The sequence below is a fragment of the Ascidiella aspersa genome, chromosome 1 (genome assembly GCF_963924565.1).
Source record: "Ascidiella aspersa chromosome 1, kaAscAspe10.2, whole genome shotgun sequence".
Taxonomy (NCBI): domain Eukaryota; kingdom Metazoa; phylum Chordata; class Ascidiacea; order Phlebobranchia; family Ascidiidae; genus Ascidiella; species Ascidiella aspersa.
The window spans coordinates 8820298-8964476 of record NC_139447.1 but is presented as its reverse complement, the minus strand read 5'-3'; the positions used below and the strand labels follow the sequence as shown (position 1 = coordinate 8964476).

The 144179-nt window shown below is 36.3% G+C and overlaps 4 protein-coding genes and 5 long non-coding RNA genes across 9 annotated transcripts; 3 read left to right on the top strand and 6 right to left on the bottom strand.

Moving 5' to 3' along the window:
- Positions 1–3753: 3753 nt before the first annotated feature.
- LOC146167095 (uncharacterized) lies at positions 3754–4870 on the bottom strand. Its single transcript, XR_014498679.1, has 4 exons — positions 4857–4870; positions 4283–4469; positions 3960–3988; positions 3754–3840 (listed from the first exon to the last, which is right to left on the bottom strand). It is a non-coding gene; the product is annotated as an uncharacterized LOC146167095 (long non-coding RNA).
- Positions 4871–12141: 7271 nt separating this feature from the next.
- LOC146167094 (uncharacterized) lies at positions 12142–13275 on the bottom strand. Its single transcript, XR_014500984.1, has 4 exons — positions 13262–13275; positions 12688–12874; positions 12365–12393; positions 12142–12244 (listed from the first exon to the last, which is right to left on the bottom strand). It is a non-coding gene; the product is annotated as an uncharacterized LOC146167094 (long non-coding RNA).
- An 8152-nt stretch (positions 13276–21427) lies between these two features.
- On the bottom strand, positions 21428–22547 carry LOC146167093 (uncharacterized). Its single transcript, XR_014500784.1, has 4 exons — positions 22532–22547; positions 21958–22144; positions 21635–21663; positions 21428–21514 (listed from the first exon to the last, which is right to left on the bottom strand). It is a non-coding gene; the product is annotated as an uncharacterized LOC146167093 (long non-coding RNA).
- A 25256-nt stretch (positions 22548–47803) lies between these two features.
- LOC146167092 (uncharacterized) lies at positions 47804–48947 on the bottom strand. The gene is made up of 4 exons (XR_014501013.1): positions 48934–48947; positions 48360–48546; positions 48037–48065; positions 47804–47916 (listed from the first exon to the last, which is right to left on the bottom strand). It is a non-coding gene; the product is annotated as an uncharacterized LOC146167092 (long non-coding RNA).
- Positions 48948–56651: 7704 nt separating this feature from the next.
- Positions 56652–57786, bottom strand: LOC146167091 (uncharacterized). The gene is made up of 4 exons (XR_014501003.1): positions 57771–57786; positions 57197–57383; positions 56874–56902; positions 56652–56753 (listed from the first exon to the last, which is right to left on the bottom strand). It is a non-coding gene; the product is annotated as an uncharacterized LOC146167091 (long non-coding RNA).
- A 3028-nt stretch (positions 57787–60814) lies between these two features.
- On the top strand, positions 60815–64972 carry LOC146167090 (uncharacterized). Its single transcript, XM_083385435.1, has 4 exons — positions 60815–60879; positions 63958–64003; positions 64410–64596; positions 64953–64972. The coding sequence occupies exons 1-4, from the start codon at positions 60815–60817 to the stop codon at positions 64970–64972; spliced, it is 318 nt and encodes a 105-aa protein (XP_083241561.1).
- Positions 64973–81732: 16760 nt separating this feature from the next.
- Positions 81733–115761, top strand: LOC146167089 (sodium/potassium-transporting ATPase subunit alpha-3-like). The gene is made up of 22 exons (XM_083390878.1): positions 81733–81860; positions 99413–99601; positions 100206–100409; positions 100565–100678; positions 101062–101196; positions 101634–101751; positions 102651–102785; positions 104892–105025; positions 106103–106301; positions 106646–106768; positions 107645–107766; positions 108634–108826; positions 109185–109360; positions 109967–110103; positions 110739–110889; positions 111461–111629; positions 112093–112247; positions 112721–112844; positions 113178–113323; positions 113710–113840; positions 114257–114450; positions 114954–115761. The coding sequence occupies exons 1-22, from the start codon at positions 81834–81836 to the stop codon at positions 114980–114982; spliced, it is 3105 nt and encodes a 1034-aa protein (XP_083247004.1). The 5' UTR covers positions 81733–81833; the 3' UTR covers positions 114983–115761.
- A 2515-nt stretch (positions 115762–118276) lies between these two features.
- On the top strand, positions 118277–134481 carry LOC146167088 (sodium/potassium-transporting ATPase subunit alpha-3-like). The gene is made up of 20 exons (XM_083390877.1): positions 118277–118479; positions 119038–119097; positions 119851–120054; positions 121679–121792; positions 122865–122999; positions 123369–123486; positions 123912–124177; positions 124707–124905; positions 125294–125416; positions 126132–126253; positions 126897–127089; positions 127571–127746; positions 128150–128286; positions 128672–128822; positions 129880–130048; positions 130763–130917; positions 131546–131669; positions 132086–132228; positions 133079–133209; positions 134117–134481. Exons 1-20 carry the CDS (start codon positions 118318–118320, stop codon positions 134337–134339), a joined length of 3105 nt encoding a protein of 1034 aa, XP_083247003.1. The 5' UTR covers positions 118277–118317; the 3' UTR covers positions 134340–134481.
- Positions 134482–135275: 794 nt separating this feature from the next.
- On the bottom strand, positions 135276–143970 carry LOC146167087 (activating signal cointegrator 1 complex subunit 2-like). The gene is made up of 11 exons (XM_083385426.1): positions 143837–143970; positions 143168–143361; positions 142861–143000; positions 142275–142500; positions 141670–141888; positions 141027–141260; positions 140761–140850; positions 138747–139105; positions 137799–138160; positions 136376–136535; positions 135276–135567 (listed from the first exon to the last, which is right to left on the bottom strand). Exons 1-11 carry the CDS (start codon positions 143910–143912, stop codon positions 135276–135278), a joined length of 2352 nt encoding a protein of 783 aa, XP_083241552.1. The 5' UTR covers positions 143913–143970.
- Between the last annotated feature and the right edge of the window lie 209 nt (positions 143971–144179).

Sequence of the window (144179 nt, the reverse complement as noted above, 5' to 3'; positions counted from 1 at the left end):
ACAAATTTTAAATTTCCGTAATAATTAAGTCCCTTTTCGAAAGGCTTTTGAAAAGGCGAAAAGGACTTTCATTGCATTTTGTAATTATTATTTTTCCGGCCATTGTTCAATCCGAGAAATGCATTGTCACGAAGTCAAAAAGATTGTTTATAGAGTTGAATTTGAGGTTATTGAAGAAATCATTTTTCAGTTTGTTGATAATTTAGTAACATAGAAGCTGTTTTTTTTTAATCTGTTCCTGTCCAAAAAGACGTTTCCTAATTGTGCAACGATACATCCTTACACGAGCCTAAATCGGTTTACACAACGCTCAGACCTTACTCATAAACCGAACATTGCCGAGTAAAGCGTTTAGCAAAACAAAGGTCGGTGCTAATCTTGCTGCTGCAAATTGCAGCATTATTCTCAATGTATCCTTTTCTAGCACATACCGTATGGTTCAGACTGGAAGTTATCAACTTCCTCATTTTATCTCAAAAGACGAGTCTTCTCTGTCCCGTGTGCAAAATTAGCAGTATGTTAATTATGCAAAAAACCTTTTCATCGAATATTTAGTCGCCAACACTAACTTGTCACTTGGATTTCGCCCCCATTTAACATGTGGGAAATTCACATTCACACAGCTAATTTCCCATGTTTATTTTTCTATTGATTTGCCAATATAAAGTTAAAATGTATTTTTATCTGACATGTACCCTAACTAGGGGCGGATTAAGGCGGGGGCTGAGGGGGCTGCAGCCCCAGGCCCACCAACAAAAATAGGCCCACCGTTAACAACTTAATATGACTAACCGAAGTTATCAAATATGACTAACCGAAGTTATCAACAAACCACAATGAGCTACCTTAAGTTAGGTTTAGCTCAGCCAGACTGTGACAATACCTAAAAAATCGTGAATGTTTCAAATAATAATTTCGATGTTGTGCCAGCATGCATCGTAAGGTAACAAGCCTCATAGGCCGGGGTGTTACAAAAACATTTTAGAATGTGATGTAAGTATAAGGTTTGACGAAGTCATGTTTCATGTTAAATTACACATAGGACTAAAATATGAAAAAATACAAAAGTGGTTGGGAAAAAGCAAGAATCTCGAAAAGAGAAAAAGTGCGATTGGTGAGCGAGGATAAATCTGGAAACACATCACCTGACCAACCAAACAGATTTAAAGAAGACTCGTGTTTGCTTTTTCCGTTTCTGGCGGAAATATATACCAAATCTAACTGTAATATTAAAGAGTGTGCCAAAACTTTGCTTCAGTAATTTAACCAGAAGAATTTTTATATTCTGCTTTTTTTTGTGAGGCCAGCAGAAATCTTCTGAGTTTGGTTTTGGCCCGCGACTAGAAAAGGGTTGCCGACCCCTGTCTACTCTATGGGCCAAAACAGGTTGCATTTCTTAGCTCCACTATGTATTAAAAACGAGATTTTGGAAAAAATAGACAGCTATGAATTTATCCACAGCATTGCTTTATGTAAAGCTATGAAAACATGTTAATTGAATCTGTTTAGGTGAATAAAGCAGTGTTATTTTATATTAATTGTGGTTGGAACAGTAAACAGAATGAAAATAGACCCATAGGCCTCTGACTACCATACAGCCCCAGGTCCATGAAAACCTTAATCCGGTCCTGCGCTTTACAATATGTTAAACGGAATGAACGCGTTAGAGTCACGTGTATTGTTGTTTATATTTATTTTTTGCAAAGCCAGGATCGGCAGTTGAAATAACTAAGACTTCCCTTAACTACAATAAACGCGAGTGACACATTTTCATGGATTTTATTACTTTTTGCACGTAATTAAACAAATTTGATGAGAGTTATCATTTACAATGCCACTATTCAGCTTAGGGGGACAGACTGTTAGAAATAACATTTTGTGTAAACGTTGAAAAAGATGACATTAACAGAGTTATTTATAATTTTAAACGTGGTTCGAATGCAACCTTGACCGTACTTTAACCTAACAGTTGGCATATACTTATATATCTTAAATACATATAATCAGTGGTGGGATTCAAATATTTTGTCAGCCGGTTATTTCACAAAAGTGATATTTTTCAGCCGGTTCTGTTACAAAAAAGCATATTTTTTAGCCGGTTCTGTTACAAAAAGTCTATTTTTCAGTGGTCGTCTGAATACTTGTACTTATTACGCAACAATTCGATTCTTAGACAAACAATCACTAAAGAAAAATACTACAATTATAAAAATTGTATAACTGTTAAAATGTATAACTGTTACGTTGAAACTTGACTATTGCATATTTAAAAAAAAAACACTTAAAAATCGGTGTATCGGATAGATGCAAAAATCCATTGACAGTAACCAGTAATTCTAACAGACTTAGTCCATAAAACCGAAATAAGAGCATCATGAACGTCGCAATAAAACACAGTTCGGAATAAAACCAAAATAGGAGTATGATACCTAATAAAATCCGAATAAGTCCTAAATCGGTCGTAATAAGTTCTAAATGGTCAGCATTAGGCCTAAACAACACTTTACCTAACTCCTAACCCTATTCCTAAGTACATCACTAACTCACCTAACAATTTTCACTCTAACCTTTTTCTTACCCCACCGATTACCCACCAATAACCCTAAGGGCCTAAACAGAGCCAAAAATTCGGTGCCAAAACAGCGGCGCTCTAATGGCGCCGGTCAATCTCGGGCAGGGGTGGACAAATATTTTTACCGCGGGCCGCATGCGAAACAAAATGTTGTGCCGGACCAGGTCTAAAATAGGATCTCAAATTTACGTAATATGACGTCATACTTTTTTTGACGCTATAAACCAAGCTAAATACCATGTTATTACGTTGGGATTTGTGCGCAAATGTACAACTGTAGACGATTTGAAGGTGACAAGACATCGCGCCAAGCGCAAAGAAATCGCGGCTATTTGGTTCAAAGTGTTTTAATTTACATTTAGAGGGGGCGTCACACATTGATCACAGTTAATAAATGAACTTTGCTTGATATGGCGGTTATCAAGTTGTGGGGCGCGTTAACCCAAAGTTAAGATTAGACGTAAAATATTTTGCACAAAAAACTTACAATGTTTTTTTTGCTTTTTGAGGCTTTAAGTTACCGATGTGTTAGGTTGACAAAATGTGAATCGGTATATTTAAGAGTAGAAAACGTTCGGTATTTCGTTCATATTTCAAAGACGGAATACTTTCGACCAAAGCGGAAAAAATATATAAATATTAGGCCAAGTTTGTTAAACTTTCGTTGGAGAGAGTGCCACAGTGCAGAGAACGCTATTTGTCTTTAAAGATGCCAAAGAATCCCGTGGAACATACGGGAAAAACAAAAAGATTCGCGCGAAACGCGTGAACATTTTCCTTTTTAGTCTATAAAACAAGCTAAAAATAGAATTGCGGGGGTCATGACTATATCCGTCCCTGGACAGAATGTTTACGATACAAACAACATGTAGAAACTCGCCATTGTTTTCGTTTAGCCTATGTAATTTAAGAAAAAAAAGCCACGGGCCTTTTTTTTCTGCTTTAGGTACTGTTACTTTTTAGGTCTTATTGTATGTTTCCATGCTAACCGGTTCGCTGATCTCATACAAATTCGTGAGACGGTTCTATGGAACCGGTGCGAACCGGCTGAATCCCACCACTGCATATAATATACATTTTTTAGTTTTTTTCTCATACGAAAAAACTTGTCATTTTTGGTGAATATATATTTTGTATTTCTATATGCTGTGATTTGTGTTACATCTGAAAAAATACATCTCTTATTACGTTTTTAAATTTTATTTTGCGACGAATCAAGGCGAAATATTTGAAGATGGTGAATCCCCAATAGCTGATTTCTTTTTCGTCTAAAAAATAAAAGAAAACACAAATAGGTCGATGTTTTCAAAAGCAATTATTAGGCCATCCTTAGTATACTAAATTGAATAATTTCAAAAGTGAATAAGTCGAAAAATGGTATATTTACCTGCATATACTACTCTTCTATCAAATCATCTAAAAACGTAAACAAGTATAAATTAGCCAACACACATTTCATCGATCATATAAAACTAAATACTTTAGAATTATTGCTAGAGGTTTTACTATTTAGAAAAACAAATAAGATAATAAGATAAAAGTATCTACAATCATGTGGCACTCATGAACGAAAAACTGTATTACATTATTCAACAAGTTTAAAAAAATATCGTTTATACGAAAATCAAACTATCATAAGCATTGTTAGAACACTCAGATTTTGTTTATATTATGGATTAAACGGCGTTTATTGCAGTTTTGAAAACTTACCCTCTTGAACCTCTTCATGTAGGCCTACTTTATCATCATCTTCTACTGCATCACCATAAGACCTGCGCCTCCCGTATATCCAACCATGCCGACGACGACGACGATAGTAGTAACGCGAGGCGTCGCCGCTCTCAACTGTGATGAGTAGGATTCCCAAGAGAAGTGCCAAGAGAAGGAATTTGTTCATCTGAAAATATCACAATAATGATACAAAACAGTTATGATGATTTGTTTAGCTCGTCGACTAGAGCTTCCACTTCCACGTTATTACATCACATTCTTAACACTAGGTAGGCTACGCGTTAGTTTTGAGCAAAAGCAGGTAAAGGAGCGTGTCATCTTCCATGCGCTTGTAAGCTTAAGTGAAAAACTTAAGGGTTTATGAGAACTACAACTCATGCTACGCACGCTTTGACATTGAAAGCTAGCAAAACCTGCATGCACTTGGGAGTGCTTTTAGTGAAGAGCGATATAGGGCTCAAAAGCCTTCCCAGCCATCGTACAACTAGCTTTGCTGTTCGAAGTGACTTCATTTTCGCATCGCATTCCAACAACGGTTAAGATTTCATCTTACCTTGATGTCTTTGCTTTGCAACAAATCAAGTGAAGAGACGTTCCACCAAAGCCGCTATTTATGCGATATTTAGCATAAACTTCCCTTCAATGTCACTCACGTTCATTGGAGAGAGAGGAAGTCTTAGTCATCCCAATTGCCGATGATCCTGACTTTCCAAAAACATATGATCAGCGATTAGCGAAGAACGTGACTGAACCACGTACAGACTTGTCTGAAGCGAATACAGTGTTAGAGTAGATAAAACGGTGATATAAATGAACAACAACAAGACGATCAAAAACAGTACAATTTGCCAAAAACGCATAGTCTTTTTACTGTCGAAGTCATAACAAAAATATAGCACTTGAAAGTTTACCTTTTCAGGTTATGTTCTCTCAACACAGATATTATATTTCGGGTTATTACTCGCTTACCAACTAAAATAATATTAACTTTTTAACGGCAGTGTTACATATTTTTTAAAGCAAGGAAGCGGGCGATTTCAAGCTGTTACTTTTATGAAAAAGCAATTTGTCTATTTGTCGACTATTTAGAAATTTAGTGTTGATTTATTAAAACATAATTTGTTTGGGGGGGTTTGTAAAACTCATTAATTAACTGAAGGGCCAATTTCAAGTACTGGTTTTACTATTATCTTAAAAGAGAATATTATGTATATCATACATTTTTAAAATTTTGAAAGCTTTTTAAACCAACTATTGTCGAAACGCCCACTAATAAAATACATGAAAATCTGTGAGCTCTCCCTAAAACAACTAATGTGGAAACGCGAAATATTAAAAAATATGTATAAAAGTTGGCCAAATGTGGTTAACCAAACATAATGCTTTCGACGATAAAACTAACAGTTAGGTCATTTCATTAATGCCGTTCGGAAGATATAGTGAACCATTGCACACAGCGTTTGTCTCCTGCTCCCTGCAGAATATTTCTCCTAATAGAAAGAAAGAGTAAGCCTATGGCTTTCTTCATTATGATTAATATCTTACTGAAGGAATCTCATGGTATAACTTCCCGCAATAATCAAAACACTAGAGCGCCAAGTAAAATTACCATATGATTTTTAAGGATGTTATTGCCTTAATCAGTTTAGAGCGAAAGAGGTTTAATGCTCAAAATCTGCAAGGAGAAGAGGTTTCTTCTCTTCACTTTGTATAGTTTCCCGGTACTCTGCCCTTGCAGCATATTGTCTGACTTGTTTTGTTTTTTGTCGTTTAAATTTGATCTCACCCACTATGTGAAGCGCGTTGGACCAGCATTGAATTTCACTTTAGCATGGAGACCAACGTTTAAATTTATGGGTTTATTTCATCTTATTTTTTGTCTTACCGGTACTGTGGCATTAATATCGACCATATGTACGAAAAACAACCTTTCAATATCTTTAATTCATACACTTTTCTTTTTATCGTTTGTTTATTTTAGTTTTCCAAAAAACTTGACTGTCCCTCTTTACAAACATTGCATGTCAGATAAAATACATTTTAACCTGTTTTACATTGGCAAATCAACATTAAAAAGCATGGGATCTGTGTAAATGTGAATTTTTCATAATTATGTAAAATGGGGGCGAAATCCAAGTGAGGAGTTGGTGTTGACAACTAAGTTTCCGATGTTGCCAAGAACGGTTTACGCCTTCACGGCATAACAAACATACTGCTATTTTTGCACACAGGGCGGGAGGCTCGTCTTCTGAGATGCAATGAAAAAGTTTCCAGTTAAAACCATAATGACTTCCAGTTAAAACCATACGGTAAGTTCCAGAAAAGAATACATTGAGAAGAATGCTGCAATTTGCAGCTGCTAGATTAGCACCGACCTTTGCTTTGGTTTATGAGTAAGGTTTTGGTGTTGTATAAATAAATTTAAGCACGTTTGAGGATGTATCGTTACACGATTAGGAAACGTTTATCTTATCAGACAGGAACAGATTCACAAACAGCTATACTGAGTTTGGTTTAGTGGAAAATTACTGAACTTTTTTCACAAGTTCGTCAGATGACGATATCAGTACTGACTGGAAACGTTTTGTTTTTGTAATAAAGCATACCCAAAGTGTATTTCCAATTTTGTACGTAGTACAACACTCGTATTGTATGTTACACTACATGCGTAATATTTTAAATCACTTTGGCCACCTTGCAAAACAAAGAGCATACATTGGCATGTAATATTGCTAATTCCATTTGGCCACATACCTGTGAAAATAATTTTGACTAAATTAACAAAAACTCTAAAATGATTTGGTCAATAAATCTCAAATCCAACTGAATGAACAATTTTTTTTTAAATATAGGAAAATTAAAGGCTCCTGATCTTCCGCATTACAAGCTTAGGCAATATTACAGAGATGTTCTGGAGTTAATGGTCGAAATACGCCAAATCATTGGCCCGAGTCAGCAATAAGGTTAGAGCGCCCAATCTCAGCAATACCTGCATAGCCCACAATATGCTGCCAAATGACGCAATTTAACTTCCAGGATGTAAAGATTGTGGAGGGGAGTGTTAAATAAAGAAGAAATAGGAAAGATTCCTCCGAGCAAAATTGGTGAAAATGCTGCAACACACAACCGCGAGAAGAATGCAACATTAGGTTGTTGATTTTTAAGGAAATGTACAGGCAAAATAGATAATCATGGTCTAACATGACATTTAAAAAAAAAAACTTTTATAAACTTGCTAAGCACTTTGCCCAAATGGTTTTTCAATATTCTAAATCAGGATGTATCAAACATCAGGGGTGGCGGAGAGAAATGCGGGGGGCCACTTCTCAAAGCTACGCAGGGGATCACAAGTGTTGAGAGCCTATAACCGGACCACAGCATTCGAAACATTAAGAAGCAATGCTGCTTCAAATAAAGTTCCTTCATACTCAATTTAATAAAGTAAAATTTTTCATAGGACCAATCATTGTTTTTTGTTTTATGTTATATCTAATGGTGGGACATTTTGTATTTTACGAAATCGGCGGAATAAAGATGAAGCAGTTGTCGTATTGAAAAGGCGTCACTCTGCTTTTTTGCTTGAAATACCTTTTTCTCTCTTTCGTTATGTATCATAACACCCTTCTGAGGAAGTCCTTCAGAATTACTTCCTAGAATAACAACAACACAAAAGCGTAAGTATGACTAAATCATGAAAGAGAAGAGGAAGTTCATTCCTCAACTCTGCGCCAAGGAGGAATTTTCTTCTCTTCTTTGAGCATAATTTCCTGCAAAACAAATCCTTGCAGATTGTCTTTGCAGCATATTGCCGTAGTGCTTTAGATTTGTTCGTTATTTTAATTTGATCACATCAACATAGTATAGCATTTTTGACCATATTATTAGTTTTCAACTGCGCAAGGAAAAACGAACGTAGGCCCACTGTTACAAATTTTAAATTTCCGTAATAATTAAGTCCCTTTTCGAAAGGCTTTCGAAAAGGCGAAAAGGACTTTCATTGCATTTTGTAATTATTATTTTTCCGGCCATTGTTCAATTCGAGAAATGCATTGTCACGAAGTCAAAAAGATTGTTTATAGATTTGAATTTGATTTGAATTTTAAGAAATCATTTTTCAGTTTGTTGATAATTTAGTAACATAGAAGCTGTTTTTTTTTTAATCTGTTTCTGTCCAAAAAGACGTTTCCTAATTGTGCAACGATACATCCTTACACGAGCCTAAATCGGTTTACACAACGCTCAGACCTTACTCATAAACCGAACATTGCCGAGTAAAGCGTTTAGCAAAACAAAGGTCGGTGCTAATCTTACAGCTACAAATTGCAGCATTATTCTCAATGTATCCTTTTCTGGCACATACCGTATGGTTCAGACTGGAAGTTATTAACTTCCTCTTTTTATCTCAAAAGACGAGTCCTCTCTGTCCCGTGTGCAAAATTAGCAGTATGTCAATTATGCAAAAAATCTTTTCATCGAATATTTAGTCGCCAACACTAACTTGTCACTTGGATTTCGCACCCATTTAACATGTGGGAAATTCACATTCACACAGCTAATTTCCGGTGTTACAAAAACATTTTAGAATGTGATGCAAGTATAAGGTTTGACGAAGTCATGTTTCATGTTAAATTACACATAGGACTAAAATATGAAAAAATATAAAAGTGGTTGGGAAAAAGCAAGAATCTCGAAAAGAGAAAAAGTGCGATTGGTGAGCGAGGATAAATCTGGAAACACATCACCTGACCAACCAAACAGATTTAAAGAAGACTCGTGTTTGCTTTTTCCGTTTCTGGCGGAACTATATACCAAATCTAACTGTAATATTAAAGAGTGTGCCAAAATATTAAAGAGTGTGCCTAATTTAACCAGATGATCTGGAAAAATCACTGTCTGAAGAGATGATTCATTCTTCTTTACTGCTAAAAGAACACCATTTTAACGTAGAAAGTAGCAAAGGAGCTGAAATGTTTAGATTTGTTAGGAAAGATGAGTTCATGTATGCGTTTTCTAACGTGTCTATTGCATTAAGCTTTTATCTAATGCTTACCAATTGTTTAGGCGAACGCTTATTTTCGGTCCTTAAAAGAGTATCAAAATGCGTTCGTCTACTCCAGGGGTCGGCAACCTACGGCCCGCGAATGTAATTCATCCGGCCCGCCGCCTCTTTGACAAATTAGACAGAGTCCATTTCACATACTTTTTGACTGTTTTAACTACGTAATTGCAAAAAATTTCGCGCTTCGCGCGAATGACCATCCTTTAATGCTGTCTTTGGACTAGATCAGCGCTTCATCACCGTTGTGCCGTGGAAAAAGTGCGTCACGGAAGAACGGAAGACGTATACAACAATATTGGACATATATTTTGTTAAGAATTTTTATATTCTGCTTTTTTTTGTGAGGCCCGCAGAAATCTTTTGAGTTTGGTTTTGGCCCGCGACTAGAAAAGGGTTGCCGACCCCTGTCTACTCTATGGGCCAAAACAGGTTGCATTTCTTACCTCCACTATGTATTAAAAACGAGATTTTGGAATAAATAGACAGCTATGAAGTTATCCACAGCATTGCTTTATGTAAAGCTATGAAAACATGTTAATTGAATCTGTTTAGGTGAATAAAGCAGTGTTATTTTATATTAATTGTGGTTGGAATAGTAAACAGAATGAAAATAGACCCATAGGCCTCTGACTACCATACAGCCCCAGGTCCATGAAAACCTTAATCCGGTCCTGCGCTTTACAATAGGTTAAACGGAATGAACGCGTTAGAGTCACGTGTATTGTTGTTTATATTTATTTTTTGCAAAGCCAGGATCGGCAGTTGAAATAACTAAGACTTCCCTTAACTACAATAAACGCGAGTGACACATTTTCATGGATTTTATTACTTTTTGCACGTAATTAAACAAATTTGATGAGAGTTATCATTTACAATGCCACTATTCAGCTTAGGGGGACAGACTGTTAGAAATAACATTTTGTGTAAACGTTGAAAAAGATGACATTAACAGAGTTATTTATAATTTTAAACGTGGTTCGAATGCAACCTTGACCGTACTTTAACCTAACAGTTGGCATATACTTATATATCTTAAATACATATAATCAGTGGTGGGATTCAAATATTTTGTCAGCCGGTTATTTCACAAAAGTGATATTTTTCAGCCGGTTCTGTTACAAAAAAAGCATATTTTTTAGCCGGTTCTGTTACAAAAAGTCTATTTTTCAGTGATCGTCTGAATACTTGTACTTATTACGCAACAATTCGATTCTTAGACAAACAATCACTAAAAAAAATACTACAATTATAAAAATTGTATAACTGTTACAATGTATAACTGTTACGTTGAAACTTGACTATTGCATATTTAAAAAAAAAACCTTAAAAATCGGTGTATCGGATAGATGCAAAAATCCATTGACAGTAACCAGTAATTCTAACAGACTTAGTCCATAAAACCGAAATAAGAGCATCATGAACGTCGCAATAAAACACAGTTCGGAATAAAACCAAAATAGGAGTATGATACCTAATAAAATCCGAATAAGTCCTAAATCGGTCGTAATAAGTTCTAAATGGTCAGCATTAGGCCTAAACAACACTTTACCTAACTCCTAACCCTATTCCTAAGTACATTACTAACTCACCTAACAATTTTCACTCTAACCTTTTTCTTACCCCACCGATTACCCACCAATAACCCTAAGGGCCTAAACAGAGCCAAAAATTCGGTGCCAAAACAGCGGCGCTCTAATGGCGCCGGTCAATCTCGGGCAGGGGTGGACAAATATTTTTACCGCGGGCCGCATGCGAAACAAAATGTTGTGCCGGACCAGGTCTAAAATAGGATCTCAAATTTACGTAATATGACGTCATACTTTTTTTGACGCTATAAACCAAGCTAAATACCATGTTATTACGTTGGGATTTGTGCGCAAATGTACAACTGTAGACGATTTGAAGGTGACAAGACATCGCGCCAAGCGCAAAGAAATCGCGGCTATTTGGTTCAAAATGTTTTAATTTAGATTTAGAGGGGGCGTCACACATTGATCACAGTTAATAAATGAACTTTGCTTGATATGGCGGTTATCAAGTTGTGGGGCGCGTTAACCCAAAGTTAAGATTAGACGTAAAATATTTTGCACAAAAAACTTACAATGTTTTTTTTGCTTTTTGAGGCTTTAAGTTACCGATGTGTTAGGTTGACAAAATGTGAATCGGTATATTTAAGTGTAGAAAACGTTCGGTATTTCGTTCATATTTCAAAGACGGAATACTTTCGACCAAAGCGGAAAAAATATATAAATATTAGGCCAAGTTTGTTAAACTTTCGTTGGAGAGAGTGCCACAGTGCAGAGAACGCTATTTGTCTTTAAAGATGCCAAAGAATCCCGTGGAACATACGGGAAAAGCAAAAAGATTCGCGCGAAACGCGTGAACATTTTCCTTTTTAGTCTATAAAACAAGCTAAAAATAGAATTGCGGGGGTCATGACTATATCCGTCCCTGGACAGAATGTTTACGATACAAACAACATGTAGAAACTCGCCATTGTTTTCGTTTAGCCTATGTAATTTAAGAAAAAAAAGCCACGGGCCTTTTTTTTCTGCTTTAGGTACTGTTACTTTTTAGGTCTTATTGTATGTTTCCATGCTAACCGGTTCGCTGATCTCATACAAATTCGTGAGACGGTTCTATGGAACCGGTGCGAACCGGCTGAATCCCACCACTGCATATAATATACATTTTTTAGTTTTTTTCTCATACGAAAAAACTTGTCATTTTTGGTGAATATATATTTTGTATTTCTATATGCTGTGATTTGTGTTACATCTGAAAAAATACATCTCTTATTACGTTTTTAAATTTTATTTTGCGACGAATCAAGGCGAAATATTTGAAGATGGTGAATCCCCAATCGCTGATTTCTTTTTCGTCTAAAAAATAAAAGAAAACACAAATAGGTCGATGTTTTCAAAAGCAATTATTAGGCCTATCCTTAGTATACTAAATTGAATAATTTCAAAAGTGAATAAGTCGAAAAATGGTATATTTACCTGCATATACTACTCTTCTATCAAATCATCTAAAAACGTAAACAAGTATAAATTAGCCAACACACATTTCATCGATCATATAAAACTAAATACTTTAGAATTATTGCTAGAGGTTTTACTATTTAGAAAAACAAATAAGATAATAAGATAAAAGTATCTACAATCATGTGGCACTCATGAACGAAAAACTGTATTACATTATTCAACAAGTTTAAAAAAATATCGTTTATACGAAAATCAAACTATCATAAGCATTGTTAGAACACTCAGATTTTGTTAATATTATGGATTAAACGGCGTTTATTGCAGTTTTGAAAACTTACCCTCTTGAACCTCTTCATGTAGGCCTACTTTATCATCATCTTCTACTGCATCACCATAAGACCTGCGCCTCCCGTATATCCAACCATGCCGACGACGACGACGATAGTAGTAACGCGAGGCGTCGCCGCTCTCAACTGTGATGAGTAGGATTCCCAAGAGAAGTGCCAAGAGAAGGAATTTGTTCATCTGAAAATATCACAATAATGATACAAAACAGTTATGATGATTTGTTTAGCTCGTCGACTAGAGCTTCCACTTCCACGTTATTACATCACATTCTTAACACTAGGTAGGCTACGCGTTAGTTTTGAGCAAAAGCAGGTAAAGGAGCGTGTCATCTTCCATGCGCTTGTAAGCTTAAGCGAAAAACTAAAGCGTTTGTGAGAACTACAACTCATGCTACGCACGCTTTGACATTGAAAGCTAGCAAAACCTGCATGCACTTGGGAGTGCTTTTAGTGAAGAGCGATATAGGGCTCAAAAGCCTTCCCAGCCATTGTACAACTAGCTTTGCAGTTCGAAGTGACTTCATTTTCGCATCGCATTCCAACAACGGTTAAGATTTCATCTTACCTTGATGTCTTTGCTTTACAACAAATCAAGTGAAGAGATGTTCCACCAAAGCCGCTATTTATGCGATATTTAGCATAAACTTCCCTTCAATGTCACTCACGTTCATTGGAGAGAGAGGAAGTCTTAGTCATCCCAATTGCCGATGATTCTGACTTTTCAAAAACATATGATCAGCGAAGAACGTGACTGTAACACGTACAGACTTGTTTGAAGCGACAGTTTGCCAAAAAATCAAATTCTTTTTACTGTCGAAGCATAATAAAAAAAATTTGGCGCTTGAAAATCTACCTTTTTAGGTTATGTCCTCCCAACGCAGATATGCAGATATTCTATTTCGCGTTATTACTCGCTTACCAACAAAAATAATATTACCTTTTTAACGGAAGTGGTAAATAATTTTCAGAGCAAGGAAGCGGGCGATTTCAAGCTGTAACTTTTATATAAAAAAAAGCAATTTGTTTATTTGTCGACTATTTAGAAATTTAGTGTTGATTTATTTAAACATAATTTGTTTAGGGCAGTTTTGTAAAAAAATATTTGTAAAAAAATATTCAAGGAGGAGAGAATTTTTACTCTTCATTTTGTATAGTTTCCTGCAAATAAAGTCCTACCACTGTACCCTTGCAGCATATTGCCTAGTTCATTTTGCTTTTTTAAGCGCATTCATTCCGAGCAGAAATGCTCAACCACCATTGGATTTACATTGAGACAAACTACCATAATATTTTTGTAATTTTCAGGTTTTAAATATATATTTCCACACCTTTATCACTTGCCACATGTACGATAACAGTCAATACTTTTTATATACACATTTTTTCGGATATAGGTATCAAGCGAGTAAAGTTGAGTAAATATAATTATAATATAAAAGCACAACAAGGCGATAACGTAAACTTGTCTTAATAGTAACATGTTCCCAAGGGAGTTGTGTGTATTCTCGGCCACGATAAATCAACTTGAAAGACAGAACTATAGCTCTTCAGATTTTTACAATCACAGCAGAAATATACAATTGGTGAACATAGAGCGAAGATTTGGGCTTTTACACAGCATTGTTAATTAGAAATGTTCGCCTACCAAGTACAAAATGTAATTTGAATACATATCACAGTCTGTTTAGAGCAGGGTTTAATGCTTGTAGCAAAAAATGGTAGAGATTTAAAACACTGAAATTGTTTAAAAAGTAGGCCTACTGTGTACATCTGCCATGTGTGTCAACTAAAAGTTGGCCAAATGTGGTTAAACAAACAGAATGCTTTCGACGATAAAACTAACAGTTAGGTCATTTCATTAATGCTGTTTGGAAGATATGGCGAGCCTTTGCACACAACGTTTTTCTCCTGCTCCCTGCAGAATATTTCTCCTAATAGAAAGAAAGAGTAAGCCTATGGCTTTCTTCATTATGATTAATATCCTACTAAAGGAATCCAATGGTATAACTTCCCGCAATAATCAAAACACTAGAGCGCCAAGTAAAATTACCATATGATTTTTAAGGATGTTATTGCCTTAATCAGTTTAGAGCGAAAGAGGTTTATTGCTCAAAATCTGCAAGGAGGAGAGGTTTCTTCTCTTTACTTTGTATAGTTTCCCGGTACTCTGCCCTTGCAGCATATTGCCTGGCTTGTTTTGTTTTTTGTCGTTTAAATTTAATCTCACCCACTATGTGAAGCGCGTTGGGCCAGCATTGAATTTCACTTTAGCATAGAGACCAACTTTTAATTTATGAGTTTATTTCATCTTATTTTTTGTCTTACCGGTACTGTGGCATTAATATCGACCATATGTATCAAAAAAACAACCTTTCAATATCTTTAATTCATACACTTTTTAACGTTTGTTTATTTTCGTTTTCCAAAAAACTTGACTGTCCCTCTTTACAAACATTGCATGTCAGATAAAATACATTTTAACCTGTTTTATATTGGCAAATCAACATTAAAAAGCATGGGATCTGTGTAAATGTGAATTTTCCATAGTAATGTAAAATGGGGGCGAAATCCAAGTGAGACGTTCGTGTTGTCAACTAAGTTTCCCATGTTGCCAAGAACGGTTTAAGCCTTCACGGCATAACAAACATACTGCTATTTTTGCACACGGGGCGGAAAGGCTCGTCTTCTGAGATGCAATGAGAAAGTTAATGACTTCCAGTTAAAACCATACGGTAAGTGCCAGAAAAAAATACATTGAAAAGAATGCTGCAATTTGCATCTGCTAGATTAGCACCGACCTTTGCTTGGGTTTATGAGTAAGGTTTTGGTGTTGTGTAAATAAATTTAGGCTCGTTTGAGGATGTATCGTTACACGATTAGGAAACGTTTATCTTATCAGACAGGAACAGATTCACAAACAGCTATTGACTTTGGTTTAGTGGAAAATTACTGAACCTAAAACTTTTTTCACAAGTTCATCAGATAACGATATCAGCACTGACTGGAAACGTTTTAAATAGTTTTTTTGTAATAAAGCATACCCAAAGTGTATTTCCAAGTTTTTAAGTAGTACAACACTCGTATTGTATGTTACACTACACGCGTAATATTTTAAATCACCTTGGTCACCTTGTAAAACAATGAACATACATTGGCAAGTAATATTGTTAATTCCATCTGGCCACATACTTGTTAAAAATGATTTTGACTAAATTATCAAAAACTCTAAAATGATTTGGTCAATAAATCTCAAATCCAACTGTTAAAAGAATCTTTTTTTTAAATATAGCAAAATCGAAGGGTCCTGATCTTCCGCATTACAAGTTTAGTCAATATTACAGAGATGTTCTGCTGTTATTGCTTGGAATGCCCCAAAATATTGGCCCAAGTCAGCAATAAAGTTAGAGCGCCCAATCTCAGCAATATCTGCATAGCGGGCAATATGCTGCCAAATGACTCAATTTAACTTCCAGGATGTAAAGATTGAGGAGGGGAGTGTTAAATAAAGAAGAAATAGGAAAGATTCCTCCGAGCAAAATTGGTGAAAATGCTGCAACACACAACCGCGAGAAGAATGCAACATTAGGTTTTTGATTTTTAAGGTAGTGCTTTTCCAAAAACTCGCTGCCTCAAATAAAGTTCCTTCATACTCAATTTAATAAACTAAGATTTTTCATAAGACCAATCATTGTTTTTTGCTTTATGTTATATCTAATGGTTGGAAATTTTGTATTTTACGAAATCGGCGGAATAAAGATGGAGCAGTTGTCGTATTGAAAAGGCGTCGCTCTGCTTTTTTGCTTGAAATACCTTTTTCTCTCTTTCGTTATGTATCATAACACCCTTCTGAGGAAGTCCTTCAGTATTACTTCCTAGAATAACAACAACACAAAAGCGTAAGTATGGCTAAATCATGAAAGAGAAGAGGAAGTTCATTCCTCAACTCTGCGCCAAGGAGAATTTTCTTCTCTTCTTTGAGCATAATTTCCTGCAAAACAAATCCTTGCAGATTGTCTTTACAGCATATTGCCGTAGTGCTTTAGATTTGTTCGTTATTTTAATTTGATCACATCAACATAGTAAAGTATTTTTGACCATTTTATTAGTTTTCAACTGCCCAAGGAAAAACGAACGTAGGCCTACTGTTACAAATTTTAAATTTCCGTAATAATTCCGTCCCTTTTCGAAAGGCTTTCGAAAAGGCGAAAAGGACTTTCATTGCATTTTGTAATTATTATCTTTCCGGCCATTGTTCAATACGAGAAATGCATTGTCACGAAGTCAAAAAGATTGTTTATAGAGTTGAATTTGAGGTTATTGAAGAAATCATTTTTCAGTTTGTTGATAATTTAGTAACATAGAAGCTGTTTTTTTTTAATCTGTTCCTGTCCAAAAAGACGTTTCCTAATTGTGCAACGATACATCCTTACACGAGCCTAAATCGGTTTACACAACGCTCAGACCTTACTCATAAACCGAACATTGCCGAGTAAAGCGTTTAGCAAAACAAAGGTCGGTGCTAATCTTGCAGCTGCAAATTGCAGAATTATTCTCAATGTATCCTTTTCTAGCACATACCGTATGGTTCAGACTGGAAGTTATTAACTTCCTCATTTTATCTAAAAAGACGAGTCCTCTCTGTCCCGTGTGCAAAATTAGCAGTATGTTAATTATGCAAAAAACCTTTTCATCGAAGATTTAGTCGCCAACACTAACTTGTCACTTTGATTTCGCCCCCATTTAACATGTGGGAAATTCACATTCACACAGCTAATTTCCCATGTTTATTTTTCTATTGATTTGCCAATATAAAGTTAAAATGTATTTTTATCTGACATGTAGCCTATCGTTTGTAAAGCGACACACTCAAGTTTTGTGAAAAACTAAAATAACAAAACTTCGAAAAAAATGTTGTTTTTACATGTCGTCAAATGTAGTGGGTAAGAATGCCAGTATGTCTGCACAACGACCACACCGGGACATAAAAATAAAGCATTATCTTTCATACTTGATTTTTGCGACAAAACCTAAAAAACAAGGAAATTTAAAAGTTAGTCTCAATTTTCATGTGACATTCAATGGTGTTCAAAATTCTTAAGATAGTGAATGAGATCAAATTTAAACGACAAAAAGCAAAAAAAGCTAGCCAATATTGTGCAAGGGTAGGGTGCTATGATTTTATTTGCAGGAAACTATACAAAATTAAGAGAAGAAACCTTCCTCCTTGCAGCTTTGAGCAATAAAGCTCTTTCGCTGTTAAATGACTAAGGCAATAACATCCTTAAAAAGTCATATGTTAGTTTTACTTGGCGCTCTAGCGCTTTGGTTATTTTGGGCAACTAAACCAGAAGGTTCCGTCGCTAAGATATTAATCATCATAAATAAAGCGATAGTCTTTCTTCCTTCAGGATGAATAATTAATCCTCAAGGAGCAAAACGCTGTGTTGAAAGGTTTTCCAAATCGTCCAAACTGCCTTCAAGCAATGACCTAACTGTTTATTTTATCATCGAAAGCAATATGTTTCGTTAGCCACATTTCGTTAAGTTTTATACATATTTTAATATTGCGCGTTTCTACTTTAGTTGCAGTGATAAGAATTCAATACTTAGTTTGAATTCTGCCTTGTTGTGCATTTACATCAACAGGATATTTACTGCCATACTTTACTCGCGTCGCTCTTCTATTTTGCTTGAAGTACTTTTTTTTCTCTTTCGTTATGTGTCATAACACCCTTCTGAGGAAGTCCTCTAGAATTACTTCCTAGAATAACAACTCAAGGGCGTAAGTTTATTGGCTGAATCATCAAAGAGAAGAGGAAGTTTATAACTCTGCACACAGGAGGAATTGTCTTCTCTTATTTGAGCATTATTTCCTGCAAAACACATCCTTGCAGATTGTCTTTACAGCATATTGCCTTAGTGCTTTTGCTCGTGGTTGCAAGTTGCAGCATTTTCACCAATTTTTCTCGGAGGAATTTTTCCCATTTCTTCTTTATCTAACACGCCCCTGCTCAATCTTTACATCCTGGAAGGTGAATTGCGTCATTTTGTAGCAATATTGCTGGCTATGCAGACATTGCCAAGATTAGGCGCTCTAACTAACTTGCAGAATCGGGCCAATTTTTGACATCCTCCGAACATTGACAGCAAAACAACTTATTTTACGAAAACTTGTAATGCGTTAGATGAGGGAGCTTTGATTTTCATATATAACTGTTTTCATAATAGCTCTTTCTTTATTTCAGTTTGATAAAACCACCTATACAAAACGTTAAATTTGTCATTCAGTTTAACAAAAATTTGCCGTTGCGGCTTTTACTTTAACAATTCTTAACTTAAGGCCTTGCGAAAATAACAATTCGATGTATTGTTTGTTGTGATATATTGTTGTTGTCCGCATTTCTGTCGTTTCACACAGCGAGGCTTTACATGCTATTATTTGTAAAGGGTTTGTTTATAACAAAGCACTACTGACGATGGTTGTTCTTGTCAGTCAACGATTTAGAATTTTCTTAATGTTAACATATTGTTTGTTCTTGTCAAAAATCGTTTTGTGGGAAAACAAACTCAACAGGATATTTACTCCCATACTTTACTCGCTTTACAATAGGTTAAACGGAATGAACGCGTTAGAGTCACGTGTATTGTTGTTTATATTTATTTTTTTGCAAAGCCAGTATCGGCAGTTGAAATAACTAAGACTTCCCTTAACTACAATGAACGTGAGTGACACATTTTCATGGATTTAATTACTTTTTGCACGTAATTAAACAAATTTGATGAGAGTTATCATTTACAATGCCACTATTCAGCTTAGGGGGACAGACTGTTAGAAATAACATTTTGTGTAAACGTTGAAAAAGATGACATTAACAGAGTTGTTTGTAATTTTAAACGGAGTTCGAATGCAACCTTGACCGTACTTCAACCTAACAGTTGGCATATACTTATATAATTATATCTTAAATACATATAATCAGTGGTGGGATTCAAATATTTTGTCAGCCGATTATTTCACAAAAGTGATATTTTTCAGCCGGTTCTGTTACAAAAAAGCATATTTTTTAGCCGGTTCTGTTACAAAAAGTCTATTTTTCAGTAGTCGTCTGAATACTTGTACTTATTACGCAACAATTCGATTCTTAGACAAACAATCACTAAAGAAAAATACTACAATTATAAAAATTGTATAACTGTTACAATGTATAACTGTTACGTTGAAACTTGACTATTGCATATTTAAAGAAAAAAAACCCTTAAAAATCGGTGTATCGGATAGATGCAAAAATCCATTGACAGTAACCAGTAATTCTAACAGACTTAGTCCATAAAACCGAAATAAGAGCATCATGAACGTCGCAATAAAACACAGTTCGGAATAAAACCAAAATAGGAGTATGATACCTAATAAAATCCGAATAAGTCCTAAATCGGTCGTAATAAGTTCTAAATGGTCAGCATTAGGCCTAAACAACACTTTACCTAACTCCTAACCCTATTCCTAAGTACATCACTAATTCACCTAACAATTTTCACTCTAACCTTTTTCTTACCCCACCGATTACCCACCAATAACCCTAAGGGCCTAAACAGAGCCAAAAATTCGGTGCCAAAACAGCGGCGCTCTAATGGCGCCGGTCAATCTCGGGCAGGGGTGGACAAATATTTTTACCGCGGGCCGCATGCGAAACAAAATGTTGTGGGGACCAGCTCTAAAATAGCATCTCAAATTTACGTAATATGACGTCATACTTGACGCTATAAACCAAGCTAAATACCATGTTATTACGTTAGGATTTGTGCGCAAATGTACAACTGTAGACGATTTGAAGGTGACAAGACATCGCGCCAAGCGCAAAGAAATCGCGGCTATTTGGTTCAAAATGTTTTAATTTAGATTTAGAGGGGGCGTCACACATTGATCACAGTTAATAAATGAACTTTGCTTGATATGGCGGTTATCAAGTTGTGGGGCGCGTTAACCCAAAGTTAAGATTAGACGTAAAAAATTTTGCACAAAAAACTTACAATGTTTTTTTGGCTTTTTGAGGCTTTAAGTTCCCGATGTGTTACGTTGACAAAATGTGAATCGGTATATTTAAGAGTAGAAAACGTTCGGTATTTCGTTCATATTTCAAAGACGGAATACTTTCGACCAAAGCGGAAAAAATAAATAAATATTAGGCCAAGTTTGTTAAACTTTCGTTGGAGAGAGTGCCACAGTGCAGAGAACGCTATTTGTCTTTAAAGATGCCAAAGAATCCCGTGGAACATACGGGGAAAAGCAAAAAGATTCGCGCGAAACGCGTGAACATTTTCCTTTTTAGTCTATAAAACAAGCTAAAAATAGAATTGCGGGGGTCATGACTATATCCGTCCCTGGACAGAATGTTTACGATACAAACAACATGTAGAAACTCGCCATTGTTTTCGTTTAGCTTATGTAATTTAAGAAAAAAAGCCACGGGCCTTTTTTTTCTGCTTTTTTTTTTTTCGGTACTGTTACTTTTTAGGTCTTATTGTGTGTTTCCATGCTAACCGGTTCGCTGATCTCATACAATTTCGTGAGACGGTTCTATGGAACCGGTGCGAACCGGCTGAATCCCACCACTGCATATAATATACATTTTTTAGATTTTTTCTCATATGAAAAAACTTGTCATTTTTGGTGAATATATATTTTGTATTTCTATATGCTGTGATTTGTGTTACATCTGAAAAAATACATCTCTTATTACGTTTTTAAATTTTATTTTGCGACGAATCAAGGCGAAATATTTGAAGATGGTGAATCCCCAATCGCTGATTTCTTTTTCGTCTAAAAAATAAAAGAAAACACAAATAGGTCGATGTTTTCAAAAGCAATTATTAGGCCTATCCTTAGTATACTAAATTGAATAATTTCAAAAGTGAATAAGTCGAAAAATGGTATATTTACCTGCATATACTACTCTTCTATCAAATCATCTAAAAACGTAAACAAGTATAAATTAGCCAACACACATTTCATCGATCATATAAAACTAAATACTTTAGAATTATTGCTAGAGGTTTTACTATTTAGAAAAACAAATAAGATAATAAGATAAAAGTATCTACAATCATGTGGCACTCATGAACGAAAAACTGTATTACATTATTCAACAAGTTTAAAAAAATATCGTTTATACGAAAATCAAACTATCATAAGCATTGTTAGAACACTCAGATTTTGTTTATATTATGGATTAAACGGCGTTTATTGCAGTTTTGAAAACTTACCCTCTTGAACCTCTTCATGTAGGCCTACTTTATCATCATCTTCTACTGCATCACCATAAGACCTGCGCCTCCCGTATATCCAACCATGCCGACGACGACGACGATAGTAGTAACGCGAGGCGTCGCCGCTCTCAACTGTGATGAGTAGGATTCCCAAGAGAAGTGCCAAGAGAAGGAACTTGTTCATCTGAAAATATCACAATAATGATACAAAACAGTTATGATGATTTGTTTAGCTCGTCGACTAGAGCTTTTACTTCCACGTTATTACATCACATCCTTAACACTAGGTAAGCTACGCGTTAGTTTTGAGCAAAAGCAGGTAAAGGAGCGTGTCGTCTTCCATGCGCTTGTAAGCTTAAGTGAAAAACTTAAGGGTTTATGAGAACTACAACTCATGCTACGCACGCTTTGACATTGAAAGCTAGCAAAACCTGCATGCACTTGGGAGTGCTTTTAGTGAAGAGCGATATAGGGCTCAAAAGCCTTCCCAGCCATCGTACAACTAGCTTTGCTGTTCGAAGTGACTTCATTTTCGCATCGCATTCCAACAACGGTTAAGATTTCATCTTACCTTGATGTCTTTGCTTTGCAACAAATCAAGTGAAGAGACGTTCCACCAAAGCCGCTATTTATGCGATATTTAGCATAAACTTCCCTTCAATGTCACTCACGTTCATTGGAGAGAGAGGAAGTCTTAGTCATCCCAATTGCCGATGATCCTGACTTTCCAAAAACATATGATCAGCGATTAGCGAAGAACGTGACTGAACCACGTACAGACTTGTCTGAAGCGAATACAGTGTTAGAGTAGATAAAACGGTGATATAAATGAACAACAACAAGACGATCAAAAACAGTACAATTTGCCAAAAACGCATAGTCTTTTTACTGTCGAAGTCATAACAAAAATATAGCACTTGAAAATTTACCTTTTCAGGTTATGTTCTCTCAACACAGATATTATATTTCGGGTTATTACTCGCTTACCAACTAAAATAATATTAACTTTTTAACGGCAGTGTTACATATTTTTTAAAGCAAGGAAGCGGGCGATTTCAAGCTGTTACTTTTATGAAAAAGCAATTTGTCTATTTGTCGACTATTTAGAAATTTAGTGTTGATTTATTAAAACATAATTTGTTTGGGGGGGTTTGTAAAACTCATTAATTAACTGAAGGGCCAATTTCAAGTACTGGTTTTACTATTATCTTAAAAGAGAATATTATGTATATCATACATTTTTAAAATTTTGAAAGCTTTTTAAACCAACTATTGTCGAAACGCCCACTAATAAAATACATGAAAATCTGTGAGCTCTCCCTAAAACAACTAATGTGGAAACGCGAAATATTAAAAAATATGTATAAAAGTTGGCCAAATGTGGTTAACCAAACATAATGCTTTCGACGATAAAACTAACAGTTAGGTCATTTCATTAATGCCGTTCGGAAGATATAGTGAACCATTGCACACAGCGTTTGTCTCCTGCTCCCTGCAGAATATTTCTCCTAATAGAAAGAAAGAGTAAGCCTATGGCTTTCTTCATTATGATTAATATCTTACTGAAGGAATCTCATGGTATAACTTCCCGCAATAATCAAAACACTAGAGCGCCAAGTAAAATTACCATATGATTTTTAAGGATGTTATTGCCTTAATCAGTTTAGAGCGAAAGAGGTTTAATGCTCAAAATCTGCAAGGAGAAGAGGTTTCTTCTCTTCACTTTGTATAGTTTCCCGGTACTCTGCCCTTGCAGCATATTGTCTGACTTGTTTTGTTTTTTGTCGTTTAAATTTGATCTCACCCACTATGTGAAGCGCGTTGGACCAGCATTGAATTTCACTTTAGCATGGAGACCAACGTTTAAATTTATGGGTTTATTTCATCTTATTTTTTGTCTTACCGGTACTGTGGCATTAATATCGACCATATGTACGAAAAACAACCTTTCAATATCTTTAATTCATACACTTTTCTTTTTATCGTTTGTTTATTTTAGTTTTCCAAAAAACTTGACTGTCCCTCTTTACAAACATTGCATGTCAGATAAAATACATTTTAACCTGTTTTACATTGGCAAATCAACATTAAAAACCATGGGATCTGTGTAAATGTGAATTTTCCATAATTATGTAAAATGGGGGCGAAATCCAAGTGAGGAGTTGGTGTTGACAACTAAGTTTCCGATGTTGCCAAGAACGGTTTACGCCTTCACGGCATAACAAACATACTGCTATTTTTGCACACAGGGCGGGAGGCTCGTCTTCTGAGATGCAATGAAAAAGTTTCCAGTTAAAACCATAATGACTTCCAGTTAAAACCATACGGTAAGTTCCAGAAAAGAATACATTGAGAAGAATGCTGCAATTTGCAGCTGCTAGATTAGCACCGACCTTTGCTTTGGTTTATGAGTAAGGTTTTGGTGTTGTATAAATAAATTTAAGCACATTTGAGGATGTATCGTTACACGATTAGGAAACGTTTATCTTATCAGACAGGAACAGATTCACAAACAGCTATACTGAGTTTGGTTTAGTGGAAAATTACTGAACTTTTTTCACAAGTTCGTCAGATGACGATATCAGTACTGACTGAAAACGTTTTGTTTTTGTAATAAAGCATACCCAAAGTGTATTTCCAATTTTGTACGTAGTACAACACTCGTATTGTATGTTACACTACATGCGTAATATTTTAAATCACTTTGGCCACCTTGCAAAACAAAGAGCATACATTGGCATGTAATATTGCTAATTCCATTTGGCCACATACCTGTGAAAATAATTTTGACTAAATTAACAAAAACTCTAAAATGATTTGGTCAATAAATCTCAAATCCAACTGAATGAACAATTTTTTTTTAAATATAGGAAAATTAAAGGCTCCTGATCTTCCGCATTACAAGCTTAGGCAATATTACAGAGATGTTCTGGAGTTAATGGTCGAAATACGCCAAATCATTGGCCCGAGTCAGCAATAAGGTTAGAGCACCCAATCTCAGCAATACCTGCATAGCCCACAATATGCTGCCAAATGACGCAATTTAACTTCCAGGATGTAAAGATTGTGGAGGGGAGTGTTAAATAAAGAAGAAATAGGAAAGATTCCTCCGAGCAAAATTGGTGAAAATGCTGCAACACACAACCGCGAGAAGAATGCAACATTAGGTTCTTGATTTTTAAGGAAATGTACAGGCAAAATAGATAATCATGGTCTAACATGACATTTAAAAAAAAAAACTTTTATAAACTTGCTAAGCACTTTGCCCAAATGGTTTTTCAATATTCTAAATCAGGATGTATCAAACATCAGGGGTGGCGGAGAGAAATGCGGGGGGCCACTTCTCAAAGCTACGCAGGGGATCACAAGTGTTGAGAGCCTATAACCGGACCACAGCATTCGAAACATTAAGAAGCAATGCTGCTTCAAATAAAGTTCCTTCATACTCAATTTAATAAAGTAAAATTTTTCATAGGACCAATCATTGTTTTTTGTTTTATGTTATATCTAATGGTGGGAAATTTTGTATTTTACGAAATCGGCGGAATAAAGATGGAGCAGTTGTCGTATTGAAAAGGCGTCACTCTGCTTTTTTGCTTGAAATACCTTTTTCTCTCTTTCGTTATGTATCATAACACCCTTCTGAGGAAGTCCTTCAGAATTACTTCCTAGAATAACAACAACACAAAAGCGTAAGTATGACTAAATCATGAAAGAGAAGAGGAAGTTCATTCCTCAACTCTGCGCCAAGGAGGAATTTTCTTCTCTTCTTTGAGCATAATTTCCTGCAAAACAAATCCTTGCAGATTGTCTTTGCAGCATATTGCCGTAGTGCTTTAGATTTGTTCGTTATTTTAATTTGATCACATCAACATAGTATAGCATTTTTGACCATATTATTAGTTTTCAACTGCGCAAGGAAAAACGAACGTAGGCCCACTGTTACAAATTTTAAATTTCCGTAATAATTAAGTCCCTTTTCGAAAGGCTTTCGAAAAGGCGAAAAGGACTTTCATTGCATTTTGTAATTATTATTTTTCCGGCCATTGTTCAATTCGAGAAATGCATTGTCACGAAGTCAAAAAGATTGTTTATAGATTTGAATTTGATTTGAATTTTAAGAAATCATTTTTCAGTTTGTTGATAATTTAATAACATAGAAGCTGTTTTTTTTTTAATCTGTTTCTGTCCAAAAAGACGTTTCCTAATTGTGCAACGATACATCCTTACACGAGCCTAAATCGGTTTACACAACGCTCAGACCTTACTCATAAACCGAACATTGCCGAGTAAAGCGTTTAGCAAAACAAAGGTCGGTGCTAATCTTACAGCTACAAATTGCAGCATTACTCTCAATGTATCCTTTTCTGGCACATACCGTATGGTTCAGACTGGAAGTTATTAACTTCCTCTTTTTATCTCAAAAGACGAGTCCTCTCTGTCCCGTGTGCAAAATTAGCAGTATGTCAATTATGCAAAAAACCTTTTCATCGAATATTTAGTCGCCAACACTAACTTGTCACTTGGATTTCGCACCCATTTAACATGTGGGAAATTCACATTCACACAGCTAATTTCCGGTGTTACAAAAACATTTTAGAATGTGATGCAAGTATAAGGTTTGACGAAGTCATGTTTCATGTTAAATTACACATAGGACTAAAATATGAAAAAATACAAAAGTGGTTGGGAAATAGCAAGAATCTCGAAAAGAGAAAAAGTGCGATTGGTGAGCGAGGATAAATCTGGAAACACATCACCTGACCAACCAAACAGATTTAAAGAAGACTCGTGTTTGCTTTTTCCGTTTCTGGCGGAACTATATACCAAATCTAACTGTAATATTAAAGAGTGTGCCAAAATATTAAAGAGTGTGCCTAATTTAACCAGATGATCTGGAAAAATCACTGTCTGAAGAGATGATTCATTCTTCTTTACTGCTAAAAGAACACCATTTTAACGTAGAAAGTAGCAAAGGAGCTGAAATGTTTAGATTTGTTAGGAAAGATGAGTTCATGTATGCGTTTTCTAACGTGTCTATTGCATTAAGCTTTTATCTAATGCTTACCAATTGTTTAGGCGAACGCTTATTTTCGGTCCTTAAAAGAGTATCAAAATGCGTTCGTCTACTCCAGGGGTCGGTAACCTACGGCCCGCGAATGTAATTCATCCGGCCCGCCGCCTCTTTGACAAATTAGACAGAGTCCATTTCACATACTTTTTGACTGTTTTAACTACGTAATTGCAAAAAATTTCGCGCTTCGCGCGAATGACCATCCTTTAATGCTGTCTTTGGACTAGATCAGCGCTTCATCACCGTTGTGCCGTGGAAAAAGTGCGTCACGGAAGAACGGAAGACGTATACAACAATATTGGACATATATTTTGTTAAGAATTTTTATATTCTGCTTTTTTTTGTGAGGCCCGCAGAAATCTTCTGAGTTTGGTTTTGGCCCGCGACTAGAAAAGGGTTGCCGACCCCTGTCTACTCTATGGGCCAAAACAGGTTGCATTTCTTAGCTCCACTATGTATTAAAAACGAGATTTTGGAATAAATAGACAGCTATGAAGTTATCCACAGCATTGCTTTATGTAAAGCTATGAAAACATGTTAATTGAATCTGTTTAGGTGAATAAAGCAGTGTTATTTTATGTTAATTGTGGTTGGAACAGTAAACAGAATGAAAATAGACCCATAGGCCTCTGACTACCATACAGCCCCAGGTCCATGAAAACCTTAATCCGGTCCTGCGCTTGACAATAGGTTAAACGGAATGAACGCGTTAGAGTCACGTGTATTGCTGTTTATATTTATTTTTTGCAAAGCCAGGATCGGCAGTTGAAATAACTAAGACTTCCCTTAACTACAATGAACATGAGTGACACATTTTCATGGATTTCATTACTTTTTGACCGTAATTAAACAAATTTGATGAGAGTTATCATTTACAATGCCACTATTCAGCTTAGGGGGACAAACTGTTAGAAATAACATTTTGTGTAAACGTTGAAAAAGATGACATTAACAGAGTTATTTATAATTTTAAACGGAGTTCGAATGCAACCTTGATCGTACTTCAACCTAACAGTTGGCATATACTTATATAATTATATCTTAAATACATATAATCAGTGGTGGGATTCAAATATTTTGTCAGCCGGTTATTTCACAAAAGTGATATTTTTCAGCCGGTTCTGTTACAAAAAAGCATATTTTTTAGCCGCTTCTGTTACAAAAAGTCTATTTTTCAGTGGTCGTCTGAATACTTGTACTTATTACGCAACAATTCGATTCTTAGACAAACAATCACTAAAGAAAAATACTACAATTATAAAAATTGTATAACTGTTAAAATGTATAACTGTTACGTTGAAACTTGACTATTGCATATTTAAAAAAAAAAACACTTAAAAATCGGTGTATCGGATAGATGCAAAAATCCATTGACAGTAACCAGTAATTCTAACAGACTTAGTCCATAAAACCGAAATAAGAGCATCATGAACGTCGCAATGAAACACAGTTCGGAATAAAACCAAAATAGGAGTATGATACCTAATAAAATCCGAATAAGTCCTAAATCGGTCGTAATAAGTTCTAAATGGTCAGCATTAGGCCTAAACAAAACTTTACCTAACTCCTAACCCTATTCCTAAGTACATCACTAACTCACCTAACAATTTTCACTCTAACCTTTTTCTTACCCCACCGATTACCCACCAATAACCCTAAGGGCCTAAACAGAGCCAAAAATTCGGTGCCAAAACAGCGGCGCTCTAATGGCGCCGGTCAATCTCGGGCAGGGGTGGACAAATATTTTTACCGCGGGCCGCATGCGAAACAAAATGTTGTGGGGACCAGCTCTAAAATAGCATCTCAAATTTACGTAATATGACGTCATACTTGACGCTATAAACCAAGCTAAATACCATGTTATTACGTTGGGATTTGTGCGCAAATGTACAACTGTAGACGATTTGAAGGTGACAAGACATCGCGCCAAGCGCAAAGAAATCGCGGCTATTTGGTTCAAAATGTTTTAATTTAGATTTAGAGGGGGCGTCACACATTGATCACAGTTAATAAATGAACTTTGCTTGATATGGCGGTTATCAAGTTGTGGGGCGCGTTAACCCAAAGTTAAGATTAGACGTAACAAATTTTTTAGGTTGACAAAACGTGAATCGGTATATTTAAGAGTAGAAAACGTTCGGTATTTCGTTCATATTTCAAAGACGGAATACTTTCGACCAAAGCGGAAAAAATATATAAATATTAGGCCAAGTTTGTTAAACTTTCGTTGGAGAGAGTGCCACAGTGCAGAGAACGCTATTTGTCTTTAAAGATGCCAAAGAATCCCGTGGAACATACGGGAAAAGCGAAAAGATTCGCGCGAAACGCGTGAACATATTCCTTTTTAGTCTATAAAACAAGCTAAAAATAGAATTGCGGTGGTCATGACTATATCCGTCCCTGGACAGAATGTTTACGATACAAACAACATGTAGAAACTCGCCATTGTTTTCGTTTAGCCTATGTAATTTAAGAAAAAAAAGCCACGGGCCTTTTTTTTGTGCTTTAGGTACTGTTACTTTTTAGGTCTTATTGTGTGTTTCCATGCTAACCGGTTCGCTGATCTCATAGAATTTCGTGAGACGGTTCTATGGAACCGGTGCGAACCGGCTGAATCCCACCACTGCATATAATATACATTTTTTAGTTTTTTTCTCACATGAAAAAACTTTTCATTTTTGGTGAATATATATTTTGTATTTCTATATACTGTGATTTGTGTTACATCTGAAAAAATACATCTCTTAGTACGTTTTTAAATTTTATTTTGCGACGAATCAAGGCGAAATATTTGAAGATGGTGAATCCCCAATCGCTGATTTCTTTTTCGTCTAAAAAATAAAAGAAAACACAAATAGGTCGATGTTTTCAAAAGCAATTATTAGGCCTATCCTTAGTATACTAAATTGAATAATTTCAAAAGTGAATAAGTCGAAAAATGGTATATTTACCTGCATATACTACTCTTCAATCAAATCATCTAAAAACGTAAACAAGTATAAATTAGCCAACACTCATTTCATCGATCATATAAAACTAAATACTTTAGAATTATTGCTAGAGGTTTTACTATTTAGAAAAACAAGTAAGATAATAAGATAAAAATATCTACAATCACGTGGCACTCATGAACGGAAAACTATATTACATTATTCAACAAGTTTAAAAAAATATCGTTTATACGAAAATCAAACTATCATAAGCATTGTTAGAACACTCAGATTTTGTTTATTTTATTATTATGGATTAAACGGCGTTTATTGCAGTTTTGAAAACTTACCCTCTTGAACCTCTTCATGTAGGCCTACTTTATCATCATCTTCTACTGCATCACCATAAGACCTGCGCCTCCCGTATATCCAACCATGCCGACGACGACGACGATAGTAGTAACGCGAGGCGTCGCCGCTCTCAACTGTGATGAGTAGGATTCCCAAGAGAAGTGCCAAGAGAAGGAACTTGTTCATCTGAAAATATCACAATAATGATACAAAACAGTTATGATGATTTGTTTAGCTCGTCGACTAGAGCTTTTACTTCCACGTTATTACATCACATCCTTAACACTAGGTAAGCTACGCGTTAGTTTTGAGCAAAAGCAGGTAAAGGAGCGTGTCGTCTTCCATGCGCTTGTAAGCTTAAGTGAAAAACTTAAGGGTTTATGAGAACTACAACTCATGCTACGCACGCTTTGACATTGAAAGCTAGCAAAACCTGCATGCACTTGGGAGTGCTTTTAGTGAAGAGCGATATAGGGCTCAAAAGCCTTCCCAGCCATCGTACAACTAGCTTTGCTGTTCGAAGTGACTTCATTTTCGCATCGCATTCCAACAACGGTTAAGATTTCATCTTACCTTGATGTCTTTGCTTTGCAACAAATCAAGTGAAGAGACGTTCCACCAAAGCCGCTATTTATGCGATATTTAGCATAAACTTCCCTTCAATGTCACTCACGTTCATTGGAGAGAGAGGAAGTCTTAGTCATCCCAATTGCCGATGATCCTGACTTTCCAAAAACATATGATCAGCGATTAGCGAAGAACGTGACTGAACCACGTACAGACTTGTCTGAAGCGAATACAGTGTTAGAGTAAATAAAACGGTGATATAAATGAACAACAACAAGACGATCAAAAACAGTACAATTTGCCAAAAACGCATAGTCTTTTTACTGTCGAAGTCATAACAAAAATATAGCGCTTAAAAATTTACCTTTTCAGGTTATGTTCTCTCAACACAGATATTATATTTCGGGTTATTACTCGCTTACCAACTAAAATAATATTAACTTTTTAACGGCAGTGTTACATACTTTTCAAAGCGAGGAAGCGGGCGGTTTCAAGCTGTTACTTTTATGAAAAAGCAATTTGTCTATTTGTCGACTATTTAGAAATTTAGTGTTGATTTATTAAAACATAATTTGTTTGGGGGGGTTTGTAAAACTCATTAATTAACTGAAGGGCCAATTTCAAGTACTGGTTTTACTATTATCTTAAAAGAGAATATTATGTATATCATACATTTTTAAAATTTTGAAAGCTTTTTAAACCAACTATTGTCGAAACGCCCACTAATAAAATACATGAAAATCTGTGAGCTCTCCCTAAAACAACTAATGTGGAAACGCGAAATATTAAAAAATATGTATAAAAGTTGGCCAAATGTGGTTAACCAAACATAATGCTTTCGACGATAAAACTAACAGTTAGGTCATTTCATTAATGCCGTTCGGAAGATATAGTGAACCATTGCACACAGCGTTTGTCTCCTGCTCCCTGCAGAATATTTCTCCTAATAGAAAGAAAGAGTAAGCCTATGGCTTTCTTCATTATGATTAATATCCTACCGAAGGAATCTCATGGTATAACTTCCCGCAATAATCAAAACACTAGAGCGCCAAGTAAAATTACCATATGATTTTTAAGGATGTTATTGCCTTAATCAGTTTAGAGCGAAAGAGGTTTATTGCTCAAAATCTGCAAGGAGAAGAGGTTTCTTCTCTTCACTTTGTATAGTTTGCCGGTACTCTGCCCTTGCAGCATATTGTCTGACTTGTTTTTTTTTTTGCCGTTTAAATTTGATCTCACCCACTATGTGAAGCGCGTTGGGCCAGCATTGAATTTCACTTTAGCATGGAGACCAACGTTTAAATTTATGGGTTTATTTCATCTTATTTTTTGTCTTACCGGTACTGTGGCATTAATATCGACCATATGTACGAAAAACAACCTTTCAATATCTTTAATTCATACACTTTTTAACGTTTGTTTATTTTAGTTTTCCAAAAAACTTGACTGTCCCTCTTTACAAACATTGCATGTCAGATAAAATACATTTTAACCTGTTTTACATTGGCAAATCAACATTAAAAAGCATGGGATCTGTGTAAATGTGAATTTTTCATAATTATGTAAAATGGGGGCGAAATCCAAGTGAGGAGTTGGTGTTGACAACTAAGTTTCCGATGTTGCCAAGAACGGTTTACGCCTTCACGGCATAACAAACATACTGCTATTTTTGCACACAGGGCGGGAGGCTCGTCTTCTGAGATGCAATGAAAAAGTTTCCAGTTAAAACCATAATGACTTCCAGTTAAAACCATACGGTAAGTTCCAGAAAAGAATACATTGAGAAGAATGCTGCAATTTGCAGCTGCTAGATTAGCACCGACCTTTGCTTTGGTTTATGAGTAAGGTTTTGGTGTTGTTTAATAAATTTAAGCACGTTTGAGGATGTATCGTTACACGATTAGGAAACGTTTATCTTATCAGACAGGAACAGATTCACAAACAGCTATACTGAGTTTGGTTTAGTGGAAAATTACTGAACTTTTTTCACAAGTTCGTCAGATGACGATATCAGTACTGACTGGAAACGTTTTGTTTTTGTAATAAAGCATACCCAAAGTGTATTTCCAATTTTGTACGTAGTACAACACTCGTATTGTATGTTACACTACATGCGTAATATTTTAAATCACTTTGGCCACCTTGCAAAACAAAGAGCATACATTGGCATGTAATATTGCTAATTCCATTTGGCCACATACCTGTGAAAATAATTTTGACTAAATTAACAAAAACTCTAAAATGATTTGGTCAATAAATCTCAAATCCAACTGAATGAACAATTTTTTTTTAAATATAGGAAAATTAAAGGCTCCTGATCTTCCGCATTACAAGCTTAGGCAATATTACAGAGATGTTCTGGAGTTAATGGTCGAAATACGCCAAATCATTGGCCCGAGTCAGCAATAAGGTTAGAGCGCCCAATCTCAGCAATACCTGCATAGCCCACAATATGCTGCCAAATGACTCAATTTAACTTCCAGGATGTAAAGATTGTGGAGGGGAGTGTTAAATAAAGAAGAAATAGGAAAGATTCCTCCGAGCAAAATTGGTGAAAATGCTGCAACACACAACCGCGAGAAGAATGCAACATTAGGTTCTTGATTTTTAAGGAAATGTACAGGCAAAATAGATAATCATGGTCTAACATGACATTTAAAAAAAAAAACTTTTATAAACTTGCTAAGCACTTTGCCCAAATGGTTTTTCAATATTCTAAATCAGGATGTATCAAACATCAGGGGTGGCGGAGAGAAATGCGGGGGGCCACTTCTCAAAGCTACGCAGGGGATCACAAGTGTTGAGAGCCTATAACCGGACCACAGCATTCGAAACATTAAGAAGCAATGCTGCTTCAAATAAAGTTCCTTCATACTCAATTTAATAAAGTAAAATTTTTCATAGGACCAATCATTGTTTTTTGTTTTATGTTATATCTAATGGTGGGAAATTTTGTATTTTACGAAATCGGCGGAATAAAGATGGAGCAGTTGTCGTATTGAAAAGGCGTCACTCTGCTTTTTTGCTTGAAATACCTTTTTCTCTCTTTCGTTATGTATCATAACACCCTTCTGAGGAAGTCCTTAATATTACTTCCTAGAATAACAACAACACAAAAGCGTAAGTATGACTAAATCATGAAAGAGAAGAGGAAGTTCATTCCTCAACTCTGCGCCAAGGAGGAATTTTCTTCTCTTCTTTGAGCATAATTTCCTGCAAAACAAATCCTTGCAGATTGTCTTTACAGCATATTGCCGTAGTGCTTTAGATTTGTTCGTTATTTTAATTTGATCACATCAACATAGTAAAGTATTTTTGACCATTTTATTAGTTTTCAACTGCCCAAGGAAAAACGAACGTAGGCCTACTGTTACAAATTTTAAATTTCCGTAATAATTAAGTCCCTTTTCGAAAGGCTTTTGAAAAGGCGAAAAGGACTTTCATTGCATTTTGTAATTATTATCTTTCCGGCCATTGTTCAATCCGAGAAATGCATTGTCACGAAGTCAAAAAGATTGTTTATAGAGTTGAATTTGAGGTTATTGAAGAAATCATTTTTCAGTTTGTTGATAATTTAGTAACATAGAAGCTGTTTTTTTTTTTAATCTGTTCCTGTCCAAAAAGACGTTTCCTAATTGTGCAACGATACATCCTTACACGAGCCTAAATCGGTTTACACAACGCTCAGACCTTACTCATAAACCGAACATTGCCGAGTAAAGCGTTTAGCAAAACAAAGGTCGGTGCTAATCTTGCAGCTGCAAATTGCAGAATTATTCTCAATGTATCCTTTTCTAGCACATACCGTATGGTTCAGACTGGAAGTTATTAACTTCCTCATTTTATCTAAAAAGACGAGTCCTCTCTGTCCCGTGTGCAAAATTAGCAGTATGTTAATTATGCAAAAAACCTTTTCATCGAAGATTTAGTCGCCAACACTAACTTGTCACTTTGATTTCGCCCCCATTTAACATGTGGGAAATTCACATTCACACAGCTAATTTCCCATGTTTATTTTTCTATTGATTTGCCAATATAAAGTTAAAATGTATTTTTATCTGACATGTAGCCTATCGTTTGTAAAGCGACACACTCAAGTTTTGTGAAAAACTAAAATAACAAAACTTCGAAAAAAATGTTGTTTTTACATGTCGTCAAATGTAGTGGGTAAGAATGCCAGTATGTCTGCACAACGACCACACCGGGACATAAAAATAAAGCATTATCTTTCATACTTGATTTTTGCGACAAAACCTAAAAAACAAGGAAATTTAAAAGTTAGTCTCAATTTTCATGTGACATTCAATGGTGTTCAAAATTCTTAAGATAGTGAATGAGATCAAATTTAAACGACAAAAAGCAAAAAAAGCTAGCCAATATTGTGCAAGGGTAGGGTGCTATGATTTTATTTGCAGGAAACTATACAAAATTAAGAGAAGAAACCTTCCTCCTTGCAGCTTTGAGCAATAAAGCTCTTTCGCTGTTAAATGACTAAGGCAATAACATCCTTAAAAAGTCATATGTTAGTTTTACTTGGCGCTCTAGCGCTTTGGTTATTTTGGGCAACTAAACCAGAAGGTTCCGTCGCTAAGATATTAATCATCATAAATAAAGCGATAGTCTTTCTTCCTTCAGGATGAATAATTAATCCTCAAGGAGCAAAACGCTGTGTTGAAAGGTTTTCCAAATCGTCCAAACTGCCTTCAAGCAATGACCTAACTGTTTATTTTATCATCGAAAGCAATATGTTTCGTTAGCCACATTTCGTTAAGTTTTATACATATTTTAATATTGCGCGTTTCTACTTTAGTTGCAGTGATAAGAATTCAATACTTAGTTTGAATTCTGCCTTGTTGTGCATTTACATCAACAGGATATTTACTGCCATACTTTACTCGCGTCGCTCTTCTATTTTGCTTGAAGTACTTTTTTTTCTCTTTCGTTATGTGTCATAACACCCTTCTGAGGAAGTCCTCTAGAATTACTTCCTAGAATAACAACTCAAGGGCGTAAGTTTATTGGCTGAATCATCAAAGAGAAGAGGAAGTTTATAACTCTGCACACAGGAGGAATTGTCTTCTCTTATTTGAGCATTATTTCCTGCAAAACACATCCTTGCAGATTGTCTTTACAGCATATTGCCTTAGTGCTTTTGCTCGTGGTTGCAAGTTGCAGCATTTTCACCAATTTTTCTCGGAGGAATTTTTCCCATTTCTTCTTTATCTAACACGCCCCTGCTCAATCTTTACATCCTGGAAGGTGAATTGCGTCATTTTGTAGCAATATTGCTGGCTATGCAGACATTGCCAAGATTAGGCGCTCTAACTAACTTGCAGAATCGGGCCAATTTTTGACATCCTCCGAACATTGACAGCAAAACAACTTATTTTACGAAAACTTGTAATGCGTTAGATGAGGGAGCTTTGATTTTCGTATATAACTGTTTTCATAATAGCTCTTTCTTTATTTCAGTTTTATAAAACCACCTATACAAAACGTTAAATTTGTCATTCAGTTTAACAAAAATTTGCCGTTGCGGCTTTTACTTTAACAATTCTTAACTTAAGGCCTTGCGAAAATAACAATTCGATGTATTGTTTGTTGTGATATATTGTTGTTGTCCGCATTTCTGTCGTTTCACACAGCGAGGCTTTACATGCTATTATTTGTAAAGGGTTTGTTTATAACAAAGCACTACTGACGATGGTTGTTCTTGTCAGTCAACGATTTAGAATTTTCTTAATGTTAACATATTGTTTGTTCTTGTCAAAAATCGTTTTGTGGGAAAACAAACTCAACAGGATATTTACTCCCATACTTTACTCGCTTTACAATAGGTTAAACGGAATGAACGCGTTAGAGTCACGTGTATTGTTGTTTATATTTATTTTTTTGCAAAGCCAGTATCGGCAGTTGAAATAACTAAGACTTCCCTTAACTACAATGAAAAATGAACACATTTTCATGGATTTGATTACTTTTTGCACGTAATTAAACAAATTTGATGAGAGTTATCATTTACAATGCCACTATTCAGCTTAGGGGGACAGACTGTTAGAAATAACATTTTGTGTAAACGTTGAAAAAGATGACATTAACAGAATTGTTTGTAATTTTAAACGGAGTTCGAATGCAACCTTGACCGTACTTCAACCTAACAGTTGGCATATACTTATATAATTATATCTTAAATACATATAATCAGTGGTGGGATTCAAATATTTTGTCAGCCGATTATTTCACAAAAGTGATATTTTTCAGCCGGTTCTGTTACAAAAAAGCATATTTTTTAGCCGGTTCTGTTACAAAAAGTCTATTTTTCAGTAGTCGTCTGAATACTTGTACTTATTACGCAACAATTCGATTCTTAGACAAACAATCACTAAAGAAAAATACTACAATTATAAAAATTGTATAACTGTTACAATGTATAACTGTTACGTTGAAACTTGACTATTGCATATTTAAAAAAAAAAACACTTAAAAATCGGTGTATCGGATAGATGCAAAAATCCATTGACAGTAACCAGTAATTCTAACAGACTTAGTCCATAAAACCGAAATAAGAGCATCATGAACGTCGCAATGAAACACAGTTCGGAATAAAACCAAAATAGGAGTATGATACCTAATAAAATCCGAATAAGTCCTAAATCGGTCGTAATAAGTTCTAAATGGTCAGCATTAGGCCTAAACAAAACTTTACCTAACTCCTAACCCTATTCCTAAGTACATCACTAACTCACCTAACAATTTTCACTCTAACCTTTTTCTTACCCCACCGATTACCCACCAATAACCCTAAGGGCCTAAACAGAGCCAAAAATTCGGTGCCAAAACAGCGGCGCTCTAATGGCGCCGGTCAATCTCGGGCAGGGGTGGACAAATATTTTTACCGCGGGCCGCATGCGAAACAAAATGTTGTGGGGACCAGCTCTAAAATAGCATCTCAAATTTACGTAATATGACGTCATACTTGACGCTATAAACCAAGCTAAATACCATGTTATTACGTTGGGATTTGTGCGCAAATGTACAACTGTAGACGATTTGAAGGTGACAAGACATCGCGCCAAGCGCAAAGAAATCGCGGCTATTTGGTTCAAAATGTTTTAATTTAGATTTAGAGGGGGCGTCACACATTGATCACAGTTAATAAATGAACTTTGCTTGATATGGCGGTTATCAAGTTGTGGGGCGCGTTAACCCAAAGTTAAGATTAGACGTAACAAATTTTTTAGGTTGACAAAACGTGAATCGGTATATTTAAGAGTAGAAAACGTTCGGTATTTCGTTCATATTTCAAAGACGGAATACTTTCGACCAAAGCGGAAAAAATATATAAATATTAGGCCAAGTTTGTTAAACTTTCGTTGGAGAGAGTGCCACAGTGCAGAGAACGCTATTTGTCTTTAAAGATGCCAAAGAATCCCGTGGAACATACGGGAAAAGCGAAAAGATTCGCGCGAAACGCGTGAACATATTCCTTTTTAGTCTATAAAACAAGCTAAAAATAGAATTGCGGTGGTCATGACTATATCCGTCCCTGGACAGAATGTTTACGATACAAACCACATGTAGAAACTCGCCATTGTTTTCGTTTAGCCTATGTAATTTAAGAAAAAAAAGCCACGGGCCTTTTTTTTGTGCTTTAGGTACTGTTACTTTTTAGGTCTTATTGTGTGTTTCCATGCTAACCGGTTCGCTGATCTCATAGAATTTCGTGAGACGGTTCTATGGAACCGGTGCGAACCGGCTGAATCCCACCACTGCATATAATATACATTTTTTAGTTTTTTTCTCATATGAAAAAACTTTTCATTTTTGGTGAATATATATTTTGTATTTCTATATACTGTGATTTGTGTTACATCTGAAAAAATACATCTCTTAGTACGTTTTTAAATTTTATTTTGCGACGAATCAAGGCGAAATATTTGAAGATGGTGAATCCCCAATCGCTGATTTCTTTTTCGTCTAAAAAATAAAAGAAAACACAAATAGGTCGATGTTTTCAAAAGCAATTATTAGGCCTATCCTTAGTATACTAAATTGAATAATTTCAAAAGTGAATAAGTCGAAAAATGGTATATTTACCTGCATATACTACTCTTCAATCAAATCATCTAAAAACGTAAACAAGTATAAATTAGCCAACACTCATTTCATCGATCATATAAAACTAAATACTTTAGAATTATTGCTAGAGGTTTTACTATTTAGAAAAACAAGTAAGATAATAAGATAAAAATATCTACAATCACGTGGCACTCATGAACGGAAAACTATATTACATTATTCAACAAGTTTAAAAAAATATCGTTTATACGAAAATCAAACTATCATAAGCATTGTTAGAACACTCAGATTTTGTTTATTTTATTATTATGGATTAAACGGCGTTTATTGCAGTTTTGAAAACTTACCCTCTTGAACCTCTTCATGTAGGCCTACTTTATCATCATCTTCTACTGCATCACCATAAGACCTGCGCCTCCCGTATATCCAACCATGCCGACGACGACGACGATAGTAGTAACGCGAGGCGTCGCCGCTCTCAACTGTGATGAGTAGGATTCCCAAGAGAAGTGCCAAGAGAAGGAACTTGTTCATCTGAAAATATCACAATAATGATACAAAACAGTTATGATGATTTGTTTAGCTCGTCGACTAGAGCTTTTACTTCCACGTTATTACATCACATCCTTAACACTAGGTAAGCTACGCGTTAGTTTTGAGCAAAAGCAGGTAAAGGAGCGTGTCGTCTTCCATGCGCTTGTAAGCTTAAGTGAAAAACTTAAGGGTTTATGAGAACTACAACTCATGCTACGCACGCTTTGACATTGAAAGCTAGCAAAACCTGCATGCACTTGGGAGTGCTTTTAGTGAAGAGCGATATAGGGCTCAAAAGCCTTCCCAGCCATCGTACAACTAGCTTTGCTGTTCGAAGTGACTTCATTTTCGCATCGCATTCCAACAACGGTTAAGATTTCATCTTACCTTGATGTCTTTGCTTTGCAACAAATCAAGTGAAGAGACGTTCCACCAAAGCCGCTATTTATGCGATATTTAGCATAAACTTCCCTTCAATGTCACTCACGTTCATTGGAGAGAGAGGAAGTCTTAGTCATCCCAATTGCCGATGATCCTGACTTTCCAAAAACATATGATCAGCGATTAGCGAAGAACGTGACTGAACCACGTACAGACTTGTCTGAAGCGAATACAGTGTTAGAGTAAATAAAACGGTGATATAAATGAACAACAACAAGACGATCAAAAACAGTACAATTTGCCAAAAACGCATAGTCTTTTTACTGTCGAAGTCATAACAAAAATATAGCGCTTAAAAATTTACCTTTTCAGGTTATGTTCTCTCAACACAGATATTATATTTCGGGTTATTACTCGCTTACCAACTAAAATAATATTAACTTTTTAACGGCAGTGTTACATACTTTTCAAAGCGAGGAAGCGGGCGGTTTCAAGCTGTTACTTTTATGAAAAAGCAATTTGTCTATTTGTCGACTATTTAGAAATTTAGTGTTGATTTATTAAAACATAATTTGTTTGGGGGGGTTTGTAGAACTCATTAATTAACTGAAGGGCCAATTTCAAGTACTGGTTTTACTATTATCTTAAAAGAGAATATTATGTATATCATACATTTTTAAAATTTTGAAAGCTTTTTAAACCAACTATTGTCGAAACGCCCACTAATAAAATACATGAAAATCTGTGAGCTCTCCCTAAAACAACTAATGTGGAAACGCGAAATATTAAAAAATATGTATAAAAGTTGGCCAAATGTGGTTAACCAAACATAATGCTTTCGACGATAAAACTAACAGTTAGGTCATTTCATTAATGCCGTTCGGAAGATATAGTGAACCATTGCACACAGCGTTTGTCTCCTGCTCCCTGCAGAATATTTCTCCTAATAGAAAGAAAGAGTAAGCCTATGGCTTTCTTCATTATGATTAATATCCTACCGAAGGAATCTCATGGTATAACTTCCCGCAATAATCAAAACACTAGAGCGCCAAGTAAAATTACCATATGATTTTTAAGGATGTTATTGCCTTAATCAGTTTAGAGCGAAAGAGGTTTATTGCTCAAAATCTGCAAGGAGAAGAGGTTTCTTCTCTTCACTTTGTATAGTTTGCCGGTACTCTGCCCTTGCAGCATATTGTCTGACTTGTTTTTTTTTTGCCGTTTAAATTTGATCTCACCCACTATGTGAAGCGCGTTGGGCCAGCATTGAATTTCACTTTAGCATGGAGACCAACGTTTAAATTTATGGGTTTATTTCATCTTATTTTTTGTCTTACCGGTACTGTGGCATTAATATCGACCATATGTACGAAAAACAACCTTTCAATATCTTTAATTCATACACTTTTTAACGTTTGTTTATTTTAGTTTTCCAAAAAACTTGACTGTCCCTCTTTACAAACATTGCATGTCAGATAAAATACATTTTAACCTGTTTTACATTGGCAAATCAACATTAAAAAGCATGGGATCTGTGTAAATGTGAATTTTTCATAATTATGTAAAATGGGGGCGAAATCCAAGTGAGGAGTTGGTGTTGACAACTAAGTTTCCGATGTTGCCAAGAACGGTTTACGCCTTCACGGCATAACAAACATACTGCTATTTTTGCACACAGGGCGGGAGGCTCGTCTTCTGAGATGCAATGAAAAAGTTTCCAGTTAAAACCATAATGACTTCCAGTTAAAACCATACGGTAAGTTCCAGAAAAGAATACATTGAGAAGAATGCTGCAATTTGCAGCTGCTAGATTAGCACCGACCTTTGCTTTGGTTTATGAGTAAGGTTTTGGTGTTGTTTAATAAATTTAAGCACGTTTGAGGATGTATCGTTACACGATTAGGAAACGTTTATCTTATCAGACAGGAACAGATTCACAAACAGCTATACTGAGTTTGGTTTAGTGGAAAATTACTGAACTTTTTTCACAAGTTCGTCAGATGACGATATCAGTACTGACTGGAAACGTTTTGTTTTTGTAATAAAGCATACCCAAAGTGTATTTCCAATTTTGTACGTAGTACAACACTCGTATTGTATGTTACACTACATGCGTAATATTTTAAATCACTTTGGCCACCTTGCAAAACAAAGAGCATACATTGGCATGTAATATTGCTAATTCCATTTGGCCACATACCTGTGAAAATAATTTTGACTAAATTAACAAAAACTCTAAAATGATTTGGTCAATAAATCTCAAATCCAACTGAATGAACAATTTTTTTTTAAATATAGGAAAATTAAAGGCTCCTGATCTTCCGCATTACAAGCTTAGGCAATATTACAGAGATGTTCTGGAGTTAATGGTCGAAATACGCCAAATCATTGGCCCGAGTCAGCAATAAGGTTAGAGCGCCCAATCTCAGCAATACCTGCATAGCCCACAATATGCTGCCAAATGACTCAATTTAACTTCCAGGATGTAAAGATTGTGGAGGGGAGTGTTAAATAAAGAAGAAATAGGAAAGATTCCTCCGAGCAAAATTGGTGAAAATGCTGCAACACACAACCGCGAGAAGAATGCAACATTAGGTTCTTGATTTTTAAGGAAATGTACAGGCAAAATAGATAATCATGGTCTAACATGACATTTAAAAAAAAAAACTTTTATAAACTTGCTAAGCACTTTGCCCAAATGGTTTTTCAATATTCTAAATCAGGATGTATCAAACATCAGGGGTGGCGGAGAGAAATGCGGGGGGCCACTTCTCAAAGCTACGCAGGGGATCACAAGTGTTGAGAGCCTATAACCGGACCACAGCATTCGAAACATTAAGAAGCAATGCTGCTTCAAATAAAGTTCCTTCATACTCAATTTAATAAAGTAAAATTTTTCATAGGACCAATCATTGTTTTTTGTTTTATGTTATATCTAATGGTGGGAAATTTTGTATTTTACGAAATCGGCGGAATAAAGATGGAGCAGTTGTCGTATTGAAAAGGCGTCACTCTGCTTTTTTGCTTGAAATACCTTTTTCTCTCTTTCGTTATGTATCATAACACCCTTCTGAGGAAGTCCTTAATATTACTTCCTAGAATAACAACAACACAAAAGCGTAAGTATGACTAAATCATGAAAGAGAAGAGGAAGTTCATTCCTCAACTCTGCGCCAAGGAGGAATTTTCTTCTCTTCTTTGAGCATAATTTCCTGCAAAACAAATCCTTGCAGATTGTCTTTACAGCATATTGCCGTAGTGCTTTAGATTTGTTCGTTATTTTAATTTGATCACATCAACATAGTAAAGTATTTTTGACCATTTTATTAGTTTTCAACTGCCCAAGGAAAAACGAACGTAGGCCTACTGTTACAAATTTTAAATTTCCGTAATAATTAAGTCCCTTTTCGAAAGGCTTTTGAAAAGGCGAAAAGGACTTTCATTGCATTTTGTAATTATTATCTTTCCGGCCATTGTTCAATCCGAGAAATGCATTGTCACGAAGTCAAAAAGATTGTTTATAGAGTTGAATTTGAGGTTATTGAAGAAATCATTTTTCAGTTTGTTGATAATTTAGTAACATAGAAGCTGTTTTTTTTTTTAATCTGTTCCTGTCCAAAAAGACGTTTCCTAATTGTGCAACGATACATCCTTACACGAGCCTAAATCGGTTTACACAACGCTCAGACCTTACTCATAAACCGAACATTGCCGAGTAAAGCGTTTAGCAAAACAAAGGTCGGTGCTAATCTTGCAGCTGCAAATTGCAGAATTATTCTCAATGTATCCTTTTCTAGCACATACCGTATGGTTCAGACTGGAAGTTATTAACTTCCTCATTTTATCTAAAAAGACGAGTCCTCTCTGTCCCGTGTGCAAAATTAGCAGTATGTTAATTATGCAAAAAACCTTTTCATCGAAGATTTAGTCGCCAACACTAACTTGTCACTTTGATTTCGCCCCCATTTAACATGTGGGAAATTCACATTCACACAGCTAATTTCCCATGTTTATTTTTCTATTGATTTGCCAATATAAAGTTAAAATGTATTTTTATCTGACATGTAGCCTATCGTTTGTAAAGCGACACACTCAAGTTTTGTGAAAAACTAAAATAACAAAACTTCGAAAAAAATGTTGTTTTTACATGTCGTCAAATGTAGTGGGTAAGAATGCCAGTATGTCTGCACAACGACCACACCGGGACATAAAAATAAAGCATTATCTTTCATACTTGATTTTTGCGACAAAACCTAAAAAACAAGGAAATTTAAAAGTTAGTCTCAATTTTCATGTGACATTCAATGGTGTTCAAAATTCTTAAGATAGTGAATGAGATCAAATTTAAACGACAAAAAGCAAAAAAAGCTAGCCAATATTGTGCAAGGGTAGGGTGCTATGATTTTATTTGCAGGAAACTATACAAAATTAAGAGAAGAAACCTTCCTCCTTGCAGCTTTGAGCAATAAAGCTCTTTCGCTGTTAAATGACTAAGGCAATAACATCCTTAAAAAGTCATATGTTAGTTTTACTTGGCGCTCTAGCGCTTTGGTTATTTTGGGCAACTAAACCAGAAGGTTCCGTCGCTAAGATATTAATCATCATAAATAAAGCGATAGTCTTTCTTCCTTCAGGATGAATAATTAATCCTCAAGGAGCAAAACGCTGTGTTGAAAGGTTTTCCAAATCGTCCAAACTGCCTTCAAGCAATGACCTAACTGTTTATTTTATCATCGAAAGCAATATGTTTCGTTAGCCACATTTCGTTAAGTTTTATACATATTTTAATATTGCGCGTTTCTACTTTAGTTGCAGTGATAAGAATTCAATACTTAGTTTGAATTCTGCCTTGTTGTGCATTTACATCAACAGGATATTTACTGCCATACTTTACTCGCGTCGCTCTTCTATTTTGCTTGAAGTACTTTTTTTTCTCTTTCGTTATGTGTCATAACACCCTTCTGAGGAAGTCCTCTAGAATTACTTCCTAGAATAACAACTCAAGGGCGTAAGTTTATTGGCTGAATCATCAAAGAGAAGAGGAAGTTTATAACTCTGCACACAGGAGGAATTGTCTTCTCTTATTTGAGCATTATTTCCTGCAAAACACATCCTTGCAGATTGTCTTTACAGCATATTGCCTTAGTGCTTTTGCTCGTGGTTGCAAGTTGCAGCATTTTCACCAATTTTTCTCGGAGGAATTTTTCCCATTTCTTCTTTATCTAACACGCCCCTGCTCAATCTTTACATCCTGGAAGGTGAATTGCGTCATTTTGTAGCAATATTGCTGGCTATGCAGACATTGCCAAGATTAGGCGCTCTAACTAACTTGCAGAATCGGGCCAATTTTTGACATCCTCCGAACATTGACAGCAAAACAACTTATTTTACGAAAACTTGTAATGCGTTAGATGAGGGAGCTTTGATTTTCATATATAACTGTTTTCATAATAGCTCTTTCTTTATTTCAGTTTGATAAAACCACCTATACAAAACGTTAAATTTGTCATTCAGTTTAACAAAAATTTGCCGTTGCGGCTTTTACTTTAACAATTCTTAACTTAAGGCCTTGCGAAAATAACAATTCGATGTATTGTTTGTTGTGATATATTGTTGTTGTCCGCATTTCTGTCGTTTCACACAGCGAGGCTTTACATGCTATTATTTGTAAAGGGTTTGTTTATAACAAAGCACTACTGACGATGGTTGTTCTTGTCAGTCAACGATTTAGAATTTTCTTAATGTTAACATATTGTTTGTTCTTGTCAAAAATCGTTTTGTGGGAAAACAAACTCAACAGGATATTTACTCCCATACTTTACTCGCTTTACAATATGTTAAACGGAATGAACGCGTTAGAGTCACGTGTATTGTTGTTTATATTTATTTTTTTGCAAAGCCAGTATCGGCAGTTGAAATAACTAAGACTTCCCTTAACTACAATGAACGTGAGTGACACATTTTCATGGATTTGATTACTTTTTGCACGTAATTAAACAAATTTGATGAGAGTTATCATTTACAATGCCACTATTCAGCTTAGGGGGACAGACTGTTAGAAATAACATTTTGTGTAAACGTTGAAAAAGATGACATTAACAGAGTTGTTTGTAATTTTAAACGGAGTTCGAATGCAACCTTGACCGTACTTCAACCTAACAGTTGGCATATACTTATATAATTATATCTTAAATACATATAATCAGTGGTGGGATTCAAATATTTTGTCAGCCGATTATTTCACAAAAGTGATATTTTTCAGCCGGTTCTGTTACAAAAAAGCATATTTTTTAGCCGGTTCTGTTACAAAAAGTCTATTTTTCAGTAGTCGTCTGAATACTTGTACTTATTACGCAACAATTCGATTCTTAGACAAACAATCACTAAAGAAAAATACTACAATTATAAAAATTGTATAACTGTTACAATGTATAACTGTTACGTTGAAACTTGACTATTGCATATTTAAAGAAAAAAAAACCTTAAAAATCGGTGTATCGGATAGATGCAAAAATCCATTGACAGTAACCAGTAATTCTAACAGACTTAGTCCATAAAACCGAAATAAGAGCATCATGAACGTCGCAATAAAACACAGTTCGGAATTAAACCAAAATAGGAGTATGATACCTAATAAAATCCGAATAAGTCCTAAATCGGTCGTAATAAGTTCTAAATGGTCAGCATTAGGCCTAAACAACACTTTACCTAACTCCTAACCCTATTCCTAAGTACATCACTAATTCGCCTAACAATTTTCACTCTAACCTTTTTCTTACCCCACCGATTACCCACCAATAACCCTAAGGGCCTAAACAGAGCCAAAAATTCGGTGCCAAAACAGCGGCGCTCTAATGGCGCCGGTCAATCTCGGGCAGGGGTGGACAAATATTTTTACCGCGGGCCGCATGCGAAACAAAATGTTGTGGGGACCAGCTCTAAAATAGCATCTCAAATTTACGTAATATGACGTCATACTTGACGCTATAAACCAAGCTAAATACCATGTTATTACGTTAGGATTTGTGCGCAAATGTACAACTGTAGACGATTTGAAGGTGACAAGACATCGCGCCAAGCGCAAAGAAATCGCGGCTATTTGGTTCAAAATGTTTTAATTTAGATTTAGAGGGGGCGTCACACATTGATCACAGTTAATAAATGAACTTTGCTTGATATGGCGGTTATCAAGTTGTGGGGCGCGTTAACCCAAAGTTAAGATTAGACGTAAAAAATTTTGCACAAAAAACTTACAATGTTTTTTTGGCTTTTTGAGGCTTTAAGTTCCCGATGTGTTACGTTGACAAAATGTGAATCGGTATATTTAAGAGTAGAAAACGTTCGGTATTTCGTTCATATTTCAAAGACGGAATACTTTCGACCAAAGCGGAAAAAATAAATAAATATTAGGCCAAGTTTGTTAAACTTTCGTTGGAGAGAGTGCCACAGTGCAGAGAACGCTATTTGTCTTTAAAGATGCCAAAGAATCCCGTGGAACATACGGGGAAAAGCAAAAAGATTCGCGCGAAACGCGTGAACATTTTCCTTTTTAGTCTATAAAACAAGCTAAAAATAGAATTGCGGGGGTCATGACTATATCCGTCCCTGGACAGAATGTTTACGATACAAACAACATGTAGAAACTCGCCATTGTTTTCGTTTAGCTTATGTAATTTAAGAAAAAAAGCCACGGGCCTTTTTTTTCTGCTTTTTTTTTTTTCGGTACTGTTACTTTTTAGGTCTTATTGTGTGTTTCCATGCTAACCGGTTCGCTGATCTCATACAATTTCGTGAGACGGTTCTATGGAACCGGTGCGAACCGGCTGAATCCCACCACTGCATATAATATACATTTTTTAGATTTTTTCTCATATGAAAAAACTTGTCATTTTTGGTGAATATATATTTTGTATTTCTATATGCTGTGATTTGTGTTACATCTGAAAAAATACATCTCTTAGTACGTTTTTAAATTTTATTTTGCGACGAATCAAGGCGAAATATTTGAAGATGGTGAATCCCCAATCGCTGATTTTTCGTCTAAAAAATAAAAGAAAACACAAATAGGTCGATGTTTTCAAAAGCAATTATTAGGCCTATCCTTAGTATACTAAATTGAATAATTTCAAAAGTGAATAAGTCGAAAAATGGTATATTTACCTGCATATACTACTCTTCTATCAAATCATCTAAAAACGTAAACAAGTATAAATTAGCCAACACTCATTTCATCGATCATATAAAACTAAATACTTTAGAATTATTGCTAGAGGTTTTACTATTTAGAAAAACAAATAAGATAATAAGATAAAAGTATCTACAATCATGTGGCACTCATGAACGAAAAACTGTATTACATTATTCAACAAGTTTAAAAAAATATCGTTTATACGAAAATCAAACTATCATAAGCATTGTTAGAACACTCAGATTTTGTTTATATTATGGATTAAACGGCGTTTATTGCAGTTTTGAAAACTTACCCTCTTGAACCTCTTCATGTAGGCCTACTTTATCATCATCTTCTACTGCATCACCATAAGACCTGCGCCTCCCGTATATCCAACCATGCCGACGACGACGACGATAGTAGTAACGCGAGGCGTCGCCGCTCTCAACTGTGATGAGTAGGATTCCCAAGAGAAGTGCCAAGAGAAGGAATTTGTTCATCTGAAAATATCACAATAATGATACAAAACAGTTATGATGATTTGTTTAGCTCGTCGACTAGAGCTTCCACTTCCACGTTATTACATCACATCCTTAACACTAGGTAGGCTACGCGTTAGTTTTGAGCAAAAGCAGGTAAAGGAGCGTGTCATCTTCCATGCGCTTGTAAGCTTAAGTGAAAAACTTAAGGGTTTATGAGAACTACAACTCATGCTACGCACGCTTTGACATTGAAAGCTAGCAAAACCTGCATGCACTTGGGAGTGCTTTTAGTGAAGAGCGATATAGGGCTCAAAAGCCTTCCCAGCCATCGTACAACTAGCTTTGCTGTTCGAAGTGACTTCATTTTCGCATCGCATTCCAACAACGGTTAAGATTTCATCTTACCTTGATGTCTTTGCTTTGCAACAAATCAAGTGAAGAGACGTTCCACCAAAGCCGCTATTTATGCGATATTTAGCATAAACTTCCCTTCAATGTCACTCACGTTCATTGGAGAGAGAGGAAGTCTTAGTCATCCCAATTGCCGATGATCCTGACTTTCCAAAAACATATGATCAGCGATTAGCGAAGAACGTGACTGAACCACGTACAGACTTGTCTGAAGCGAATACAGTGTTAGAGTAAATAAAACGGTGATATAAATGAACAACAACAAGACGATCAAAAACAGTACAATTTGCCAAAAACGCATAGTCTTTTTACTGTCGAAGTCATAACAAAAATATAGCGCTTGAAAATTTAACTTTTCAGGTTATGTTCTCTCAACACAGATATTATATTTCGGGTTATTACTCGCTTACCAACTAAAATAATATTAACTTTTTAACGGCAGTGTTACATATTTTTTAAAGCAAGGAAGCGGGCGATTTCAAGCTGTTACTTTCAAGAAAAAGCAATTTGTCTATTTGTCGACTCTTTAGAAATATAGTGTTGATTTATTAAAACATAATTTGTTTGGGGGGTTTTGCAAAACTCATTAATTAACTTAAGGGGCAATTTCAAGTACTGGTTTTACTATTATCTTAAAAGAGAATATTATGTATATCATACATTTTTAAAATTGTGAAAGCTTTCTAAACCAACTATTGTCGAAACGCCCACTAATAAAATACATGAAAATCCGTGAGCTCTCCCCAAAACAACTAATGTGGAACCGCGAAATATTAAAATATGTATGAAAGTTGGCCAAATGTGGTTAACCAAACATAATGCTTTCGAAGATAAAACTAACAATTAGGTCATTTCATTAATGCCGTTCGGAAGATATGGTGAGCCCTTGCACACAGCGTTATTCTCCTGCTCCCTACAAAATACTTCTCCTAATAGAAAGAAAGAGTAAGCCTATGGCTTTCTTCATTATGATTAATATCCTACTAAAGGAATCCAATGGTATAACTTCCCGCAATAGTCAAAACACTAGAGCGCCAAGTAAAATTACCATACGATTTTTAAGGATGTTATTGCCTTAATCAGTTTAGAGCGAAAGAGGTTTATTGCTCAAAATCTGCAAGGAGGAGAGGTTTCTTCTCTTCGCTTTGAATAGTTTCCCGGTACTCTGCCCTTGCAGCATATTGCCTGGCTTGTTTTGTTTTTTGTCGTTTAAATTTGATCTCACCCACTATGTGAAGCGCGTTGGGCCAGCATTGAATTTCACTTTAGCATAGAGACCAACTTTTAAATTTATGAGTTTATTTCATCTTATTTTTTGTCTTACCGGTACTGTGGCATTAATATCGACAATATGTATCAAAAAAACAACCTTTCAATATCTTTAATTCATACACTTTTTAACGTTTGTTTATTTTCGTTTTCCAAAAAACTTGACTGGCTCTTTTCACAAACATTGCATGTCAGATAAAATACATTTTAACCTGTTTTATATTGGCAAATCAACATTAAAAAGCATGGGATCTGTGTAAATGTGAATTTTCCATAATTATGTAAAATGGGGGCGAAATCCAAGTGAGACGTTCGTGTTGTCAACTAAGTTTCCCATGTTGCCAAGAACGGTTTAAGCCTTCACGGCATAACAAACATACTGCTATTTTTGCACACGGGGCGGAGAGGCTCGTCTTCTGAGATGCAATGAGAAAGTTAATGACTTCCAGTTAAAACCATACGGTAAGTGCCAGAAAAACATACATTGAAAAGAATGCTGCAATTTGCATCTGCTAGATTAGCACCGACCTTTGCTTTGGTTTATGAGTAAGGTTTTGTTGTTGTGTAAATAAATTTAGGCTCGTTTGAGGATGTATCGTTACACGATTAGGAAACGTTTATCTTATCAGACAGGAACAGATTCACAAACAGCTACTGAGTTTGGTTTAGTGGAAAATTACTGAACCTAAAACTTTTTTCACAAGTTCATCAGATAACGATATCAGCACTGACTGAAAACGTTTTAAATAGTTTTTTTGGTAATAAAGCATACCCAAAGTGAATTTCCAAGTTTTTAAGTAGTACAACACTCGTATTGTATGTTACACTACACGCGTAATATTTTAAATCACCTTGGTCACCTTGCAAAACAATGAACATACATTGGCAAGTAATATTGTTAATTCCATCTGGCCACATACTTGTTAAAAATGATTTTGACAAAATTATCAAAAACTCTAAAATGATTTGGTCAATAAATCTCAAATCCAACTGTTAAAAGAAACTTTTTTTTTAAATATAGCAAAATCAAAGGTCCTGATCTTCCGCATTACAAGTTTAGTCAATATTACAGAGATGTTCTGCTGTTATTGCTCGGAATGCCCCAATATATTGGCCCAAGTCAGCAATAAAGTTAGAGCGCCCAATCTCAGCAATATCTGCATAGCGGGCAATATGCTGCCAAATGACTCAATTTAACTTCCAGGATGTAAAGATTGAGGAGGGGAGTGTTAAATAAAGAAGAAATAGGAAAGATTCCTCCGAGCAAAATTTGTGAAAATGCTGCAACACACAACCGCGAGAAGAAAGCAACATTAGGTTTTTGATTTTTAAAGTAGTGCTTTTCCAAAAACTCACAAAATGTACAGGCAAAATAGATAATCATGGTCTAACATGTCATACTTTAGAAAAAAGTAACAAAAATTATGACGAACTTTCATACTCAAACTTGCTAAGAACTTTGCCCAAACGGTTTTTCAATATTCTAAATCAGGATGTATCAAACATCAGGGCGGAGAGAAATATGGGGCCACTATAATGCTTATAATATAAGCCAAATAAACTCAAAGTTGTGCTTTTTATTATGGTTAGAGGTCGTCCAGCATTCGAAACATCAAGAAGCAATGCTTCCTCAAATAAAGTTCCTTCATACTCAATTTAATAAAGTAAGATTTTTCATAAGACCAATCATTGTTTTTTGCTGTATGTTATATCTAATGGTTGGAAATTTTGTATTTTACGAAATCGGCGGAATAAAGATGGAGCAGTTGTCGTATTGAAAAGGCGTCGCTCTGCTTTTTTGCTTGAAATACCTTTTTCTCTCTTTCGTTATGTATCATAACACCCTTCTGAGGAAGTCCTTCAGTATTACTTCCTAGAATAACAACAACACAAAAGCGTAAGTATGGCTAAATCATAAAAGAGAAGAGGAAGTTCATTCCTCAACTCTGCGCCAAGGAGGAATTTTCTTCTCTTCTTTGAGCATAATTTCCTGCAAAACAAATCCTTGCAGATTGTCTTTACAGCATATTGCCGTAGTGCTTTAGATTTGTTCGTTATTTTCATTTGATCACATCAACATAGTAAAGTATTTTTGACCATTTTATTAGTTTTCAACTGCCCAAGGAAAAACGAACGTAGGCCTACTGTTACAAATTTTAAATTTCCGTAATAATTAAGTCCCTTTTCGAAAGGCTTTTGAAAAGGCGAAAAGGACTTTCATTGCATTTTGTAATTATTATTTTTCCGGCCATTGTTCAATCCGAGAAATGCATTGTCACGAAGTCAAAAAGATTGTTTATAGAGTTGAATTTGAGGTTATTGAAGAAATAATTTTTCAGTTTGTTGATAATTTAGTAACATAGAAGTTGTTTTTTTTTTAATCTGTTCCTGTCCAAAAAGACGTTTCCAAATTGTGCAACGATACATCCTTACACGAGCCTAAATCGGTTTACACAACGCTCAGATCTTACTCATAAACCGAACATTGCCGAGTAAAGCGTTTAGCAAAACAAAGGTCGGTGCTAATCTTGCAGCTGCAAATTGCAGCATTATTCTCAATGTATCCTTTTCTAGCGCATACCGTATGGTTCAGACTGGAAGTTATTAACTTCCTCATTTTATCTCAAAAGACGAGTCCTCTCTGTCCCGTGTGCAAAATTAGCAGTATGTTAATTATGCAAAAAACCTTTTCATCGAATATTTAGTCGCCAACACTAACTTGACACTTGGATTTCGCCCCCATTTAACATGTGGGAAATTCACATTCACACAGCTAATTTCCCATGTTTATTTTTCTATTGATTTGCCAATATAAAGTTAAAATGTATTTTTATCTGACATGTACCCTAACCAGGGGCGGATTAAGGCGGGGGCTGAGGGGGCTGCAGCCCCAGGCCCACCAACAAAAATAGGCCCACCGTTAACAACTTAATATGACTAACCGAAGTTATCAAATATGACTAACCGAAGTTATCAACAAACCACAATGAGCTACCTTAAGTTATGTTTAGCTCAGCCAGACTGTGACAATACCTAAAAATCGTGAATGTTTCAAATAATAATTTCGATGTTGTGCCAGCATGCATCGTAAGGTAACAAGCCTCATAGGCCACGTTAAAAGGATTTGTTGTGCAGAGGAGTGTTACAAAAACATTTTAGAATGTGATGTAAGTATAAGGTTTGACGAAGTCATGTTTCATGTTAAATTACACATAGGACTAAAATATGAAAAAATACAAAAGTGGTTGGGAAAAAGCAAGAATCTCGAAAAGAGAAAAAGTGCGATTGGTGAGCGAGGATAAATCTGGAAACACATCACCTGACCCACCAAACAGATTTAAAGAAGACTCGTGTTTGCTTTTTCCGTTTCTGGCGGAACTATATACCAAATCTAACTGTAATATTAAAGAGTGTGCCAAAACTTTGCTTCAGTAATTTAACCAGATGATCTGGAAAAATCACTGTCTGAAGAGATGATTCATTCTTCTTTACTGCTAAAAGAACACCATTTTAACGTAGAAAGTAGCAAAGGAGCTGAAATGTTTAGATTTGTTAGGAAATATGAGTTCATGTATGCGTTTTCTAACGTGTCTATTGCATTAAGCTTTTATCTAATGCTTACCAATTGTTTAGGCGAACGCTTATTTTCGGTCCTTAAAAGAGTATCAAAATGCGTTCGTCTACTCCAGGGGTCGGCAACCTACGGCCCGCGAATGTAATTCATCCGGCCCGCCGCTTCTTTGACAAATTAGACAGAGTCCATTTCACATACTTTTTGACTGTTTTAACTACGTAATTGCAAAAAATTTCGCGCTTCGCGCGAATGACCATCCTTTAATGCTGTCTTTGGACTAGATTAGTGCTTCATCACCGTTGTGCCGTGAAAAAAGTGCGTCACGGAACAACGGAAAACGTATACAACAATATTGGACATATATTTTGTTAAGAATTTTTATATTCTGCTTTTTTTTGTGAGGCCAGCAGAAATCTTCTGAGTTTGGTTTTGGCCCGCGACTAGAAAAGGGTTGCCGACCCCTGTCTACTCTATGGGCCAAAACAGGTTGCATTTCTTAGCTCCACTATGTATTAAAAACGAGATTTTGGAAAAAATAGACAGCTATGAAGTTATCCACAGCATTGCTTTATGTAAAGCTATGAAAACATGTTAATTGAATCTGTTTAGGTGAATAAAGCAGTGTTATTTTATATTAATTGTGGTTGGAACAGTAAACAGAATGAAAATAGACCCATAGGCCTCTGACTACCATACAGCCCCAGGTCCATGAAAACCTTAATCCGGTCCTGCGCTTTACAATATGTTAAACGGAATGAACGCGTTAGAGTCACGTGTATTGCTGTTTATATTTATTTTTTGCAAAGCCAGTATCGGCAGTTGAAATAACTAAGACTTCCCTTAACTACAATGAACATGAGTGACACATTTTCATGGATTTCATTACTTTTTGCACGTAATTAAACAAATTTGATGAGAGTTATCATTTACAATGCCACTATTCAGCTTAGGGGGACAGACTGTTAGAAATAACATTTTGTGTAAACGTTGAAAAAGATGACATTAACAGAGTTGTTTGTAATTTTAAACGGGGTTCGAATGCAACCTTGATCGTACTTCAACCTAACAGTTGGCATATACTTATATAATTATATCTTAAATACATATAATCAGTGGTGGGATTCAAATATTTTGTCAGCCGGTTATTTCACAAAAGTGATATTTTTCAGCCGGTTCTGTTACAAAAAGCATATTTTTTAGCCGGTTCTGTTACAAAAAAGCATATTTTTTAGCCGGTTCTGTTACAAAAAGTCTATTTTTCAGTGGTCGTCTGAATACTTGTACTTATTACGCAACAATTCGATTCTTAGACAAACAATCACTAAAGAAAAATACTACAATTATAAAAATTGTATAACTGTTACAATGTATAACTGTTACGTTGAAACTTGACTATTGCATATTTAAAAAAAAAACACTTAAAAATCGGTGTATCGGATAGATGCAAAAATCCATTGACAGTAACCAGTAATTCTAACAGACTTAGTCCATAAAACCGAAATAAGAGCATCATGAACGTCGCAATGAAACACAGTTCGGAATAAAACCAAAATAGGAGTATGATACCTAATAAAATCCGAATAAGTCCTAAATCGGTCGTAATAAGTTCTAAATGGTCAGCATTAGGCCTAAACAAAACTTTACCTAACTCCTAACCCTATTCCTAAGTATATCACTAACTCACCTAACAATTTTCACTCTAACCTTTTTCTTACCCCACCGATTACCCACCAATAACCCTAAGGGCCTAAACAGAGCCAAAAATTCGGTGCCAAAACAGCGGCGCTCTAATGGCGCCGGTCAATCTCGGGCAGGGGTGGACAAATATTTTTACCGCGGGCCGCATGCGAAACAAAATGTTGTGGGGACCAGCTCTCAAATAGGATCTCAAATTTACGTAATATGACGTCATACTTGACGCTATAAACCAAGCTAAATACCATGTTATTACGTTGGGATTTGTGCGCAAATGTACAACTGTAGACGATTTGAAGGTGACAAGACATCGCGCCAAGCGCAAAGAAATCGCGGCTATTTGGTTCAAAATGTTTTAATTTAGATTTAGAGGGGGCGTCACACATTGATCACAGTTAATAAATGAACTTTGCTTGATATGGCGGTTATCAAGTTGTGGGGCGCGTTAACCCAAAGTTAAGATTAGACGTAAAATATTTTGCACAAAAAACTTACAATGTTTTTTTTGCTTTTTGAGGCTTTAAGTTACCGATGTGTTAGGTTGACAAAATGTGAATCGGTATATTTAAGAGTAGAAAACGTTCGGTATTTCGTTCATATTTCAAAGACGGAATACTTTCGACCAAAGCGGAAAAAATATATAAATATTAGGCCAAGTTTGTTAAACTTTCGTTGGAAAGAGTGCCACAGTGCAGAGAACGCTATTTGTCTTTAAAGATGCCAAAGAATCCCGTGGAACATACGGGAAAAGCGAAAAGATTCGCGCGAAACGCGTGAACATATTCCTTTTTAGTCTATAAAACAAGCTAAAAATAGAATTGCGGTGGTCATGACTATATCCGTCCCTGGACAGAATGTTTACGATACAAACAACATGTAGAAACTCGCCATTGTTTTCGTTTAGCCTATGTAATTTAAGAAAAAAAAGCCACGGGCCTTTTTTTTCTGCTTTAGGTACTGTTACTTTTTAGGTCTTATTGTATGTTTCCATGCTAACCGGTTCGCTGATCTCATACAATTTCGTGAGACGGTTCTATGGAACCGGTGCGAACCGGCTGAATCCCACCACTGCATATAATATACATTTTTTAGATTTTTTCTCATATGAAAAAACTTGTCATTTTTGGTGAATATATATTTTGTATTTCTATATGCTGTGATTTGTGTTACATCTGAAAAAATACATCTCTTAGTACGTTTTTAAATTTTATTTTGCGACGAATCAAGGCGAAATATTTGAAGATGGTGAATCCCCAATCGCTGATTTCTTTTTCGTCTAAAAAATAAAAGAAAACACAAATAGGTCGATGTTTTCAAAAGCAATTATTAGGCCTATCCTTAGTATACTAAATTGAATAATTTCAAAAGTGAATAAGTCGAAAAATGGTATATTTACCTGCATATACTACTCTTCTATCAAATCATCTAAAAACGTAAACAAGTATAAATTAGCCAACACTCATTTCATCGATCATATAAAACTAAATAATTTAGAATTATTGCTAGAGGTTTTACTATTTAGAAAAACAAATAAGATAATAAGATAAAAATATCTACAATCATGTGGCACTCATGAACGAAAAACTGTATTACATTATTCAACAAGTTTCAAAAAATATCGTTTATACGAAAATCAAACTATCATAAGCATTGTTAGAACACTCAGATTTTGTTTATATTATGGATTAAACGGCGTTTATTGCAGTTTTGAAAACTTACCCTCTTGAACCTCTTCATGTAGGCCTACTTTATCATCATCTTCTACTGCATCACCATAAGACCTGCGCCTCCCGTATATCCAACCATGCCGACGACGACGACGATAGTAGTAACGCGAGGCGTCGCCGCTCTCAACTGTGATGAGTAGGATTCCCAAGAGAAGTGCCAAGAGAAGGAACTTGTTCATCTGAAAATATCACAATAATGATACAAAACAGTTATGATGATTTGTTTAGCTCGTCGACTAGAGCTTCCACTTCCACGTTATTACATCACATCCTTAACACTAGGTAGGCTACCCGTTAGTTTTGAGCAAAAGCAGGTAAAGGAGCGTGTCGTCTTCCATGCGCTTGTAAGCTTAAGTGAAAAACTTAAGGGTTTATGAGAACTACAACTCATGCTACGCACGCTTTGACATTGAAAGCTAGCAAAACCTGCATGCACTTGGGAGTGCTTTTAGTGAAGAGCGATATAGGGCTCAAAAGCCTTCCCAGCCATCGTACAACTAGCTTTGCTGTTCGAAGTGACTTCACTTTCGCATCGCATTCCAACAACGGTTAAGATTTCATCTTACCTTGATGTCTTTGCTTTGCAACAAATCAAGTGAAGAGACGTTCCACCAAAGCCGCTATTTATGCGATATTTAGCATAAACTTCCCTTCAATGTCACTCACGTTCATTGGAGAGAGAGGAAGTCTTAGTCATCCCAATTGCCGATGATCCTGACTTTCCAAAAACATATGATCAGCGATTAGCGAAGAACGTGACTGAACCACGTACAGACTTGTCTGAAGCGAATACAGTGTTAGAGTAAATAAAACGGTGATATAAATGAACAACAACAAGACGATCAAAAACAGTACAATTTGCCAAAAACGCATAGTCTTTTTACTGTCGAAGTCATAACAAAAATATAGCGCTTGAGAATTTACCTTTTCAGGTTATGTTCTCTCAACACAGATATTATATTTCGGGTTATTTTCGGGTTACCAACTAAAATAATATTAACTTTTTAACGGCAGTGTTACATATTTTTTAAAGCAAGGAAGCGGGCGGTTTCAAGCTGTTACTTTTATGAAAAAGCAATTTGTCTATTTGTCGACTATTTAGAAATTTTGTGTTGATTTATTAAAACAAAATTTGTTTGGGGGGTTTTGTAAAACTCATTAATTAACTTAAGGGGCAATTTCAAGTACTGGTTTTACTATTATCTTAAAAGAGAATATTATGTATATCATACATTTTTTAAATTTTGAAAGCTTTCTAAACCAACTATTGTCGAAACGCCCACTAATAAAATACATGAAAATCTGTGAGCTCTCCCTAAAACAACTAATGTGGAAACGCGAAATATTAAAATATGTATAAAAGTTGGCCAAATGTGGTTAACCAAACATAATGCTTTCGACGATAAAACTAACAGTTAGGTCATTTCATTAATGCTGTTTGGAAGATATGGCGAGCCTTTGCACACAGCGTTTTTCTCCTGCTCCCTGCAGAATATTTCTCCTAATAGAAAGAAAGAGTAAGCCTATGGCTTTCTTCATTATGATTAATATCCTACTGAAGGAATCTCATGGTATAACTTCCCGCAATAATCAAAACACTAGAGCGCCAAGTAAAATTACCATATGATTTTTAAGGATGTTATTGCCTTAATCAGTTTAGAGCGAAAGAGGTTTATTGCTCAAAATCTGCAAGGAGGAGAGGTTTCTTCTCTTCGCTTTGTATAGTTTCCCGGTACTCTGCCCTTGCAGCATATTGCCTGGCTTGTTTTGTTTTTTGTCGTTTAAATTTGATCTCACCCACTATGTGAAGCGCGTTGGGCCAGCATTGAATTTCACTTTAGCATAGAGACCAACTTTTAAATTTATGAGTTTATTTCATCTTATTTTTTGTCTTACCGGTACTGTGGCATTAATATCGACCATATGTATCAAAAAAACAACCTTTCAATATCTTTAATTCATACACTTTTTAACGTTTGTTTATTTTCGTTTTCCAAAAAACTTGACTGGCTCTCTTTACAAACATTGCATGTCAGATAAAATACATTTTAACCTGTTTTATATTGGCAAATCAACATAAAAAAGCATGGGATCTGTGTAAATGCGAATTTTCCATAATTTTGTAAAATGAGGACGAAATCCAAGTGAGACGTTCGTGTTGTCAACTAAGTTTCCCATGTTGCCAAGAACGGTTTACGCCTTCACGGCATAACAAACATACTGCTATTTTTGCACACGGGGCGGAGAGGCTCGTCTTCTGAGACGCACTGAGAAAGTTAATGACTTCCAGTTAAAACCATACGGTAAGTGCCAGAAAAGAATACATTGAGAAGAATGCAGCAATTTGCATCTGTAAGATTAGCACCGACCTTTGCTTTGGTTTATGAGTAAGGTTTTGGTGTTGTGTAAATAAATTTAGGCTCGTTTGAGGATGTATCGTTGCACGATTAGGAAACGTTTATCTTATCAGACAGGAACAGATTCACAAACAGCTACTGACTTTGGTTTAGTGGAAAATTACTGAACTTTTTTCACAAGTTCGTCAGATGACGATATCAGTACTGACTGGAAACGTTTTAAAAAGTTTTTCATACCCAAAATACCCAAAAGTGTATTTCCAATTTTTTACGTAGTACAACACTCGTATTGTATGTTACACTACACCCGTAATATTTTAAATCACCTTGGTCACCTTGCAAAACAAAGAGCATACATTGGCAAGTAATATTGCTAATTCCATCTTAATATATTGCTAATTCCTATTGGTCAATACATTTCAAATCCAACTGTATGAACAATCTTTTTTTTAAATATAGGAAAATTAAAGGCTCCTGATCTTCCGCATTACAAGTTTAAGCAATATTGCAGAGATGTTCTGGAGTTAATGGTCGAAATGCGCCAAAACATTGGCCCGAGTCAGCAATAAGGTTAGAGCGCCCATCTCAGAAATGTCTCCATAGCCGGCAATATGCTGCCAAATGACACAATTTAACTTCCAGGATGTAAAGATTGAGGAGGGGAGTGTTGAATAAAAATGAAATAGGAAAGATTCCTCCGAGCAAAATTGGTGAAAATGCTGCAACATACAACCGCGAGAAGAATGCAACATTAGGTTGTTGATTTATAAGGTAGTGCTTTTCCAAAAACTCACAAAATGTACAGGCAAAATAGATAATCATGGTCTAACATGTCATACTTTAGAAAAAAGTAACAAAAATTATAACGAACTTTCATACTCAAACTTGCTAAGCACTATGCCCAAATGGATTTTCAATATTCTAAATCAGGATGTATCCAATATCTGAGGGTTGGCGGAGAGAAATATGGGGGGCCAATATAATGCTTATAATATAAGCCAAATAAACTCAAAGTATGGTTAGAGGTCGTCCAGCATTCGAAACATTAAGAAGCAATGCTGCCTCAAATAAAGTTCCTTCATACTCAATTTAATAAAGTAAAATTGTTCCTAGAACCAATCATTGTTTTTTGTTTTATGTTATATCTAATGGTGGGAAATTTTGTATTTTACTAAAAAAAGATGGAGCCTTTGTCGTATTGAAAAGGCGTCGCTCTTCTATTTTGCGTGAAATGCTTTTTTCTCTCATTCGTTATGTATCATAACACCCTTCTGAGGAAGTCCTTCAGTATTACTTCCAAGAATAACAACTCAAAGGCGTAAGTTTATTGGCTGAATCATAAAAGATAAGAGGAAGTTTATAACTCTGCACACAGGAGGAATTTTCTTCTCTTCTTTGAGCATCATTTCCTGCAAAACACATCCTTGCAGATTATCTTTACAGCATATTGCCTTAGTGCTTTTGCTCGTGGTTGCAAGTTGCAGCATTTTCACCAATCTTGCTCGGAGGAATCTTTCCCATTTCTTCTTTATCTAACACGCCCCTGCTCAATCTTTACACCCTGGAAGGTGAATTGCGTCATTTTGCAGCATATTGCTGGCTATGCAAACATTGCCAAGATTATAGGCGCTTTAACTAACTTGCAGACTCGGGCCAATTTTTTACGCCCTCCGAACATTAACAGCAAAACATCTTCGCAATTTTACGAAAACTTGTAATGCGTTAGATCAGGGAGCTTTGATTTTCATATATAACTGTTTTCATAATAGCTCTTTCTTTATTTCAGTTTGATATAACACCTATACAAAACGTTAAATTTGTCATTCAGTTTAACAAAAATTTGCCGTTGCGACTTTCTTAACTTAAGGCCTTGCAAAAATAATAATTCGATGTATTGTTTGTTGTGATATATTGTTTGTCCGCATTTCTGTCGTTTCACACAGCGAAGCCTTTCGTGCTATTATTTGAAAAGGGTTTGTTGGGTAACAAAGCACTACTAAGGATTGTTGTTCTTGTCAGTCAACGATTTAGAATTTTCTTGTTGTTAACATATTGTTTGTTCTTGTCAAAAATCGTTTTGTGATAAAACAAACTTTTATACACGTAGCCTTGTACAAAATCAATGTTTTTGTCGTTCTGTGCCGATTCGGTTTATCTTTTTTTGTCCATCAATGTAGAGCATAACAGAAGAGCAAGTAAGACGATAATATTGGTTGGGGTTGTGGTTTGTTTTTGTTGACCGTGGTGATCGAGAATATTGAGTAAAACTATTACAGTCCAGTCCCTGTCGTCTAGAAAAGTTGTTATCACAATTTTTTGTTGTTGGAATGAAGTAAGTTGAGCCCCTGTGGAACCTAGTATGACTAAAATCCTGCCCATAAAACCTGTTTTTTTTTGTTTTTACTGATTTATTTTTTGGGGGTAGGGGAGTATAACTAAAAAATTAGGCAACTAACATTTACACACCTTAACCAATACTTTACCCTGAACCAACACCATAAACAAAAGTTTAAAACATTTAGCCTATGCACTGCAATGCGCAGTTTCAACTCAAGCCCTACCTCCACCTTGTTTTTCTTTACTTTACACTTACTTTTCCCTCACCGTCAGGCTACAGGAGACGTCAAGGTGAAGTACCCGGCAATTAAGGTGCAGAAGTTGGAATTTTTTATTATTGTTGTCTGTTGTGATACTAGTATGAATAAGTAAGCAGTAAATGTTATTACTGTTACAGTATTATTTAGTTTGAACGCCAAAAATTGATCGTATTTGCCAAAAAAAAATGAGGGATCTCTATTTAGTCAGGCAGTCCCCGCTGAAACTTACCGTTTTCAAAGAGATGGATTTGCAATACCTGTATTTCAAAAAATAGGTTCAATCGCCAAGTGTATAAAATTGGAGCGGGTTATTGTGTCAAGGTAGTGATCGATGTGATTTTAAAATGCCATCGATTGTGTTTAGATCAGTGGTTCTCAATCTTTTTAGCATGCGGACCGGTAAAATTTCAAAACAAAATTTGCGGACCGGTGGACCTCAAAAAATTAAAATCAACCCAAAATGTTATAACGACAAAAGTATGCAACGGAAACTTCAATGTAATGAGCATTTTGCTGCTGTCTTATTGATATCATACGCGTTATACGTGGTTCTATTGAAGTTTTTCACATACAACTGGTCTTAAAGTTTAAGACTTGAATAAGTTGTAGCCTAATTTTTAAGAGTTTGGCACAACACTTGCAGAATTGTGACGTAGAATAAAGTCCAAAGTAGACCATTAACTCTATGTTGCGTCACAATGCTGCAAATTACGGAGATTGCGAAGTTCTAAATTTGATGTACAAGCAGCCTTCAACATCTTGCATTTTGCAATTAAGATATAAAATTGTAATATATTTGACGGACCGGCAGGGAAGTTGATGCGGACCGGCGGTTGAGAACCACTGGTTTAGATCATCAGAAACGCAGTGTTTGTTTAGCCTTTTTGCCACCGTCGATACTGAACGTTTCAAAATGGTAATTTATAAAATTTCAACATTAAATGCGTCGATCAGATCCCTATATTTACGACCTCCCAGTATTTTTTAATTAAATCTATTGTCATTGTTGCACTTGGTAACTATGAGCAAAAAAAGAAACAAAATGTGTATATAAAATGTATTGCATTTTTTCGTACATGTGGCAAGTGATAAACGTGCGGAAATATATAAGTTGAAACTTGAAAATTACAAAAATGTTATGGTAGTTTGTCTCAATGAAAATCCAATGGTGGTTGAGCATGCTTCACGGAGGGAATGAGATCAAAAAAGCAAAATGAGCTAGGCAATATGCTGCTAGGGCACAGTGCTAGGAATTTATTTTCAGGAAACTATACAAAAAAAAGAGATATAATTATCTCCCAGCTCCTTGCAGAGTTCGAGCAATATTACTCTTTCGCTTTTAAATCAGTAAGGCTATAACATCCTTAAAAATCATATGGTAATTTTACTTGGCGCTCTAGTGTTTTGATTCAAGCAGGAAGTTATACCAGAAGATAATCTCAGTAGGATATTAATCATAATAAAGAAAGAGATACTTTTTCTTCCCTATAGAGGCTTTGATTGCTATATCTTTAAATCTGTCTTTAAGGTATGAATTAACTTTAACATTAACCATCGCAAGCAACGTGTTTAGTTATGTATGTTTTCATAGATTTACATGTAATTTGTTAGTGGGCGTTTCGACATAGTTGGTTTTAAAAGGTTGCAAAATTATTTTCACCAAAAAAATTATAATGTATCTAATATCTTCTTTAGTAAGTACAATAAATTGCCTCAGTTAATAAATATTTTTTTTACACAACCGTCATAAACAAATTATCGTTTAATTTTTATCAACACCAATTTCTCAACATTCGAAGGTGGAACATCTCTTCACTTGATTTGTTGCAAAGCAAAGACATCAAGGTAAAAAGATGGAATCTTAACCGTTGTTGAAAAGCGATGCAAAAATGAAGTCCCCTAAAACTGCTAACGTCGTTAGTTGCATGACGACTGGGAAGGCGTTTGAACCCTATATCGGTCTCAATTGAAGCCCTCCCAACTGCATGCACGTTTTGCCAGCTTTTGCTGTTAACGCGTGCGTAGCTTGAGTTGTGCATCTCCCTAACGCTATGGTTTTGCATAAGTCATAGTTACAAGCGCATGGAAGAATAGCTACTCCTTTACAAAGTTTTGCTCAAAACTAACGAGTAGCTGGGGCCTACCAAATGTTAAAGCTGTGATGAGTGTGATATAATAACGTAGAAGCTCTATATCGCCAAGCTAAACATATCATCGTAACTGTTTTGTATCATTATTGTGATATTTTCAGATGAACAAATTCCTTCTCTTGGCACTTCTCTTGGGAATCCTACTCATCACAGTTGAGAGCGGCGACGCCTCGCGTTACTACTATCGTCGTCGTCGTCGGCATGGTTGGATATACGGGAGGCGCAGGTCTTATGGTGATGCAGTAGAAGATGATGATAAAGTAGGCCTACATGAAGAGCTTCAAGAGGGTAAGTTTTCAAAACTGCAATAAACGCCGTTTAATCCATAATAATAAAATAAACAAAATCTGACCGTTCTAACAATGCTCATGATAGTTTGGTTTTCGTATAAACGATATTTTTTAAACTTGTTGATTAATGTAATACACTTTTTCATTCAGTAGTGTCACATGATTGTAGATATTTTTTGTCGATTGTAGATATTTTTTTTTTGATTGTAGATATATTTTTTTTTGTATTTTTGTCTTATTAACTTGTTTGTTTTTCTTTTTAACAAGTAAACATCTAGCAATAATTCTAGAGTGTTTGTTTTATATGATCGATGGAATAAGTGTTGGCTAATTTATACTTGTTTACGTTTTTAGACGATTTGATCGAAGAGTAGTATATGCAGGTAAATATATCATTTTTCGACATTTCTGAAATTATTCAATTTAGTATACTGTATAATAATATAATAATTGCATTTAAAAATAACATTTGTGTTTTTGTTTGTGTTTTAGACGAAAAAGAAATCAGCGATTGGGGATTCACCATCTTCAAATATATCGCTTGGATTCGTCGCAAAATAAAATTTAAAAACGTACTAAGAGATGTGTTTTTTTTCAGTTGTAACACAAATCACAGCATATAAAAAAACACAAAATATATATTCACCAAAAGAAAAGTAACTAATAAGATTCAAAGTGTTCCAATTATTTTTGTTAACGGTATTGCCCTCATTCCACTTAAAGAAGTTCTATTATGGCCATACCATAATAGTTTTAGGTAAAAATAATTTGAACTCTTCTCAAAGCAACTGATGTGGAAACGCGAAATATTAAAAATATGCATAAAACTTTGGCGAAATGTGGTTAATTATACGATTTTTAAATTAACATTTAGTTTATTGCTTCAAGGCAGTGCGGAAGATATGGTGAGCCTTTGCACAAAGCGTTATATTATTTACAATATATATATTCACCAAAAGAAATGATATATTTTTTATAAGAGGACAAATACGTAAAAATGAAAAAAACATCTACTATATGTGTTTTAGAAAAAAATGTTTATGTCATCTGTCAGGTTGAAGTACGACGGAGGTTTCATTCGAACCCCGCTTTAAATTATGCAGAATAAATTGTTAAACTTAACCTAGCGACAATGTTTTATCCTTTGAAACAAAACATTATTTCTTGCTCCGTCCCCCTTAAGCTGAATAGTAGCAAATTAAACGGTAATTCTCGTCTAATTGGTTTAATTACGTGCAAAAAGTAACTAATTCCATGCAAACGCGCGAGTTTATTCGCTTGCCTTGGTAATTAACAGTAAAAGCTTCAAGGGGCCCATTTTGCGAATGTGCGAACTATCTGTAAATTATCTAACATGGTTTACAGGCCCAAACTTAGCCTTTCTCATAGCTGCACATTTTTGATATTTGATTACGCCCAAAATATGCAGGCATACTTATAAATGACAAACCAAATGTTTTATATTCTGTTACTTCGAATTGATATGCTATATTGCTACAAACAGGGACTTTTGTTTCATTAGTGTTTCACAGCCCTTCATAGCTTGCGGCAACCCTCAGAAATAATAAATAGATTTTGGCACACCTTTTTATAAATAGATTTCGGCACACCATTTTTGTTAGGTAATTTACAAAAGATTTCGCAATATCTCTGGGCAGTCAGTAGGCCTACTCTTAAGCAATAAAAGTGGCACCTCAGGGTGCCACACCACCCCGGTTGGGAACCACTGTGATACAAGTTACTGTAGATCAAAGGTCATTGAACTTAGATCAAAGGTCAAAGACCCTCTAATCAAGTGCTGGTCAGAGGGTTATTTTTTTGCGTCCGGAAGTATGCTTCCTAAAGCACATTTCATAAAAGTAAATTTAACAAAAATGTTGTTGGGTCCAACTATAAAAAAATGTTAATATATATATTATAAAGCTTACTAGATTGTTAAATATTGTTTTACGTTTTTTATGATCCGAATTTTCTTTCGAATAACAAAATCTGCCTGAATCCCAAAAAGCAGACGATTTTGGTTGCACAATAATGATAAAGATAAAACTGGGTACAGAACATAGTAAACTGAAAATCGGTTTATAGGGATGTTACATCTCGTCAGGGTGCCTCGGCACCTCGGTTGGAAAACACTGTTATAATCGTTTTTGCACTAATTCTAGTCGATCGGCTATAACTTCTGTGTTCTGGTTTAAATTGAGCTTGACACAATTTCGCTGAAATCGTGCCCTTCAAGTTTAATTTTCCTTTATTAAATCGGGAATTAATTTTAAATAAATTAAAAAATTCAGCGCGCACACTGTTATGCAATTATGAGACTCGCGTGATATTGCTCATTTTTGTGAAAATGGCAATCAAAAGTCCAACAGCTGCGAGCAGTAGCATAAAAAGTGTTACGAATTTAATGACTTAGGAAATTAGATATAATTAAATAAATTGCGGCACCCCTAATAGCATTTTCTTTTTTTTTTCTTTACACAAAGAGTTATTTCAAGACGCTAACCAATTACTAACGCACTAAAATCAAACTGCCAACGGTTCCCATATATCTCTCGGCAGTCGGTATACCTCTAAGCATTAAACAAGCAGCCCAGAGTGCACCGGTTGGCAACCACTGTGCTTCACGTTATCGTAGATTAGAGGTAACTGAATTTTGACCCTCTGGTCAAATGTAGCCCACAGGGGCTATATTTTTCGACCCGGAGTCTACTACTTCAAGCACAGTTCATAAAAGTAAATCTAACGAAGCTGTTGTCAGGTTCAAAAATGAAAAAAATGCCTTATAAAATATGAATCAGTGTTACATACCTGGTCGTCGTTTGAATGGCTTTTTAATGCCATCTCATCTTTAAAGAGGTAGGCTAAACCTCACCACCTATAACCGCACGGCTAGCTACTTTTTTTACCAAGTGTTTAAGTGTTGATAATTAATTTGGGTGTTTAAGTGTTGATAAACACGTAACACCAAGCAAGACGCTTAGAAAAAGAAATAAATAAAAGGGGCGATCATCAAAGGCATCATTAATGACTAAAAGTCACAAACGGCAAACGAGGCTCCAACCGATAATATCGGATCTACACCGAAACTCAATGCCAAGTGGTGGTATCGGTACTGGTCCGATACTAGAGTGGTATCGATGCAGATCCAATATCAAATTAATTTTAACATTGCGGTCATGGTTTGCGTTCTAAATAATTGCTTTCGACTATTTTCTAAGATTTTAAAATGTTGGTATTATATTGTAATGTTAACCGAAAGACGAAAAAACGGGTAATTTGGTGCTCTTTACATACATATTCGAGTGCGCTTTACATATACATCACAATACAATGCACGCGTCACCATACATTGCACTAGCAGGTATACAAGTCTGTAAAGTAGTGAGAGATGTTCTGCTCCTTCCACGGCCGCCAGCTCAGCTCGTAGACGCGCTGTTGCAGAGATTATTAACTTGATCGCGAACTTCCGCTCTCTGCTTGATCTTCGGGCTGCGATTTTCAGGTGCTCAGCCCACAAGCACCGCGCTTAAGTACTCAGCCGTGAGTTGAGCCCCGGATCTGAGGATTGCTGGTCAGTGGCGCTAACCACTTCGCCATGGCGCCCTTCGCCATCGGTGCTCTTTGACTTAAACGTATGACTTTAAAATGCAGTCTACCATTTAATAAATGTGTTTAATTATGGCATAAGTTTTTTGTCAGACTGACAGACGGAGTAATTCAGCAACAGCGAACAAGGATTCGTCATCTTCAAATAAAATATCGATTTGATTCACGACAAGAATAAAGCGATTCAAAAACGCTTGTTGGTTTACCTTTCTGCTCCTGAAAGAAAGTGCTTAAAATGCTACTATTGGGATTCAGGATTACAGTAATAAATAGCGTCCTGTTGGGTTCATATTTCTTTTCTAGAATTATTACCTCAGTCCTTGCAGTTAATTGTATATTTCATATTTGTAGTAAAACATCAACACTCACTTTACCAAGTTTTCAGGTTTTTGGCCTTTAAAGATAAAGCGAAAGAAACGCTATACCATGTGCCAGGCTTTTTGAAAATAGAGAGTAAGTTAAGCGACCGCTTGGCAGCGATAGAGAGTTAACAGTCTAACGCAGTACCAACAACCTTTTATTACTTGCGGCATACCAACCTAATGTGAAACGGTTGGCGGCACACCCACAAAAATACACCAAAAACAACAACAATAGACACATGCAATACACCGAAAGCGATGGGACGTATTATAATGGTATGGTTTCTGTCATTAGGTGGCGCGTGGACCGACTTAGATGAAGTCGCAAATGTTTACAATGGTAAAGGTACTGAGTCTAGCACCATTGGTCGATAATTCAGTCATTAAGGCCATATTGTCTAGGGCTTCATGCTCTGTTCAATTGCCTTTGTAAACCCACAGGGTGTCACATGTAAGAAAATACCCTAGAGTAATGTTTAGATAACACTAATAAAACGTACCATACACCTATTGCAAAATAAAACTAACTTTAAAAATAGTTAGTTTTCTATTTTAATGCAAAAGCAATCCAATGCTGACTGGATTACTATGTAGAAGATATATATATATATATATTTAATTACAATGACTGAGATTAAAACGTCTTGCAAAAGGCATGAAAGCACAAATGTTTCGACTAAATTTGGAGAAGGTTAACATATTCCACTAAAAGCTCGGGTTTAAAAACAGCAGTACCACAAAATACTACCATATTCGCTCATAAAATACTTGTTTAGATTTGTCCACAACTAGCTGCCCTTAATATGGAATTTCTATTTTATTTACAATTTATAGTTGTGGCAAATGCTTTTTGGTTTTGACCTAAATCCCATTTTTAGTACAAATTTAAAGTTGTAACAGTGTATGTTCAACCTCTCGCTAGCAGTATTTTAGGTAATTACAAATAAAAACCAATTATTTGCAATAATTGAACTGAATTTAAAAAGAACGAAAAGCTTTACAAAACATTTGACGTCAACAGAGCGCGAAAAACACATAATTAAAAACAGTAGATCCATTTTAAAAGATACGAGGTTGCGACTGTTCATCTGATTCTCGCAACGCCTCTAGTGGTGGAAACCATCCCATTAAATGCGCCATTGCGCCCAATTTTACCCCTTTAGATTTTCTTATTGAATGTGTTGAGCGTATTGATAATATCTAATCTTTCGCCGTCCCGCTATTAAATTAAGGTTGGAAAACTTTGCTATAGATAGTTTTTACGGGGAGGTAGTTGATTTGCTTTATACCTGCTTTTGAACAGCGCAAAAACTTAAGCAAAAAAATACCGGGTACAGCACGGTACACCTGGCATAGTCTGGCGGCACAACATTGTAGGCCCACTAGTCTTACGTCAAGTATATATAAACAATCCAAGCACATCGTGATATTAAACATGGAGTACATACTTCGAGTTCCACATTGCGTATCCACGCAGATACACTAATATTTTTTACCTGGCGGGGATTTGGGATACCTGGACCCTGTTCGCGTATTCAGCTTATAATTGTGACATTTCTTGGAAAAAATATATTATTGCCACAGTGAAACCATTTAAACCTAATTTATGTCGGCTTCCTCAAAACTAACCTAAAGATTTTAATTGGGAAGCTTTACATTGTTTACAATTTTGAGATACAACCAATATTTTTATCTTGTGAGACAATTTCCATTAGATTAAATCGCCCCTGAGAGTGAATTAAAGTTTGGTCGATTTTTGTGCAACTACGCCAGATTAGGCGAGAGTAGGCTATTGCCGTAACCAAAACCTGTTTACCGTTGAGAAAGAGGTTGGCTAACCTGTTATTTTCTTCGAGAGTTGTTCGCAAATGTGCAATGGATGTCGAAGTTAAGGAAAAAATACAAGGTGTCTCGCGAAGCGTGAAAAATAGCGGCTATTTTGAAATTCAACTTATTTGAGATTCAAAGTGCGTTACTCATTGAATCAATTTCAAGATATGATTTTCAAACTCTACTTAGTCTACACCAAAGGGAAAGGGAATTTAACCATACGCTTAAAACCCATGAAGTAGCATTGTGTTAATGTGTTATAGTCTTGACAACTGTTTCGAAAAACAAATTAAGCATATAATAGAAAGCACATGCTAGGTTGCATTTTTCGAATATTATCAAAAGCCCTCTGTACTCTAATCAGCCATTCCAAAGTTTACAATTTTCAGGACTTCGACCGGCTTCAGAAATTATAGGAAGGATGTAATAATTGTAATATCTATCTTTTTACAGGTAAAGCGTTCCTTTAAAATTTTACTTATCAGAAAGCCGTTTCGGCAGCAGTTCTTTCGCCGGAACGCCGTTTTGGCTTACTTTTACTGTTGTAGCTTGCGCATTTTTATGTTTATTTAGGACTGACATTTTTGAACTACTCTAATATGTGCAGATTTAGGGTGTGTGCGTTTAGTGCAAAAATACCCGCTTTCCTAACTGGGTGCACATTTGTTTTGGTAATTTCCAGAACACCTGACCATCAATGTTCCTTTTCTGCTTTAAATGCCTGATGTGCAAGTGTCCCTTTTAGACGGGGAAATACAAAAAATTGAAAGACCCTCGCCGCGCTAATTGTCAGACAACTGTGCTCTGACTAAAACGCCACATCCATTTCGGCCGGAAATTGGATTCGAAGTTGCGTTCGCCTTAAAATATATTAGAAAATTTATTTCGGGGTTAAATTAAAAGCCAAAGAAAGATGTTTGGCATCTTGCACATCTTGAAATTAAAAACTACGCGTCCACAAGTAAGCCTTTACAACGTTGCTAATTGCCGCTGGAATAATTACTATTTATAAATTTTTTGCTCTATGAGTAAGAAATGCGTTGGCAATTATATAACAATCGCTTGCAAGCATTTACCAAATACGGCAGTGAATATAATGATTAGGGGAATTTTGAAACAGCGTTATATAACTGTACGCCTTAATAGAAACATAAAGCTCACGATCTAATAACAAAGCTAATTAATATTGCAAACATACATAATCCCGAAAACAAGTAATGTATAAAAGAGAGCAGTGCCGGAACGAATCTTCACTTGATTTTGTTGCAACTCAAAAGACATCAAGGTAAATATTGAGATCCACTTCGAAGGTTCTACCGGTGCAGTACACCGCAAACCCGCGAAATGTACTTAGATTTGAATACTTAGATTTTTTTCAGTTATTAGGTTAAACCAATTGGGGGCGAATAACAATATTCTAGTTATGGTCTTTTTGTATAAAATGCTTTCGTTTGTTAATTGAGAACTTCTTAGATATTTTTTTTTAGTTTTACCGAATATTATTCCTTGTCCAACGGCGTTTTTAGCAAGAGGTGCTTCAATTAAACCTTTAGCATAGAAGGCGAACCAAAGGATTTTTTAGCAAAACCGCGAAGTTAAAAGATAGTTAAACCGTAAAAAATCCGGTCAGTAAGTGACCTTTGGTGGGACTAAATTAATGAATCTTGCTTTTGTTGATTACTAAATCTCGGTACACCCTTATTAGCTATACTAACTCATTAGGATGTAGGTTAAAAAGTCTTACTGATAAGTTAATAAATGGCTGGGGTAAGTCACTGAGTTTTACTTGTATAAGTCACCAAATTTTGCTGCTTTACAACACAATTTAGCTAGAAATGGTCACTAAATATTGCTTTTGTTAGTCACTACATTTTACTGGTGTAACAAATCATGTTGATTGTGACTACCAAATCTTGCTAGTACACTTAGTTTAACTATAGTGATTATCATTAAATCTTCTTGTTGTAAATCCCCAAACTTCGCGGGTGTTTTGTTTCAGATGAACAAGTTCCTTCTCATCGCACTTCTTTTGGCCCTTGTCCTCATTACAGCGGAGACAGGTGAAGCCTACTACCACAAGCGTCGCTACGGTCGCTTCCGCTTCCGTCGCATCCGTCGCATCCGTCGCGGACGTCGTTGCTTCGGTGATGAAGAAGAAGAAAATCCTGGTGAAAATGAGGATGAAGAAGGTAAGTGTTCCTAGTTCAAAACAAGTAACAAATTTTGAACGTTTGGAATATATCTTTCTTAATTTTCAAAATCTTGAAAAAAGGAAAACATCATTTTATTTTCAACATCTTAAAAAATGAACAAAAATATTTTTAAAACGTTCACAAAATCACAAAATGCTACCTATACGTCTATAAGGGCGTGAATGTTTTTACCACGTCTAACTAAAACGTTAAGCCAGGGGTGTCCAACAAGTGGCACGCGTCCTAATAAAAAATGGCACGCAAGCCTTCCCCAAAAAATATTAATTTTTTTATTTAGCCAATTGCCAAAAAAGCTCAATTTGTTATTCAGCCAATTGTCAGAAAGTACTAAGTTTGTTATACAGCCAATTGCCATTGTAGACACTTTGATGTAGTGATTTCTACTAGACATTTTTTTTAGTTTAAAATAAACGTTCTTATTTTTGGTAAAAATGCGCTTTTATGATTAAAAAGAATTGGTTCGGTTACGAAACTTTGGCACGGGAAGAAGTTACAACATAAAAATTGGCACGCCGGCATGTTTGAGTTGGACACCCCTGCGTTAAGCCAATTACGTTAAACCAATTTTCTTCTAGAAAAACTTTACGCTTGAATACTCGAGTAAATTACTGGATCAGAAGTTAATTTAAAAGAAAAATACATTTTTCTTAGGCGAAATATCAGTTTCTTAATTTCGCAAATTAAGTAAAACATTCATGAACGAATTGTGTATATTCTGAGATCAAGCTCTTCTAAAGTAAAATGGTACAACAATAAACTGGCAAAAATAACTAAATATTTTATACTATAGATGGAATGGATTAGCAGTAAAGCAGGTAAGTTGATTTATTATCGTATAACATAATATCTAATTACTTTCAAACCATAGGTTGACTTATACATAAATCGCCATATTTATGGAAAACATGTTGTTGTACAACTGCAATGCTCACGTCCGCCTGTGATTCAATAATTAACTTAAAATTCCATCTAACATTGTTTAATGAGTTTCTTCTTATATTGAATTACTACTTTGAGGTCCCATAAAGAAGCAAAACGGATTTATATATCAGTGATATAATTTTAATTACACTTAGGCTTTAACTTAATGCCTCAAAACACAGTGTATCATCGGATAAATCTGTTTAAAGTTGGGTTAAGTTGTAAAATATTTGTTGTCAGCCGGACAGGCGGAGTAAGCCAGCAACAGCGAAAGAGGATTCACCATCTTCAAATATATATATCGCTTTGATTTGCGGCAAGAATAAAAAAATAAATCTGTAGTCAGAAACTCTTGGTGATTTTTCTTTCTTGAACTAGAAAAAATTAAGAATTTTGGGCGAATCCGAAGATTAATTTTTTTGGTGTGACGTCACAAAATTACGTCAAATAAGTGACGTAATTTTTAATAAAAAGACCGAAAGTATTCGCGTGAATCGTGAAAAAATATCGTTGTAAAGTTATGAGGCGCACATGGCCTTTAAGCTAAACCGATTTAAACAAAGTGAGCTAAGACATACTAGAAACATAATTTAGATTTGTCTAAGTAAACAAAACTAGTTTGGAAAAGTGTCCCACCCCAACAATAGTAGATCGTATAGTTAGCATAATTAATTTGAAGTTAGCGGGTTGTTTTAGCTTTTAAACACAAAATCAAGAAATTCATAACAAAGTTTCCCAGTTGGTCATAATAAAAAAGTGAATTACAGTTACCGCTAGGTAACTATAAAGAGTTAGAAACAAGTGTAATTCATAGTACGTCCAAAATAATTCAAACTTAAGAGTGATTTTGAACTTTGAACACAATAACATAACCTATAGAGTATACACATACACAGCACGCAGATATACGGCTAAAAACAACTAAATATGACTGTAATTTTGTGTTTACACTGATTTGTTTTCTACTTTTGGATGGCTGGGATGCCTTTAAACCTAAATTGTTAAGAATTTTGTAAAGCTTTATAATTAACATTATTCAGACTTGAACGTTACACCAACTTTTGTTTCTGCTGATCAGGCATTCAAGAGTTGGCAAACCTCTTAGCACATTTGTGGAGTTGTAGTTCATAGAGCTGCATTGATTTGATTAAAATCTGGTCAGTTTTTGTGCAACACGTCTGACTTGGCGAGAGCAGACATCAGATATTTTGAAAACACGTAGCCTATACCCACTTGTTGTTGTTTGATACTTTGAAGCGGCCACGTCACATTCTTCCTTCATAACATTGGGCAAAGTAGGCTAACGAGGGGATTTAAATAAAAAAACATGTCAGGTCAGAATGAAATACTTTAAGAGATTAAAAACATCAAAACAAGTATAACTCTCTTTATCAATTTGAATGTTTATCTTCAATGGATGTGCCGCAATTTGTGATCCCTAGGATAAACTTCAAATACTTTCCGGCGGGGTCCCACATTTCATGTTGCGATAAAAAATGCTATTTCAAAGCGCATTTATTTTCGTTGTATATAATCGAGCCTTATAGATTTATGACGTCGTTATTTACGTAATTTCGTGACGTAAACCACAAACGAAACAGCTCCGTTAGACGAGGCAGATCACAGAACGAGTTCAAAAGTTCGTCCAGTTGCTGGGAGAGGATATTGGATTTCAACACTGCTGGGTTCCGCACCACGCCAGGTGAGAACCAATTAACAGCTCCTCGTTTTCCATACAAGTAACGTGCCCGATTGCTGTGCTAGGCTATAACTAGTTGGGGACAGTTAGCGTTTGGCGGCATTCAGCAGTAGTTCAGGTTATAGAAGAAGTATTTCTATCTGTAATCGTCGCGTTGTATAGACAGCAAGTACCAAGCAATATCCTGGTTATGATAAGGGCATTGCAAATAGGTAGGCTTGTCCGATATTATCACATTGGAGACCGCATTCTAACTGCTAAGGTAAATTTGTAAGGAAATGGGAAATTGGCAAAAAAGCCTATCGAGCGTCAAAGCATATTTTAGACGAATAACGTGGGAACAATAGCCTTTACACATTTTAAATTTAGTGATTTTCCTGTTTACCATAGCAATGATATCATTTGGTATTAGATCATACCGTCATACTTTTTGCCAAAATATAAAAGTATTGAAAATAAAATACACACAGTTTGACGTTCCTAAGTGTAATTAAAGATTTATGATAATATCCGCTGCCATCACTACTCGTCCGATACTAGGTTGATATCGGTGCCGATCCGATACAAAATTGAATTTTAATTTGCGATCAAGCTCAGCGCATTTTATACTGAAAAATATGTTTAAAACTTGTAGCTTTAGTTTTATCCGTACAGCAGTACAAGGTAGCCGCTACTACTTTGTTGCGAACGCCTTTAATAAAACATCGTGGAACAATGGGTCCTCTTCATCACCGACTTTGTAAGTTCCTAGATGTTTATACCGCAGCGGTCACAAACTGTTGTCACGCGTAAACTAATAGTGCTTTTAGCCGTGTCCAGCCCTGTCAGGTTTAGCGAAAATTTGACGATTAACCATCAAATATTTATAAGACGTAAAGGCGTCCTCGAATGAATGGACGGATAAAAAAAAAGAGACAGACGGTTAAATATTGCCGAGTATAGGTGCTTATGTGGCTTATGAAAGGGGTCAGAAATTAGTACGCAAATATTTCGGGTCGAGCATTTACCGAAAGCTTTTAACGCGGTTTTTAATTTAATTTATAATTTTGAAGAAGTAGTTATAGTTTGGCCTTGCCAAAGTCTTTCGCGCGGTATAAAGTAGGCTATATTTTTGGAAAATGATTAGGAGGTTTTGCGGTGCGTTAGAATACGACACTTACATGACATTTATCTAACTTAATAAAAGTATGTGACCACTAAATTGAATATACTAATAAGTGAACGTCGTTCAAAAATTTGTATAATTTTTAGCCTATTTATAAAATAAAGCCTTTCCCACTTTTGAGAAGCTTCTTTTCCAGAAGAACAAACATTGCTATCTAAAAAGAATCCTATACCAAAGTTACGTAGTAACGTGACGTCACAAGCTACGTAATAAGTCAAAACTTGAGGCTTTTCTATATTATAGCCCCTTAAGGGTGAAGTTGTTTCAACATAGGGATGAAACACGCAACAAACATAATTCAGATTCGCGACAAATTTTTGCACCTATACTTTGCTAAAATATGCGAATTATACATTTTTTCGGGAGGGGTGTATGGATCCTCCCCTGTTTTATCCATACATTTACATTTTTTTTAATTTTTACGGATTAATGAAAATCATTTCGGGCCGAAAGAGGCGGCGAAAAGCAATCACCGACGCTTCCACTTAACCTTGAAATCTCTGCAGCAGCGGCAAGGACGAAGTTTGATTCATTTCCCTAATGTGCGATCGCAGTTAAGACGGCGACGAGCTTTAGTCAAGAGCCCGCCTACAGCAGTTCTAAAGCACTCTCTCGCCTAATCTCCTTACGTCGGGATCCGTGGCCCGTAAAGACTTGCAAACCCGCTTTTCGTCGTTTTCGTTCGGTGTAATTGCGCTCGGACGTAAATCGTCCCGATCGAAGAATATCGATTCCCGGGCCTCGCCCTGGTCTTGTGGCCCTGGCACGCAGTGACAAACCACAATTGCCAACGCCGGGCCTTGTCCATCGATTTCCGCTGCCAGCAGTTAGCCTTCACCTGCTTCCATAGTCGTTGGTTGGCTTGCATTTTTTAAGTGGCGAGAAGTTTAGAGATGTTGGCGGTTTTAGTTGGCAATTGCTTGGAGTCGCAGTTAAACTGTGCGCGAAACCTATGGAAGTTAGTTGTTAATTAGAATTCATTACTTCCCTTTCGTCGATTAACCGAAATTGCGTTGAGCGTAAGTTTATAAATGTTGGCGGGTACAGTTCGCGGGTATAGTTGCAGGGACTTTTTTTTTTCTTTCTAGTAAAACGTTGCGTAAACCTACGGAACTTGGTAATAGTTTCCTAAATTGTAAGGTCAATTTTACTAATTTCGTAGATCGATATTCTTGTAGTTGAGTACTCTAAAGCTAGCCGTAAGTTTTCATGTTGCTGAGGCTTTTGCAAGTAATCCCACGTATTACGATAGGCGAAGCTAGATTTAAGTAATAGTATGGGCCATTTTTTATTTTTTACCTATTATTCACCGATTTACCAGCACCCGATTTAATCGATTGTAAAAAAACGATCGGCAAAATCCAAGGATATTTAAAAGTTGTTTACGCCATTTATAAAGTATATTTTTTTTTTTATATAATACCGAAACTCAAAAGTCTAGCTAAATGTGCGGAACCGGTAGTACGTGACATTACATTGCATTGTATTTAAATGATAAGCGAAGACACTATGCAGTTACGTTTTGCGCGATTTTAAGGCGTTTTTGCGATCGATTTACCCACTACAGTTAGTTACTACAGAGGTTACCTCGGCGTCATCAAAATGAAAAGCGCAAACGTGGCAGCGCGCAGTAGAAATGCAAGTGTGTAATAACGAATTTGCGAGAACCTAATTTGAAAAGTAGCTTGTATAGTATTAAAATTCACAAAACTTAAAAAAACAGATTTCGCAATGTTTTAAAGCTAGTTTCATTCTGCTCATTTATCGATTTTTGCTGCAGTTGGTTGCTGCAAAGGCGAAGAGAAAACAGACAGACGCATCAAAAGCTGTTGGTACACATATGGTAGATAAATGAACCTTAACATGAAAGAAATGCAATATATTTTTGCGTTGAAAGTACGAAATGATTCTTCAGCGAAATTTCGAAAAAGCGAAATTATTAAGTTATAGTTTTACATCTGATCACACAGATCACTTCGTTTCTGTAAGTTGACTGTTGTATCATTAGGTAACTTAGCGGTTAGGATTTAAACTAGATTGATGTTGGTTCAATGGTAAAAAAATGAAAACAGATCTACAAATTAAGTACGAAAAACATAACTTCCTAAAATTTCTTCAAAGTTTGCGCGGTATGTGGGAACTTTTTTCTTACAATGTATTTGGATTATAGTCAAGGTTGTGAGTTCGAATCTCTCTCAGACTATTCGTTTCCAGTCTCCAATGACTTGGTAGTAAATCCTTTTTTTTAGTTTTGGTAAGCCTATAACAAGGCGGACCAACACATGACTGATATCTTGAGTTTATAAATGTCAACGCATACTAGTATTTTTAAAATAGTCGTTAAAATAGTGCTTAGGATTAATGTATGTCGCTTGCTCTTTTTTGAGTTTTTAGATATGGTGTCTTTACAGTCTGGATATTTGATTTTTCAAGCCAACCAAAGTTTTTAAATATGCTCTGTTGCGCATATAGAAGTTTAAACACACAAAAACACCATTAAAACAATTCGAGTCCAACTCCGAAGTCTGACTCCGGCCTAGAAAATAGAGTCGAACTCCGGCCTATAGAAGATAGTACACTATATGGCTCATGCTATTGTACCTTTACAATTTACAATGCACGGCCTAATTGATTCCGAGATTTCATAAGCGCACATCGGGCCCATGGAATCGAGCCTATAGTCTTACATATGAGTCAACTTAGCAATGATGAAAGTAACCAGTAACGGTACTGAACGGCGTTCTGGTAAAAACAATTTGTGCCGGCAAAAAACGATAAAAAAGGTTCTGGTTTACCAGGTCATGACCCTTTTTAACAGGCTATCCCATCTCATTGTATAGATTTAAACAAAGATTCCATTTGGTTAACTGTGCGCAAAAATTTTCGTCGTTCCAGAAAAATTAATCTTCTTCCAGCACTGGTCCATAGCCATGAGTCCCACTCAAAGACAAACAAACCAGTGTCGAGTCATCAGTCCGGCTCCGCCTCTACAGCTCTGATTCAAACACTTTCGCGCATCCATCACCTTGTAGTCACATAGCCATTTATGGCGTAAAATCGGTTGAATTCGTATTTATGCTGTAAGTTATAATAATAATTTAAATACAATTATTTTAAAAACAGAGCTTAGGTGTTCTTATTTATTGCAAGTTTGTGCAAATAGAGTCACCAGCTTTCTGACGTTTTTCCACAATATTCACCGACTTTCTTTGAGGTAAGACGTATTACAAAATATAAAGTAGAGTAAACCTCTTTTGCAACAAGAAAATGACGTGTAGCGTTACGCCACAGTTCGTTGTGGCTTTTCAAAGGGTTGTTATTTCGGGTATAGTTTGTCACAAATGACACAACAAACGCGGAAAGCGTAAGCTACAAGTCCGATTTATTTAGTATCTCAGTAGTCTTTCGATAGGCAAACTGCTCATACAATTACCGTATCTATTTTGACGGAAGGACATTAAAGCATCAGGTCTATCTTTTTTAGCAAACAACTGCACAAAAGCCACCAAACGGCCGACTATTATTTACAGTTGTAAAAAATAATTTGCAAAATTGATGATTTCCAATTTGAGTCATTTTCAGGAAGAAGCAAATTAAGTCCTAGTCATGTTTATTATTAAGGAAAATCGGGGCAAAACGAGCCTCTCACTTTAAAAAAATGAAAATTGCTAGCCCCACCCTAGGTTTGGTAAAATTTACTAACTTCTAAAAAGTGTTATTTGGAAAAAAATTAGGCAGATATAATTTTCAACCAACCAGTTTAGGGGGAATGTGTTTTCGATAAGGTTAATATAATGACAGGATTTACGAACGTTTGGCGGCATATAAATTGTCGGTATTTAAACCTGAATGTGGAAATTTGTTTTGCAACTGAATGTAAACCGAAAGACGAAACTGAGTTATAGTAGAACCTACCAAAATCTTGCATGCCTGACTTGGAGGTCTGTTTCGCCCTGTAGATGTATGCTTTTTAGTTTTAGCCTACTTTTTAGCACAAGCATAACCTACTGGAAGACATTTCAGTTGTTCCACTGCCTTTTAAAAAATATTTTGCGAAAATCAGAAAAAAAAGATTTCTCAGTCCGGTGTATGTTTTACATTGTTTTCCTTTACTTCAGTCAAGTGTAATTCTTAGTCATTTCCGAATCAATTCAAGGCCAAGTCATGGCATTAAAAATAACTGCTGAACTATTTAAGTAGTAATATTACCCCATTTCAAGCAATATTTTAGCACAACACTAAAAACAACACAAATGGAAAGCAACCGTTTTAGGTCTAAAAATTGAGGTAAATAATAATCAAATTTTTACAGAATCTTAAGTGTTTCGGTTACTAATGGCAATTACAACTTTAATTTTAACAACTTCAAGGCGAAAAAAGTCATTACGACGTTGATTGCTCGGATTTAACCCAATTTCAAAACTAGAACTGTTTCATCGAATTTTAATTTTTTTGGTTTTATCGAGATTTTCTCACCAGCTAACGTGTAAGAAAAGTTGGAATCCACTGCATTAAGATCTGCAACGTTAAAACTACGATAGTAGCAGAGCACATTATAGTTATTATGATGCTTTTATGCCTTGTTCACACGAGAGGCTTTTTACAGTTCAAAATGATTATTTTTTTAAATATGTTCTGCGAAAAAAAAAATGGCTTTTAATAGGTTTAATATGTGCCTAAACCTATACCTAAACTAAGTTTAAAACGTTGTAACACGAAAACACGTCATATTTAATTCGCCTAAGCCCTAAATAATGCTTTTCTGGCTTTTTTTAATTTGAATAATAAGCCTATAATAACACCAAAACTTGATATTTATTTGACATTTTTAAGAGTCAAATGTGTTTATTAGAGTCAAATGTGGTAGGGTAGGCTAGGCTAATAATTACAGTTTTAGGCATATACCACGCAGCACGATTATTTATTTAAATGACCTTTCTTGAAATGAATCACAAATAACTATTGTGCAAAATGTATAATTAATCTCTTTGGTAACAACTCCTGGCCCTGGGTACTTTATTGCAGCGACAGGTAAAAGTTTTTTCACACGGCTAAAACGTTGCTTACAGGCAAATAAAATATTTTTTTTATTATATCTTCGCCCAATTAAATTTTATGTAAACAAATCCGTAATCCGTCGTAATCCGACGGCGCACAACACGGCGACCCCGTAGAGGTGCAATTAATTTTGAATTTACCATTGTACGCTGCTGCAATATTCTAAAATTAACCGCCAGAGGCAAAAATGCCGCAACACTGAATGAAGGCGCGCAGAGCGAAAAAGAGAAAAAAATAAAACCGGGCGTCTCCATTCGCTGTAGCGAAAATTCGATTTCCACTCCTTGGCTCGTGACTTTGGTTTGAGGCAGCTTGGCCAGTCGTAGAAGAAACTTATTTTGTGAATTTTCGCCGATTAAAAGTAGACGCAATTTGCAAAACATGGCGGACCAGCAGCGCGTTGAAGAGGTGAGTTATGACGTAATTTAAACTGCCACGATTTCGCGAAAGTATGCATGCTTTAAGGACGAATTCTGTTTCAATCGAAATGATAAAAAAGCACAAAAACAACCTTTATTTTATCTTTAAAAATGCCCTTGAATATATGAAGTTTATCTGAAAAGATAAGTAAAATTTGAAACCAACTTAATGCAATGAATTGGTTTGCCTAATTAGCAGTTAGTTAGTATACGAACTAGCGCATTACAAATCATCAAGCACGTGTTGCGCAAGCCTGGTGGGCGACTAAATAAACAGAGCGCCAAAGGCACAGGCCTGGTTAATAATTTTCAACTGTTTTTGTGTTTGCAAAGAATCTGGCACACGATTTTTGTGGGACGAATTTTCATTTGTTAACAGATGTGTTAAAACCTTTTGAATAGTTATGTTTATTTTTCTTTATGACGTGAAACATGACATTGAACTTTGGATTTTTCAGCAGTTTCCTGTTTTAGTATAACTGATAACTGCTTTAACGGAAACCTTTTTGGATTCATATTTCATTGCCAACAAGTTGATGCATTAAAATGTAATAAATTTTCAGATGTGGGCAACATTCACTTTTTCTTTTTACTGCTTCTGTTATTGTTTTTTGCTTTGCAACCCCAAAATGTAGTTTTGTTCATCAAAGTGTTCATCCAGACTTGTATAAGTCTTTTATTTTTAGACTGTATAGTAGTACAACAAGACAGTAATACTAAATTCTGCACTCAAAGATTTTGTATGTTACAAATAAAATACCTAGTAAAAAGTTGTAAAATCATGTGAAGAATACACATTCAACGCAGTACGCTGTTAATTTTTCAAAACTTAACTAGATCTAATTCATATCCTGCCTAAAATATTTTCAAAGGGAAAAATCTTTAACATTCTGAAGTTTTTTTTAAAGTTTTTTTTTTAAAACTTACAAAACTGAAGGTGCTACAAAACTGAAGGTGCTGGTCTGGAATCCTTTCATGGTTTGGGTTTGTCAAGTATTATTGTTATATTTATTGTCTTACTCTAACTAAAAAAAGTGGTAGGATTTTAGACCAGCACCATAATAAATTATAAAATTCGAATGTTATTGTTTTTTATATAAGCAACTTTTTTAGGAGTTCAAAGCACTTGTCTAATACCCTCTATTTCATACGACTGAATAATTTAAACTAAAATAATATTTTTTTAATGTTGACAATAACATTGTCTTGTGAAGTGATATACTGATATATATAAACAGTAAGTTTTATGTGCTGTCTAAATTTAACAACCATCTATTGAAACAAAATTTATATCAATCATATAAAGTTCATTTGACTTGAAACTTTGAGTTTTCAGTTATTTATCACAAGTTACATCTTTGAAAATATATAAAAAGCAAGGTCATGTCATTTATAGTTTTTGTAAAATTGGTGTGATATAATTTTGAAGTTGAAATACTGGTGTGCATTTAACCATTATTTTACGATAACTGAAACTACTACTTGAAATTGTATTTTTGTTTTTAATTCTGATTGTCGGTTTGTTGTGTGTTGGAAAAGCCAACAAATATGTATTTAGCAGGGCTGTATACATTGGTATTTATTTTGATATATAATATATATATAAACTTGATAGTACTTTTAATAAATATTAAGGGTATAATATTCGATTTAAACAAACTTTTTTTTGCTCACAACCTTATCGACAGAATGTCATGCCATCGTCTTTGATATTTTATTAAATTTAAAACCTGTGTAATGTATGTCAAAGTTTGATGGTGGTACAGATTGTAGTTGAATGAAACTTGTGAATTTTGTCCTTCATGATTTGATCTGGTATGTGCAGCCCTATGTATGAGTTGAGCAGCAGCTTTCAATTTTAGATTTCCTTAAATGTATATCCTGTAACCTAACACCACGCAAGCATAGAGCACTGCTGCCATTTGGCCTAGTCTACAACACCTGCAGCGCCCGTTATACAAAAAGTTTCAGTTGCGTTCTTAAATTAAAACCAACGAAATAATCACACCAGAAGTCCGAGATGCGTTTCGACCTGGTTGGACAAGAGCGTGTGGTGGTCATAGATCAAAAACCAGGGCCCTGACACATGCACACAGAGAAAAACCGGCGAGCGGGCGATCGTGCAGATCTCGCCTTGAAAACGCTGGCTTGCTGCTGGTAAAATTCCATCAATCAATTGCGATTGCGTAAAAAGGAACGGGGTATGCGGCTATGAGTGCAACCGGCGTGCCGCAGCTTGGGATAGGAGAGAGAGAGAGAAAGGCCCCGGCCCCGTTTGCGCAGTGAAGTGGAAATTTACAAGCCGGCCTCCGCGATCATTGGCCGGTTCAGGGTCTAGCTGCCGCCGCCTGTCGAACTACGCGTTTTTTCCATATCGTCACTCGGGTCAATAACACGCCGGCCGCCGCGTCACGCTTCGACGATTCTCTCGTCACGTCGGCGCGCGCGCGCGCGCGCATTTAATGGTGGCGAGCAGGTGAATGCGCAAAGTGAAACGTTCCCTATCACAGCCGATTACCTGAAGCGTTACCAGGGTGTCCCCGTTTAAGGAGCAATCAAGCGTTGTGCTTTCACGGCCAGTGCCTTAAATAAATTGACAAGTTTTTTTTCGTACAAAGGGACCATAGAAACTCGGGACAGTAGCAATAACGTGTCTTTCATGGCTTTTTTTGAAAAGAGTTTAAAATTTTTTTTTGCTTGAAAGCACACATTTGTTTTGTTGCCGGCCGTCTTACAATTGTTTATTTATCGCTTTCTATATTCGTTATGCCGAAACAATTACATGCAACCAACTGTAGCCATCCCTTTTAAAACAAATACCATACTTGTAACAAGGTTTGTAATTTATGCGCTTGGTGTGACCTATTTTCCTACTTTTTTAGTTCGTAAGCTGACTGTAGCCGTCACTTACACACAAAATTAAGTTACCCAAAAGTCTAACACGGCACCTAGTTATTAGAGCTTATGGCATAACTTAGCAGGGGTGCCAAACTTCTTAGCTGTTTCCCCGGGCCATATTAAGTCGCGCGCTGTTTGTTGCGTAATGAAACAAGGCATCGACTGTTTCAGCCGACTCGATAAAAAACGCTGTTTGTTTTCTGAAAAGCTGTTTGTTGTGGGCTTGACGTGTGTTTGAGTGAGCTTTTGTCAATTCGCTGGACGCCGTGTAGTATCAAGTTGCGATTAACATAAGGCTAGCAAATTGTTAACTAATAGTTTGTAGCAACCATCACAAGAATTGAAGTATTGGATAAAGCACTGCCGCCCGAAATAAGACTTATCTCTGATTAACACGTGAAAGTAGATGTATTTAAAACGTTTTTACTAATAACCGTATATTACCATTTTAACCAAAATACCGTAATCCCGGTTATCACCAAGTAAGACATATCAATGTTTTACATCTAATAATTTCAACACGTTTTGTCAACAAAAACTCACACGAATAAGGAGTGCGTTTTTGGAATTTCTTTGTGTGTTTAATTTTGCTATGAAGAAGACGTGAAGCCTTGTTAGTCTCTACATGGGTCCAAATACAAAACTTACGAAATCGCTAAGAAGAGACATTACCAAGTCCTTGCCCGCATCTTTTACGAAACAAGACGCATCGCCTCGCCACCGTAGCACTGGCGGCGGCCTTAGGAACGGCATAAATTAAATATGGGCCAGGGGTTGGGCTTACGTACGCTCTGGCAACCGCCACTGAATATTTCATGGGCGCGTCGATTATTAATGATCAACCTTTGTCTAAAAAAAAAACGCCGCAAGTCAATGAAGAAGCTCGTCGACTCTCGGTAGGTTAAAACGTTGGCGTTTGTCTTCAAGAAAGTCAGAATCGTGGTCAGTTTATTGTCGGAAAATCGATTTGAACGGAGGGCTTGAATTGATTGAGTTTTTTTTTAATGCACGTACCATAAAATTCCTTGTTTTATTCAAATTAAAATTGACAGCCGCACGATTTGATTTTTACAGCTTTTTTTCGATTTTAACTTGTTAAAAAAAGTTTTACAATCTTTATTTTTTAACTAAATTAAAAACAATTGACCACCGCGCATTACAAAATTTGCAAATTTTTATTTGCGGCTTAACAGCTGACCATACACTTTTAACGGGAGAGTTTTTTTCAGCTTTCACGGCCACTTCAAATATAGGTCGCGTTTACACACATTAGCACGACTTTGCGACTGAAGCAATAAACTGCAATTTCGCCGCCGCTCGTAAAACGCTCTTTCACGAGCTCCGGCAAACACCAGCGCCCTTACAAAAGCACAAGAGCACTGAAAACTTACAAAAGCACAATTGCAAGCCTGTCGGGGTGTTCGTTACGATCTGTGTGCTTTTCACATTTAAAGATCTGCCGTCTCACCGCACGCTTTCTGGCTACGTGACTCCGCTGCCTTGTGCAGAGTTTTTCCGACCGCAGTCAGCAGAAAAATTAGCCTAGCCTTGCAGTAGTGCGTCGAACCATGAAAGGCAACAGGTATGCCACGCTCCGCCGTCTTCTCTTTAAATGGCTGTCGGCTCAGGTGACATTACCTTGCAGAAAGTCCTACATGTGCAACAAAGTTTCTTAAAGCCCCGTTGAGAGAGAAGCCTGCTTTTTTGGGTGGAAGTCTGTGCCTGGAACCCGGACATGAAAAATATCGAAATCCACGAAACAAGGGTCGCGAGATTCTGGCGTAGGGCAACCTTCTTTGGCATAAAAAATTACCTTTTTTGCAAAAAACAATACTCCCAAAACCGTACACTGCTAGCCTATTGTTTTTAAGGTCTGGCTTTGTGTTAACTGCAAATCGCAAATTTTTCATCGAAGCATGTAAAAATAACTTTAATTGCTGAAGTTACAGAAGTAGGCCAAATTTTAAGAAACAATTAGTTAAATATGTTCCCCTAACCAACTTAGAAACGCTACTCATAGCATTGATTAATCGTATTTTTTCCATAGTTTTTTGCCGCCTTACTGGTCATTAAAAACCTAAAAAGTTCAAACCGCGTCGCTCGTGTTCTGTTTTACCTCACCATCGCCTTGACACGCCCCGGAATTTGCAAAGCAGTTTTCCCAATCATGCACGTTTCCTCCACAATCCCATGAATATGCAGCACTTTCTGTCGCCGACTTCCGCATTTCAGCACGCTTGCATTCGCAGTCGTTTGCTAAAGCAAAACAATTGCTGGTAAAAACATCTGCTTAGGATTTTGCGCCTTGTCGTATTAACATCGAGCCGAGAATAACATGAAGGACTTTTTATCCCCTTTTCAAGGATTATACGATTCGGTTAAAACCCATTGGTTGGAACAGATTTACTACATTGGGACAAACGATTTAAAAAATCATTAGATTTTGATGGCTTTTTCAAGGCACAATCGATATTCCGTGGTCTCTTAGTTTGATAATGAAAAAAATTAAATTCGGGCCTCACATAAGTGCGTGGGTATTACCGATTAGGTCAAGAGGCGCTTCAGGTATACGTGTTATCAGATTAAGTTCCGTGAAGTTATGTTGGAATTGCGAAATTAGGCCATGTGTGATAAGGGATCGAAATGGGCGCTGGTCTAGAATCCCTATCACAACGCACACTGAGTTTGGGTGGGTCAAGAAATATTATTAAATAATATATATAATAATGATTGACCCACCCACACCCATCAGCTAATCCGCACCCTAACTTAAACGTTGTGCGTTGATTCCAGAGTTATTTACACGCTGTGGTAGGATTCTATACCGGTGCCTCGAATTGTTGTTTAAACTTCCATTTGTTCATTTTCTATCCAAATAAATAAATTATAATGATTGTAACTTGCAAAGCAACTCGTAAGTCACAAGTCATATCGTTTTAAGTACTTTAAGTCTGGATCCTAACTTGTTGCCAATTCAAAACTTGAAAACCCGTTTAAGATAAACAAACCTGGTTAGTTCAAGTCATTGTCCGTATGACCTAATCATAAGGTGGTTGAACTGATTAAGTTCTGTTGTCCAAATGATTCACCAAGTGCGTAATTTAAATCGCCAGAGGATATATAAGCCGCGTCTTTGAGAAAAACAAAAAATAAAAGATCATTCGGGTCCAAAATGATCAACGGTTATTTGGTTGGGTCGCCTCATACTAATCAAATTTCAATTTATTTACCCTATTTGTCCATGTTTTGTTCACTTATAGAAAGTTTAAAGGATAGAATTGCGTCGCCGTGGAAAATGTTTTAAAAGCACTGCCTCAGAACGTTCGTTAGTCAGATTTTTTGTCCTCCCAAAAGCCAGTAATGGGAATCGTTCGTGCAATTCCGAGTTTTTCTGGAAGTGGCTGCGCGATAAGAGCCTATTACCGCAGTCTGGAACTACTTTCGCCTTCGCCTTACTTCATCGCCGAATATAACGGGTAAACGCATTTGTCTCATTAGAAAACTCTAATCCGGTGACATCGTTGACGATAAAACGTATTGATACATTATTAGGAATTGCAACAATATTTAATGCGTTGTAAGTTCTAAGCGAAGGCTCTTTTGTTAGTGCTCCCAGTTTGTAAAAAACCTTGGTCCAAATGGTTCGGACAGGTTGCAAAGTTTTTCTGCTTGTTTTTAAAACAATCGTTTGGAATTCGCCTTTCCCAAAATCAATATTTACTTCAACATGTTTTCGGCTCAACTGGACAAAAGGTGCTTGACAAGTTGTAGCCCAAAAGAGAATCTAAATCAATAGCGATTACCCTTCCTTCGTTTTACCACTTTTCGTAAAAAATTAGATTTTTTTCCCCGAAATTTTGTTTTTAAGATATACCCCTAATATTAGACGGCATATATGACCAATTGACCACATTCAATAGAAGTATTGTAAAAATGACTTTAAACAAAAAGAGCTCTGTGAAGTAATTATAAGCAACATACATAATGTCTTTAGCCAGAGTTCACCCACTATTATCATGGAATGGAATTCGTCCCATTTATTCAAGGTTGAGTAGTTTTGTTAACAATGTTAGGTCGATATATCCAGATTTTAAGATACAATTCCTGCAATTTTATACTGGCACAGTTCACGTGACTTTTGTCAAACAATAATTTTGGCTAACAGCATAAAAAGCTTCGCAATCGCCCGCTTAAGACGTATTCTTATACACCAAGGCGTAAACCAGGCGTTGTGCGCGAATGAGAGATAACACACCAGCGCAGCAGTTTGTATAAGCTGCCCATACACAATCGTTAGGCCACGGCAGCATTGTGTGTGCCTGAAACCGCACTCTGGACTGCGCCTATCGCTTTACGCCGGCATTCAGTCGCCGCCTCTACACAATTAGTCCTTCTCTCTAAATCCTCCCGCGCTATGGCCACTTTGGCTTGGAAAACTTTGTGTGTACACCGAAAGGCGTTTTTCGTTGGTCCGATCCCGCTCCAAGATTGCAGCGTTAGCTTTGGCGCTATTGACGCGTTTTTGCTGTTTACGGATTGCCCTTTGGGTCATTTTGAGGCTTCGCACTGTTTTACAGCCCTTATTAAAAGGAGTCGTTCCCACTTTTAACTCAATTCTTTCTTCTCCGAGGAACAGCATGCACCATGAAACTCCAACCAGATACGACTAAAAGGGCATATTCTCCGAACTTCATGTAGAACAGGAAAATAAAAATTGCCCTCAACTGCTGTCACAGCCTAAGTTTATAGCAGCGAAATGCTTAGTCACTGCTCACGTTGGCTCTTGATTGTTCCTCTACAGTAGCTTTATTGCTTTCTCTATTACTCCTAGCATGAATACCGAAGCCCCCACAAAAAAAATAGTATTTTGTTTAAAGAATATATTCTAAACATAAGAATGTTCTAAACGGTCGCAAAACGCTACCTATCCCAAAACTTTTTTCAATGCGACCCAAATTTAAGTAAATTTTGAACAACTCTCGACCCAAGACACAGACAACGTCCATTCAATGTAAGAACTTGTTTTGAACTTGGTCAGTCGAAAAGTTATGCCGTAAAAATTAATCCCACAAAACTGTTGTTTTCGAGGCAATTTCATTACCCATGTAAAATAAGAGCGTCGTATTACTCAACTTAGTGGACAATGCTGGCCGCGGTGGAAACTCGCAAATACAGGAAACTCTTAAACTAACGACCCATAGCTTAGCCGAGGTTATCGGAAAAGTTCGAGGCCCTTATCTGCGCTTCATATTCCGTAGCTGAACATTTGTTTATGATCAGATTGCGACTTAGGTTCGTTATCGCCATGTCACATCGGCCTCGTGGGCAAAGTTGGCATAGGTCGAAGAAACAATTTTAAGCCATTTCTTTCAATGTTTGAAAGCTAGTGTTAGGTTGACACCAAAATATATCGCGGTGATGTGTTTTTCATTTGTCAATGTGTTCAACTAAGGATTCACATCCGAAATGAGTTGTATAAAGTTGACCACAAGATCCAAAAATGGCATAAAATGCTAAATATCACTATAACAGTCAAAAATGTATGTACAATTTTATACATCAGTAATTTGTTTTTACTTAGGTAAAATGTAAATGAATAATAAGCAAAGGGTTTTACTAGTTCGTTGATTTTTTGCACTTAAGTAAAGGGGCTCTCTTGCTCACTTGGTTAAGGTGTATACAGCATAATACACATACATGAAGCAGGTTTCATTCTTGGTTGAGATTTATGTTTTCATCTGTGTAAATGTGGTGTCTTACTTTGTTGACTGACCGCCCACCATTATTCCTTTGTGTGACCCGTCTCATCTGTCACATTCTGTCCACTGTCCGCCGGACAATTGCCATACCAGGTCTATACAGTTGAAGGCCAGCGTGCGAAAAATCGCCTTTCGTTTGCAGAAGTCCTTAGGTCTTTTTCTTACCTTCCAGGGCCCGAGCGGTTCTGTGTTTTTGCAAAATCCACGAGCGGTCAAATATTTGCTTCCTGTGACGCCCGACCGCGCACTCAGCAAAAAAAACCCAATTTCGGCTTTGTTTGGTGATAGACGGAACGTTTAAGTGGGTCAGATGCGATTTTAATGGACGCAAACAAACAAACGCCCAGACTTTTTTGTGCCGTTGCTTGGCAGATCTTTTTGCAAATTGTGATGTAAAACGTACCGATCAGACTTTTTAAAACTCTTCTTTGTGAAAGTGCTTTTACTGAAAAGAAATCGAACGAATAATGAGATGGATGCTATAACGCAAAACCTTTAAAATTTATGACCTCAAAAGTCCGGCGGTGTTATCGCCTTTAAAAGTTTCACTGCGCAGTTTTTCACTTTTTTGGTTTTAATCGACAGAAGTATTCTGAATGGTAAACTTTGAAGACATATTGAAACAATTTATGTAAAATTTAAAAATAGATCATTAATATTGCCAATGCAAAGCAATAGAAATGCTGTATTTTTTGCAAAAAGTCGAACGAAATCATACTGATAAACTCCCACTCTACTCTGGGAGTATAATTTATACAAACCGAAATGAAATTACTTAGGGATCCGCCATCACAAGTATTTTAATCGCTTCCTCCGACGTGAGACAGCTTCCATTCTGTTTAAAACCTGCGCGCTGCTTCATTGCGCAACCGCTTGCCGCAAGCAATCGTCGGCTTATTGACACTCGCGCCGTTTACAATGTTTGTTTTGGGCCTTCTACCGGTTGCCGGCCGTAACTCGCCCGCCAATGTGCTGTTGCACTGGTCTTATCGTCATTTAGTAACTGTAAACGAGGCTCCGCTGAGCATTCGACCTCTAACCGACCGGCAAGGTCGAGCGTCTTGCGTCTCACAACGGTTCGATCGGCGTGCAACAGCGTCGCTTCAACCGTTGTGCGCATTTGGCGAGCAGCTGCGATTTTTGCACTTTGCTTTGCGCGACAAATTCTTCGACTCGCGTAATGCTGCAAGCGTGAGTTTTGTTGTTGCAGAATACACACTGAAGGGGTTATGGCGGGGTAATCGCCATTGTCGGAAAACAATAGTACCTTTCAAACTTTGGCTCGGGCAAACTAAAGAATTTTTTTTTATCAGTTCGTTATTTTGTTAGTGTTTCAATTTACGTTTCTGCTAATTTTAGTTTCGTACATCCTTCCACGGATAGGTAAAATATGTTCGACAAAAAAGGGGTAACTGCGTAAAATTTTGCAAGAATTGAAAAAAAGTCACCTTTTATATTTGCGTAAAACATCAAATTTTTCAAGTCAATCAAATAGGTTATACACGATTTTTATCGTTAGGTTATAGTCTACGAAACAAGAGTTAGTAATACAATTTAAAAAAAACGCTAAGTTAGGAACGAACAGAAAAAAGGCGTGCATAAAACAATAGCATAGCAGTAAAAAAACAGTAAATTGCATATGAAAACGGGTGAATTCAATACTGTATTGTTAGCAAACCGGGCTCAAGCTGGTTGCCATTTCCGTGCGCGCTCGCTCAATCTTTTCCCAAATGAGTTGGAATCGATTTTTCGTCCCACCCGAAATATCCCGCCAATCAGCGATCGCAAGCTCCGCTGCCAGCAAGTCAAGTTGTTCGATATTCCCGCTGGGAACTGTGTTGCTGCCCTGGAATGCACAATAAATTCCTCCTTTTTTTAGAGTGCGGTCCGAGTAGATTGCCCAGCAAAATCAGTTTGGTTGAAAAGGATTTGAATTTTATATGGCAACGTCACACAATTTTTCATATTTTTTAAATCGAATAGAAATGTATCATGGTCTGGCTTCTATAAAGGGATAACTCTACGAAGATTCGTTTAAATTGGAAGGTAAATTTATAAGCCACACACACGTTTATTTGATTGAATCGTTTGCCTCAGCAGAATAAATTTCTGGAATAACTTAAAATGCCCGAGAGAGTGGATTAGCGGATTTAACGAACGCTGCAAGTTATTTTTACGTAAAATGCTGCATTTCGTGCAAAGCTTAGTCTATGGCAATTAGCCAGCACACGTTTCTGCACAATGACTTGGATAAATGCGCATGCCCTCGGGTGCACCTCTAGAGATTCAATTAAAATTTTCCTCTAGTGCTAAAAAGTCGATAACCTTGTTTATTTCCGCGATGCCTTTTGAGCAGGCTCTGTGAAATATAAAAAAATACCGCTGTAGCCTTTACTGGAAAACTGTGCGTGCAAGTTGTTCAACTAAGAATGCAGTAAAACCAGCAGCTCGGCAATTAGTTATTTCCCCTGGAATTTTTGTTTCCGCATGAATTGTTTTGCTAACTCGGAGAAATTATGGCTGAAGAGACATTTTTAACTTGCAGGTAAAAGTTTTGCGGCAACCCTTTTTAGGGCATGTGCCTTAAGGATTAAACATTTGGCAACGTCTAAATGTCGGATTATGTTTTTTTAACTCATTCCATTACGCGCTTTACCCAAACGATTACTCCCACTACTGTGAATAAAATTGCGTGGTGCTTGGTTGGGTAAAAAGAATTAAAAAAATCCTGCCACTTTAAAAAGCGAGGTAAAAGATTGGTACATAGTAACTTTTAATAACACCGCCGACTTAACCAATATGCATGATTACTGGGCAGAACTATGGTTCCTAGCCTATATTATCCATGCAAATAGGTCGAAATGCTTTGTTAAAAACAGGTAGCCAGTAAAACGATCCTTAAACAGCCCTATTCAGCGAAGGAAAACTGTGACCGCAATAGTCCTTTGTTTCCCTTGAAAATACTTGGGTTTGTACTTGGCGCCAAAATGCTCGACAAAGCGCTTCGCTCGCGGTTCGCTGCTTCAAGCATTGGCACAAAGGCCCGCTCGCCTTTGCTCCTGTTGTACCAGCTTTATTTTTCCCGGTACCTGGTTAACCATTAATCGAAGCTCCCCCTTTTTGTACCGTTGTAAACGGGCGGGAACAGTACAATCGTCAACCGTGATCACGCGCCGAGCAAGTGATACACGGCCAACCATATTCGATTGTTTCGTCATAGAGGCGAAGTGCATTTTTCAAACTACAGTCACACGCTTAACCCTATCTAGTTCTAGTCTAACGCAAGTCGTGCTGCAACTCCGTCGTGTTTAGAGTGTATGTGTAGATGCAGCAAAGCCACGGAAAATTTGACGTCATACCCTAACGTATACCCGATGACGTCACGGTGTTGTCACCTGAACAAACCCTGCAGGCGCTCGCTCGTCTACAAAAGCGCAATGACCATATGGCATAAATATCACGTGTGTTTTAACGAGCATTTGGTTGTTGCTCACAGCGAAACCAAATAAATCTTAGACAAACAGAAAAAAAGCATTATTGTCTTATTTGTTTTACTCGAATTCGCAAATATTTTGACTTCCAAAAAGCGATGTTTTCCAAGCGGTCCCCCAAAACAAAGCCAGCGATTAGGCTACCAACAGGTTACGTCACGACGTACGTGTAGTTCGCACAGGATGTTTGTTTAAACGATTTCGTCAATCTGTGTGCGTGTTGCAGCAGCCCCTCTCTGTTTCCTTGCTCCCGCGCAACATATGGCGTCGCCGCCGCACCAGGCGCTAATTGTGATTTTGTGCATCTGTTTTCCAACACCCCCGTGCGTAGAAATGAAAAACTAGAGAAAACTGCTTCTAACGGATGATTTGTAGTATATCAATCGAATATTTATTTTCGCATTTCTTTTTTATATCCCGAAGAGTCCTTTCAAAATCGGGTTTTAGTGTTTTAAACTTCCATGCCTGGGTAATAGTTCAGTTTTATTGTCGTTATTTACCAAAAATATCTTCTTCACTGAGTTTTGCAAACCAACTCATTCGTGTAAGTTGGACTCCTATCTGAGTGATTTAGAAAGCTATTGTTGTCCAATTAGAGAAACTTTTATAGCTTTTCTAATATTTTGCCATTAGGGTTCGCTTACACAATCACCTCAATCTATTTTGCACTCCTGTATTGTGTTGTTCAGTCAAGTTTTTTGCACTCTTGTATTGTGTTGTTCAGTTTAGTAACAAAGAATGCCACCTGCCGTGAAGCGATCACGAAACTCTACTCTTTATCAGCCTTTGTCCGCCACTCAGCCATGCAAGTTTTGCCTATCTTCTAACTGCATAATAAAATAAAACATGGAGTATTTTATATGACTTTTGCAATATTGGCTTAATAATAAACATCAAACCGTAAATGGACGTCACTTTTTTTTAATTGCCACGCATTTTATATATATTTCTAATCCGTTTTTCGACACTTACAAAAATGAGGTGGGGCACGACAGTCAAAAAGTGTTATTTTTTCGATGTGGCCAACTGTCTTCCCAACAGCTGCTGGAAGACCAGGCATCTGGGCTGCTTCTTAGGCGCGAATTCGACGTCGAAACCCCTTGAATCTAAGTCTTGACTTGCTCGATTAAATCGACGGCGACGCTGATTAAACGGGGGTAGCCATGCGCAATGCCCGATCCTTCATCGCTGGCCCTTACGTAGCTAGCTGGTTGTTGCGTAATGGCAATAACGCCAAGCGATGGCGCGACGTGCAAAAGCAGTGTTATCGACCCACCGCTAATTACATTGCTCTCGACCAGGCCCGTAAGCCGCCTCGTCGCCTTAACACGATCCTATTTCCCCGCGGTCCCGGCCCTTATAAACACGGCAATGGTACACTGGGGAACTTGGAGGCCAGAGTCACTTTCATTCCAGTATTTGTAGTGTGAGGTACGCTGGATAAGTTGCAATTTTAGATGGAGTTTTAGTTCAGTCGGGTTATTGCTTCTCGAAAGTGTAACATATAGTCGACTAAATGCTTACCCGAAATTCCGTTTCGTGTTAATAACTGCGTTTTTTTTTCGATCTTCTTTAGTTAGTTAGGCTGTCGACTTGTTATGTCGAAACAGCGACTTTATTAGCGAGTCCAACTTACCGCCTGGATAAAAAAAAGAAGGTCGCGCCTTTTATTGTTAGATGGTGTATAATTCAGAATTTTACTACGGCTTAAAATCGAAAATACTACTTGAGTAAATGTTACACCTAGCCCAAATTACCGCCTAGATAGAAGTAAAAGATCGCCTTCTCTATTTCAACGGTTAAGAATCCCATTCCGAATATTTTAAATCGAAAAAAATATGGTAGTGCTTACTCTCGAAAGCCCAAATTACCGCCTGGATCAAAATAACGATCTTAAGGTCGCCCTTCAGGTTTGCAGGAGAAAGGTACAACCTTGTCGTTGAGGATGCCCTGTGTTGTTATTCAGTTTACTTGTGTTTGACAAGTCTCGAAAAAGATTAGACGCGAATTCCTGAAGCTGTACGCGGGCCAATGTCCAAAATCCTTTAAAGTCCGTCAGGTTTTTTCCTAGCGCCGAACCATTATGACATCACCATAAAACGCGCGATGTGTTCTTTAGTGGCGCAAAACGAAGCAAGCGCGCCCTTGTTATGTGATTTGCGAGAGCTGCACTCTTGCCAGGTTTTAGCTGAACCTTTCTAAATGGCAGTTTGCTTCAACTCAAGTTGTGAAAAGACTAGGGCGACGAGAAACCGCAAAATACGCTGGTTTAGTGCGCTTTATTGGATTCAAGTTGACGAAAGATGCCTTTTTTCGATCGTAAGCGTTTTGTGTACCAAAGTAGTTCGTGCGTATCCCGATTGCTGGTTTTCACGGACTACGTTGTTCAGCGAAGGGTGTCTGCGCGGTTTTAGAAGCAATTGTATAAAAGCACGTTGCACTTTTCCCTCGTATAACGAGCGGTTTGCGTCCAACAACCCTCTACAACGTATTGTGTTTTCGCGTGTATGTGTCGCACGACTTTGTATTGATTTTGTATCCAAGGGCAGCTGCCTTCGGCGAGCAAAAAGGGCTTGAACTGAAACGACCTCGCTAGAAAATAAAGGCCAACGCTCTGCCGAAAAACACGTCGATATTGCGGGTTTCAGGGCAACGATTCTCACCCTGAGCTACTGCTGGTTGTATTCTGTTTAACGTGAACTCGCCTCGACCTTACAATTGTCACCTTTCAATTGTATTTTAAGCCGATCGACCAAACGCGTGCGACTGAACGCGTTTTGAAAGCGCCCGGGCGAAATGTCAAACTTCAAAAAGCGTCGGCCCACCTTCCTGACTCTCTGCCCTCCTGACGACGATAACGACCGCGTTATATTAATAAACTCGTGGCGCTAACTTTAGCGAGTGCGCATCCACCAACCAAAGTCGCTAGGAAAAGCACTCTGAAGCAGAAGCATCATCTGTTGTCGCCCGCATTAGCAACGAACCAGTTAGTCCCCTGGGATCTCCCGTTGAGTCTGCTAATCGAAATGCTAACAAGGTCATTGACGGCCGAGGCAATAATATATGGTGTTGTTAGGATCGGCCGTTTTTGCGCACTTTGCCGGTTTCGAGTTTTCTGAAATTAGTTGGAATTTGAATTCTAGCGTCAGACCCGTCAAACTCGCGAAAACTTAAATTAGGGTTAAAGTATATAAAATCACCCGAATTCAGACTAAGTACATATTAGTTTTCGACAAAAATAAATCGATAATCGCAATTTATTTTAATAAAGTGTAAATAATAGGTGATTTGTACGTTGTACTTTTGATAAATTCGAAAATTTCATTAAAACTAAATTCCTATCACGCCAGTCAATTACAAAAAATAATTAAATTTGGGCTTTTTTCTGAAATCTGTTGTCCGTTCCTGCTCAAAGGGACGTGAACTCGACAAAGGTAACAAATGAGTCAGCGCTTGATTTTGCTCCAGAAAAATCTTCTAGAAAGTGACGTTTTCTTGTCGACAAACGAAGAAGCGTGAGCCTAATATGTTGCGTAACATGTGTCCCTAGCTGTGTATTAATGTTGTTCGCCGGGGCAACTTTTTTCGCGTTCTAGTGCCAATTGACGTCACGCAAACACACCGCAATGACGGTGCACGTTTTTTCTCCTGTCTTGTCAACCTGACGGATCAAGTTAGTGCCGCAAGGTGCACAATTTTCTTCAGGAGTTGCTGGCAAGGTTACTGGCAGAGAAATAAAAACATATTGACGCTAAGACGAAAGTCAAGTTAGTGCCGTAAGGCGTGTACACATCTTTATATGAAATCTGTGGAAAATCCGAATGGGTTATAAATTAAAAAACAATTAATGTGCTGCATTTTGACTTGTTTTCATGAGTTTTGGTCTAAAGTGTTTATAAGTATATTTCTATTGATATTTTCCATTTTTTAAACTTAAAAGCCCATGAAAAAAGCGTATTAAAACTGCTAGCGGTAAATCTGTACAAGCCTGTTTCCGTCACGCAAAAAGAGGTCCGCACGCAAAAGAAGCCATACCTTCCCCACATGCTTTCTTAGCAACCCTGTGAAACAACCACGATTTCATTGTTTTTTTGGTCCGGCAGATCGCATTAATTTTAATTCCCGAACGGGCGAACGTGCATGAAGAGAACAAATGTGACCCGTTTATCGTCGCGTATTAACTGGAAAAGACCGGGCCCTCGAGATTCGCCTTTTGTTTTTATTTTAATCCGCTCGGTACGCTTGGAAGCACAGAGCGTCTAACGCCATTCCTAATGCATGGGCGGATCGGCCGGCCGGCGAAGGTTCCTTGTTACGAGCAGAATGGAGCACATGCCCTTAATTACTTTCCAGCCTTCTGTCGTCTGACCTAATCCGCGCTGGAAAGGTCAAATACTACGCCGTCGTCCTTCTCCGTTCTCTGCTTGTGCCTCACTCGCTTGCTGCTGCTGTTCGCTTGCTCACTGTTAGTTGTGCATCGGTGGCAAGCGGCCAACACTTGACTTTGGCCGCTGGCAGCTCGATGTATGCGACAGTAGTATTGCGGATTGAGTTTTTGATATACGATCACGAATGGGACAGGATATTGTGTTATCTGCACACAAAAGGCGTTGATAAATTTACAAGCTTTTTATTGCCTTTGAAGTTTGCATTGAGTTGTGGGCAACCTTGTAACAGTCGATCGTTGACAGACAGCATCTTTTAAAAAGGAAATGTGCAATTTAAAATAGCGTTTTTATTTCTAGTGAGAAAGTCCATGCAATTTCCTGCGCAATTTATGTGGTGTGCTGTCAAGTTTTATAGTCCAATTTACTTGGTTATCTCTGTGTTTTGAGCTGTGTTTGTTTGCGAAGGTTGAAATACCATAAAGTATGTTTTACTTAAAATTGACAGTTATGTGACCTTCACTATTACTCTTGCTATTATTGACCCTCCCTTAGTTATGACCTTTTTTTTAAATTAGGAATGCGTCTGTTTTAAAAGGTCTCAAGTTCATGGTTACTTCTACTTTGGTGAAAGCCTGTTTTATCCAACTTTCAAGTAGTTAACTCTGTTGAATCTTGTCAAGTGGCATATTGTTGTAGTCAAGCCCCCTTGACTGGCCTTTACTAAAATAGTCTTTTTGTATCAGGTATCTTAATACTCTTAATGGCAGTATTACAAATTGTGATATGATACTGTTTAAAGAATACCTTTGATGTTAAACACATTTAAATCAAAGTTATTTTAAGGAAATGTTTTTCAAACAACAGAAGTTTTTTTTTTCTTGAAGTTGTTACCAGTTACAATTTAAATATTAAAAGAAAGCAGCATTGTAGACTTGTAGTACTGTAGGTTCTATGTTAAACTTTTACCACACTGTTTTTGAACATTTTTTTGTGATTTTGTTTCAGACGCAGTTTAACGAGCCACCACCAGGCGAAACTGACGTTTTAGTGGTTGACAAAAAAAACAAGATGGCAAAGAAGGGAAAGGGAAAGGAGAAGAAGGACATGGATGACCTCAAGAGGGAGCTAGAGATGGATGAGCATCGCATTCCAATCGAGGAACTTTTCCAGCGGCTTCAAACTGACCCTGACAAGGTTAATTACATTGGTTAAATGTTAGACATATTCCACAAAATATTTTTTGTGATGGTTGGGAAATACCAACTCTCAACTAACTTTACTGAGTAACCCATTGTATAAATTACACTATTACTTGTTGGAGAAGCTTTTGTGGCTGATCTGTGCTATTTATTTATTTATTTTAATACAAAATGGTTCAATATTTCCTAATTGAACATGATGGTAAAGTATTTTCTTATCCGCATACCTGATTGCATTCCAGGCGCTTCGTGTCAAAGATCTTTGACCCATAATCATGCTAGTGACTGCATTTGGCATGAAACATCACCAGCTTAGTAAATTTACAATAAAAAATAACCCTTTCTAACATACATTTTACAAACTTTGGTTTAGAATTCTGCCAAAAAATTGCCGGCCACAGATTATGGAATGCAGTCGTGTGAAAATTGTGTTTTCATGTTGAGTCCACTTCTCTTGTTTTAGACATGCTACATGTATTTTAATGTATATTAAAACAATCAATGGTGGAAATAAAAGTGTGCAAAGCATAGGACAAAACAGATTTCCTAGCATTTTTACGCATGGTAGTCACTTTTTAAGTTGTACCTTTTACCTCCAGGGCCTTACCCATGCTCAAGCAAAGGAGTTTTTGGAGCGCGATGGCCCCAATGCCCTTACCCCACCCAAGACCACCCCCGAGTGGATAAAGTTCTGTAAGAATCTCTTCGGAGGTTTCTCCACTCTGCTTTGGATCGGATCCATCCTCTGTTTTTTCACCTTCGGATTGGAATCCATGAATCTTGAGTTCCCCAACATGGACAATGTAAGTGCTTTTTCAACAAAAAAGAGTATTGCAAAAAATATCTTCACCATTTTTTTGTGCCATTAAAAAAATTTGCCGTGAATACTTCTATTCTTGTTTATATTTTTATTAAATAAAGTGTTGCATTTTGTCTTAGTTGATTTGTTTATTTGCAGCTGTACCTTGGTTTGGTGTTGGCCCTTGTGGTTATCGTCACCGGATGCTTCCAGTACTATCAAGAATCCAAAAGTTCAAAGATCATGGAATCGTTCAAGAACCTTGTCCCACAGGTATATGTCTGACATTTTTCATTTCATTGTGACTTTTCTTTGTAGTTAAGACCTGTATTTACTTACTGTACATGCATTGTTATTCCTAAGAAGGCTATGCCTACTCTTTAAATGTTTTATTTTAAAACCCTAGAACCTAGTGTTCCGCAATTCAAAATGATTTTAATCAGGTTTCCTTAGGCTGGCCAAAAATAGACATAATGTTAAGAATTCTGCTAAAAATGTTTGCTAACACAGGAAACAATATTATACCAGGAATGCTGTAAATACTATAGCCGGCAATATAAGCCACATAAATTGTAATTTAGGGTTTTTAATCTAAAAACCAAAATACAATTGGTTTGTGATAAAGGGTTGATGATCATCGTTTCTTGTATTTGCAGCATGCCCTGGTTATTCGAGGTGGCGAAAAGTCTCAGCTGCTTGCGCAGAACCTCGTTGTCGGAGATATTGTTGAGGTCAAGGGTGGAGACAGGATACCTGCTGATCTTCGTATCATCAGTGCTCATGGAATGAAGGTCAGTTTTTTTAGATATATATAATATATTATGATAATTGGACAGCATTTATGTTAATTTCTAATAGAAAAAAATTAAACAAAAATAAGTTGTTACTATAAAAACACAAAATAAAAAATTACATAACAATAATAATAACTGGATAGCATCAAAATTGCTATTTTCCTAATGTAACCTTAGCAAATAAAAACAAAAAGCTAACAAGAACAACATAATAAAAAAGTTGGCTTTAAACTGGAGTTTATAGAGTTCCAGAATTAATTTTATTTTGTTTGGTATTACCTATAAATTAAAAACAATATATATATTTAGACAAAAATTAGAAAAAATAACCAAATAAAATTATCAAATTGTTAAAACCAAGTGTTACTCACCAGTGTTTACTTTGCTAACTTAATCTTTTGTATAAGGTTCCTAATTAGTGTTTTTTTTATAAGGTTGACAACTCATCTTTGACTGGTGAATCGGAGCCCCAAAGCAGGGGTCCAGATTGTACCAACGACAACCCAATCGAAACCAGGAACATTGCTTTCTTCTCTACAAACTGTGTGGAAGGTAAAACCTCAAACTAGGCTCTACTTTTGTAAAAATTTAATCTAAGCAGCAAAATTGTGTAATTTTATTCCAAATATTTTGCTTAAAGGTAACAATAAAAATTGACCTTATGTTATTATATTGTTATAAAAAGAAACTATTTAGACCTACACCATAAACTGTGTATTATATGTAAGGTATTTTTATTAATATTAAGACTATTTTTGAGAGATATAGATTTATTAATGAAAATAAATCGCAATACAAACAATTTCTAACAGCTTTACAATTAGATGTTCAAAAGTTTACAACAAAGCAGTTCAGTTTCAGTTTTTTAGAGCTAATTCAGCTTCGATTTATAAATGCTTAGATCATTACTTAATAATAGCAGTTTAGGGACAAGCTATTTTTTTATAAAGAGTTATTCTATTAAACAGTAGCCACTATGGCAGAACAGTGTTTTGATAAAGACAGAAATATTGACATTGGTTGCAGGTACAGGGACAGGTGTTGTTGTCTGTTGTGGAGATCGTTCAGTGATGGGCAGAATAGCGTCGTTGGCGTCAGGCCTCGAAACCCTGGAAACTCCAATTGCCAAAGAAATCCACCATTTTATTGTTATGATTTCATGTAATTTTCACTGGGAAAGATGCAGACACTAAGAACAAGGCTACCTTATTTTAGAAAAAAAAAATTAAAAGGGGTCTTGTTTGTGGCAAGGAGAATTAGTTTATTATTTTAAACGAATTATTTTAAAAAATGAAAACAGTTTAAAAAAGAAACATGTTTTCGATTGTCAGTTAAAACCAGAGCAAATTATTTGCCATATTAGTTCACAGAAAAGCTGTTCCATAATAAGTCCCACAAAAAATGCCTCCTTTAACGTAACCATTTTAACAGCAAGTCTAACCAAATTCTAGGTTCAGCCGTTGGCGTTGTCATCAAATGTGGTGATAACACTGTCATGGGCCGAATTGCCTCTCTAGCATCTGGCCTAGAAGTCGGAGACACACCAATTGCAAGAGAAATCGAACATTTTATCCATATCATCTCAGGTACTAGCAGGAGTCACCGTTTTCCCGACGGCTTGCCTGGCCTATCAGCGGTGCTTTATGATTGGCTGTTGGCTGCTTTCATCTTTTTTTGACAATGGTGCCTTACAATCAATTAACCTCACCTTTTAATTTTTCTTTTTCTTGCAAAATATCTGATTTCAAATTTTGCAATTTTCTTTCACGCAATTTTAAAAAATGGATTTGTCAATTATCAAGCAAAACAACAGAGATTGATATTATATATATATATATATATATATATGTTAAGGATGAATACAGGCAAGGCACAGCATTATTTTCAAGATTATTTAGTTCTTTTTTTTTTCAGTCAGCTTGCTAGCAGATTTTATTATTATTTACAGTTTAGTATCCAGTGTCTAAAAAATTTAGGAGCTACAAAAAACATACAAAGGCTCAAACAGTTGTGGAAACGGAAAAATGTTTGTTATGTGATGTATGCAACGAGTAGTGTATTAAAGTTATCCTTACTAAAGAAACCATAAAAAAGAGTGTGTTGGGTCTAAATTAAACCAAATCATTATCCCAAAAGGCTCGGCTCGCACTATGGTTATAAAGACAGGCGACGCAACTGTGATGGGGAGAATTGCCAACCTTACGTCAGGAATTGAGGCTGGGCAAACGCCCATCGCTCGAGAGATTGAGCATTTCATACACGTCATTTCAGGTTCAAGTCATAAAAAATAATTAGATAGTGTCTTGTCAGCTCAGAAGTCCTGTGCTGTCTGTCTTTGCATTGTATTGTCCCAGTTTTCAGCTATGATGTTTATAAGGGCATTTTGTGATGTGCCAAAAGCGAGGAGATTTGTTGTGTACGGTTTGTCAGAAGTTTTGTCTCTTTCACCTGAGAGTTTAAGCCATTGTGCAGTTGACCAGTCTTTGTCCTTCACTTTTCTTGCATGTCTCTGTCTTTGTGTGTAAAATGTGTTTTTTTTCTAATTTTCTCTTGCATGTAAAACAACTAACATTAACACTAACAAAACTGGCTCCAGAAGTTCAGCTTGATCAAAAGACAATGAATGGATCTTAAAAACCCTTAAAATTAGTTTGTATGACCTTTCTACAATCAAATCATAGTACATGATCAGTGCACATAAAATTTAATTCATTCTTATAATACAAAACATAAGGCACATAAAAAAGTAAGTTCCACTTTTCTGGCTATGTGTAGGACAGACCACATGGGCCTCATAATACACAGTATCTTGCTGAGGCTTATCAATTATTTAGAATGCTTTCCTACATTAGCTAATGTGCCAAGCCATTTCCTAAAGTTGAAGCTACTTCTATTATAGTACAACCATGCCTTTAGAATTGGCTAGTGCACTTTATTGCACTGTAGTGCGCTATGACTCAAATGTAGACACTTTGTTAAATGCCCCACTTTTCAAAAATGGAAAATCAATATGACTGCTCCTCAACTCAGTACAACTGTGATACTAGGTTTTGACTAATATTTAAAAACTAGCTTTGACACGTTTTTGAATTGCATGGAAAATGAATTTAATGATTAAATGTATTTCGACTAAATTGCATGTGTTTGTGCGGCTTATTGGTTTTTGAATAGCTCAACCTTAAGACTGCTTTAAAACTATTGCCTTATTGTCTGCATCTTACCTGTATTTGTTTTCTATATTTATTTATATTTTGTAATTTAATAGTTTATTTAATCATTTTTCTGTTGATTTTTGTTTGAATAAATAATATAGTGAGCATTTAATATTGTTCATCAAAACATATATTTTTCACTAAAAGCATCATTAGTACAAAAATTATTTAAAAAAAAAACTTGTTATGCTATTTTAAAAGAAATACTTATTTACTGTTTATGGGACTGATTTTATTTTTATAATGTTTTAGAATATTTTAATAGAAAAATGAAATTTTAAAACTCTTAATACTTTTGACATCTTGGAAAAATACACCGGTTTTTCTAGCAATTCCATTGAAAATGCGAAAGCAGGAACATTCAACTAATATTAAACAAAATTTCATTATGTTAATTTTATTAAATGGCTGTTATCAGTAAAATTGCCAATATAAGTTGCCCGAGCCAGCTCTGACTAACTATCATCTCGCAATACTCAGGGGTTGCCGTGTTCCTTGGTGTTCTTTTCTTCACCATTTCGCTCTGCCTCCAATATACACCACTCGAGGCCGTCGTATTCCTGATTGGAATTATTGTCGCCAATGTGCCAGAAGGTCTTCTCGCCACTGTCACTGTGAGTAAATTTTGTAAAGTTGGTTGTGTTTATTTGGTAGTAGAACAACCGTTTATGTTTAAGGTTGTTTTCAATTAACTTTCAATTGTGTTTGGTTAAAAGCCAAAACAAAAGAAATTCAGATCTAAAACTGTTTTAAGCAATATGCATTTTCCTCCTGGGTTTTTGTGTACATTAATCAAACCTACCCAACTACCTACCAACTATGGATGTGTCTTTTAGCCTAATTTTGAAATGTTAAGGAATTTTGGTTCTACTCGAGCCAAATTATAATAATGGTGGTTTTAGTGTTAGACAGCGTACTGTTTTTTATAAACTATTTCCCGACTGGGTTCCTCATAATAATAAATAATATAATTTTTTTATCCATTGTTTAAACTAAATATATGTGTCCCACAAATGGCATCTAAAACCTGCTGTGTGTTTTCTGGTAAATCAGTGTTACATCCCTTGTACTACAAAGCACAAACCTCCCTACATGTATAATAAAATAGATAACTGTCAGGCACTTGTTTTAAAGAGTGCCATTTACACTGCTTGATTGTACCACCTTCTCTGTTGTCACATTAGTTGTGATTGATCTCTGTTATCACATTAGTTGTGATTGATCTCTGTTGTCACATTAGTTGTGATTGAATAGGTATGGGTTACAGGCAGTGTACAATTAGCTAGAAACAAAAGTTCCGTTTACCAAATTAGTGTTCTCTTTGCTAAGTTGAAAAGACTAAGTTAAATATCTACTAAATTCCACTTTAATCATTTAACATACCTAGTTTGTGCAACTTGGTTATGTATATTGTTTGTATATAGTATCTACCTAAAATACATCCATGAGAAATTGAGCATTGAGCATCAATACCTTTAGTGGACCTTGAACCATCAAGCTTTAGTAAACATATATTTTGTTTTCAACAAAATGCCATATTACATTACTATGTTCGGTAATATTTCCTCAGTTATTATTTGTTGCTACTAAATAAAAAACACAACCCTTTTAAATTGTGAAAAACCCGGACTTATCTGTTAAAACAAAAATGTGTTTGCGGAGCCAAAAAGTTCTACTTTTATTTCTTCCAGGTGTGCTTGACCCTGACTGCCAAGAGAATGGCTCGCAAGAATTGCCTTGTAAAGAACTTGGAAGCTGTCGAGACCCTCGGATCGACTTCGACCATTTGCTCGGACAAGACCGGCACCCTGACCCAGAACAGAATGACTGTGGCTCATATGTGGTTCGACAACACCATCGTTGAGGCAGACACCACCGAAGATCAATCAGGTAACTGGAGAAACTTAAGGCTCGAGCCTTCGACTAGTAAGCTGTTTTGTTACCATAACTTAAATGCTTGAAAAAATATTGCTCCCATATTATGCATATTTTTTTTGAAAATTTGAATTAGCAACCGATTTTAGTTCAAAATATCATGCGTTTTATATTCAAATGTTTTTGATTTGGTAAATAGGTCCTTACAGTTAAGAAGTTGGACATTTCGATCAAGTTGAACTCTTTTAGTTTCTGGCTGTTTTTTAACGAAGGAAAATATATTAATTTGACAGTGACTGAAAGTGCATAACAACCAGCACACCATTCTTTCCTTTTTTTACAAATTTCAACCTTTTCAGGACAAGCGTTTGACGCCAAATCTGAGACTTGGATCGCTCTCTCCCGTATTGCCCTTCTCTGCAACAGAGCCAACTTCCTCGAGGGCCAGGACAACATCCCGGTGTTGAAGAGGGACACAGCTGGTAAGTTGATCGTTGACACTGTGCATACATCGAGTTGTCTGGTTACCACAAAGTCCATGAATCTTTAATTTTTTTAATAATTTACATTTCTAAAAGTTTGAAAAACGCTATGTTTTTTTCAAAAGTGTTTGAATTTATTTAATGTTCAGATTTTTTATTGTTTTGACCATGGCAGTTATACTATTTTGTTTTCGAATTATATGAACAAAAAAATCGTCGAGCGATTTAATTTTAGGTCTTTGTTATAAACCTACAAATTACCGTTGAAAGTCTTTAAATGTTGTTGAATTTTTATCATAATATTATGTGGCAATACTGCAATAGATCTTGTTGTTACGTGTTTTATGCCACGCAAAGCTCGTTAAAACATTTATGTAGCGTTAAAGTGTAACTGCGGCACTAAAATTGCAACGTTATTTAAAAGTATATCCTGGAGGCATAAGCCATTCAATTTTCTAAACATTCTGTTTTAAAATGACAAAGTCGGACTCGATTCTATCCTAATATCCTTTATTTGCTTGATTGCCCTTTTAGCTGTACAAATCCTTTTGTAACAATATTTAAAGCGATATCTTTGAGCCATAAGCCATTGAAACTTTCCAACGTTCTTTTTTAAAATAACCAAGTCCGACTCAATTTTATCCTACTGTGCTTATATGTGCCTGAACGCCCTTTGGGCTGTCTAAGAGTTGACTGCGCCAAAAATGTATTTCTATTAAATATATAATTTAAAACCATGCACGTCACTAAAGACCGTGTAACGTCCTTTATCCAGGCCAAGTTAAGTCATTGCTCCCAAATACATTCAGTTAACTCATTACAAAAACTCATCATTAAGTCCAAATTAATAACTTTAGTTAATTTTCCTTCACATAGGCGACGCATCTGAATCTGCTTTGCTGAAGTGTGTTGAGTTGTCGGTTGGTGACATCGAGAACAGAAGGAAGCGCAACGCTAAGATTGTTGAGATCCCATTCAACTCTATGAACAAATACCAGGTGAGACCGGATTTCGGCAAAACTAATTCATCTAGGAATATTCAACTCTTTAAATAAATATTTTTTCTTCCAAATTTTCTTGTTAGTTTTTTTGATCGATACCAAAATCCTACACACTAAACTAGCGGTTCTCAACCAGTGGGCCATGGCTCACTGGTGGGCCATAAGAACATTTAAGGTGGGCCACAGACCAATTTAAAAAAGTTAGAATTAGTTTTATTTGAGTCACTATATTTAATTCTACAGGAAAAATGGCTCAGGGGAAGTTAAAAAGGAATGTAACTTTATTGTTCATCCACAAGGTTCTCACTTATTGCACGGTTGAATAAATAATCTGTTTTGAAATACGTTCTGCTGTGTTTTGTTCTAAATCTATTTTACAGTTTTTCTTTCATAAAACTATTGGGCCACAACATTTTTTTACAACGTAAATGGGCCACGAAAGAAAAAGGTTGAGCCACTGCACTAAACAGTTCGCCGAATATTCTTCTACTAAAGTTTAATTTCTTCTGCATTCTACTGTATAATTGCAATAAACAAAATGCATTTTTTGTGTAGAAAATAATAAGCTGCGATGTTCAACTTGTGTAAAAAAAATAATTTCAGAAATAGCTTGTAAACACGATCTGCCTAAAGCAGAATCGCACAGCAAACAATATTTAAATTCGATAAACGTCAATCATTTTCGTTGTAAAATATGGAAATCGCAAAATATATTATGACATTATCGACCTTACAATTTTTTTTAATAAAAAAAATTAAAAGAATAAAAGTCGTATACAACCTACACAGAACTAGCTACCTCCGCCAAAAACTTGAAATTCCCCACAAAACCACCTTCAAAATTCTTCCTGCTCTTCAATTAAGGTCTCCATCCACGAGACGGAGGCGCAGGATGACCCCCGCTACCTCCTCGTCATCAAGGGAGCACCCGAGCGCATCCTGGATCGATGCAGCAAGATCATGAACAAGGGCAAGGTGGAGGACATGACCCCGGAGTGGAAGAACGACTTCGAGTCCGCATACCTGGAGCTTGGAGGATTGGGAGAACGTGTCCTTGGTGAGAGATGGGATGGATAAGTTTTAAACTGTTGACTTATAGGTGCGGCCAATTTATGTTTAATTGCGATCGACTGAAATATTTTTTAGAGTCTTTCGATCGACTTGGCTAGTGAAAAAGTTTTTGCCAAACCATTTTTAGTGAAAAGTGACGTGCAGGTAACGCTGGCACTATTACTAACTCTTAGCAAGTTATGTATCGGCACGTATACTAGGACCCGACAAAGTACCCATAACGCTAACCATTACCTAGGAAAAGTCTCGAGCCAATGCTTTCCATACTATTAAGGGGTGCCGAAATTTTTCGCTCTACTTGCTTTGTTTCTTTTCCTTTACGATGTTTAATTTTTATTTTCCAGGTTTCGCCCATGAGTACCTTCCCACCGAGCAGTTCCCACCCGGTTTCAAGTTCGACACCGACGATGTAAACTTCCCACTCGAGAACCTCACCTTCGTGGGTCTCATGGCCATGATTGATCCTCCCAGGGCCGCCGTTCCAGACGCTGTAGGAAAATGCAGAAGCGCCGGAATCAAGGTAATAAACGTGATATGGCAGCTTAAGAGCCCATTGTGTGATACTTCGTGTGCAAAAGGTTTTTCTGTAGCGGTTTGGATAAAATTGCCGCTCAAACACTTCGCTATAATTACAAGAAACGCCACTTCAATTCTAAGCCACTTGTGTCCGCTGTAAGCTCCAGGCTCGTTACTGTAGCCTACTAGCCCCAGTAAGTCACGGGCCCCTGTTAAGTCACTAGCCGCAAGCCACATAAGCCTAAACTGAAACATCTCAACAATGTCAAACAGGATATGTGAAAAAGGCGTTAAAAACGGCATAAAAATATGCTGGTTGCTGTAAAAAATCGTACAATTTTATAAATTTCCAAAACAGTTTTACAATGTATCCTATTATAAAACGTCTTACCTTTTCTAATACTTATTTACCCGGGTTGCTTAACATTGCGTATCGAGTTGGTTAACAACATTGTTTATAAAAAACACATATTTCTAACTTATTGGAACATTAATATAAATAACGTGACCAGCAAGGAGTTGTAAGAATAACAGCCACTGAAATGTGACATTGGACCAACACGCTGTAGCATCGCCAGTCACATTTTCTCACTTGTTGCTCCTCTTTCAGGTCATTATGGTTACGGGAGATCACCCGATCACAGCGAAGGCGATCGCCAAAGGAGTCGGAATCATCTCGGAAGGAAACGAGACGGTTGAAGATATTGCCGCCAGACTCAACATTGCCGTCAATGACGTGGACCCAAAGTAAGTTTATTAACTGGATGTTTAATGAGCTAGAAGCCGAGTAAACATGTCGCTAAGTTATGAGCCGAGCACTCGATCGATGTTCACGCCATGAATTTTAAAATAACAGGACAAATGTTTAATAATTGCTTCCAAGACAGTTTTGCAAGTCGAGTGAGTAACAAGTTTGCCAAATTACTCGCCAACTCATCATTAACAAAGTCTTATTTTATTAAAAAATGACATTTGGCAGATGCTGAAGTTTTAAAAACTATGAACTAAATTTTTTTTAATATGTTTTACGATCTATGACTTGACATTTTTTACACAATTACTCGGACGAGTATATGAGACCGGTGATTATGGAGTCCGAGTCTTGAGTACTCTGGTCGAAATCGTCGTATTCCCCAAATAATTTACATCAGTCAAAAAAGCAAAAAATAAAAAAATAAAAATAGACTCGATATTTAAAATACGTATCTTACTATAAAAACATAAATATATAAGTAGTAAATGTATCAAAAAAAATGAAAATATTAAAACTCTTCAGTTTTTGAAATTTTGTAAAAAATATTTAAACATTAAAAATAATAATAAATATATAAATGTCTACTAGACCCGTCGCCGTTCCATTTACCTTTCTTTCCTCCCCACAGACAAGCGAAGGCGGCTGTTGTGCACGGCTCCTCCCTACGAACAATCAGCGAAGAACAACTGGACGACATCGTCAAGAACCACACCGAGATTGTGTTCGCACGAACATCACCGCAACAGAAACTAATCATCGTCGAGAGCTGTCAGCGACAGGTGAAAAAAATGCTTTGTTTGTTTGCTTTTTTGTTGTAATTTTACGTGGCTGCTCATTGTGGTTTAATTTTGTTATTCTGCCTTTTTTTCGGGAGTAAGCTTAATAAATATTTGAATAAAAACCGGTTACCTTTATACGTTTTTGAACATTATGTAAAGGCTGTCGCTTTTTGATCGTTTTTTAGAACCCCTCGAATTTAAAATTTTTCAAATTCAAGCCTGTTTTTGACTAACTGTTAAATCTCCAGACAGTGGTTGTTTACATTAAAAGATAAGATAAACATGATTCGGTTTTATAAATTCCTTGAATTCTACCCTTTGATTACCGTGTCAGTTTTCGTTTAACAATAGGCGACAAAATTAAAAAAATAACCCTAAAAAATAAATTCAAGACTATTTTACCAGATTTAGGCCACATAAACATCGTAATAACGTTTGTTAAACGCAATTTTTTGTCTGAATTCTTTTCTCCGCTTACACTTTGACGCTTTGTTTTAAGATCAGTCGCTACAAAATTAAAATGAGAAGCCTAAATTTTATTCCACCATTACCTAACGTTGTTACGTTACAGGGAGCTATTGTGGCTGTGACCGGTGACGGAGTGAACGACTCTCCCGCCCTCAAGCGGGCAGATATCGGCGTTGCCATGGGAATAGCCGGAAGTGACGTATCGAAGCAGGCTGCTGACATGATCTTGTTGGACGACAATTTCGCGTCCATTGTTACCGGCGTGGAAGAAGGTAAGAACCCTTTCTACTTGTGTCAATCGAAGAAAAGGTTGTTGGTGCTTTTGGAGTGAAATATTTCACTTTTACTGAAGTTATTGAAAGTGGATTGTTTTTGTTAGTTCTAATTTTCCGGCTAGCTTTTAAGATGAAGGCAACCAATTTCTCAGGGATAACTTATTTTAGACGAGAATACAGCAAAAGTCAAACACAACACTGTTTAGCTTTTGTGTTTTCTGTATAACTTTCCAGTTAATATGTTAGTTCAAAAGTGTTCCCGATTTTCTTTTTATTTACTATTAAAACCCCTAATACGGAGAATAGTTGCAAAACTCAAATTAAAAAGACAAGCAACCTCACTATATAAATTGACTCCATAAATCGACTTTTTCGAATGTGCAACTTTCTAATTCCAGGCCGTTTGATTTTTTTTTCTCTGATTTTTTATCCCATTCTAATACCCTATATCATATTTTAGGCCGTTTGATCTTCGACAACTTGAAGAAGTCGATCGCTTACACTCTGACCTCGAACATCCCCGAGATAACTCCCTTCCTCCTCTTCATCATGGCAAACGTGCCTCTTCCGCTCGGAACAGTCACCATCCTCTGCATTGATCTTGGAACCGATTTGGTGAGTTTGCTCTCTCCCAATACTTGCATTATTTTATCAGCTTTGTTATGTCGTATTGCAAAGCTTATTTAAATAAACAAGACGAGTTGTTAAAAAACCTGTAAAAAGAACTTATTTATGTGGCAATTGACTTTTGTCACAAACGTCCAAGTTAATTTGGTTATCCTTATTGTTTCAACCGCTAAAGGAAAATCTGTAAATTAGGTCGCACTTTAAAATGCAAAGTGTCGTGGTAAATATGACGAATCAACTGTACTTTATCAGATATATGTAATAAAGTTTTTTTATTGCTTTAATCTAATGAGACCATAATGTCAATTTGCCAAATACGCTTTTTCAAAATTTTTACCACTTTCCGAAGAGTTTCTGAACTAAGACTACAAATATGGCTTTTCTGACATACTACTTAAAATGTGATGCGCTCATTTTTCGTGTCCCGTGCGCTTTTCTGATTGGCCAATTCAAATTTGCAGCTTCCCGCCATTTCCCTGGCCTACGAACAAGCCGAGAGTGACATCATGAAGCGACAGCCCCGTGACCCGGTTCGTGATCGGCTCGTGAACGAACGTCTCATCTCCCTTGCCTACGGACAAATCGGTGAGAACAGCAGTTTTTTACCTTTTGCCCTGTTGTTTTTTAAGTGATGGAGTTATGATATTAGTGTTAACGTTTAAAAAATATTTTAACACCGATTTCATTTATGTTCGACCATGAACGATTTATGAACAGCTCACAAACAAATAGGCTGTTTCAAGTTAAATACTATAGACACAAAAGAATATTTGTGAAAATTGTGATAATGCGTTTCTATAATGGTGTGGTAATAAAAAGTATGTTTGTACCTTAACATTACGATTTTAGCGTTGCTCTTCTCACCATATCCTAAACATGCTTGGACGTATTTTCACTCTCATGATTTTTGTGATGCAGGTATGATCCAGGCCTTGGCTGGTTTCGTGAACTACTTCGTGATCATGATGATGAACGGATTCAAGCCTGACCTTCTCCTGGGACTTCGTGTGCCGTGGGATGACCGCTCACAACAGAGCTTGGAGGACTCATACGGACAGGAATGGGTAGGTCCTACGCTTTGTTAAAACGTTCATGTGATGACATTTATGTGAAAAATACATTCGATCGCGATTTGATTCATGTAATTGTTACCGGGGAGTTGGTAGGCTACGGGGCGTAATACCGTAGATCATGAAATCGTGATACCAAATACATCACGGGTTTTATAAACATTTGTTTTACATCTTAAAAAGCAATTTTTTTCATAGTTAAAAACATTCGTATAATTTTTATGAAAATTAACCCGATCACGATATGTTTCATGAGATTTCCAGTCGTTCGAAAAAAAATTTGTTGGCCAACAAGCGTAATACCGTAGCTCACGAAATCGTGATAATAAAAACATCACGCGTTATGTTAAACTCACGATATGTTCTATTTGATTTTTCAGTCGTACGGACAGCGTAAGATCGTGGAGTTCACTTGCCACACAGCCTTCTTCACTTCGATCGTGATCGTGCAATGGGCTGATCTGCTGATCAGTAAGACCAGGAGACTCTCTATCTTCCAACAGGGAATGCGGTAAGCAAATTAAGAAATCAGAAGGAACCTTTTGTAAGGTTTTGAATTTGGCTAGATTTTTTATTTTTTTAACTTAACCTCTTCTTAAATTTGGCATGTTTAATCCATTTTTTCACCTTTACATGTTTTACAAAAATGGCTAAATATTACCCCGAATTTTTTTTACTAAAGCAGTTTTTTTTAATGATTTTAAAATTTACTTTAATAGTCTGATATTTAAGGGACATCAGTTTAAAAGCGATCAGAAATATAAGGATCCGATGTTTAAAATATTTTATAAAGGCAAAAAAAAAAAATTAAGCAATCATGACCCAATTTGATCTCCTAAACCCGCTGACTCAACTTTCGAAAACTGTTTTCAATTATTTCATCGATTTTTGTTTCATTTTAATCATACTTTCACTCCAACTTTCCAGCAACAAGGTTCTGATAGCCGGCCTGTTCGAGGAGACAGCCCTCGCCACCTTCCTGTCCTACTGCCCGGGAATGGACGTTGCTCTGCGCATGTTCCCCCTTGAGTGGGAGTGGTGGTTGGTGCCCATGCCATTCTCACTTATCATCTGGCTTTACGACGAGCTGCGCAAGTATCTCATCCGTCGCTACCCGGGAGGTGCGTACCATGTTCCACTTTACCTAACTGCCCGTTGCTATGGGGGCAGTATTATGTATTGTTTACCCTGCCACATGTTTGTATTCTGCGCTACTTTCAGGGTATTTTAGTTTTGGTTCGGTGCCGGTACCAAGTGACAGTATCGGTACTCGTCCGATACTTGATTAATTACCAAATTATTTTGTGCCTTGTTTTGCGATCCAAAGGAGTTTTTTTTTACTTTATTATGCGAAAGCAAATTTCTACCTAATAACTTGAAACGAAAGGCCCATTTTTTGGTTTGATAAATTTTATTTCACATAGTAACGGCGCCATTGTAATTTGTAACTCATGTTGAGGAATTCGAGACTTTTTTTTTCCTGGCACTGACTGGTCTTAACAAACCTTCGGAGAAAAAACGTTTCATCGATAAAAAACGCTATTTTGTGTGGATGCCACAAAGGGTTTTCTATTTAAAGTTCTGTCCTTAAATATCGCGATTTAAACCTATTTTACCTTTTCAGGTTGGGCCGAGAGCGAAACTTACTACTAACATCATCACGAAAGGGGACGATGCTGACTCATGGTACGTCACACACACACACTCGTCAGCGCGCGATCGATTACTCAGCAAAAAGCAAAAATATTTTAACCGACGTGCGACCGGCTCCCCTCTCCTTGACGAAACAAAAAATGCCGGGGAAAAAAGAAAAATTCTCGTCGGCCGCATAATTTTAACCGCTTTTTAAAATCACTGAAGAAGAACCGACTTCCCTCTCCCCTCTCGCTTTGTCCCCCTATTTATATAAGCGATTAATTCATGACGTGGCCGGCATAACGTCTTAGTATAGTTGTGCTTGTGTGTGTGTTCAACAAAAAAAAACAGTGTGTGCTTGTTGTCTTTTTTTTCCTTTGGTCGTCATTTTTTTCTCGATCGCCGGTGTTCGACGTCATCAGTCGTGTCGTCGGCAACGCGAGGTGCTGAAGTGTGTGTGTGCGCGCGCGCCACCTACCGTATTTTCTATCTTTTCTGTGATGCTCTCTCCATGATAAAAAAATGTAGACAAAATGTTTTTTCGAACTCAAAATAGCCGCTGTTTTTTCAAGCGGCCGCCATAATCCATTTTAACTCTGTCTCACCTTAGTACAGTTGCCAATTACAATTCTTGAACTCTGTTTTTCGCTTTTGTGTGTATTACGAGCGCTTTTTAAGCATAATTTCGACTTGTACGGTTAATTTCAACCCGTGTGTACACCCGCCGGCGTCGTACACTTGCATTTGGATATTTATTGTTGGGGTTACCATTCTGATGTTTACAATAAAACAATAGTTTGAAAGTTTGAAAGCGCAAGACGCGTTTGTTGTGTTGTTTTTTTAGGTTAGTGGCAGACAAAAGCAGTTTTAAACAAGTGAGAGCGCTATTTTTTTTTAAACCAGAGGATATTTAAAAGGCTGCTAAAGGTGCTGATCTTAACACTGGAACATATTTTCCTTGTTTTAATCAAGATTGCCTTCTATAACTTACACACAAAATACTATTATTATTTTCAAATACAAAATTTTCATAAATGGGCTATATACGACTTCTAGCCTTATAGTAGGATCGATATTACATAATGAAATTGGAACATCGTTCTGCCAATAAAATTAATTGACCTGACACAGAAAGAAAATTGGCCGTTTAGTTGGCAGCAATTTCGTATATAAATGGGATTGTTAATCTAGGTTGGTAAGACGTTGATGATCTAGTATTGAAAAGCTTGCATACTGATCCAGTTTTAATTGGCCAGGTAATTGATAAATAATTACGTCGATCGAATGATATTTTAGGCAGTTGAATTTTCGCAAGATAAGAATTCATAAAAGAAAATCATAGCAGTGATTTAAAGGTGTTGTCCTCTTCAGGAAAGCAATTGTTGATCGGCTAATGTTAACAACTGGCACACACATTTCAAATTGTACATTCAGTGATCAAATTTTGAAAAATCATTGGTCTAATCTGAGATATTGTTCGGATTATTCAAACAACCGCTAAAATATATGTAAGCCTACGCTTATTACCTAAAATATTTTATACTAGCAATATAACCTCTTACTCTTGGAGCACCTTAGTTATGTTTTTTTATGAAAAAAACATTTACAGAATAAAGTTGAATATCCTTAATAACCTAAAATGCCTATACCGACAGAATTTGTAAAGTTAAGTGACATATATGTCGATACATAACTTGACATTCACAAATCTGAGATACTATATATTAGGCGATAAATTTGGGAGTTTACTGGAAATCAAAAGGCTACAAAATCACAATACCTCATCTATCAAGAGATTACGTTACCCCGTTGGAGGCGCCAGCGGTCGAGTCATATCACGACAACGTATTCGGGGAAAATTAGGGTGTTGCTGTATCACGAGGTATTTGGAGCAGGTTCTTGTCCGGTATAATATTGCTGTGATCGAAAGGCTATTAAACCAAACGACTGGAAATTTACTTGATTGGTGTTTGGGACAAGAAAAGGTAAAATTGTGAGATTAATCGCATTAGAACGGAAATAGCAGAAGTCGGGTGTCGATGCAAGGATAAAAAATGTTTCCTGTTTCAAGAGCAAAACGTTTATTAATTGGGCATTTAACATTGTTTTAGGCCAAACAGAAACTGATCAACTCGCTGTCCAGCCAGTTTTATTCTAAAAACCTCTACCGAGGATGTTTAAGTGCAGCAGTAAGTTTTAAAGTATAACTTTAAACTCTGTATATGTTGTGATACCTACAAAACTTTAACTCATTTCAATGAAAATTTTCTACTTTTTTTTAGTTTATGTATCGGCGATTTTATATTTCGTATTTACAGCTAGCTTGTCAGGGGCTCAGATGATCCTTATGCATTGTCGGGCTCTCTAGTGTCGTATTAAGCATCACAAAAAAATTATAACAAGGAGCAGTAAAACGTAACCTAATTGTCCAAATGGGTGTTTTTAAAATTATGCCGCAACTTCAAACAGCACAATTATTTTCAAGGGTACAGTATTTTACCGGCTACTGTAGTGCTGTATGCTTGTTTGTTTACTGTACAGCTCGAGCTAGCCGCATCGACCGGCCTACAGCAGGGAAATGACGCTTTAACGGAAGTGACGCTATTCTGCTGATTGGCAAGCCACTTTTATCGTTATGGGTTGCTCTTAGCAATGTGCGGTTGCGCAATTGGATGATTTCAAAATCCACTTTTTACGCCTAATCGCAGTAAAATACAATTATTTGGTCAAATTGTGAAGTGGTGTGAACGCAAGTTAAAAGTTGTAGAGGATTCGTATTTGAGATAAGTTTATTTTTGCAATTCTGTGCCTCGCGGTGAAATGAGTCATTTAAAAAAAACATTGTGTTTTGTACATAAACGCCTTTGTTTTATTTGGCGCAGTCCTCTTTTTTACAGCTTAATTAGACTACCCTCGCAGCGTTTGTTCAGAACCTTAGAAAAATATGTATAAGTGCTGCTGTTTAATTAGAAAATATTGTTGTTTAAAATTGAACCAATAACGATTAGTTATTCTACTTGGGTAAGGTAAACAGTCATCAAAGCAAATATGTACAAGCAGTGAGTTAATGTATACATATTAGTATATATGAAAGGTGTATACTTTTATCGTACGAAATATCAGTAGAATACTGAACCATTAGGTTTAAGACTTTTAAACCATTCTAAAAGTTACGAAAAATTACCATGGGGTTGATATGGAAGTTGGCACATCATGGCATAGCTTTACCACTAATTAGGTACTCATTAAAATTTGATAACATCGATTACAAACTCCCCACTACGAAGTTGTGTGCTTCTCTTACAGTTTAGTTTAGTTCAGTTTATAGGGCGTGCTTTAGGGGCCACGTCGAAATGGCCACCAACTATCAAACGACCAGTCTGGAGAACGCTCCAATAGTCGAGGTAAACGCTGACAATCCCCAAGTCGCTGTCGTCGGAAATGGCGGCGGAAAAAAGAAACCAGAAAAGGGAAAAAAGGCGAATATGGACGACTTGAAAAAAGAGGTGGACATGGTAAGTCTCGGGCAATCATTATAAGTGCAAATTGTTAAGCTTTGTTAAATGTTACGATTTCTATCCGGAATTTTGGTGGCATCATTTGCGCCTGGCATTACTTTTTACTGGACAATTGCAATTTGTTTCAAATTTATTAATCAAGATTTTTTTGATGTCAGTATATTTTGACATTTTTGACAGTTAAGCAAAACTTCCCATCCTCATTCGAAACCACAAGGCTTATGTCAGCACGAATCTGACATGATGCGAAATTTGTTGGTCACGGGACCTGGGATAAAATAATTGTCACGAGGATTAGGACGCGTCATTAGTGGACAGGGCCCTTGATTATTCCCCAGTTTGATAAATTTACTTCGTGAACGGGGTTTGTAGGTACAAAGTTACATTTTTACCTTTTAAAATCACTCCTTGCCACAAGCCCTTTGCTAGTAGATTATTATTTGTTATGTCTGTCACGCCGGACGCCGGTGTATCGGCGTAAGGCCGCCCAGTGCAATAAACAACACCCAGCATAGTCGCACACTCACAATGACGATCTGCTTTTTCTTTACACAGGACGAACACAAGATTTCAGTGGAGGAACTATGTGAACGATATTCCACCAATCCATCACAGGTTAGCAAATTAATTGCAAAAGTGCACCACGATTCGGTCTATTTTTATAGGTTGTTTAAAAGGGTGTTATTTACTCGTGCATAACGTTCCGAATGTCTTGGCTTATTTGTGAGATTGAAAGCTTAACGATACCTAAAAAACTTTTTCATAGTTTGAACGGTTTTCCTGATTGAGTACCGGTTGTCATTAACCCATTACTCAAAAATGTGTTGCATTTTGATAATCGGACACAGATAAAAAGCAATCGTATAACTAGTAGTATTGTAAACTATCCTTTTTAAATGACGTCAGTCTTAAATAACAAATCAAGTCCAAGTCTAAGTCATTATTATTGGAGCAAGTCAACTCCAAGTCAAATCCCCGATATAAAAATATAACGAAAAACCTTTAAAATTGGTAAACTCGACCGATTATGACCAATAACACAACTTTAAAATGACAAAAACGCAACATACAGCAAGCAAATTGTTTTATGTGCAAAAATTAAGATAAACAGCTCATTTCACAACACTTGATTAAAAAAACAAGTCTTTTGACTCAAAAGTCCAAGTGAAGTTATTTGTTCGAAAGGCTGAGTCAAGTCAAGTCATTTAAAGATGGTGACTTAAGTGCAAAATCAAGTCATTGCCAAACTGAATTTGCCAATTCCCTAAACATAATTATTTTCTCACACGAAACTTACAAATAAAACAAATTTAAGTCAAACTTACATGGAAAATCGGCAAACGAATACCATGTCTGACATTTTTTCAGGGTTTGACGTCACAGCAGGCCCAGGCCTACTTGGAACGGGACGGCCCGAACGCCCTGACCCCGCCCAAGACCACCCCCGAGTGGATCAAGTTCGTCAAGTTGTTGTTCGGTGGGTTTTCCACCCTGCTTTGGATCGGTGGTATTTTGTGCTTTATCGCTTTCGCCATTGATGCATCGACCAACGAAAACTTCGTCTATGACAACGTGAGAAAAAAAACTCTTTTTTCGTTGGCGTTTTTTTTTTTTTTTTTTTTTGACTTTCTGATCGATTTCGGATGTTAGGATGGTCGTTCACACTTTTTTCACATGACGGGTTTTTCGATTGCTTAACACAATGAATGGCCTAATTAGGCCAACCTTTTAAATACAACATAGCTTTGTTAATTACTTCAACATTTAACACATTGAAACTGCTAACTGTACAGAAGCTGTTAAAAATTAACTTAAAAGCAGGGATGCGGAGTCGGAGTCGGGACACGAGTTAGACTGCGTAAAACTACGTAAAAGAGTCCAGAGTACGACGTTCGTATGCGCAGTACCAAATTTGAAATTGATAAGGCCGCAAACTGTAAATTGTATAGGTGAAATAGCATATATGGTTGAATATTTTTCCACCATGTGTTGTGTGTTGGTGAGTTCTATGACACCCTATGAGTGAATTGCTGAATGTCACCCTTATTATAGTTATATAAATAGAAAAAATAGGCTGTAGAGCCGGAGCCGGACTCGGGACTCGACGTAATCTCACATTTGGCCGGAGTCGGACTCGGGTATTTTTAACCGATCCCGCAGCCCTGCTTCAAAGTACAATTAGAAGGAGTGTTTCGTTACTTTTAAAATTTGGGTACACTATGCACGGATCTGTAATGTAGCTTGATAATAAGTTGCAAAGCCAAAAAGGTCGAGTAGATCGACAGCAACTTGATTAAGACGTTTCGATACGAGCTTGTATCATCAGTTGATGTGACCGAGAAGCACATTAAGCATCACTTATAAGAGATTGGGACGCGTTAGTCAGTCTGAGTTTCGAAAGTTGGGCCATTATTGAGCACCTTCAGGTGTTAAACAGGTACAGCGGTGTTGATAAGGTGTCAACGTTCAGTTCGGGGCTGCAGTCTTGGATAGATAGCGACTCGAGTAGCCGCAATCTGAAAACGTCTGAAGCCCAACCGTGATGCTGTCGATCTACTCGACCTTTTTGGCTTTGCAATTTATTATCAAGCTACTTTTAAAATTGTTTCGCTGATCCACCAAAATGCCTGTGCTTTTTATCTATTAAGCCTGGTAGAACCCGTTTGTCTCCTTGAAATAAGTAAAATTAGTAAAACATAGTATACTACTTACTTAATTCAATTGGACAAATACTATGATTTGTTTTGTCTATAAAACTAAAACACTGAATAGAACATATAGTCAATAAGTATAAAGATGTTGTGCGGGCTTCATTGGATGACCCCGCTATCGAAACTACCCTGTGAGATCATATATGAATCAAATTAAAAATAAAAATTGTTTAAAATTGCATTGTTGTATTTCCAATGATGTTTTGAATTTCCCACTCGTTTCTTTTTTTCCGTATGCCTATTTATTCACTCTGAAAGTATGTAATCTAATATTTTTTAGCAACTGTTAGTTTATTTATGCAACAACCACCAGAAAAATGCGTTATTAGCTGATTTCAATAAAATATATGAACCCTTAAAAACTAAGCAGTATTTCTGAAGGTAAAAATATGTTTTTTCGCTTTAAATCGGCACCCTATAAAATGTAGTTTGAGTCTTAAACCTTTATATAATAAAGTTATAACAACTTTACAATTCCCTGGCAGTTGTACCTGGGTTGTGTGCTTGTGGCTGTGGTGATCATTACTGCCATCTTCCAATACTATCAGGAATCGAAGAGCTCAAAGATCATGGAGTCCTTCAAAAACCTAGTTCCTCAAGTGAGTTAGAGCCGAAGATTAGGCATAAAATCCTGTATTTAAACAAAACATAAAACAAATCCTATTATCTGCATCACCTTCAACCTTCTAAAAAATAACTGACAGTGAATAAACTATAAAAAAACTACCCGTTTGTTTGGCAAGTTCAACCCTTTGTAGACTTTTGATGCACTTGTCATTGAAGGAAGTTACGTCATTTAGAACTATTTAGAAATAACAATGCACAGATTCTGTATTGTCATGGCTCGATATGTAGAGATATAAACAAGTCAATCACGCTACGCTGACATTGCATGTTGGCATTCATATGACCGAACCTTGTCATGTAGTGTTGACTGACAGCGTTTGCACTGTAATCCTGTTTTGACTTTATATTATTTGCTCTATCTAGCTTTAGTTCGGCGATAAAATTAGTCGTTATACGTGGATTTCTCTTTTATTATGTTTCTCTTTTATTATATAAGCGCCTTGGCGACTCTTTACGCTTAAAAACCTGCAGAAATTAATTTTAGGGTTATTCGAACTGTTTGCTTTGTCAATTATTTGAACGCCTTATCTTTTATTCTGCCAATAGTTGGTATAATCACAATATACAGTCATCAATCATATTAATGAGCCTCTGATCTAAGCAGCGTTCACGAAAACAGGAAGCTGCTGTAAAGATTGGGCAAATCAGGAGTTTAGAATCAGTTCTGGTCCAACTTAACTAATAATACATTCCATTGCCAAATCTTTAAACCTCGAGGTATTATTTCATTTCAGCTTATATATATCCGGTTAAACTAAGATAATCAACGTGCGGTGTCATTTGTTCTTTTCCAAGACAAACAGAGCAACCTTATATAATTTTGATTAAACTCATTAATCAATTGTAATAAAATATTAAACAAAATACAATAACTAGAGGTGATTCTCCATATTTTATACAAGATACTATTGGCCTAACTTGGTACTATGCGAAAAGGCGGCATGACACTCAATTTTTTATAGGTTGATTGCTTTCTTCAAACCTTTCCGTGACTATTGTTTTAGCAGATCAACTTTAAAATCTGGTCCAACTATTATTTTGCAGCAAACGTTAGTAATCCGAAATGGCGAAACGACCCAGATATTGGCGGAGAAAGTGGTGGTTGGCGATCTGGTGGAAATCAAAGGTGGAAACAAGATCCCTGCTGACCTAAGGATTATATCAGCAAATGGCTGCAAGGTATCTGAGTAGGAAATATTAACATTAATGTATAAACGTCCTTTAGCAGACCAACTCTAGGCATTAAAAGGTCGTTAACTATAAAGGTAGATCAATTTCAAATGTCTTTCCTGCTTTTAGTGTAGAGAACAAATTGTTTTAACAACTAAACAGCCAGCAAATAGTACCATATTAAGCTGATTATTATTTGGTTTTAATTGCAAAGTGTATAAAGCAAGGTATTAGAAATAGAAATTCCACGTATAGAGTAACTTTTTTGTCGCGCTTCTGACATGAATTATATAGTTATTTTGTCGGTTGTATTACAGCATTTAAAAAATACAACTCCAGACGTTATTGGAAAAATTGACGAAACTTGTTGATATTTAGGTCGACAACTCATCGCTTACTGGTGAATCGGAACCTCAACTCAGAAATGCTGAATTTACTCACGAGAATCCACTCGAGACAAGAAATGTCGCCTTCTTTTCGACCAATTGCGTCGAAGGTTTGTTTTTGTTATTGAACACAACGTTTATATATGATTTTATGGCAAAACAGTATACTTTTACCCAGTCGAGCAAATAATATGGTTTTGAATCATGCGTTGCATATAAGGAACAAAACCTCCAAATACTACAAGGAAGCAATGTTAAACATTTTTGTTTCAGGCATTGGTGAACGATAAAAAATGTAAAAGAACGCGAATATTCCCGATGTTAACATAACGATGTTTGCCTGAACGAAATGTTTATCATAGAAAATATATTTTTGAAACACTTAAAAAAATATACTCGTTAAGCATAAACTTAAATTAATTTGCCAACTAAGAAGCACAGCTTGTCTACTTGGACTAGAGCTACCTGTACAAAAGGCACGCTAAGCAGAATCCCCAGCAATAACATACTGACACACTTTAATCCGTTGCGGCAGGTTCGGCGCGCGGCATTGTAATACGCTGCGGCGACCGCACTGTAATGGGCCGGATCGCCTCGCTAACGTCGGGTCTCTCTTCTGGCAAAACCCCGATAGCCCAAGAAATCGAGCATTTCATTCACATTATTACCGGGGTGGCCGTCGTCCTGGGAGTTTCCTTCTTTCTGGCCATGGTGGTCCGCTACTACTGGCTGACCGCAGTCATCTTTCTCATTGGCATTATCGTGGCCAACGTACCCGAGGGTCTGCTGGCAACTGTGACCGTAAGTGTGCTAGCATTTTGTGGAGTAAAGTCGAGATATCTGACTGCATTACCTACATAAAATGCGCAACATTTTATTCCAACATAAGTTTTATACTACAGAATAGTTTGCCTAAAATTGCGTGAACCGGGATTGGTTGTAGCATATCTATAATATTTATTTCGTCACTGTAAGTTTTCTGAAAAACTTAACTTAGCTTGATCGGTTGATTTGGTTTAATCTAAATGTGTTGATTTGCAACAACCGGATTTACCAAACTTTGAAAATTATCTGATTTTCATGTTTTGTGGGTATTAGCATCGACCTAAGAATGCACTAATCATATTTAAAAATATTTTTTGAAAATAAATAAAAAAATAAAAAAATAAAAAGACTAAAGAACTACAATACTTACCGTACACGGTTTTTCTTTTTTGGAAAGGCGCTTTATATTTCTTAGAGAACACATTTTTCAAACTGAAACCGCTTAATTACCTTATACAAAACGAAACGCCACGTAGTATGCTAAATTGCCTTAAATGTGTTTCAGGTTTGCCTGACCCTGACTGCCAAGAGAATGGCTCGCAAGAATTGCCTTGTAAAGAACTTGGAAGCTGTCGAGACCCTCGGATCGACGTCGACCATCTGCTCGGACAAGACCGGCACCCTGACCCAGAACAGGATGACCGTGGCGCATATGTGGTTCGACAACACCATCGTTGAGGCAGACACCACCGAAGATCAATCAGGTAAGTTGGCCCGCCGTTTATGTCACTTCCTTTTAACTTTATTTCTTGGATATTGATTGACTTGCTGAAAAGCAGTCGCGTAACATTTATCAGCTGCTTTATAAGCTGGTTGAGAATAATTCTTGACCTTTTATATATAAGTAATGTTAGATTACGTGTGTTATGGACATTTGAAGGACTTTTTAAGTTAATTTAAAATTAGTTCTTAAATAATTTAGCAAGCAACAAATATTTAAAATCTAAATCAAGCTGCTTTAGTTGCTTGTTATTCGAATGTGAAATTATTAATCTTGGGGTAATAATAGCTCGTTGTTTTGCAGCAGCCTGAAAGAGAGAGTAGTTGAAGCTGTATTTACTTTTACCAAATTTGTAAACGTGTTTATTTAAGGCGGTGCTGCTGGTACGGATTGCGAAACATGGAAGTCGCTCTCTCGCGTCGCTCTCCTCTGCAACCGAGCCACGTTTTTACCCGGTCAAGGTCAAGTTCCAGTGCTTAAGCGGGACACGGCTGGTACGAGTGCATATCTGACCTTTTTGTTGAAAATAACTCGTTTTCTGTCTTCGGTCAATAATTTTCTTCGATTCTTTAGCTTCGTTATGTTGCTCGGATAACTTTTTAGGTTTCTCACATAAGAGATCCTATGGAGCAAAAACGGGTAAAGTCGAGAAAAGACGAAAAATACATTAAAAAAAAAAAAAAACTTAAAACGGAGATTTTCTTAAAAAACGTCAACTTTGCTATAGAAACTTAAGTTTTCGGTTAATATAAATCTTACTGCCATCAGTTAAACAACCAACAATTCCTTCCTAAGTTTCATTAACAATCTAATATTCGTAAAAATTTAAATCTCAATCCGTAAAAGTGCGAGGTCTTATAAACTGCTATTTGGGACTTTTCGCAGTAGCATGGCTAGTGTTAGAAAACAAATTTAACAACAAAAACTAAAAGTATTGATTCGCTTCAATATATATTAGTTATATAGTATCATTGGTTAAAGTGGCCAACTAAATGTTTTAAAAGATTTTATTGTCCAGCGTACCGTAGTTTCGTCAGTAAACATTTACTTTCTAAAAGAACTTGATAGGCTAGTTTTGAATGTAGACCTAATAGCAAGTCCAACCGATAGCACAGAAATAAAATTTCCAGAAGCCGTATAAAAGTGATATTATGCCTGGAAGCAACAGTTACCATATAGGTTACTAATAAATTTGTTTTATGGCTACAGGAGATGCATCAGAATCGGCTCTGCTAAAGTATGTCGAAATAACCTTGGGTGATGTGGAGGGAAAGCGATTAAAAGCAGCCAAGGTGGCCGAGATACCCTTCAACTCCACTAACAAATATCAGGTAACATTGTAAAGAGTCATTGGTGACAACATTCTTTACGACCCTGTCAAAAAGAACAAAACACGTAACACTAGCGGAGATATTTAAAACATATGTATAAATAGATATTGAAAGAAACAGTTTAAAAAAGTTACTCGCCGGGGAAAGTGCATCATTTTGTCACATATAGCGTTTTAGTTTAGCCACTTTTCCTCATTCGCAATTAGCACTGTAAATACGCGAAACGCGAGATGAGTTATATTGCGTTTGAATTACCATTGCATTATGTTGCGAACAGACTTAACCAAACTTGACATCCAAGCTTGATTTTTATGATGAATGCTCTAGTCTAGACGTTTTAATTAAATCAAGCAAACACACAGAAGATTGTTTTATCTGACCTGAAACGTCGAACCTATGTTCTACGTTGGTTTTGATATGTAAAAATGCACTCCGTAAATACATCAATTTGAAATCAAGATTTTCTTATTATTTTCCGACTTTTAATAAAACATTATTTTGAAAAAGTCGTTTCGATACGCACTGCCACTTGTATCATCATCAGTTAATTTGACTAAAATATATCCGAACGTCACTCAAAAAAGATGAAGGGCAATTCTTATTATTCTGAGTTTTTTCCACTTTTGCTATTTTTTTCGGCCAGGTGTCTATCCACGAGACGAGCGATCCGGATGACAACCGCTACCTCCTGGTGATGAAGGGAGCTCCGGAGCGGATTTTGACCAGATGCAACAAGATCCTGAACAATGGCAAGGTGGAGGAGATGACGCAGGAGTGGAAGGATGACTTTGAGTCCGCTTACCTTCAGCTGGGAGGATTAGGAGAGAGGGTGTTAGGTGGGCGAAGTATTATACTTTATTTACTATAAGGCGTTTGTTGGTTGAAATGGTTTAATCATGCATTTCCTAAAGTTGCATAAACTCTTTCGTAATTTAATGCACAGTCAAGTAAATATTTATAAAAGTATTAATTACGATTCAACGAAACGATTTTGTAGAATTACACCCGAATCGTTATGCATTACCTCCAGAATTTTGCCTATTATACATTTGTAAGTATAAAAGTAAATAAATAGCTTACCACATCGCACTGTATTCACTAGTAGACTTTAGGGATGCCTTAGTCTCAATAAAATTATACTTTTTTCAGTGAAAAAAACAAAAACAAAGTGCATCAATACGAAAATTCTTGTTGCGTATTTTTGCGTTATTTAAATTCTTGCAGCAATCGACAGCAAACATGTTTCAAGGAACTATTAGAATATACAACTTCTTTAAACAGCTGGGTTGTTTTTTAAGCTTTGATCCTTTTGTGTAGGATTTTGCCACGAGTTCCTTCCAGCCGATCAGTTTCCTCCCGGCTTTAGATTTGATTCCGACGATGTAAACTTCCCGCTGGATAACCTCACCTTCGTTGGACTGATGTCCATGATCGATCCTCCCAGAGCCGCCGTCCCAGACGCTGTTGGAAAATGCAGAAGCGCTGGAATCAAGGTAAGATTATTAGGTGCCTAGTGTTTACCCAATACATAACAAAAAAAGTTGGTTAAAACGATGGTTGAGTATATCTCCAAACATTTGAAAATAAAGGATAACGCCTAAAAGAGAAAAAAATATTAAACAATTAATAGTTCAAAAAGTGCATACTGTAGTTGGTGGAACCTTTAGTTATTAATCTTATTTTACAGACATCTATGTTTTAATCCCTTTAATGGGTTTATCAAATAATTCATAAGACTGTAAAAAAGTATCTTAGCTTGCTTTTGGCCGAATTATTTAATTCAAAATCCTCATACTTTTGATTTAAATTTGGCTTTACCAGACAATAGATAATAAACATTCTTAAGAGTAACTAAACCTTTAATTCAAGATTTATGTTTTTGGATCCTGGCAACAGGTGGTAATGGTTACGGGAGATCACCCGATCACAGCGAAGGCGATCGCCAAAGGAGTCGGAATCATCTCGGAAGGAAACGAGACAGTTGAAGATATTGCCGCCAGACTTAACATTTCGGTTGACGATGTGGATCCAAGGTAAAAAAAGCACTTAAACAATGCAATATTTAAAATAAAATTACCCACGTTGTTTATTAGTTTACTGTGTAAAACTTGCTACGGTCTACTGTGATAAAAAGGCAATGGACCAGGAATGGTTAAATTGTCAATCAATGTAAATCCCATATCACTAAAATTGGTAATAGGACATTTTATTTTGGTATTTTTGTATAACCCGAAACCTTTCGTTTCCTTTATGATTCGAATTGAAATAAATAAAAACAACAATTTAAAACTGCAGACTGTTTGTTGGCAATATTGTCTTACAATTCAGAATCGTTAATTGAAAAGCAAAGTGTTAGAGCGGAAAATCGCGTTTTTACTGGAAAAGTATGCAGATATACACATTTACTTTTCCATGCAGGGACGCAAAGGCTTGTGTGATCCACGGTTCTAAGCTGGCCGAGTTGGACGAAGCTCAGTTGGACGAGATTCTCAAAAATCACACCGAGATTGTGTTCGCCAGGACTTCCCCGCAACAGAAACTAATCATCGTTGAGGGATTCCAGCGGCAGGTAAAAAGGAAACCTTACTCTAATGCAGGGGTTCTTAAACTAGGGTCCATGGACCCCTTAGGGGTCCGTGAACTAACTTTAGGGGGTCCATGAAGGCCAAATTGAAATATTAGTATTTATTTAATTAAAATACTGAAATATTAGTATATATTTAATTTAAAATTAAACAGTTGCACTGAATGCAGCATACTTCTGAAAGTCTATTTTTATTCTGATGTAAATTTATAAAAAATCAGCATAATTTTGAAGTCGATAAAAATCAGCATAATTTTAAAGCCTTGATGGTGACGTCAATGTATGACGTCATATTAGAAATTTTTTTGTGTACCGTTGTCCACGCGAAGCAAAAAAATGTTCGGGGTCCGCAGTAAAAAAGTTTAAGAACCCCTGCTCTAATAATAAAAGTGGATGAGGAAAATCGTTTGCATTTTATGACAATGAGTAATGTAACAGCAGAATACTCTAGCAAAGCTAGCAATTTAGAGCAGACACTATTAACAGATCTTAAAAGATGTTATATATTTCGCCAGCAAAGGCATCGCCATTATCTCTGAATAACCCAAAGCAACATTTTATTTGTTAGTCAGATACATTAAAAAATCAAGACAAAGTAAAATAACGATGCTTTTGCTGGCAATCTATATATATACATATAACATGATATCAAACCTAATACCTGATGCCAATTAGTAGTATCGGTACTCATCCTACACTAGGCTGGTATGAGTGCCGATCCTATACTATATATTTTAATTTTGGGCATTTTAGTTATGATTGGCGATCTTTCCTTCTGCAACTTTATACCAAGATAATTTTATTTTAAATGGCATATAACAAAGGGTGGCGGAGCGGCGCAAGGCCTAAAAATATTATATTTGTACATTGAGGTTTCATCAATTGTGCTTGTTTGACCATAGTGATTACGTCATTTAGTTTGGATCAGACTACCGTATTTTTGTGCAAAACTATTGGCAATTGTATCGAAATAAAGCAGTTTTGTTTTGTTGCTGTGTTTTATTTGTGTGTCGCGTCCTATTTATTTGTTTTTACGTTACAGGGAGCCATTGTAGCTGTGACTGGTGACGGAGTGAACGACTCTCCCGCCCTCAAGCGGGCAGATATCGGCGTTGCCATGGGAATAGCCGGAAGTGACGTATCGAAGCAGGCTGCTGACATGATCTTGTTGGACGACAATTTCGCGTCCATTGTTACCGGCGTGGAAGAAGGTACGATTAAGTTTGATGTAAAAGTAACCCATTCAACATTTTTATCTAAAGGCAAAAAAATTAATACTTTCGCGATTTAAATTTATTATCCATTTATCGTATTTAGCCATTCGGTTTAGCGCAATTAAAAATTACGTAACCATCAATAGATTTTAAAACTAGAAACATTTGAACTGCCTTTGACGACGTTCTTCAAGCAAAAAACACCGGCTTGCCAAGTCATCACCGGTATGGTCGACGAGAATTTAGTTTAAAGTAATGCATAGCCGCCAAATCCCAGTCAAGTCATTGTAAAAAAAACTAAAAAAAACTTAAGTATAAGTCAAGTCATTTTGTAGCAATAACAAGTCAAGTCATAATTAGAGCAAGTTAATTCCAAGTCCTTGTCATAAAAATTAAACATTAAACTATTAAAATTGGTAAACTTGTTCGCATATTAAGAAATACCTCAACACAAATTGAAACATATGCAAATCGAATTGTTTTACGTGCAAAACATATAACAAAACGCATATTGAAAACACTTCATTCAAAAGACTTAAGTCAAGTCATTTGAAAACAGTGACTTAGGTGCACTTAAGTCAAGTCATTAGCCTTTTCAAGTTTTACCTCGATGGGAGGAAAAACAGAAAATATATCGTAAACAAACAATTTTTACTTCTTAAAGTTGCAATAAGTTGCTAGCCCTATACATAAATACCTATATCCTTTTAGGCCGTTTAATTTTCGACAACTTGAAGAAGTCGATCGCTTACACTCTGACCTCCAACATCCCCGAGATCACTCCCTTCCTTCTCTTCATGGCCGCGGGTATTCCCCTCCCGCTTGGCACCATCACAATCCTCTTCATCGATCTCGGAACCGACATGGTCAGTGCGCATGCGCAGGCTTCATTTATTAGACATCCTTTTAATAGTACAAGTTTTTCTAAAACAGTCATTCAATTAGGAACACTAAATACGGATCTGTTCATAATCTTCAGTAGAAAAAGGGTGGCTCAAATAAATGAAGATTCATTCTTTTATTTGCATACGTTTCGACAAGTGCTTATGCCAATATAAAGATTAATCTTTTATCATTTATTTGGGCCACTCTTTTTCTACTGAAAAGTCCTTTAAAGATTTCGATACCAGTTTTGTTCTTTTGAGAAACTTTATTTTTTAATATTAGAACGAAAGTTATTGATATAGTGCCTTCGACCTGTATGACACAATTTCGTTTTTTTAAGGAGTAACGATTTTGTATAAAGAGTTATTGAACGATTTTGTATGGTTTAGCTAAAAAATTCAAACAAAACAAAAATATGAAATTTTTAAACTTTTTTTTTAGTTTCACTTTAAGGTAATTATTTTTACTGTAATTTGATTTGTTTTAAATATTTTTTAAGATACGCTCGTTTCACCAAATATAACCATCCACCGGTTTACGTCTAAATGTTTAAAACCTTTTGCCTTGTGCAATTAAGTTTGTGTCTACGAAAACGTTTTCGAATTACAGCTCCCCGCCATTTCCCTGGCTTACGAAACTGCTGAAAGTGACATTATGAAACGGCGACCACGTGACCCGAAGAAAGACCGACTGGTCAACGAAAGGCTGATATCGCTCGCTTATGGGCAAATTGGTAAGCGGCTGACAAATTGTACTTATATTGACTATTTTTGTAATTAATAATGAAAATAGTTATTTTTGCTGCCTTAAAGTATAACGTTTGGTGAATTAAATTATTTTAGGCTTAGTGACACAAACAATAACGCAAACACATTCTCTACAGGTTCCTATTATTTTAGACAACTTCTAAAAAAACTAAAAACCAATCACGCCAAATTGATCAATCACGCCAAATTTATGTAAAACTCCAGTTAAGAAAGAACAAACTAAAATGGCTTTGACGAGTGTTGCAATGAAAACACAATATTTTTGTAACATGTCTATTTTCTCAATTTTAATATACCTATAATTTTCTTTGTTTTTAGTTGCCTCTTTGCTTAGGTCGCAGTTAGATTCGTTACAATAAAACAACTTGATGCTTTTTCACAGGAATGATCCAGGCCCTAGCCGGCTTCTTCACTTACTTCACAATCATGGTGCAGAATGGATTTCGCCCGGAGGATCTGTTTGGGATTAGGTTGTTGTGGGATAACAGGGAGTACGTCGTGGAAGACTCCTACGGACAGGAATGGGTGGGTGCCTGAAGATATAAAACGGGGTTCTTAAACTGGGGTCCGTTCACCTATTTTATAGGGTCCCTATTTTAGAGGGACCATGAAAGCCTATAGTTTCACTCTTGGTGAATAATTTTAAAAATAAAACAAGTTTGGTTAAGGAAATAATTTCATTCAAAAACGCTTTGGTGACTTTTTCATAAATATATTTAGACTTTACGTAATTTCATATTTGTTGGACCTAAAGCAGCAGGTTTTTTAAGTCTATGACGTCAGTTTAAGGTGTTATCTTTAAATATTTTACGCCGACTCTGGTTCACCAAAACCGAAAAAAATAGGGTTCGCTTTAGAAAACGTTTAAGAACACCATGAATATTGCATTAAGGTCTTTATTGTAAACTGTTTAACATTCGGACGGTCGAGCCTAGTTTTAAACCTGCGGAAACTCATGTAAAAAGTTTACTGAACTTAAAATTTAGGACGAAGATAACGATTTGCATTATATCTTAGTGCACTGCTAGCCTTAAGAATGGCTGACTGGAGATATTATTTAAGAGTATACCGGCAAGATGTTGACCGCCTAAAAAATTGCTTGCATGAGATTACGCCAAGGTAATGCAATTAGCAATCGACTTGTAGCTAACGCAAATTCTTGTTCCTGCATATAGCCTAAAAATTAAGATATGGGTTTCGTCGCTAAACTTTATAGGCCTACATATAACGCTTACTGCCGTGATACATCAAAGCATAACCTGATGGTAATCACGGACTTACTTACCAATAGTATTAAGCTAAAGTGGCTGTGTTTGAACGAACCACTATACTATGTCTGGCGGTTAAAATAAACGCTTAAATTTGTGTTCGACAGACTTACGAACAGCGGAAGATCTTGGAATACACGACCAACACTGGTTTCTTCGTGTCAATTGTGATCGTGCAGTGGGCCGATCTGTTGATCAGCAAGACAAGAAGACTCTCTATATTCCAGCAAGGAATGAAGTAAGTATAGTTGTTTTTTTAAGGATACTTTAAAACGAATTCTATAGACAAGGCTGTGGTGTCGGACTCAGGACTCGAATAAGACTGCGTAAAACTACCCGAGTCAATAACCGACCATAGCATGCGCAGTATCAAATTTCGAACCTGATAAGGCCGCAAACTGTAAATCATAAGGTTGGGATAGCGTGTGGTAGAATAATTTTAAAATCACGTATTGTGGGTGGATGAGTTGTAGTAAACCCTTATAAGTGGATTGCTGTACATCCACCATATTTTCGTTACGTAAAAAAAGTGAATATAGTCAAAGGCGGACAGCTAAATCGTCAAGTTTGGCTTGAGTCGCATTCCGGTTGTTTTTAACCGAATCCGCGGCCCTGCCTCTGGACAGAATCTATAAATACTGCGTTGGTAGCTCGTGCTTTGAGTTATATCGTTGTTTGCGTTGAGAATTTTCCAGTCACTGAAACGTTGTATCTTCACCCTGCTTCGGCATTTGTGACTACAAAGAGAAAAAACGTTTACATGCATTCACACCAGTGTTACGCCACGTAGCAGTCTATTTTTTATAAATAAATTCCTTAACTATACGGCCCTAAGTAACTGAATATTTTAATACCTCAACACGTGTTAACATAAACCAAGGTTATGTAAGCATGTGCTGGTACTTTCAGTCAAGTTATATTCGCAACTAGGTTATATTTCGCAACACGAAATATTTTTTCATTTCGTGATAAGAAATTAGGTGGCTTGTCATACTTTGTGAACATCTAATCAAATTATTTTGGCTTAAGCCAGCATCACTGTTAATTTTGTCAAAATCGTACGAATTAAAAACTTTATGTATTTTTGTTTATTATTTCAAGTCTCAAACAAATTTTCGAATCTCACTTTTCTGTCGTTTTTCCAGGAACAAAGTGCTGATCATCGGCCTTTACTTCGAGACTCTCTTCGCCACCTTCCTGGTCTACTGCCCGGGGATCGACGTGGCCCTGAAGATGTACCCCCTAGAGTGGGACTGGTGGCTCCTGCCTCTTCCTTACTCTCTCATCATCTGGCTCTACGACGAAGGAAGAAGATACCTGATCCGGCGCTCGCCTGGAGGATGGGTTTTCCAGGAGACTTACTACTGATCGGGCGCGTCGCCGCCACCGCGGGACACTATGACGTCAAAGAGACATTTTTTCTTGTGCTGGCGTCTACTGTGACATGGTGTAGATTGTTGTCTTCGGCGCCGTAATGCCTTTTTTAAGAATGTACCTGGCGGTTTTTGTTTTGTCGTAAATCCATTTGTTCTTCTTTACTCTGCTGTGCACTTATGGTGTTGCGTGCAAAGCAAAACGGTTACCTCTCAACGCAAACGGGGTTATCTACGATTTCATAAAATTAAAAATTAAGTGTATGTCGATTTTTCAGTTCTTTTCATGTAAAGCATCAAATCGGAAAACTTTCCCATTTAAATCTGATTTTTTTCCATCTATTGTTTGAATAGTACGCAATGGTTTATCCAATCCGTTTGCTGCCGTTGTCAGTTCAATAAAACATATATGTGAACTTTTGTTGAATTTTGAGGAAATTTATGAATAAGTAATCGCTAACTGACAAAGCGCAAAGTTAATACTGTCAGAATATCAAGTAATACAGCGAATAAACGATAATAATACAATTTTATTTTCGAAAACCCTTAAAAACAACCTCGAAAAAAATTTAAAATAGTAATTTTAAAATGTTGTACCCTCAAAATTGTTTTTGCAATTGATCATTTAGTGATTAAAGTTTGACATTTTTTTTATTTTACCTGTTTATAAAAAAACTATTTTTTTATTGCAAATTTAGGAATTTTCTTCGAAAACCATTTAAAACTAATTCGAAAAACATTTAAAGCATAATTTTTTTTTTAAAAACGACAATTTTCAAATTGTTTTACAATTTTGGAGTTAAAATGTAAATATCGAAAAAAAAGACAAGAAACACAATTTTTAGAAGGAATCGTTTATTAACTGGAACAAAACAATAAGCGCAAACCAAAACCACCGAGAATAATTAATTCATCGCCAAACAAACAAAAATCACATTCCCTTGGCCGCTTTCCTGGTGGCCAGTTTCTTCCGGTTGTGATTGGCCTTGGAGGACTTGTTGGCCTCTTTCCTCCTGCGGTCCACCTCCTGCGTCTTTTTCCTCCGATCCCTGTCTTCACCTTCGGTAGTGGAGGAGGGAGCGGCTCTTGCTCTCTGCTCCGGCTGATGTCTCTTCCCCCTCCTCTGTTGCTGATCCGCCTGCCTCTGATGTCTCCTCTCCTCCTGCTTGGCTCGGATCAGCTCTGGGTTGACGATGAAGTTGAGGCGAGACTTCTCGGCTTTCCTGCAAATGAGAAAACGGTGTTTGGATTTTACTGAATATTAAATAGATACGCTTGGCTGAGTTAAAATTCAATGAAAGAAAAACGGTGTTTGCTAGGTATTTTATATGAATTTTTAAATTTCAACTCTGTAGAAAGAGCAAAGTTATGCGCCAGAGACGCCAGCAACGTTGTGTTTTCCTTTAAGATAAAATACAGGAAATAACAAAATATAATATAATATAATTTAAAACAAATTTGAACGGCAAAACATAATGATTTCACTACAACTATTTCATATTTGATTTTTATAATTGCTTTTGTTATGTAGGTAACTGGTACAGAGACGTTAATCTAGCAATAAATTGTTTGTGCATAAATTAATACAAAAACACAAAATTTTAAATGTATTTACGAACGCTATATGCAATGATAGTTTTGCCCAGAATTGCAAAAAAACGTAATGTCGTATAACATTGGTTTTAGACGTGTGGCATCTTAAATTCAAATTAATTTTTATATTAATATCACATATATATTTTAAGCAACTGGTTGCAATTCGATTGTGCTTATTTTATTCTAATGTTGTTTTTGAAGATATTTTTGTACCTACGATTAAACAAATTTTAACTAAAAAATTTAAGTAGAAAATAAAAGTTAAAAATGGAATTAAAGTGTGAATGTTTTTAGCTGCTTCTTCTAAAACAGAAATATTGTTTAAATAGGAATTACATATAACTGAATACCATGTTTTCTGACCCACAGTAAAGCCAATTGAATTTAATAAAATTTGAATTTAATTTAATAAAAAAAATTATAAAAAAATCCCACTCTTGTTCGTCTTCCTCTTCGGAAGAGGACTCTTGTCGGAATCGCTGGTTGCGGTTCCTCCTGGAGAGCAACTCGTCCTCCGCCACTAAGTCGTTAGCAGCAACCGGGACCTCGTCATAAGTGTCGTCATACTCGTCATCGTATGTCGTCACCTCGTCCGCTGTACAAAAGTTACAAAGATGAGTTGGATTATAATATTAATATTATTATTATCAAAGCCTCTCTGTACCAAGTGGTACCCTGTTTTAATACAAAAATATTACAGCTTGATATGTGTTATACATGACGTTTTAATCAGCAATGAGAGGTTAAATTCCGCTGCAAGACAACAAACAGTCTGTCAATAAATGAAGAAAACGAAACCTATGGACAAACGGTAACATGTCTTTTGGCTTACGGTTTTATAGTCTACTAATTCAAAACTTTAGTTTTATCTAAACCTAAAGCAAGCCGTTGCTATGATATAGTCTCATAAAAGACGTCATATTCAGTATTTTAGGTTTAAAGTTTAAACTTTAAACTAGCGGATTTTGAACAAAGAGGGCGTTTTTTAAGGTTAAGCGATTGCTAGGTAATCGAACTAGTAATGCGTACTCCGCAATTACTCACCATTACTCGCCAAGTAGTCAGCTTTGGGTTAAACCGACAACTTTTCTTTATTTAACTTGAAAACCCAATGTTTTTCGTGTTGATTGTGTATATGATATACTTTCGACTTTAAAATCCCCTTTGTCGTTTCCTTAAACTAGTGTTTTGATAGGATCGGACAGCCGTGTTTTTAGTTACAAGAAATATCGGGTAACGCTTTCGTAAACAATGCTGTTAAATACAAAATATAAAAAACGTTCCAAAAGTAAACAGAATCATTTATGGTGTCAGCTATCGATGGATAATATGAATTGCTGAAAACTGAGGCGTGTTTAGATCATTGCCTAAATGATAACGTCCCAAGGCTCTATATCAGGGCCCACCAAACTGCCGGTCTAAGGGCCATATGGCCCATCTGTTTGAAATAATCCGACCCGCGGCACATTTCCTTAATGAAGATGAAGTGCAGTTTAAATGTTTTCGTAGGCAATTTAATGGTAAATTTGGATAACATTTTAAACTGTACGACTCTCTGCAGTTTTTGCGTATAGGTATTTCTATTTCCATCGTTTAACGATAATTAAGTTCATAAAGTTTGACAAAAAGTTTATATCCGGCTCGATCGTAAATTTTAACAGTTATCCAGCTCACGATGGCCAGGCCTTTAAGTAGTCCGACCAATCACGAAAAAGTTTGGTGACCCCTGCTAAATATTTATAGTTTAATTCGGCCATTCAAACAATCAATCAACATTTTCAGGTACATAAACAAGCGGTCAAATTTCAATTAAACACAATTTTTTAACAAAACAAAATAAAGGATCGAACACAAATACCTTCGACGTTAAAATTCTCTTCGTCGCTTCCGTCGTTCACGATGTCGTACTTGGCGTAGAGCGCCCTCAAGCGGGCTACCTCGTGCTCGTCGCTCCAGTGGTTCACGACCTCCGACCTTTCCTTCTTGCCGCGGTGGATGAGCGCGCGGTCCGCGCCGTCGGCGGATGAGAGCTGCGCGCGATCTGACTTGATGAAGTCGAACTGGTCGTTGTCAAAGACGTTCCTCCGCTCGCTGAGGAAGTCTGAAGAGCGGGAGCTTCCGGGGATGTTCTCCTCCTCCTCTTCTTCGTGAATTGGAGGAGCAGCAGGAAGCTCCGGGTAGTCTTCTTGTGCCGGAGAGGAATCGCTTTTGCTTGCGGCTCTGTGGAGTCGTGACAATCGTGGCTGATAATTATACGAATTACTATTGAGACGAAAGTGTTGTACGTTTGCAATTTTATTTTAAAGGTTGCTTGTTTATGTGTGTGGTATTATTCTATGTCGGTCGTACTTATGGAGTCGCTAATCAATAGGAAGATTTTGGCAAAAAAAATTAAAATTTTGTCAAATTGACACATTAGACAAAACTTGGTTATTATTAAATTATTTTAGGTCAAAATTGTTTATAGAAACATGCGCAGAACCGCATTTTGAAACTGATACGACTGTAAAATGTAAATTGTAAAGATTGATAAGTATGGTGTAAAATGTTTTCTAACCACGAATTGGGGGTGAATGAGAAACGACAACAACTATTAAAGGATTCCCGAATATCCACCTTAATTTAGCTAGGTAAATGGGTGAAATACACACAGTCTAAGCCGGAGTCGCCACTCGACGAAATCTCACATTTGGTCGAATTTATTTTTTAGGTCGGAGTCGGACTCGGGTATTTCTTACTAACTCCACAGCCCTGCAACTAGGTGCTTCTAATTTAACCGCCTCAAGTTATTTAAACTAAATTCCACCTGTCCATTCGCTGCAGATCGTCGGGTAGGTTGTCGTCCAGTACAACTTGTATCACCTTCTCAGCATCGCAGTCGTAGCGAAGCAAGCAAGCCTCGATAAAGGCGGCTCCCAAGTCGGGAAGAAGCTCTTGTACAGAGGAAATGAGCAGCGACATCTTCATGTCCTCATCTCTTTTCTCTTCTTCCTTTTTCACCCTTTCCGGTTTTACCTTTACGAGTTTTTTCTTGGGTTTTTCTTTCGTCCCCGATATACCGTTGGTCAAAGCGAGGTTTTCACTTGTCGTGCCGTTCCTGCTTACTGCTTGGGAGAGGGCCTGAAGTAAATACTGGCCTTGGGCTGCTTCAATGTCGGAACATGCCTAAAGCAAATAGGTATTTAAACATTAGCAAGCTAATTTAAAAAAAAAGTTCACATAAAAATAGTAACAAACAGGACGGTAGGTAACTTTTAACCTTAAATGACAACTTTTGTACTGCGAACTAGTAGTAGTTTTCCGACCATAGTTACGTAATAATTGACTTTCTTATGTAAAGTTGTTGGTTGTTGTTGCGTTTCACAGTTTTATACGCGGCAAAATGTTTGTATATTTAAAGCAGGGGTCGCCAACTTACGGCCCGCCACCTCTTTGAAAACTAGACACGAGTCCATTTTAAATACTTTTTGTCTATTTTAACTTAGCACGGGCAAAAAATTTTCGCGCTTCGCGCCAATGATCTTTCTACGTCCAGATTGTTTACGTTTTAATGCTGTCTTTGGAAGAGATTAGCGCTTTTTTACGGTTGCGGACAAAAGGAAAACGTATTAAAAAATATTAGACATATATTTTTTAACATTTTTTGATTTTTTTCGGCAATGTAAAAAATACTAGCACGAAATTCAAAATAAATGTTGGTATACCCCAAAAATATTGCGCTCGCTTCGCTCGCCAGGTGCGCCAGGACTTAAAGAGCTTAACAAACACTGAATTACACTATCTATCAACACTAAGGTTATCGCGTTTCCTCAAACTAGCTTTGTCACAGTTGTTCTAACATTCCAATACCACAATTCTTAGTTAACATTTTGTGCGGCCCACTGAAACCTTTCTGAGTTTGATTGGTGCCCGTGACAAGAAAAGGTTGCCGACCCCTGATTTTAAGTATTGGTGCAGAAAGTTGAATATTTCCTGGTAATGACATAACCTGGTGAAGTAATGTATCCATAAATTCCTATAGTGAATGTATGTTAGACAACCTAAAATAAGACTGACAGCTTATCGAAACGAATGTGAAGTCAATATGATGTTAGGCAACGGTTAATATAACACTTTACTGTAAAGAAAGATGAGGGGGGCGATATGAAATAATATTTAGCCCAAGGGGACACTAGTGTCAAAAAGGTTGGGAAACACTGTACTAAACTTACATATTTTAGACAAAATACGCTGGGTTTCTGTTTGCCTAGTCGAAAAGAGTGGAACAACATATACCTGATTTAATTCGTTTTTGTTTTTTTTAAATCAGTCCAAATTGTTAATAAAAGTGGACTTTGAGATTTTAAGAAGTGCTTACATTATTATCGGTTATGCATTTATGATTCCCCTACAACCGAACAAGGTTGAGATTTTGCAATCGCCCGATCCCCAATGCGATCCAGTGTGTGCTGATCCACACTCAATCGCCTAACTAATGAGCGTCCTCAAGGAAAAATTGTTTGTTGCGATTAAAGGACTGGACTTAATACTGGCGGTCTTAATTTGTAGGCAGTTAAATCATTAGAAAAAAAAACTTTCAGGTACGACGAAAAGTAGCAGAAGCTATTAATATTTGTTTGTAACTTTGTTGGGGCGAGTACGGATTAGTAGACTAGACACTCGCATAACTGGCGAACGCAAACGTGAATTCAATAACAACCCTGCAATGTTTTGTACAATAGTTTTAGAAATGAATTACTAAACTTAAAATAAAAAAATTATTTGTTAGAAAAGTTATTTTATATGTACCTTTTCTCTAAAATTGTACTGACGCAGATTACCTGCAAAACATTTTCCACGTCTTTTTTGACATCAAACTTTTGTTGTAGTTTGCAAAGAAAAAGTCGATGCGGTAGAATTGATGACAAAATCTAAAAAAAATCATTGATTTCAAAAAAATTCTTTGTTTTAATATTTTGTTTCAATTAAAAATGTTCCAATTAAAAAACTGAATAAATTCCTTGCAATTTGTGAGGTTTTAGCCATATCTTAAATAAATCAATATTAAAAACCTGTTTGGGAAATCAAATGTTCAAGGATCACTTACACTAATAAACTTTTCACTCAGTGTCACTAAGGATGCTTCACCGCTTGGATCATGTAAGGAATTTTTTATCATGTGATAAACCATCGTGAGCATTTTTTCGCGAGAAAGTCTGATATGTGTGAGGAGTTTGTCATAGAGATCTTCGCCAATCTTTTCAGATCTCATCAGTAGTTCCTTTTTTATCGCTTTTACGGAGTCACAATACAGAGATGCCATTTTACTGAAGAGTTTTGCCTAAGAAACAAAAAACTATGTTTATTGTATACGTTTAAAGGTTTTTTTTCCTATTCATATCAGAGTACCTTTTTGATTTGTGCCACAGGAATAAAATAATTGGCTTAGGATTAAACAATCTAAGGTAAGAGACCCTTAAAAATAACTGATTTGAACAAGAAAGAGAAACCATTTTACTTCTAAATAAAAAAGTCAATGCCGTGAAGAAAAAGATTAAAAAAAAATGAAAAAAACCCAAGTGAAAAAACTGTGAAAAGATTAAATAAGACGGGAAAGTTACAACACACATGCAAAGTAATTTACCCAAACATATTCTCAGATAATAATCCAACAAGATAACAAAAAAATTATATTATTATAATTTTTTTTTGTTATAAACAAATCTCTATAAATTGAATTAGAAACATACATCTGAAAAGGCGTGTGCAGACAACGGATACACATCAACCATGAAGGCCTTAAGAGTGTGGGTTATGTCTGAAAGGAAGAGTACAAGGTCTTCAAAGTCGCCATCTGACATATTTCGCAGATGTGATTCTGGCCGGCCATGTTCAAGGACAGCAGGTCCACTAGTTCGGTCATCATTGGACCCATGAGTCGAGCATTTTTCCTCTATGTGGGTAAGAACCTAATTTGACAGACAAAGAAAGACAAATCGTTTTATTAAGACAAAAATCATTTGCAGCAAAAACATATTTCAAAAATAGTTATTGAACACATATCTATAACTAACACAAAATTAAATAAGAATACTGAAAATTAGTAGGTAAACTTGACATAAATTGTTTTTTAATAATTAGTTGTTCTTACAAAAAAGTTAAAAAAGTATCATCAAGATAAGATATTAATTATTTTTTGTATAAAGTAGATACATAAGTAACCCTAAGTAAATTGCTACCGCTAGTATTTAGACAAGCATATACATTTAGTTTAATAATTAAAAAAAATGAAAGTTTAATCAAAATTAAAAAAAAATTATTCCAAAAATTAATTATTATTCCACAAAACATATACATCCAAAACAGTCTTAGCAGCCTGTTGGAGATCACTGTTGTACTTCGGCTGACACTGAAACACACTGTCGATCATCTTGCGGATTAACTTTATATTCTGATGATTGCCGTACAGGGCACAAATGTCCATGAGGCGGGGAATGTCAAAAAGAAAATTGTCGTAAATTATTTCGCCAAAAACCTCTTTGGTGAAAAAGCACTGCCGGGATTCTTTTGGAGTTGACATTCTGCAAAGTTTGTTTGGAAATGTGTTGAAAGGAAATATATAAAAAAGCTAAAAAATAAATGGAATATAAAAATGTATTTAAAGAATAAACAAAAAATTAAAATAAAGTCTTTGGAAAGAATAAACAAAATTTATGTTTCATTAATATTGTTTTTTTTAATATTAAGTTTGGCCACTGTACACAAGATTACAAATGCAGTCAATGGAATGTTAGAGATAAATTTATAAACTGTATTTCAGTAAAATATGTTTTTAATATTTTTATAACCTAAGAAAATGAGAAATACTAGTCTATTAACAATTTGTTTGTGAAAAATTTAAAAACTGTATTTCAGTAAAATATCTTTTCAATATTATATACCTTAAGAAAACGAGGAATACTAGTCTATGAACAATGTTTTGCCTTTCCTTGAGACTTGGCAGCATTTCTGCATCCTTATATCTTGGTGCTCTTCTTAAGTAGGAGTTCAGAAGTGCATGGACAGAATCATCATTGATTACCTTATTTTGTAAATAGAGCACAGCATTAGCTTGTGTATTTTGTGTCCTAAATTATTGCTGAAAGAGCAACTTGGGGCACATTAAAATCATATGAAATATTAAAACACAGTAATTTTTTTAACTTTCCAAGTTTTACTTCTACTATTATTATAAGAAGATTAAATTACCTGACACCAAAACTTGGCATGACTTAGCATCAGAAGCCATTTAAGATCAGCAATGACACTGTCAAGGTTCTGTAAATGCTCATCGACTGCCAGTTGACTTATATTTGAATCGCTCTCAATAGCCATATACTCTGTGCCAGACAGAGTTTTCTGACAAAGATCTTGACTGAGGGAGTTTCTGTACACCAGCTCATCTAAACAAGGAATAAAGAATAGTCTAAACCAGTTAAAACATCAAACTGTATGCCGCTCCACAATAGCGTTGAAATATTTTAATGTGAGCAGAGAAACTTTTTTAATTTGGCAATAAAACTGCAGCCAAGCATGCAATACTTGAATGTATGTTATAGACGAGATTACTGGTGTGTTGATGGTAGTTACCCACTTGCCATACAGTTAGGATGTTTGTTAAGTAATATTGTGTGGTTTTGGGTGTGCTTTTAGTGTGGCATAGTCCTAAAAAGTTTGGAAACCACTTTTCTAAACAAACAAGAGCCTTACCACTTAACACTGGTGCTCTAAAAAGTCATGTCATCTATCAAACATGTATTCAACTGTAAACTGTCATAACCATATTCATTCAAATAAAAGTAATATTGTGAATTATTCCACTTATATATATTTGAAAACAAAAACAACCAGTTAACAATGACGAGATTACTAACTTACCTGATCTTGGATCGATAAATGGAAAGTCAATTTTCTCCATAGGAAGAACTTTACTGCTTCCAGCACTTCTGGACATGTTTGTTGAGTTTAAAGCCAACAATAGGTTTTAGATTTTTCTAGAGTTTAACAATTTTTTTTAGGTGACCTACTGCACACAAAGCAACATTTTGAATCAGGCAACAGATGATGGCTATTACGGATAACCTTAAACATTGATATGAACAAGTATATTTTCAAAACCTTAAATAACTTTTAATTTTATAGATTATTTTGTATCAAAGAGAAGCATGCAACTCAAAACTTCACGGTGCAATATCTCCCAAAGTAAAAAATGTATTGATCA

Coding starts and splice junctions, on each gene's coding strand:
- LOC146167090 (XM_083385435.1), top strand. CDS start 60,815: ATGTATCATAACACCCTTCTGAGGAAGTCCTTCAGTATTACTTCCAAG. Junction 64,004..64,409: donor TGCAAAGCAAAGACATCAAG/GTAAAAAGATGG, acceptor TGATATTTTCAG/ATGAACAAATTCCTTCTCTT. Junction 64,597..64,952: donor ACATGAAGAGCTTCAAGAGG/GTAAGTTTTCAA, acceptor TTACGTTTTTAG/ACGATTTGATCGAAGAGTAG.
- LOC146167088 (XM_083390877.1), top strand. CDS start 118,318: ATGGCCACCAACTATCAAACGACCAGTCTGGAGAACGCTCCAATAGTC. Junction 124,178..124,706: donor GTCTGCTGGCAACTGTGACC/GTAAGTGTGCTA, acceptor AATGTGTTTCAG/GTTTGCCTGACCCTGACTGC. Junction 126,254..126,896: donor ACTCCACTAACAAATATCAG/GTAACATTGTAA, acceptor TTTTTCGGCCAG/GTGTCTATCCACGAGACGAG.
- LOC146167087 (XM_083385426.1), bottom strand. CDS start 143,912: ATGTCCAGAAGTGCTGGAAGCAGTAAAGTTCTTCCTATGGAGAAAATT. Junction 141,261..141,669: donor CTGCACACGCCTTTTCAGAT/GTATGTTTCTAA, acceptor TTTGTTTCTTAG/GCAAAACTCTTCAGTAAAAT. Junction 139,106..140,760: donor ACGTGGAAAATGTTTTGCAG/GTAATCTGCGTC, acceptor TATTTGCTTTAG/GCATGTTCCGACATTGAAGC.
- LOC146167089 (XM_083390878.1), top strand. CDS start 81,834: ATGGCGGACCAGCAGCGCGTTGAAGAG. Junction 101,197..101,633: donor TCAGTGCTCATGGAATGAAG/GTCAGTTTTTTT, acceptor TTTTTTTATAAG/GTTGACAACTCATCTTTGAC. Junction 110,104..110,738: donor GTCAATGACGTGGACCCAAA/GTAAGTTTATTA, acceptor TCCTCCCCACAG/ACAAGCGAAGGCGGCTGTTG.